Source organism: Canis lupus, chromosome 15 (assembly GCF_011100685.1).
Source record: "Canis lupus familiaris isolate Mischka breed German Shepherd chromosome 15, alternate assembly UU_Cfam_GSD_1.0, whole genome shotgun sequence".
Taxonomy (NCBI): Eukaryota; Metazoa; Chordata; class Mammalia; order Carnivora; family Canidae; genus Canis; species Canis lupus.
The window spans coordinates 37,180,962-37,293,282 of NC_049236.1; the positions used below are offsets into that span (position 1 = coordinate 37,180,962).

General features: G+C 39.3%; 2 long non-coding RNA genes across 25 annotated transcripts; both read right to left on the reverse strand.

The window, feature by feature from the left end:
* Window positions 1–13,798: 13,798 nt before the first annotated feature.
* Window positions 13,799–100,751, reverse strand: LOC102153777. 24 transcript variants are annotated; one of them, XR_005370610.1, is made up of 19 exons: window positions 100,655–100,730; window positions 98,347–98,491; window positions 95,712–95,865; window positions 91,302–91,339; window positions 83,167–83,230; window positions 79,706–79,819; window positions 63,313–63,463; window positions 61,618–61,726; window positions 58,260–58,608; window positions 58,056–58,170; window positions 54,984–55,165; window positions 54,722–54,873; window positions 35,697–35,852; window positions 30,796–30,871; window positions 30,470–30,557; window positions 29,679–29,784; window positions 28,159–28,271; window positions 16,602–16,725; window positions 13,799–16,154 (listed from the first exon to the last, which is right to left on the reverse strand). It is a non-coding gene; the product is annotated as an uncharacterized LOC102153777 (long non-coding RNA). The 24 variants fall into 24 exon arrangements; XR_005370611.1 differs by lacking the exon at window positions 79,706–79,819; XR_005370613.1 differs by lacking the exons at window positions 63,313–63,463; window positions 79,706–79,819 and adding an exon at window positions 63,486–63,625.
* Window positions 23,010–26,032, reverse strand: LOC119869370. The gene is made up of 3 exons (XR_005370616.1): window positions 25,898–26,032; window positions 24,387–24,476; window positions 23,010–23,131 (listed from the first exon to the last, which is right to left on the reverse strand). It is a non-coding gene; the product is annotated as an uncharacterized LOC119869370 (long non-coding RNA).
* Window positions 100,752–112,321: the final 11,570 nt, after the last annotated feature.

Sequence of the window (112,321 nt, forward strand, 5' to 3'; positions counted from 1 at the left end):
TGGGGCCTCTTTGGTGTGTGTGTGTGTGTGTGTGTGTGTGTGTGTGTATACATTTATATATATTTAGAGAAAATTTAGAATATTTTTAATAAGACAAGACTCTTTTCTTAAAAAAAAAACCTTGCCTGGAACCCCAAGTTATAAAACAAATGCAAAGGTGAACATGTTCCTAGAGCAGTTTATATCCTCATCTGTGGGAGGCATTACCTCACAGTTTGGAGAATTCTTAAAGCAAATCCATGGAGGTCTAGAGTTGTGAAGAGCAGTCTGAGTTAAATAACTGCTCTAGGGTAGCACTGTAAAAGCAACCATTTTGAGCATCCCATAAGGTATGGATTAGAAACATTATAATCAAGATTTTGTTTAATCTTCACAATTGTGCTATAAGACAACTGAGAAAACTGAGGCATGGAGAACTTAGCTGACTTGCTCAGGGTCACAGTAGATGGGATCTGTATCCTGGTATGTTAGCACTTCCACTCTGAAATATAGATATGATAAAATGTTTACATTTGGGGTCAATATATAGGGAATTGGCTAGATAACAAAACATTAGCACTTTTCACGGTTAAAAAAAAGTGTGCTTTCTACCTCTTATTGTTAGGGGGAAAAGAACCAGGACCAGAACACCACAGATCTAGGTTTGAAATGGTGTGCTCCATACACATCACCAGAACTGGTCTTTGGTGGGCCCAAGTATCTGAATTTCTAACAAACCTCCAAGTGATGCTGATGCAGCTGCTACACATGCTTTAAAAACCATATAGTCTGAATTTTGTTGCTTTTACAGATATTAACACAAGGTGCTGTATGTCAGTACCATGTTAGTCATGTTGCTGGGTGAAGGGCTTGATATACTGTAGTGGTCCTTTGTTTGTTTGTTTATTTTTACCATATAGCAGCTGTCTCCCTTCTTGGGCCAGCAGTTCACTTTTTTTTATGTAGAGTGGTGAACCCATCCCATTACTAGCTCATGTGGAACTAACTCTGGCATCATAACTCCAGGGTGGAATATTTGACCTAAGATCTCCCTGTCAACAATTGGTTTGGGGATACATATCAAAGAGCCAAGCCATTAAGAGCCTATGATACTCAATCCTGTTCTTTATTTTTTTTAAATTTTTTTTCTGAGATAATAAAAAAGCTAATCTTCTTTTCCAGTTTTCTTGAACTCAGGAAAGGTCTAGAGCTGCCACACCTATCACACGACTGATCTAAGAACAGAGCCAATACATGAAGAAGTACAGAGCTGAACAAAGAAACAAAAAGCAAGTGTCATGGGGCCAATGATTTGGCCCCTCCATCAAGCTACACCTGAAACTGTAATTATCTCTTGCTTCTAATCTAAAGATAGGAACAAACTAGTAGGGTATTTCTTCCATACTTAAATCATTTGGAAATATATTTTATTCTCTTGCCCTTGCTGATAATATTGCTCACCAGAGTTCTTCAGCCACTTTATGTGTCTATCCATGATTATAAAACTTTTTAGATACTGAGATTTCCCTACATGAAGACATAATTTCCTTTTTTTCCTGTCCACAACTGATTTAATAGAGAGCACATGGGTTGATGACTAATTGGTTGCTGACAGCTCTTGATGAAGAATCCTCACCCCAAAATGTGACCCACTTCTCTGTGTTAATTTTACAGTTTGCATTTGAGTTGGTCAAGAAAAAAGAGTCTTCTACTAACTGCCACCCACTTATTTCATCTATGCATTTTTTTCCTCTTAAAAATGAGCAGCTTTCCTCCAAAGGACAGAGTTCCATGCTTCAGAATTTGTATTCTCTCCTGAAAACGTCCCCCACCCGCAACACACTCCCATCTTCTTAACAACCCATTCACTGGCCTTTTCCACTAATTACCTCTTAGAGTGGGCTTGCATACCCTATCTGTAATTATTCTTTTCTTCTCATCTTTTATATGGCATTGTCACCATATTAAGATGTTCTTATATGTTGTCTTGTAAATTATCTTAATTGTTACAGATTTACTGAAACATCCTTGAGATGGGAAACTTTGTCTTGTATTTATCCTGTATTCTCCTTTCCTTCCATATCTGGTAAAGTTTTGAGCTCAATTCAGTAACAGGGTGATCACTTGAAATGCAAAATGTAAACAAAAGTGTGTAGTGGTTAAGAGGGCAGACTCTGGAAGTAGATACTATGAGTTCAGACCCTGGCCCTGCCACCCATTGGCTCTGTGACGTAAGGCAGATTATTTAGCCTCTCTTTTTTTTTTTTTTCCTTTTTAATTTTTTAACTATTTAGCCTCTCTGAACCTGTTTCCTCACCTATAAAATGGGAGTAATTTTAGTACTTTATCAGAAGGACATCACGAGGATCAAAAAGTTATAAGAGAAAGAAAGAGAGAGTTTAGATCACTACCTGATACGTGGCAGTTCAATAAACATTAGCTATAGTTATTAATCTGTGATTAATTTCATTAATTGGCCTTCCATTTATTTTTTTTAATTTTAATTTTAATTTTTAATTTATTTTTTATTGGTGTTCAATTTACTAACATACAGAATAACCCCCAGTGCCCGTCACCCATTCACTCCCACCCCCCGCCCTTCTCCCCTTCCACCACCCCTAGTTCGTTTCCCAGAGTTAGCAGTCTTTACGTTCTGTCTCCCTTTCTGATATTTCCCACACATTTCTTCTCCCTTCCCTTATATTCCCTTTCACTATTATTTATATTCCCCAAATGAATGAGAACATATAATGTTTGTCCTTCACCGACTGACTTACTTCACTCAGCATAATACCCTCCAGTTCCATCCACGTTGAAGCAAATGGTGGGTATTTGTCATTTCTAATAGCTGAGTAATATTCCATTGTATACATAAACCACATCTTCTTTATCCATTCATCTTTCTTTGGACACCGAGGCTCCTTCCACAGTTTGGCTATCGTGGCCATTGCTGCTATAAACATCGGGGTGCAGGTGTCCTGGCGTTTCATTGCATTTGTATCTTTGGGGTAAATCCCCAACGGTGCAATTGCTGGGTCGTAGGGCAGGTATATTTTTAACTGTTTGAGGAACCTCCACACAGTTTCCAGAGTGGCTGCACCAGTTCACATTCCCACCAACAGTGTAAGAGGGTTCCCTTTTCTCCGCATCCTCTCCAACATTTGTTGTTTCCTGCCTTGTTAATTTTCCCCATTCTCACTGGTGTGAGGTGGTATCTCATTGTGGTTTTGATTTGTATTTCCCTGATGGCAAGTGATGCAGAGCATTTTCTCATATGCATGTTGGCCATGTCTATGTCTTCCTCTGTGAGATTTCTGTTCATGTCTTTTGCCCATTTCATGATTGGATTGTTTGTTTCTTTGGTGTTGAGTTTAATAAGATCTTTATACATCTTGGAAACTAGCCCTTTATCTGATATGTCATTTGCAAATATCTTCTCCCATTCTGTAGGTTGTCTTTGAGTTTTGTTGACTGTATCCTTTGCTGTGCAAAAGCTTCTTATCTTGATGAAGTCCCAATAGTTCATTTTTGCTTTTGTTTCTTTTGCCTTCGTGGATGTATCTTGCAAGAAGTTACTATGGCCGAGTTCAAAAAGGGTGTTGCCTGTGTTCTTCTCTAGGATTTTGATGGAATCTTGTCTCACATTTAGATCTTTCATCCATTTTGAGTTTATCTTTGTGTATGGTGCAAGAGAGTGGTCTAGTTTCATTCTTCTGCATGTGGATGTCCACTTTTCCCAGCACCATTTATTGAAGAGACTGTCTTTCTTCCAGTGGATAGTCTTTCCTCCTTTATCGAATATTAGTTGACCATAAAGTTCAGGGTCCACTTCTGGATTCTCTATTCTGTTCCACTGATCTATGCGTCTGTTTTTGTGCCAGTACCACACTGTCTTGATGACCACAGCTTTGTAGTACAACCTGAAATCTGGCATTGTGATGCCCCCAGATTTGGTTTTCTTTTTTAAAATTCCCCTGGCTATTCGGGGTCTTTTCTAATTCCACACAAATCTTAAAATAATTTGTTCTAACTCTCTGAAGAAAGTCCATGGTATTTTGATAGGGATTGCATTAAACGTGTATATTGCCCTGGGTAACATTGACATTTTCGCAATATTAATTCTGCCAATCCATGAGCATGGAATATTTTTCCATCTCTTTGTGTCTTCCTCAATTTCTTTCAGAAGTGTTCTATAGTTTTGAGGGTATAGATCCTTTACATCTTTGGTTAGGTTTATTCCTAGGTATCTTATGCTTTTGGGTGCAATTGTAAATGGGATTGACTCCTTAATTTCTCTTTCTTCAGTCTCATTGTTAGTGTATAGAAATGCCACTGATTTCTGGGCATTGATTTTGTATCCTGCCACGCTACCGAATTGCTGTATGAGTTCTATCAATCTTGGGGTGGAGACTTTTGGGTTTTCTATGTAGAGTATCATGTCATCGGCAAAGAGGGAGAGTTTGACTTCCTCTTTGCCAATTTGAATGCCTTTAATGTCTTTTTGTTATCTGATTGCTGAGGCTAGGACTTCCAGTACTATGTTGAACAGCAGTGGTGAGAGTGGACATCCCTGTCTTGTTCCTGATCTTAGGGGAAAGGCTCCCAGTGATTAATTGGCCTTCCATCCAGCTGTAGAGTTTTAAAATTCCTTATTCAGTGGTTTCCAACCCTTAAAAAAACAGAATTCTAAAGTAGACTTGAAATGTTTTCTGCCTCAAAGGCATCTCTTATCATCCCATGATCTTCATATATATGTGTGTATGTGCATACACACCTACATACACATTTTTTTTGGTGTATTACAGTTCAAGATCATATAGATTTTGTTCAAGAGAGTATTAGAAAATGAAATATAACATTGTTATACAAATAAGTTTGGAATGCATATAGTTAATTGAAAGAAAGTGAGACAAAATTGCCATGCTCTTGTTGTTATATTGTGCTTAAGAATTACACTTTCCACTTTCATCACTAAGCGCATCATTTCATTCTCTCCATAAATGTGTGAAGTCAGAATAGCAAGTACTGTTTTTACTGTGTTTCACAGGTGAAGAAACTGACACAGAACAGAACTTGCCTGAGGGTCCATGGAAGTGACCAGGTGAGGATGGATCCTCACTCGTTCGTTATCCCTGTCCCCAGCTGCCTTTTGAATCTTACTTTGTCTGGCATTCTTGTTCATGACGCATTTGTAGTATGGCTGGCAGAGTCTTCTAACATCCCCAAAAGATGAAAACCACCTGGGACTGTTCCAGGATTTGGACTGATCAGCATTTTAAGGGAAAGATAGGGCTCGTGACTTAGAGAAGCATTGATGATCTGGGCACTGCGTGCAGTCCTTATTATTTCTGATGTGCATGCCAGCCATGTGGGTGTCCTTCTTCCCATTTTGTGAAGAGATGAAGAAATATATTGTGAAAGAACCTAGTCAAGGCTGGTAGCAGAGCTGAGATTTGAACCCAGATTTGTAATTCTAACACCTGTCCACTTCCTTCTGTGCAATTCCATTTTCCACGCTTATTAAGACTCTCTTAACCCCTATTATCAGCATTGCCGTACACCTCCAATGGATCTTGAGAAGTGATGTGAAAAGATGAAGGAGTAGGAAAAAATCAGACCCTGTTCCATAGAGAAACAAACAATCCTGCCAAGGAAATGGTTTGTACTGCTTTTTAACCAGTATGCTATTTAAAAATATGTGAGGGACAAGGAAAATGAAGCCTTTCTGTCTTTCATTTGAAATCTACATATTCAGCAAATTCCTTTCTGAGGAGAATGTGATTAATTTAGTCTTTCATTTTGAGAAGTTAAAAAGTGAAATTTCTCTTGACTATTCAACACTTCTGAATAACCAACAGTGGTATGTAAAGGGCAGAGAGAAAAATGTGACTGTATCAGCCAGGTTCCTATTAATGACTTGGATGATTCTAGAAGCAAGCATGTGGCAGTTGCTCTGATGATTTATTTAGGCTTTAGGCCCCAAGTTGTTCATCTCAGAGTCAGGAGTGTGGTCTCATGGCATAAGAAGCAGATGCGAAGCTCTGAAGTTCATAGTGTGACTGTGGGCAAGTCATTTCCGGCACTTAAGGGTCTGTTTTTTGCCTCTGAAATTATATACATAATTATCTTCACAAAGGTTTAAGGGGGAAGATTCATTAAGGAAATTACTACTCATTTAGAAAATTGTTGCTCAAGCCTGCTAAATGTTTCCCTGGCGGGCTTAATGGGCACACGGCCCTCCTCAAGGTGAATGAGTCACCCCTATTTTTCTGGGAAAGAGCTTTGCCTTTCTTCCACCTCACTCCTTCTCCAGAAGTGCCCAGGACTAATAGTTTGGTTTCTTTCTAAAGAACATTGACCTATTTACCCAATCTTTAAAAAGAGCTTAGGGGCAACTGGGTGTCTCAGTCAGTTAAGCATCTAACTTTTAATATCAGCCCAGGTCTCCATCTTGGGGTTGTGAGTTCAAGCTCCATATTGGGCCTCCTGCTGTGCATGGAGCCTACTTTAAAAAAAAAAAAAAAAAAGCTTTGCTTCTGTAAAGCCATCTGGTTTATTCTGATTATTTTCTTCTAGTTCATTGAAGACTTGTGAACATGGGAGGTTTAGAAGACGACCCACACAAAGCTACATTAAGATGAACCCCCTTGATGTTTCATAATCGTGAGTGATTATTCACTCTGTAATTTTCAGATATGATTAGTCAGGATAAACACTATTTTGTGCTGAATTGATTGTAAGGGCACGTAAGAGTGGCATGCAAGATAGTTCAAAGATATTACCCACCGTTAAGTATTTTATAACCTCCTTATTCCTCAAGTCATCAGTGAGCACTAGGCACAAAATGCCGAAGACAGCCTGACTTGTTCAGTAATCAGGCAGGTAGTTGAAGATGCCTGGTCAGAATCCTCAGTGAATATTTGACTGTGTGAACAAAATGATGAAGTAGAGACTGTTATTATATTGGAGCTGATGGATGGAAAGACTGGTACATGAGCAATTTGTCTTTTTTATTTTTTTCCCTGTTCACTGATAAGTCCAGGCTTCAACCATACTCCATTCCATATTCTCCTCTTGAAAGAGAAAACACATGAATTATTCTGATTGACTAGAACATTGGCTGATAGAATATTGTTCTCTTCTATTTCTGGCCCTGCCTGCCTGTCACATAATGATCTCTGAAATCAAGGACTGGGCTGGCAAACACTATAAGCTGCGATCCCACTGGTGGAGGCTCCATGTGATAAAAAAATTTTTGCCTTCATCTTTTCATTGATTTGGGAGCCCTCCTGGAGTTGGCCGGAGGCTCTCACTAGGGGCTACAAAAACCAAACCCAGGTGGCTTTACATACGCACAAAGTCAACTCTTATATATGTTTCCTATAATTCCATCATTTCTTGACATTTCTCTCATCATATTCTAAAACCATGAATGAGGAAAAATGAGTCCATTTATTCATATGTTCCAACCAGTATTTTATTGAGAATTCCTATAGGACAGTATCTGTATGACCCTATCTATGGGATAATATCTCCAGTGATAAGTAGTAGTGATATTATAATGAAGGGGAAAAAAAAGGTGTGGCCCTCAAGACTTAGATCCTTTACATCAGTGAAAAGCAGAGTCCTAGAAAGATGGCAAAGTGTATATGTGTATGCATATTAGGGATGAACAGGAGGGACAGAGATCAAAGGCCCATGGAAACAGTTACCAATTCATCTTTTCATTGAATCAATATTTGTTCTGAGTATTTCGGAAATAATGGTGATAGAGTCCCTGCCTTCATTGTGTTTTCACGGAGTTGATGGAATAGTTTTGAAAATTCTACTTTAGGAAATTCATTTAGTTCTTCCAGTGATATTCCAATATTTGACTAGTAGTGGATGAAAGTTTGGCATTTGCAGGTGTTGGGGGATCAGGCAGTGGGGAGAAAGAAAGAAATGACTCTTTTCTTGTGTCCCTCCCTTGAGCCAGTGCCCTGCCAGTGCCACCACTGCTGCTATCTTGCTTGGGGTTCCCACAGTCATGCAGGGTTGGTTGGATTCTCCATATTTCAGTTGGCTAGGTAGCCTCAGAGAGGTAATTTAACTTCTTCAAATGAAGAAGGAAAAGAAGAGGAACTTCTTCCCACATTTAAAACATATGTATTAATTAATGAATGCTTCTTGATCTTAGGGGCACATTATCACTTTTATAATCCTTGGTGTCCAGGCTACATCCAGACCAATTAATTCCCATGCCCTGGGGGTGGAGCCTCAGCATCAGTATTTTTTGAAGCTCCTAGGCTGACTCTAGTGTGCAGCTAATGTTGAGAACCACCATATTAAGTAATAATTTAAAGTGTATGGCATGTATATTCCTTTTTTTTAAGACTCAGAATGAAGGAATGTTAGGGCAGAAAGGAACCCTAAAATTACCTAATCTAACTGTTTAATTATACAAAGGAAGAAACTGTGGGTAAGATAAGGAAAGTTGCTGACTAAATTCATATAGTTAGTCAGGGACAGGGCTGGGTGTCATCCTTTAATAGACTGGTTGATTCCTTAAGAAAGGCGTGAGTACAGTCACTTCCATATGGCTAGTAGGAATGATTATTCTTAGAGTTTTGGAAATTTTCTTGAATTTTCTTTTTTAATCGTGAAAGGCATTTCTAAACATAAACTAATATTTTAGTATTTAGATAGTTTTTTTGTTGGGGTGGTGATCTTTTTTTTTTTTTTTTTTCAAAACAAAGAATATCCAGAAGGCAAGGCTAGAAAAGTAATTTAAAATTTATCAAGTTTTTGCATAACTGGTATATCTTTGCTGTCTCAGAAAAGGACTAGGGAATCAGAGGTCAATATGAAGCACCTCATTTATATGATAATTACCAGTAAGCAGTGGCCAGTGATTCATGATACAAATCATTTGTTCCTCTGGGACTTGTATGTTTACTGGGCAGGAAGTATGTGATTATGTCGTACTAATTAGTTTCTAGGTGACAGAAAGAATGTAGCACAATTGAGACTAAGTTTGTTAATTGTGTGCTGTTTAGTTTCTTTATTTACTTGTTATGGAAGAGTTTTTAATTTAATTTTTAATCCACAGGAAATCTCGGGTGAGTATACACCTGGATGACTGAGTACTAACCTTCGTAGGATCACTCATAGTTTATAACATGCTTTAATAGCTAATCTTATGTAATCCTAGCACCAGTCCTCTGAGGCACGTGTTATTATTGTTATAAAACTCCCTTTACAGATGAACAAACTGAAGGTAGAGAAATTAGAGTAAGACTTGAAGATCCTGGGAGCCCTGGATAGCTTGGCAGTTTAGCACCTGCCTTGGGCCCAGAGCGTGATCCTGAAGTCCCAGGATTACATCAGGCTCTCTGCATGAAGCCTGCTTCTCCCTCTGCCTGTGTCTCTGCCTCTCTCTCTCTCTCTCTCTGTCTCTCATAAATAAATAAATAAAAAAGTCTTAAAAAAAAAAAAAGACTTGAAGATCCTACAAGTAGAAATGTACCATATTACCCAGTATTCACATCTCCTATGGTTAATAATTATGAGGAATGGTAATGAACGGCCAGAAATTATCATTTTATTTTCCTAATTTTCTCAACTACTTAGAACTATGAAAAGAGGAGATAATAAGAAACCATTGCATTGCAGTAGGGATGGGGAATAAAATTATTTGGGTAGAATATGAATTTGGAAAGGTTCACAGCAAAGGGAAAAGAGCTTCAGTGGGCAAAAGCTGAATTAAAAGCCAGTGGAACGCTATTTGTAGTTCAGCAGAAAAGAGGTCTGAGAGAAGGAAGGAGAAAGTAAGAGCAAGCTTAGAAACAGGGACCCACATAGAACAATAACAGGGGATAGACAGGGAAGGACAGAAGAAAGTGAAAAATAATGAGCGAATTCAGTAAAAAAGAAGTCTGTCATTAAACCAAGGCAAGATGGGAAATTAGAATTAGATTAATAATATGTTTGGTTTCTAGTAATTTTTTCTTTAACATTTCAGTGATCGAGAAATATTCATTTAAAGGATAGACAGAAAGTCATTATCTGAAATGGAACAGAAAGAATGGATAGGAGTCCCTTCTACCTACAGCATAGTGTTCACTGCGTTTGTCTCCCAAGCAAATGTTTCCTGAATATGTATGACAAAGTCTTTCTGACAAATAATACAGAGAGTAGTGTTGCCTGAAATACGGGAAAAATGCTAGCTAGCATGGAACCCAAAAGCCCTCAGATATGGGTGATGTGGGAAGAATATTATCTCGGAGACAGCAGATTTTGCTATGCTTATAAAAAGCCTTGGGCAAAATGTAGATATCACAAGAACCTGAGACTGTCATTCTATAGGGGAAGCATCCTGTGATCTGACAGGCAGAGTGGGTCCACCACAGAGGATTGAACATCACAAATTCAAAGGACATCAGGCTTGATCTAACACCTTTTGTAATCTAGTGCTTTCCTTGGGAATATTTCTATAGATTCATAATAAAAAAAGAATTTGGGGCTGAGGTTATGCTATACGTTGTTACCTATTAGGTCTCAATTAAATAAGCTTCAATCATCTTAGGCCCTCAAGTGGCCCATCAGGAGAACATCAGAAATAATAGATTTTTCCAGAGAAACCAAACCAATAGGATGTGTGTATATACGTAGAGATTTAGTTTAAGGAATTGGCTCAGGTGACAATGAAGACTGGCAAGTCCAAACTCTGCAGAATGGGCTGGCAGGCTTTATACTCAGGAGTGGACGTTGCAGGTGAAGCCTGAAGGTTGTCTGTTGGCAGAATGCCCTCGGGCCTTCAGCTGAGTGGATGAGGCTCATCCATATTAAGGAAGGCAATCTACTTTACTCAAAGTCCATCAATTTAAATGTAAATCTCATCTATAAACCCCTTCACAGAAAGGTCTAGAATAATGTTCTCCCAAATAGCTGGACTCTATGGCCTAGCCAAGATGAGATATAACATTAACTATCACAACTAGGTTGGTGAGATTTTATATTTATTGACTTTTCCACTATTTAAATTCTCTTACATAAGATCTAAAAGGATGTGTGTGTGTGTGTGTGTGTGTGCATGATTACTTTATCCCCAAAGGAAAGGGAAACATCACTGACTGAGTAAAGAAATCAATATGAGAATGTAGCTTTTTTTGATGTATATGGAAAGCATAATAATAAACGTGTAGGTTAGGACATAACTTTCTGACAACAGATTCCATTAGCTTTGGAAGGTGGTGTCTGTCGAAACTACAGTATGAATATGTAAGCATTGAGATGTATATTTTCATTTTAAAGGAACAGTCTTCAGGTATGTATAATAATGGAACATTGTAAAATTCACAAGCTGTCCCAAAGAATGGGACTTGAGTCTCCAAAAGAAAAAGAAAACTTATCATTGTTTTATAAAGCTACATTGCTACTATTACTACTCCTGCTGCTACTACTACTACTAGTAGTAGTGGCTAACGTTTGCGAAGTGCTTTACATGCACGGTAGCTATACAATCCTCCAAATAGCCATCCTCAGTCTCTAAGGGAGGAAACTGACCACAGAATGGCTAAATATATGCATTAAAGATACTTAACTTGTCTTGTATCACTAATTCCTTTGAGAATCTGGATCTTTTTTTTTTTTTTTCAGAAAAGTTTATAGTCAGGAGCACCCACATACCCTGTGCTTTGTTATCTATTAATGAGAAACAAACTATCCTCCCAAAACAACAATAGTGTTTTTTTTTTTTAACTCCTCAGGAGTGTATGCATTGACAGGTGATTCTTTTGTTTTACCTGGTGTTATCTGAGACACTGAGGCAGCTGGAAATTCCAAAATAGCCTCACTCACGCTGCTGGCAGTTGGTGCCGGCTACTGGCTTTTGGCCAGGGCCTTCAGGGCTCTTCCTCATAGGCCTCTCCATTTACCTGCTTGGACTTCAATCGTCTGGTGGTCTCAGGGTAGCTGGAATTTTTTTTTTTTTTTTTTTTTTTTTTGGTAGCTGGAATTTTTACGTGAGAGCTGACTTCCCTAAAAACCTAAAATCTTAAAACTTGGTCTCAGAACTGACACTGTTACTTTCTCTAAATTCTGTTTGTTAAAACAGATCACAGAGCTTGCCCAGATTCATGAGAGGAAACTACACAAGGGCATGAATGTTGGGAGGCATAGCTCATTTGAAGCCACCAAATTTATAGCCTACTCTGTGTGCACACAATTTTGAATAATAATTTTGTATATTATTTAATATAGTAAATTTTGTATAATAACTTCAAGCAGTATGCACATCCCATAAACCCATGTAAAGACCCCAAGGACTAGATAGACTCCAGGTTAAGAATTCATGACATAGGATCAAGAAAGAGAACCCTTTTACCCAGTCGGTTTAGTATAGAGAAGATGGGGGACGAGTCTTACTGTAAAAGGAACTGCACACACTCAAAAACATTGGTGAGACAATGCATGGCATATTCCAGGGGGAGTGAGAGATCAGTTAACTGAAAGACTAGGAATCAAGGTTGGAGTCAGATTATGGAATATTTTTAAAGACCGCCTGTGGCGCTTGAACTTCGTTCAGTAGGCCCTGGGGAACCATTGCAAGTTGTTCTTGTTTTTTTGTTTTGTTTTGTTTTTAACTAGTGTAACAAGCACAAATGCAGAAATAATTTAGGAGAATTACAAGAATTAAGAAACAAGGAGAATGGTGTAGAGGGAATTATGTTAAGGAGCTTTTTAAGGTTGTGGAGTTTTGAGTCAGAAATCAGATTTAAAGTCAGGACTAACAAAATCACCTGATAAAGAATGGAGGCATAAAAATTTACTGTAGAAAAGGATTTTATAGTGCATGATGTGGCAAATATGTAACAATATAGAAGGTATTATATACCTAGTATCGTTTGTGTGATTGGATTAACAAAGAGCTCAGTCAGCCTTTATGGCTTCAATTGATATTTACAAAAAAAAAAAAAAAAACAAGAAGGGAATTTTGGAAATTGCTTTCTGCTCAGAGTTAATAGAGTCCTTGAGTGCTGAGCTGTAAAGGATAATGAGTCTAAAACTAAAACATTCTGATTTTGGTCCCTAAGAATAAAGAACAAGCCGGTGGGGTCAGAGCAAACCTTGAATGTTAGGTTACTTTCACTAACTGGCAATGTTAAACCTACAGCAAAATCCCAGAGGGCATAAAACCATTGGTAATGGTCCCATTTCGGTTTGTCAACCCATAAAATTGAGCCCTAAGATGGTTTTGGGCCCTAAAATGATACTTGTCATAGTATTGAGGGGATATGTATAGGGGGTGAAGTGGGAGGGCCTAGAGCTCATGTCTGTTGCAGGGATGAAATTTCTTCTGCAAGCTGAATCTGCTTCTTAACATCTTGGAGCCACCGCCATTGGCCTTCTCTGTCATCAAGCCTTAACTCTCTCGGTATTTAGGAGTGGCTCTGCCAGAGGGGGGAATGGATTGAGGCTGAGCTGTCCACATTAACACTTGAGCTTTCAAGATCTATTGGCCAATATTTGAGAGATTGGACAGGATAGGGTTGGAGTGCCATTTATGTCTTAGGGGTGTGGAACTCATCAAAGTCCACTGGGCTGCAGAGATTTTTCTCAGTTCTGGTACTTCTCATACTTAAAAAGAATGCTTATATCTCACCCCAGAAATTCTCATTTAATTGGTCTGGCATACAGTCTTGGAATGGGAAATTTTGTGTGTTTGTGTCTGTGTGTGTTGTTGTTGCTGATTTTTTAAATCTTTTTTTTAATTTAATGAGGAACAATTGGCAAATATAATCGAATATATTTAAAGCATACACCAAGATGACTTGATATACATATACATTGTAGAATGATTACCAAGATCAAGATCTACAACACTGGAGTAGGGAATTTTAACAACCTGTCCAGGTGGTTCTACTAGGCAGCCATGTTTGGAAACAACTGTTTCCTATTCTTTGCTTGTTAATATGGGACTCTTACTTATTGAGTTACCCAGCCATGGGTCCAGTTGTTGAAAGCATCAAAGTTACATGGGATAAACTGTTCTCAGGCCTGTCTCAGAAGATGGAGGACGGCAATAGTAAGTGCAGTGTCTGTGGTATCATAATTTACACACATGCAGAGAATACACGAATTATGTCTTAGAGGAATTTTGGCTCTCTGCTTTCTTACCGGTTACGTATCTGAGGCGGCTGCCAGGCAAAAACCAACCTGGTAAATTCAGTGGCAACAATACTTGCCCTAAGAATGAAAACAAAAGAAGAAGGGGGGAAAAAAAGCCACACACAGCTATCAGATTTTTCACTTAATGTGCCCTAGTTTTGGTGGGTTGTGTGTTTGTCCTCTTGTACTTGATCCAGGGAGTTCCATTCTCCCTTCTCAGCAGCACATTATCACTTCTGGATTTCCATCCTTTCCTGAGCTGTTTATAATTGTCACTTCCTTGTTGCAACGTGTAGCTTCTGGCCCTCAGTCTGCTAATTGTACGTTAAAGCTCTAATTCCATTTTGGCTGTTCTGCACCGGGTCTGGCCTTTCACCTCTCAAATCTGAGTTTTCAACACAGTACCCACTAGCTAGCATTTTAATCAGCCAATCTTTGTCACTCCCTTTCTCTCCCAATCCCTACACCCTCCCCTTATAATCCTATTTCATCTCTCTTTTTCTAACTTTCAACAACCCAAATACAGCCTCTCAGGCAAAAGTCACATTCAATAACTTTATGTTTCCATTCCCTATATTAGAGCACACTTTTTTTTTTCTCACTTCAACAGCAACAGCTTTTATGCTGACATAGCAAGAGCTTTGTTCTCAGTATACAGAGAGCTAAAATAAGTGTGTCTGTGTGTGTATATATACATTGCAAGAGAGGGAAAGAGAAAGAGGGGGTCTATAAGCTAAAATACGGGCAAGGGTAAAGGTCTGTGCTGGGCTCGAAAACTGGTTGGACAATCTGTCTTAACTTTACTTGAGAACTTTTTGTATTGAATTGCCCTCTTGGGGACTCAATCTATTCAAATTGATCTTTTCTATGAGTAGGCACATCATTTTAGAAATGTTTCTGTGAAGATGTGCTGTTTTCATGCTTAGAGAAGCACACTGCGTGCTGAGTGAGACCGAAGGAAATGCCAAATTAATGCATTATTTCTGTGGCAATGTTCTTTTCCCAGGAAAGGACGGCTTTAATAAGGCAGGTGGCTGTGTGTGCCATGGCGAGCCTGCCACTGTAGGAAGCTTGGTAATCCTCTCCCCGGAAAACCCAGCGCTGGTGTTTGTTGTTTGAGGCTCCTGAATGTAATATTAGTTTACAGTCCCACTCCTGACCATATTATATAAACAGTGGGGGAAGAATGACAATGGAAATTATGGCAGAGACTGCTTTTACTCAAGCCTTTCAAAATGGACAGCGTTGTTTAGGGCTGTGGGTCTGTTTTTCAGCACCCTGCCTGAGACAGTGAATGGCTGCTGTTTCCAGCCAAATGCAGGCGATGTTGGGGCCACTTCAAACCATCAGCTTGACAATGTTATCAAGCGGCTGAGTCCCTGCTTCTGTCAGTAAGCCATCATTATTCCTCGTGTGCCAACTGCAGGAGAGGGCCACCTCGACAAATACACCATTATGTTGCATTTTAATGTGTGCCAATCAGCTTAATTCTGGCCCTGACATTCGTCTCAGGTACTGCTCTTTTCCACAACAGATGTCTGCGTGCTTCCTTTCATTTCAGTTCCCGAAGGTTTCTGAGAGAGCAGGTAGGCACTGTGAGAGGTCACCTCCAAAGAAACAGGAAGGAGCTAAATCCATGGGATGGTTGAGCTTTTTCCAATTAAGTTCTGTGATATAATTCGAAGTCCCGTCAACATTGGTGGCTGAGCAGTCTGCACATTCACTGACATATCTGGGGATCATGTGCTGAGATACCCATCCAGCCATAAGGAACTTCTGCCATCAGAGTTCACCCCAGAGTCTCTTGTCCTTTGGGGACTTGTAGGTTCTCTGAGGGCCTAAATTTGTGCCTTGGGGAGGGGTGTCAAATGTGGATGTGTTGTTTGCCCTCACTCAACATTTTACACTTGGATGTGGAGGCCTCCAGAAGTTATTTCCTTTGAGCTTCCATACCTTGATTCAAAAGGGCTGCTACCTGGGCACAGTGGTGGCTGGGTTGGCGCTTCTGGGTCACAGAACCTGTCTTCCTTGAGGAAGATAACAAAGTCAGTGAAAATTTCTATACAACCAACATTTCTATCCCCTCTGTCATTGGGGGAATGGGGAGAAATTTTATTAAAATATTTGAGTCTGATAATCACTGCATTTTATTTTTTTTTTAAAGATTGTATTTATTTATTCATGAGAGACACACAGAGAGAGGCAGAGATAGGCAGAGGGAGAAGCAGGATCCCTGTGGGGAGCCCGATATGGGACTCAATCCCAGACCCGCCAGGACCTGGGAATCGTGCCCTGAGCCAAAGACAGATACTCAACCTCTGAGCCACCCAGGCGCCCCCTAATCATTGCATTTTAAAAGGTCTGAATGTACTTCAAAATAAGACTTAAAGAAGCATACGTACTTTGGTAAACATCTTGCTTATCTTCAGGTATTGTCACTTATATATCAGAAACTTATTAAAAAAAAAAATCACCTTGAATTTCCTAAATGAGTTGAACCTCCTTGGAGGTATTCAAGGCAGTCTTAGTTAAAAGTCTCTTAGCTCTCGCTTTGTAAAGACATCTCTTTAGCCGAGGGTTCCCAAATACTGTGATAATCTACAAGGAAAAGAGAAATGTGATCAATAGAGTAAATTTTTCTTAAAGGTAGATTTATTAAAACTAAAGTTCTGTTCTTTATTTTGAGATTACAAAGTGACCACTTATAGTTGAATTGTCCTTTATGAAATGATGATGGCAACCCATGGTGATTTATTTTTTTAAATGTTCTAACTTGGCAAAATGAAGTTTACACTCTGGGACAGTATACTTAGTCCATCTACTCAGCCAACTAAATTAAAAAAAAAAAAAATTTTTTTTCTGGTTCTTGAAATCCAGAAGTCTAGGAACCACTGTTTTACCAAATGAATTGAAAATTTCTAAAAAAAAGATTCAAAGATTCTGTGGGTTCTTCCAACTGCCAAATGGTAACAAACTAAACCAACCCAAAGAGCCAATTTTGTAGTGATACAAAATGTGAATCTGTAAAAAAGTCACATTGTTTTTTTTTTTCTAATTAGCAATTTTCTACTCAGTAGCTTCTCTATCCCTGCTGTTGTCTTGCCCATCAAATATCCAGCTAGTAGATGTTTACTAATTAATGTACATGAAATACAGTTCTTTAACTTAGTCATTAAATGCTTGCCTTTGTGTTATATGTAGCTTTAGCCCCTTTAAAAACGTGTGAACTTAAAAACAAAAACAAAAACAAAAACGTGTGGACTTTGACAGAATCATCTAACACACTCTTAAAGTGACCAAGTCCCTAGCCTATTTTAGACCTTACTTTCTGAACACTGTGGCCAAGGTTTTAAACAATGTGATTTCTTAATGATGGTGTCTATACTTTCAAGCTTCTACCCAGTATTACATAAGACATTAATGATTATTATTACTTTTTACCCCTTCACCCATTTCTCCATCCCCCACTTCTGACAACCACCAATCCTTTCTTTGTATCTATGATCTTTGTTGTTGTTGTCATTGTTTTTAATATTCCAAATATAAGAGAGAGATCATACAGTATTTCCCTGACTTATTTCACATAGCATAATGCCCTCAAGGTCCCTCCATGTTGTAGCAAGATTTCATTCTTTTTTAGGACTGAATATCCTCTGTTTATGTGTGTATCATAATTTCTTTATCCATTCATCCATTAATGGACACTTAGATTGTTTCCATACCTTGGCTGTTATAGATAAAGCTGCAATGAACATGGAGGTACATATATATTTTTGAGTAGTATTTTCATTTTCTTCACATAAACACCCAGAAGTAAAGTTGCTGGATTGTATAGTTCCATTATTAATTTTGTGAGGGATCTCCATACTGTCCTACCAGTAGTGCATCAGTGTTCTTTTTTCTCCATATCCTTGCCAACATTTTTTATTTCTTGTCTTTTTGATGCTAGCCGTTCTAACAGATATGAAGTGATATCTCATTGTGGTTTTTATTTGCATTTCCCTGATAATTAATGATGTTGAAGACCTTTTTATGTACCTCTTGTCCATCTGTATGTCTTTTTTGGAAAAAATTCTGTTCTGATTTTCTGGCCATTTTTTAAATTAGATTGCTTGTGGGTTTTTGTTTTGTTTTTGTTTTTGTTTTTTTTCCTCTTGAGTTTTCTATGTGTTTTAGATATTAATCTCTTACCAGATGTGTGATTTGTAAATATTTTTCCCGTTCAGTAGATTGTCTTTTTTTAAAAAATTTTATTTATTTATTCATGAGAGATACCAAGAGAAAGAGAGAGGTAGAGACACAGGCAGAGAGAGAAGCAGGCTCCATGCAGGGAGCCTGATGTAGGACTCAATCCCAGGACTCCAGGATCACACTCTGAGCCAAAGGCAGAGGCTCAACCACTGAGCCACCCAGGCGTCCCTGTAGATTGTCTTTTTATTTAATGTTTTCCTTTGCTCTGCAGAATCTTTTAGTTTGATGCTATCCTACTTATTTATTTTTGCTTTCATTGCTTTTACTTTTGGTGTCAGATTTAAAAAATCATCACCAAGATGTATGTCAAGGAGCTTACCACCCATATGTTCTTCTAGAGGTTTTATGGTTCCAGGTCTTAAGTTCAAGTCTTAAATCCATTTGAATTAATTTTTGTGTATGGTGTAAGATAATGGTCTAGTTTCATTGTCTTACATGTGGCTGTACAATTTTTCCCATCACCATTGATTGAAGATACTGTTCTTTTCCTATTATATATTCTTCATTCCTTTGTCATAAATTAATTGACCAATATGTGTGGGTTTATTTCTGGAACCTTAATTCTGTCCCATTGATCTGTGTGTCTGTTTTGAAGCCAATACCATACTGTTTTAACTACTATTGCTTTGTAGTAGAGGTTGAAATCAGGGAAGGGGATGCCTCCAACTTTGTTCTTTCTTCTCAAGATTGCTTCAGCTATTTGGGATCTTGAATTTCTATATACATTTCAGTATTATTTATTCTATTTCTGTGAAGGATGCTATTGGAATTTTGATAGGATTTGCATTACGTCTGTAGATTGCATTGGGCAGTATGGCCATTTTAATGATATTAATTATTTCAATCTATGAGCATGGAATATCTTTCCATTTATTTGTCTTTTCTTCAGTTTCTTTCCTTAATGTCTTGAAGTTTTTAGTATATAAATCTTTTGATTCCTTGGTTAAATTTATTTTATTTTATTTATTTTTATTTATGTATTTATTTTAGAGGGGGGAAGAAGGGAAGAACAGGGAGAGAGAATCTAAAGCAGGCTCCACACCCAGTGCAGAGCCTGACACAGGGCTCAGTCTCACAGCTCTGAGATCATGACCTGAGCTAAAATCAAGAATCATACACTCAACTGACTAAGCTACCCAGGCACCCTCCTTGGTTAAATTTATGACTAGATATGGAAGACATTTTTAATCTGCCCAGCATAAGCTTCCATGATGTGTAGGATTCCATACTCAATATTTGAATCACAAAGCTGGTTTTTTTTACAGATATATCTTTAAAGTCTTTTGACAGATACATCTTAAAGAGTCACACAGATATAATTTAAAATTTGATCATGTTCATCCATTGCTGCATAACAAGTTATAACAAACTTAGTGACTAAAAACAACACAAATTTGTCATTTCAGAGTTTCCGTGTGTCAGGGACCTGGTCACAGCTCAGGTGAATCAGGGTCTTTCATGGGCAGCCATCAAGGTGTTGGTCAGAGCTGGGTCTCATTTAAAGACTCACATTGTTGGCAGAATTCTGTTTCTGAAGGGTTATTGGAAATAACCCTTCAGTTCCTAGCTTACTGTTATTTTCAATGTGAGTGTCACCCAAATGGCTACTTGCTTCATCAAAGCATGCAAGCTGAGAAGGAAAAAAAAAAAAAAAAGTCAACTAACAGGACAAAAGTTACCATCTTCATAACAGAATCATGAAAGTGGCATCCCATTGCTGTGCTATAGTTTATTTTTTAAAAAGTCACAGGTCCCACCTGTACTCAAGGGAAAAGGATTACACAGGGATATGAATATCAAGAGTCATGGATGATTGGGGGCCATCCTAGTCTGTCTGCCACACATCCCTGGAATTTGGAGGGATGAAACCTATGAGCCATACTTCATTCTTTTTTTTTTTTTTTCTTACCTTCTTAGTGAAAAGAGATATTTGAGTTCATTTGGGAGAAGTTAGTCTGAAAGGTCTGAATTGTAAAATCATATAATGGCATGTAATTTTGCTACTTATGGTACAGAATATATTAAAATTAATGCAAATAAAGTATTATCAAGAAAATTTCCTATCTGGCAGTCTTTAATACCTGCATGGTATTCATTTGTGATTATCATTTTGTTTCCATTCCAGTCAATAATTGAGGAAGTGTTTCCTGTGTTCTTTATTCATGATAAATGTGGTAGGGAATACAAATTAAGATTATGACAAGGTTTACTCTCTTAAGAGACTTGTATTTAGAAGCAAATGGTGGTAAGAGGGAACCAAGCACACACAATTATAATGGAGAACAAAATAAAATTATACAAGCTAGTGCTAAATACGTTTAATAACACCCTCAATTCTGGGTACAGGAAACATATCAGTTTTGGGTGAAGTTACTAAAAGCCTTCTGGGGGAAGTAGAACTTGAAAGTGAATGCAATGTGGATAGTAGGTAAAAGAAAGAAAGAAGAAAATAAAGAGAAAAAAGAAGGTAGCAAGAGCCTAGAACTCACAGAGCAGACTGAAGAAACTGCAGTGAAAGGAACAGGGACCAATGAAAACTAATGGATAGTTTTGCTTTGAAGGATGTTGAAGGCCGGAGTATAGATAGTGACTTGACAGGCAAAGGAATCATTCAAGATTCTTCAAGAGAGGATAAGGGCGGTATTTAGGGGAGTCTATTTGGTGGGTATGTACATGATGGATAATGTAAAGAGCCTGGAAGAGAGGTGTGGGGTAACAAAAATCTGAGCTAGATTGGGAGCAGTGGAAAGGATAAATTACAGCAATATTTATGGTAAGAAAATCCATAGTTTGCAGATGAACTAATAGCAGCAGAGTCTGTGTTCACCTCTGCCCTCAGCCATCCCCTTCTCTTCATTTGAAACAGACAGCATTTAGGCAGCTCTAGGCCTAATTAGGATTCCTGTTGATCAGTTGGTTGCACTAACCAGTTGGTATCTCTTGGCTCTGATTCCTTGGACATTTGTCTATTAAAGGCCAACAGCCTCTAAAGAACGATTGTCGGGATCCCTGGGTGGCGCAGCGGTTTGGCGCCTGCCTTTGGCCCAGGGCGGGATCCTGGAGACCTGGGATCGAATCCCACGTCGGGCTCCCGGTGCATGGAGCCTGCTTCTCCCTCTGCCTGTGTCTCTGCCTCTCTCTCTCTCTCTCTCTGTGTGACTATCATAAATAAATTAAAAAAAAAAAATAAAGAACGATTGTCATTTTAGGCATGATAACAGGGGTCAGTAGGGACCTTTATATGCTCATCAAATCAGACTGTATATGTGATGACATGCAAGCTGTAACAGTGCTTTTTAAGGTGTTCTGCAAACCCATAGTTTCCATAGCTTAATAGGTTTTCTGAAAACAAAAAATAGCCAAAACCATATATATGTTCTGGAAAGGCCCATGGTCAAGTAAGTTTGGGAAACCCTGAGTTAAAGTTCAAAAAGTTCAAAAGGTCCAATGTTAACAAACCACCAATAGGAATGTGGGAAGAGCTATAATCAAAAGTGTTTCCCAAACTTCTTTGCCAACAGAATCGTGCGTGTATGTCCTTGTGTGTAGCGTTCATGCACATCATCTATAGGACTAGTGTTCTGCTGAATACACTTGAATAGATGTCAAGCAACAAGTTTTAGTGAAGTCAGCAGCTTTTTAGAAATTATTTTTTTGGCTTATAGGTCATTAGGTTTCTTTTGTTACTTCCTTTGGTATTTTATATAGCTTCATTTTAAAGCTATTTCTTTCCCAACAGTACCTATGTCAGAAATTGGAAAACAAAGGAAAAGAAAAGAACAGGAAAGAAAGAAAAGAAAGATAAGGAGGGAGAAAGGGGGGAGGGAGGGAGGAGGCAAAAGTAACTCTTTGCTTGGTGTTTCTTACAAGTGTTTTGAGAAAAAGGCCTGAGAAGAGAAATGATTCAAACTGAGGTTGCTACCTAACTGAGATGTCAAGTTGCTCAGTTTTCAAAAGTCCTTTGTGGGATGTGTGGGTGGCTCAGCCAGTTAAGTGTCTGCCTTTGGCTCAGGTCATGATCTCAGGGTCCTGGGATCAAGCCCTGAATTGGGCTCTCTGCTCAGCAGAGAGCCTGTTTCTCTGTCTCCCTCTGCCTGCATCTCTGCCTGCTTGTGCTCTCTTTCTCTCTGTCAAATAAATAAATAAATAAATAAATAAATAAATAAATAAATAAATAAAATCCTTTGCTTTTTTTTCTCTACCCTTATTCAACAGGCACACCTGAGTTTAAATCCTTCCCGCATCATTCTCTTGCTGTGGGGCTTTGGATAAGCCCCTCCACTCCCTCCATTTCTTTCTCTTGTTTTCTCCTCTCCATTAATTTATATTTTGTGAAATTTGTTTCTTAGGAGCTTCCATAGGAAGAGCAAGTAACCCTTTTTAACTCATAATTTGAGTTAAAAGTTTAGGGGTTTTTTGGTTTTATTTATTTTTGTTGTTATTTAAAAAAAAAAAATACCTCCTTTGAGCTATTTTCCTAAATTTGGATTCCAGATTATGGGCTCTAGGGTGCTAAGGAAAGCAATTATAAGAGATGGTGGTTTGTAAATAGATAGGTGTTGGCGAGAGGTATGTTCAACTGACTTACTTTAGTAAACATATTCTCACCTGCTTTTATCATTCAAAATGTGCTGTTTTCTTTGCAAGGTCAGTGTCAAAGTAGAAAATGTTTTATATGTCCATGTCCTGTCATGTTTACTTCCATTTGCAAGGTTTCTAACATGATTTAGGTCACTTAGTTTTTTGTATATGTCTAGTTTCAGAGGGTGGCATGAGGAGAAAGGGAAAGAAACAGTTACTGATAGGATACTAAAATGTTTATGATTTGATTTCTATGTACTAAATGAAAACTTGATGCTCTATAACAAGACCTACAAAATCCTCCATTCAAAGCCCACATAATACGGGTTGCCATTGTCAATGAAATCAATTTTATTTTCATCATCTTGGTCTTGCATAAATTGTTGAAAAACAGAGCTAATAAGTGATATTCCTGTTAGCTTGGGATATCATCATTTGAAGATTATTTCAACTATGTTATAGTTAAAACCATGACAGTGGAGGAAGCGGCCCACAGAGACTGTGTACTTGCATGTTGAATATAAGTTCTAGGAATGTAAATTCTCTATAAGACTTCTAGTTCAAGACTTTTTTTTTTTTTTTTTTTTTTTTTTACCTAGCCAGATTTTATAATATCAAGAGAAATCAGTCCTGACACATAGAAAGCTGAATCCAGTAAATAATAGCTCTTATTATTATTATTTATTGAGCACCTTCTATGTGTGGGAATGCAGCAGAGAACAGCAGTGCTAGGTGCGACAACACTGGTTTAGGTCTAAGAATAGCACAGAATTGCTGTTCTCTCAAGGCACACATACTAGGTTCTCACTCATTTTTCCTACACTGACTTTCAAGCCCTCTAGCTGTCCCTGAGACCTACAGTTGATTGTACAGTGCTATGTCTTTTCATAATAGAAGTTTTAAAATTATTAGCCACCTGAAAGACTAAGGTGCTTTATCCATTTCTTGTTTATTCATTCTATTTCCCATTCCTCATGACTGTTATTGAGCTTAAATAGCAGTTAGTTTTCTGTTAATATTCTCCAGTTTAAGGTTTCCTTGTGTTTCCCATCCCTGGCCTTTTAGTATTAGTTGAAATGCACCTGTACTTTTAAGTTTCTAATTTATTGAGTTCAAATTCTATCATCTTATGAGGCTACCTCTATGAAACTTTCCCTGACCTCCAACCCACCCTAGATTGAGCAACTACTCTTTCCACCATTCTCTGCCTCTATTATACTGCTTTGCATGACTGGCATTTAATTATTTAGATGTCGAATTCACAGAGCACAGGAGCTATATATTCATCTCTGTGTTGCTATCACATAGCATAGAGTCTGAATCATAAATATTACTTGAATTGGACTGAATAGACACCCAAACAAAACAAAACAACAACGAAACGCTGCCAGGAATCACAGATAGGAATGTATTTGTCTATTCTTTACCTTGTCTCCAAGCCACACCATATACAAAGCTGGGAAGGGAACCAGGTAAGAGAAAACTCATTTGGAAAATTCCAGTGAATGTAGCCACAACTGTTAGAAGAAAGAAGACTCTTTTTTGCTTCTTTTGATAAATATTAACCAGGAAAACTTAACAGGCAACAGTTTCCAAGAGTTTGCACCAAAGTAGGAAATTTTCAGTGTATTTAATGGTTTGTAAATATTTATTTTTTAAGCATATGAAGACACAAGTTGTGAAATCTGAATGTGTATGCTGGAGAAATGCAGAATTTGCCCTTCTGACAACCTGCTATGAATTTTAACAATATTTGAAATATTTTATTGCTAATTAGCCAATTTGATCTTTGGCTGCTGCCTTAGGGGAATTTACAATGACCTATTAACAATTTAACACTAGGCCAATTAGGTAAAATTTTCAGCTTCCTGAAAATGCGTAAGTATGTAATAGAAGGAAATGATGACATCATATTTAGGTAACTTTGGTTTAACGGTATTCTCCTCATTCCCCCTAGGAGATCTGGATAAACTTCCCAAGAATCACACTTCTGTGGCCAGGGAGCATTCGTAGCCCTCCACATGTGGCTGGGAGTGGTTGTGTGGGGTCGGGGAGTGGGGTAGTGGTGGGGTTGAAGGGAGTGGGCTTACTTCTTCCTGCATATTCTTCCTCCTTCCCTCTGTCTTCTTCCTACTCCCTTCCTCTCCTTCTCCCTCTCCCTTTCTTCTCTACCACCTCTTTTTCTCTCTCCCTTCTCTCTGTCTCTCCCCTACCCCACCTTCCTTTTCCTTCTGCTGAACTACCATGCTGCCTTATCAATTTATATGAAGCCCAGCTCCTTCCTTGGTTTCTTAAAAAATTCACTTGAACCTGAGTTTAGTGACTTTGTTAATGAGTAGGAAATGCAGTAGGGGATGAAATAAAGTTTGGTCATAGAGGATGTGAAAGTTAGCCTTCCTGTTGCATTCCCCATAGCTCCTCTTCTTCTATTATATCCTCCAGTATAATGGTTTTTCCATTTCCCACATACAGGAAAGTTCTATCTACATTCAGAGCTCAATATCTACTCTAAGTTGGCATATCAAAATATCTCCCCAATGAAGATAAGGCTTTTCTTGAAATGAGCTCTAGATCCAGCCACTACATTTTTTTCCTGTATTGTTACTACTAAATATTTAAAAAACTAGTTAGTGTGAGTTTTGTTTAAAGATATATTAAATTGTATATATTCTTTATTTTGTTGCAATAGTACTTGGTTTGAGATGGGCAGAGGTAGAGAGTGACCTGCACTATGAAAGTTCTGCAATTAGCAATGTTTTTAGCTCTGTCCTATTCAGTTTAGTATCTATTTAGTTATTTAATATGCTTGAACACAACTGGTTGTGAGGACCAATGAATAGTGTATTGGCCAAGGTTCAGCCAGATAAGTAGAGTGCATGTATGTGTGCATGTGTATGTATATTATAAATAAAGGGTTTATTACAAGGAATTGGCTTACATAAATGTGGAGGCTGGCTAAGCACATCCATACTCTATAGAATAGGAAGGACATGGGCAGGCTGAAACTCTTGGCAAGGGCTGAAGGGACTGTTCACAGACAGAATTTCTTCTCTTTTTGGGAGAAGCTTCAGCCCTGATTTAAAAAAAAAAAATTGAATAGTTTTACCCATATTATTCAGGATTAAATCTTCAATATTTTTAGATTTTATGTGACATCAGTTGGTCAGGAGTTTTAATTATATCTACAAAGTACCTTCACAGAAACACCTAAATTACTGTTTGATGGAGTAACTGAGGACTGCAACCTATACTAGTTGCCATATTAAAAAAAAGTCATTACAGATGAATAAACCAGATAAAATGTTTCCCAAGGGATGGTGGTTAGAATGCATTTTAACAAAATTTTTAATAGTTAAATTATGACAAAAAAAGGAAACATACATACCTTAGAAATCTCTGATTTATATTAAACTCTTCACCAAAGGGTTTTTTCTTTTTCCTTTTTAAATATTTTATTTATTCATTTATTTATTTGAGAGAGATAGAGAGCTTGCTGGCAAACAGTGGGGAGGAGCAGGGGGAGAGACAGAGAGGGAGAATCTCAAGCAGACACCCCACTGAGCATGGAGCCTGACACGAGGCTAGATCTCACAACCCTGAAATCATGACTTGAAATGAAACCGAGAGTGAGACAGTCAACCGACTGAGCCACCCAGGTGCCCCCTGAAGTGTTTTTCTAAGGAAGCATTTAAAAATACTGATGGCAAATACATAAATTAAAGAGCAATTGTGCTTTGTACTGGCAAAACAATGCTTATTGTTTTCATTGCATTCCAGAGTTCCACCTAAATTTGTTATGATGGCCTGAGAAAGAAAAAAAATGGTATTAATTTCTTTTTTAAATGGACCACTAAGATTATTCATAATATACAACTCATTAAGCCAATAAATTCATTCATTCAACACATATATAATGCGAACACAGTGTATGGCAGACACTAATTCTGTGGATAAAACGGTGAATAAAACAAATGCTGACCCTGCCTTCAAGAATTCTGTAGTGGTCAGGGAATAAAGATATATATTAATCAAATATTGACACAAATAATTCTCACAAACTGTGATAGTTTCTATGAGTCTACAGCTCCTGACCTTCTCTGGGATGCCAGAAAGTTTATCTGATGACAGATGTGTAAGCTGGGATCTAAAGAATGGGCAGAAATTATTTGGGTAAAGAAAAGGAAGAAGAGGGGATGGTTCAGTGGTTGAGTGTCTGTCTTTGGCTCAGGGTGTGATCCTGGAGTCCTGAGATCAAGTCCCACATCGGACTCCCTGCAAGGAGCCTGCTTCTTCCTCTGCCTGTGTCTCTGCCTCCCTCTCTGTTCTCTCATGAATAAATAAATAAAATCTAAAAAGAAAAAAGAAAAGGAGGAAGAGATTTCTAGGCAATGGTAAAAACCTGCTTGAGGAGCTTGACCAAAACCAGGGAGGCTGGAACATAGAAAGTGAGGGGGTACATGGCAAAGACAATGCTGTAGCAGCTGGCAAGAGCTAGTACCTTGAAAACTACATTAAGAACTCTATTTTATCTTTATCTTAAGAGCAATGGAAGCATTAAAGGAATTCAAAATTTTACACAAGGGAGTAACCTAATCAATAGATCATTTGTAGCAGGACTTTGCAAGATAGAGGTTCTACTTAAGCCCCTCAGGCAAAGATAGCAGAAGTTCAGCATCTGTATCAGTAAATCTTTGTGCCTTACCCAGGGCAGGCATCATGGCAATTATTGTCCCTGACGAAACCCAGACTTTATAGTCTCAGAACATTCAGACAGCCAATACTAATCAGTGTTATTTGGCACTTAAGACAGACCCTATTTTACCAAATTCTTTTGCTTTACTTAGTAAAAATACAAAATTGTTTGGGATAAGGTTGCTGGACAAAATGCAGGACACTAAGTTACATTTGATTTTCAAATACACAATCTTTTAGTGTTAGCATGTCCCATGCAATATTTGAGACATATTTATACTAAAAAATTATTTCTCATCTAGGTGAAATTAATATTTTACTGGTTACTTACACAAATCTGGCAATCCTCATTTGAGGGGATTAATTGAAATAGCCTAAATTGAAAAAGCCCACAGCATAGTACCTGCTCATAATAAAGGTTTAATAAATGTTTATTTATCCAAGTTGTTAGTTAGTTCTAAAGGTATAACTTTAGAATAGTGCAGAAAGTATTGGTTTCTGACTTACCTTAATTTTTTTCATGTATTAGTTATAACAAATAATCAAAAAGTTCTGAAGCTATTATTCAGCTGCTTTCCCATTATTCTTTCGTTTGACTAGTGGTTCTCCATCATTCTTTACTGTACACAAGGGAGTGCAAAAAACCCATAGTTCATTTACTCCACCCATGTCCACTTTATAATTAAAAAAAGAAGATAACATTACTGCATAGGAAGAGTGCTATAGGGTTAACCCACGACACACCAACTTGAGAAAGATAAAAACAAATAGAAATTTTATTTTTTATTTTTTAAAGATTTTATTTATTTATTCATGAGAGACACAGACAGAGGGAGAAGCAGGCTCTCTGTGGGGAGCCCGATGCGGGACTCAATCCCAGGACCCTGAGATCAAGACCTGAGCCAAAGGCAGATGCTCAACCACTGAGCCACCCAGGTGTCCCCAACAAATAGAAATTTTAAATTCAAAAAAGATCATGACAGTTATTTAAATCATCAACTCAAGAAAATTCTTGATGCCATGAAAACAAGTTACCCTTCCTGAATTTTGTGGAATTTCCAGTAATCTGCAAGTGATCATACACCATAAGAGGTTTTTGTCCCTGTCAAACACTGTGTGGCAGCCAGCTATCTTTGAAGAATATTTAATTATATTCTTCAGTCAATTCTAGAAGCTGCCTACTTTTAGTTTATGATGCCAAATTATAGTGACTGCTAACTGACTTAGGAATTTACTAGAAAATTAACCTTGGTGGTTTATGTAAATGAAAGCCTACAGAATTATGGGTGATTTACCCAGAAGGACTGAAGCGGAGACCTGGAATCATAGCTCAGGCTGAGTGTTATTCAGTGCTCCCTTGTGGCCCATACTTTGAGAAGTACTGACCTGGGCAGAAGTACCAGCATTCAAACTCTAAAGTATATGGTAGACATTACAATGTCTAAATCTATACCTTCAGTTAAACTTTATGAAATAGAAACAATACTTTCAGGCTTCTAATTTTATGAGCAAGAATTGGGGAAAATGTGAGTTAATAAAATATACCAAGCACTTGGACCTCTTGGGTCCAAAATGTATTATGAAGGCACATTATCTATTATATCTCTAATTAATTCCAGGTCTCTGAGCTGGCTGGAATCAGCACCAGCTCTCTTCTGAAACAGTTTATAGTATCAGCTGAACTACCATCTTTCTTCATTGGATTTGTCCTGGCTTGACTATACTCGTATTATATTCAAGACTGATGCACTTTGAGTTCCTTTGCGGGCTCGCCCAGATTCTTTTCAATATAAGGGTCCTGTAATTAAGGCTAGGAGGCGTGTTTTTGACTGAGTGCCCTGCAGATTGCTCATTAACATGCCATCTGAACAATTTAATAACCTTTTTAATTAATCCAAAATTGGCATGTCCCCCTTCAGGCTACAGTGCAGCTTTTGCAAGAGTTGGTCTCTTGGTAGTTCTCAATTTAGCTTATTATTTGAAAGCTAAATCTGCCCAGGCTAATGAGCGTGACCAATTCCTCTTACCAAGACCACATAGGAGTCTCCATCTGCACTTCACTAAAGGATGAGAGGACCAGATGTCTTGGGGTGATATTCTGGTTCTTGGCTTTTTAAAGACGTTCCCATCAGTCTAGAGATGAAAGAAAATAATTTATAGAGTAGTTGAAAATCACTTTTTACTTTCACTTTATTATTATTATTATTATTATTATCATCATCATCATCATCTCACTTTCGGGTTTGACATTTTAGACTCTTTAGTTTCAATTAGTCCTTCATAATCGGTGCTAGAATAATTTAAAATAATTTAACGGTTTTTCTAATTTGATATCCTGAAGCTTTAGTATTCCTGAAGAAACAAAATTGCTGTCCTAATGTATTTGAAATATATTTGTGGCAAGGTTGAACTTGTACTTTTTTTTTTTTTTTTTACCTTGAAAAGGTAGGACTCAGGGACAATCACTCTTTGAAGCCTGAAAAAGATAGATGTGTGTGTGTGTGTGTGTGTAAATGTGCTTGCATGTACGTTTGGGCTTGTATTTTACCTGGCCACAGTCACCAATATTTGAGCTTCTTTCCCTCAGCTGAGCAGAAGATTACTCCCTTAAAATGTGCCCCCATTGTTTCTGCAGGCCCATAAAGGAATGCCTCACATAGACTTACACTCTTGCCCGTCAGTAGCATTCATCATGGTCTATCCATTTTCCTCTCTGTTTTCAAACTTACTTGCCTCTGCCTGGAATAAATGCTTCCAGTTGCTGTTGCTGAGAATCCCAACCATTTATTCTTAAAACAAACATGAGTTGAGTACGTACATGTGCCAAGTGCTATGTTAGAAGTTCATAAAAATCCAATATCTTTGTCCATACTGATACCTCCATACACTTAAATAAATGTTTATCTCTGTAAAGTTACAACAATAGAACTAGTTATTATCTCCCTACAGGGAGAGGTAAGATGCCCTGTCCCCACTAGCTAGCACCTGCTGGCCACTTTAAAGCAGCTTGTTTCATGCCCCCACATTCTTAAAACTCTCTTCAAAATAGCCCCGATAGCTTACAAAACAAAGGAAGTTTTAAAATAAAGGTTTTCCTGGTTATACTCCCTCCATCAAAGACTAAGATTTTAGGACAAGATTTACCTCACTTGAAGCTGTGAGCATCCTTCTGGGTGATCATCTGTGTGAGAAGAAACTTGTCCTTGTCCAGGAGTATTGCCTAGGAATAGAATTCTGCTCAACCTTATGATATGACAGTGGAAGGTCTACCCTGTCCTACAGCGATCAGCTTGTGTATATATAGAGAGATACCGATACACACACACACAATTAGCTTGCATATATGTATATGCACATATATATACAACACACACATATATATGTATATATGCACATATATAAAATATATAAATGTAAAATATTTTGCATCTGGAAATGTCAAGTCCTATCAGAATTTAGCACTGGCTCAGGCCCTACCATCTCCCACTTGCCAGAATTAAAAATCTAGAAAGCTTCCCCAGTTATCCACATTAACATTCCCCACTAGAATAGTGCCTTTGTTGCAATTGATGTACAGATGGGGGAGAGTGTGCAAGGCGGGGAAGGGTTGTGTGGGAAATCTCTCTAACCTTCCTCTCAATCTTGCTCCCAGTATCTCCCACAGATCTTGAAAAGCAGGCCAGGTGACACCCCAATACCAGGGTCCATCCTTAGATTGTTAGTGTCAGCCACCATAATGCCCTGGGTTCTTGCTCCCAAGTACAAATACAGATTTGCTTAGCAGAAGGAGGTGGGTAAGGACAAAGCCTGACGGGTGGTAGGAACTGGACAGTGGGGCTCACTGCTATTTGTAAACAGGAGGAAGCCTGATTCCACCTGAACCTCTGGGGAGCCATCCTTTTTATATGTAACATGACACTGGTGGGCTCGAGAACCCTGAAGAACAAACTATCATTTTAAAAAAACATCCAATGTACCCACAGGACTGACATCTGTCCGCATTTCCCACACAGCTCCAAGTGAAGAGCCACGGTTCTTTCAGCCGCACTCCCAATACTCTTGCCTCTTCCTGCCTGCCTGCCTAATTAGCATGGACAAAGGCTGCAGTTCCACCAGAGGGGGCCTCCTGGTGCAGCAGTGGAGTGCTTCTCCCTTCTAGTGAATTCCTCCCTTCTGTCTGTGAATGGATAGTGAGCAAAATAACTGACAGTAGAAAGTGCTAGAGGCTATGTTAGATAAAAAAGACAAATAGCAGAGGCCCTTTTGGCATATATTTTTAATTGGAAGAAAATGTAGGCCTTTGGTGACAGTATTTGCTACATTTCCCTAAATCCAGCACTTAAAAAAAAAACAACACACAAAAAAAAACAAGAAATAGGGTCACCAGGTATATGGAAAGTGAATGGGTGTTGAATCACAGGTGTTCCTGGGTGGGGTATTTAACCTCTGGTGTACAGCAGCTGTGTTTATAACATGAGAAGGCTGGGCTCTTGTAGAAGGAACTGTGAGAAAGCACACAGTTCATGAGATACATGGTTCTCTTCCTTATTTCCCCTTTATTATTTATTAAAAGATTTTATTTTTTCATGATATACATTCAGAGAGAGGCAGAGACACAAGCAGAGGGAGAAGCAGACTCCTTGAGAGTAGTCTGATGCTGAACTCGATCCCAGGACACCAGGGTCACGACCTGAGCCAAAGGCAGATGCTCAACCACTGAGCCACCTAGGTGCTCCCCTTCTTTCCCTTTTAAAGGCTAGGGAAAGGGGCATAAAACCCACAACTGAGGGCTTGCCATTGGTCTCTGTAGGGGAGGAATAGGTTTTCTTTGACCTCTTAAGGTTCCTGGCTGGGTCTGAAAATTAAACTGACAAAGATTAGCAGAAGGAAAGCATACAGATTTGTTTTGTATGACACGGGAGACTTCATAAGGAAATGAAGAACAAGGAAACAGTTAAACCTGGGTATTTTTGTGCTAGATTTGATGATAGGTGGGCAATCGTGGAGGACTGTGATAGGTTAAGGACTACTGAGTAAGTCTAGTAAACTAGTAACCTGTAGGGAACTTAGCAAGGACCTGTTTGCTCAGATTCTTCCATTCTCCCAGGTATAGGGAGGGCACCTCTCAGTGAGGGTTTTGTGACCTGTTTCAGGGAAAAGGGGTGAGGCAGGGGAGGAGGTCAGAACCATCCTCAGTTTATAATACTCAGCATGCCAAGGTGCCATATTTGGGGGTAGCATGTCCTGAACCCCACCATCTCCAGTGACTCACACACAAGAATTTGTGCACAGATACACTTACCAAATTGTGCATCCTGAGAGGAAATGCCTTTTCTCCTTTAGTCCCCTACTCTCGGTTCTCAGAATCTTCTTTATTACAGTCTACTTTTGGGTATGTGTGAGGGGATGAGAGGGATCCATTTGGCTAAATGTCAAGTTGACTTCCGAGCCTCTGTTTCTGTGGGCAGAAGCCCTGCTAGGGCAGGCTCCATGCTGCTGAATGTTTTTCTGTCATTTTCAAAAAGGAGAACAGCAAAGATGCAAATTGCTGAGCCTGCTCTGGGAGATGGGCATACAAAGAGGCAATTCAGGAGGACAAGTGTGTGGGGAAAGAGGGGGGCAGAGGAGGGAGGCAAAGGCAGGGCGCATTCTTCAGGTTCTTTCTTCTGCCTTTTGTTAGAGGATTTATTGGGCTTGTTAAGAACGAAGGAAACACTGGGAGGCTTGGTGGCCTCTGGGCTTAGGGGGCCCTTCAGAATTGGAAACTCATGGCATCTCAGGGCTGTCTGCCTTTTAGGACTCCCTGAGAGCCCTGGGAATGGGCTTCCTAGAGATGCAGAGATGCATCATATTTTTGTTCAGGGTGGCAGGAATATGACACAGGATCTGGCTCAGGCAGGCAGGTAAAAGTCACAGCCTCCTGGAGGCCGTCATAGCCCCCCATGTCACCCCCAGCCCTGACTCGGTCCTCTGTCCCTCCCCACCCTGATCCGGGCTTCTTTTCAGCAGTGGGCCTCCTCCTCAACCGGGACTGTGCCCCCTGAAAGAAACCCACCCAGGCTGCAGAGAGTGAAGACCCTACTGCTGCCAGGAGCATTTTCCCTTCCACTTGCCCTCAGATGCAGCCCTCCCACCAGTGGGGTTTTGATTCCAGCAGAGGAAGTGCTCCGTGGTGTTGGAACACCTGGTTCTGGTCCCAGCCCTAATTGGCACTGTGACTTTGGGCAAGTCGCTTTCCTCCTCTGGGCCTCAGTTGTCTCTTCTGTAAAACGAGAGGGTTGGGCTGGGGGTCTTCGGAGCCTTGTCCTGCCCTGACTGTGGAAACCTCAGTGGCTTTAATTGCCTCATTAGAGCACCAGGGAATGCCTTTCCAGTAATTGTCTCCCGGACTCCTGTCTTACCCACTCCCTACTGGACTCTGCCTCCAAGGAAACAAAAGCAGCTGCTCTCTCCTCTGGGGCTTTCTCGGAACTGCCAGCCCTTCCTGACAAGGACGTATGTGCACAGGCTTTCTCTGTCTGTCTCTCTCCCTCTGTCTATGGCCTCTTTTGGAGGGTGGGTGGTGCCCCTATTGAGCCCTGCTTTTTCTGTTTTCTGCTTCTTTGGCTAGCATAGCTGGCCTCTGTCCCAGGTGAGATCAAAGTTTCCTTTATTCCTCTCCACCGGCACATGAATTTGGCAGTGGCGCTTTGCAAATAACTATGTGCTCCAGACAGCTGCATCAAGGCACTCCAGGTGAGAGCTGAAATAGCTCAGATGCAAATGGCAGGAAATCAAGAAACAGTTAATCTCATGTCACTGTCCCCGAAGAAGAGCACATTCAGGGATTTGGCAGCTACCCTTAAGAGATGGTCTCTTCACTAAAAACCAGGATATTTCATTTTCTGTTTTAAGATAAGGCCCAAACAGTGTAGATGGTGCAGTGTTAAAATTTGCTAAATGAGCTGGCCCTATGAATCTCTTACAAAACTCTTAATATGTGTAGGAATGTGTGTGTTTCCTGAGAGGTCAGGAAACCATTCAGGTGTGTTCTGCTGGGCATGTGCAGGGCTGGCTAGGCAAGAGATCAGAGATGTGGGAGGGGTTTGTAGGAAACTCAGGTCTAGTTGGACACCAAAGAAACCAGCATGTCTGGGAGAATCCAGAACATCTGAGGGCTGAAAACAGAGAGTGAGTCTAGGGAAGGCAGCCGAGGCAGGAAGGGTCAAGCTCATCTGAGGAGATTATGGCAGGTAGAGTCTAGCATCCAGCAAGGCCGAGATTGAGACACTGTGTGATTTCCAATCCCAGAAAAGAGCAACTGCTGTTTATCTTTCTCAAGTGCCCCTGGAGGATGGGTGTTCATGGGTGGCAGGTTTGTGCCCAAAACCAGAGCTTTATGTCTAACAACTACTCCTGATGTATCCAACAGCCTTTTTTCAGTCATGTGGTATGAGATTAAAGAGTGGAAATCTTGGCTTAGACAGAATGGGTTCAAATTCTAGATCAGCCAGTTTGCTATTTATATCTACTAGCTCTACACCTCAATATTCTTATCTACAAACTGGGAGTAATAATAGTGATTTGCCCGATTTGTTGGGAGGATTAAAAGTGCCTAGTGTAGTGCCTACTATGTTGGAGGATTCAATAAATGGCAAATACCATTATTTTGATATTTACTTACTAGGCTTTCTAATAAGAGCCAGAGGACAGCAAGATTCTTAGGACACTTCAGCAGGCATCAGAATCCTTTGGAGGACTTGTCGACATGCAAGTTGCTGGGCCCCACCCCAGTCAGTGTGGGATATGGTCTGTGGAACCTACTTTGAGAATCACTATTCTCTATCCTATATTCAAGACAATGTCCAAATGAGACAGTTATTTAACAAACACCTAACTAGCCTTTACCATGTGCCAGACTTTGTGTATATACACAATGCATAGCATTACAACCCTTGACTCATTTACTCCTACGGAGGCCCTACGAAGCAGGTTCTGTTACACCCACTTTACAGAGGAGTAGCTTCTCAGTGAGTTTTTCAGTCTCTAGACTTGATAGTGCTTACCTAGGTCCTTGCTGTAACCCTGTGCAAAGGCAGTATAGCTGCTGTGAAAGGAGTTGAGACTCTGGAGCCCAAGTAGGGTTAGAATCCTAGTGCTGCCATGTTTGAGCTATGTCACCTGAAGCAAGAGAATTTATCTTTCTGGGCCATTTTCTTTGTCTAAAAGAAGATGAAAAAAAAGGATGAAACTCATAACAGCTTACTGGTAGGAGTTTGTCAGGAACAAAATGAGGAAGCTCATATGAAGTGCTTGGAAGAAAACAGATGCTCATGAAGGATAGTCTCTCATATGTTCCACAAGTCACTGGCCCTCATCTTGCTGTGCCACCAGTAATGGCTTTTGCTTGATGGTGGTAAGTATTCGTTTCTCTCTGCACCCCCCATCACCTTATTCTCAACCCAATTTTACTTTCTCTTTATCAATTTATAGCATCTTAGAATGATAGAACCAGAAAATACCTTGGATCATTTATTCCTGACTGTGCATCCAAGTCACCTGGGGATTAAAAATAATAATAATACAGTTTCCTGGAATCCTGTGGCAACTGGATTATTCTTCACAAGGCTCCATCTTTCCTCCTAATTTCCATGGGAAAAACATAATTTTCCCCTTCGATGTTAGCCTAGACTTTGTTGTGGTCAGTTGGATATTCCACAGACATGAGGTAGGAAAGGCTTGAGATGAGGTTGTGAAGTTAAGCTGGCTCCTTGGCACCTCTGGTGTTGCCATGAGAAGACATGCATGATGTAGGACATTGGTCTCTGGAGTAGGATAACATGCACGCATGCCCAGCAGAGCTGGACTGCCCCAGCAGATGCCAGCCCTCATCAGGCAACTCTTGGCTGACCCCGAGATGTGACTGAGCCAGCCCAGATCAGCAGGGCCATGCAGCTGAGCCCTGCCAAGACCGGTTACTCACCTGTAGACTTGTGACCTAAGTATTATTGACATAAGCCACTGAGATATTGTAGTTCTTTGCTAAGGGCCTGATTTTGGCTTTATCTCCAGATATTCTGAGTAACAGGCTGGGGACCCCAAATGCATGTTTCTAAAATTCTGCCCCCCACTGCTCCCCCACCTCCCCTCCCCAGACGCCCCATGCGATTCCATTATTTAGCTCGATTTAGGCACCGTTGCTCTTGGATCTCATCTCTTACAGGGAGATGTTGAGGCCCAGAGAGGTAAAGTGACTTGCCCAAAGTCTCAATACCTGGCAAGGTTAGTATTAGAATCCTTGGTATGCTATATGAATACTCATTCTACTATATCATACTCTTCTTTCTTAACTTGGAAGAAATCATTCATGACTTCATAACTGAAATGCTTTGGGCTGAAGGACTACAATGCTATGCTGACGTTAACCATTGGAAACCCACTGATGGGAGGAAATACACAATGGAAAGAAGAGTATATTGACTTTGGTTGTAATTGTATTTACTGTGCCACATGTCTCAGCTCAGGGTAAAAAATGTGGTCACTAGATCGTGGGATTTAGAAGGAATTTAAAGTACAGTATTCTTTTTCAACTTGGGAAAGTTTATGCGATTTCTAGGCAATTATTTCCTGTAGGAATAAAAATATGTGTTACTCTTTCATCCTATTCCTCTCACTGCAGTTTCTCCTCATTAGTGGTTTCCTTCCTCTTGAGCTGCAGTAATGCCCTCAAAGTACTGAATCTATTACTGCTGAAGTTGGTCTTTGCGGGCCTGAAAGAAATGCAGATTGGCAAACTGAAATGTTGGTCTTGATTCAGACTTGTATTTATTGAGCACCTGCTAGGTGCCCTGCTCTATGCAAACTGCTCTCACCATAAACTATTTTTATTAAGTGTATAGGCATTTACAAGGAGTAGGTGTAGATTGTGTAGAAGGAAAAGAGAAAAGAGACACTTATGGCTCAAGGCTGTTGTTGCAGACTCTTTTTGTGACATTTCTCTATTTGCCAACACTCTCTTGTTCAGTCTTCCCCATCTATTTAGGAGCGAAAAATCATCTCTTTCCCCACATCACCCTCTAGCCCAAACATAACCTTTTCCTGCTCCATTTACAATACCTAGGACTACTTACATAAATAAAGCCAGATAAGGTGCTAAATATTTCCTGGCTAATCCAGGCAGGAAAGGGGATACTTCCTGGTCTAAGACTCTTAATTGTGTTTCATGTGGTTCAGGACAGTGTCCCCTCAAGTCTTATCCCACTTGTTTCTCCCCTGTATGATCTCTCCTCCCAACTCAGATTTCATTTTTTAAAAAGTATTTATTTATTTATGAGACACACACACACAGAGAGAGAGAGAGAGAGAGAGAGAGAGAGAGAGAGAGGCAGAGAGACACAGGCAGAGGGAGAAGCAGGCTCCATGCAGGGAGCCCAATGCAGGACTCAATCCTGGACCCCGGGATCACCCTGAGCTGAAGGCAGACACTCAACCACTGAGCCACCCAGACGTCTCCCCAACTCAGCATTTGAAATGTTACATCCCCAGGCCCACAGCTCTGAGAGGAGTCTTCCATAGCATCTCCCTGCTGAAATCCTTCACTGCCATTCCTTTATTCCTCTGCTCAGCTCCCATCTCATCTCCCCATTCTGCTCCAGACAGTGCTGTCACTTACTTCTTACTCCTCTACTTCTTCTCCTCTTTAGCTGGACTACACACACATGTACATATGTGCCCACATGCCTGTGACATGATAATCTCTCCTTTCCTATCTTTCGTCATGCTTTCTCCCCAGCCTAAGAATCTCTGCCTCTGCGTGTGGTCTCAGTTTCCCACAGGAGCCCTGTGATGTAAATGAGTGAAGCAGATGGGTGTGAGACAGCGGATGGTTGGGGGGCGGGGAGCGTGGCAAACTGGTGAGGACACAGCAGATCTGAGGGGCCCTATTGCTACTAGACCCTAGTGAATGGGTGCTGTGTAACTCAGTGTTGACATATCCTCTACATTTTTAGAAGCTCGAAATTCAGATTTTGTGTGAAAGCTCCAGACTTTTAAAGGTGTGGAAGTACACTAAAAATTTATTAAAAATTGTGCGTGCATCAAATAAGCAAACCTCCTCTGTACCTTTTGTTTATTCAAATCCTACCAAACCTTAAAGTCCAGCATAGGCCGCCTCTCTCTCCTGAAGCTGCCTTTGATGATTTGGGTTGCTGTGTTCTTTCCTCTCTGGCTCCTTCTACAAAGAGACCCAGATAGTTACGTATGTATTCAGGCTAGAAGCCGAAGACCTGGAGACAAAACTACTTACAAGCTGTGCAGCATTGGGCAAGGTAATAAAACCCCTAAAAGCTCTAATTTCCTTGTCTCTAAAAGAGAGGGGTTAGCCATAGTGTGTCATAGGCATGTGAGAGAGATTAAAGAGAACAGAGATAGGGACGCCTGGGTGGCTCAGTGGTTGAGCATCTGCCTTTGGCTCAGGTCATGATCCCGGGGTCCTGGGATCAAGTCTCATATCAGGCTCCTTGTGGGGAACCTGCTTCTCCCTCTGCCTGTGTCACTGCCTCTCTCTGTGTGCCTCTTATGAATGAATAAATAAAAACTTTAAAAAGAGAGAGAGAGAATAGGGATATAAAGTACTCAACATAATGTAGGACATATAGTAAATTCTCCATAAACATTAGCTATCATTACTTAATTATCCCACAACCTTGAGCATCATAACATAGTGGTTACAAATCAAAGATTCTAGAGCCTAATTTCCAGGGTTAAAACCTCTACTTTCCCACTTTCTAGCCATGTGACTTCAGGAAAGTTACTAAACCCTCTGTGCCTTATTTTCCTTATCTGTAACATGGGGATAATAAGACTCACTGAGTTATTGTGAGAAATTGCCTCCTGGGTCACTTTTTCTCAGCTCTGGTGTGGCATTGTTCTTTCTAACCTTGCGCTAGTTATCAGTGTATAGCTCTCAGCTCCAAATTCAGTCTTCAGTCCAATCCTGCAACAGTGGACACTGAGCATTTGTCTTTTATAGAGAGCATGGTGCTAACCATTACCAATAGAGAATGCTAGAGGAGCATGGCGGGAGGAGGAGGGGGCTTCTCTTCCTGGCTTTTCCTTCCTGTTCCTATGACCTGCCTGGTCCACGAGGGCTAAGGGAATGTGCATGGTGGTGGTGATGGTGGTGGTGTCTGTGTGTGTGTGTGTGTGTGTGTGTGTGTGCATACTCTGGTGCTGCTCTGTGTCAGCTATGTGCTCAGAGTGTGCAATCTCTGGGCCAACACGCTGACCTGGCCTCGGCTTGGTGACCACCTTGCAGATGTGGTGCAGGTGACCCAGGTGACCACCCCGTCAAGATGCAGACACTGCCTACTTGAGGCCTGTGCCTATCCCTCTGTGTGTCCTCCCCCAGCATTAACTCAGCTGTACCCGGTGGGCTGGTTTCTGCGTGCTCTGCCACTGTGGTCCAGCTCGGGCTCAGCCAACCCAGCACACTTCTCACTTATCCATTTGCTCCAGTGAGGTCTGATCCTCAGGTGTAGGTACTCTCACTTAGCCTTTGGGTACTTGTAGAGTGCTCTTCACATCTCTTTATTTACTACCCTCTAATAGTTCAATAATTCCCTACATTAAACTGCTCCTGTTTAAATTGCTGTGTGATTTCTGTTTCCTGATGAAACCCAGACTGATACATACCTTGCGTCTAAATCTACTGCTTAATAACTCAGACATTCTGCTTACAGGCTCTTCTCTGGATGTATGTACTCTGACACTGCATCTGCTTCCTTTCCTACCGACATATATCTGTATCTGCTACCAACATATACTTGGGTGCTTAAGGGGTGCTTAATGAGATCTCATATACCTGGATGAATGTGTGTTTGCAGAACCCTTTAACCAAAACAGACTAGTGTGGGCTGTGAAGTAGACTGTTTCTTCTCAATGTGCTATATGTGGTAGAGAACCGTTTTTAACAATTTCAAAATCTGTCCTAAACCAATTCTTCCGTGAAGTATAATAAAAATGAAGTACTAGAAACATAAAATTAAAAAACAAAACAAAACAAAATCTGAGCCTAGATTTTTTAGTATTGGATTCAGTAGACATAATGACTCTATGAAACTGCTGTGAGAGTTTCTAAATACCCTTAATTTTTGTACACGTCTTGCTATATTGGTAGTGACACAGTGTAAAGAGCACACTTTGAGCAGCACTGATCTGGACTATTCACCATTGCGAGGAGTGATACCATGTTCTATACTTTACTTTCACATCGGATCCTCTCATTGCACCTTGCTTGCATTTTGGCGTTTTATTCTCTTATTTCACAGAGACAGTGACAAGATTCTCATCCATGCTCTGGTCCTGTCCAGGTGCTTCTCCAAGCACATGCTCCTACTGAGTGTCATTTCTAGGAGCTACCCTTGCTTATTGCAGTAACTTTGCTGTCTTTGTCATGGTCACAACCTCTCTTCTATTTGTCAGGAGGTGGTAACTGTGGCAATAAACCATCCTCATATTTCCCTGGGCTCGAAGCCATTGAATTCATAAACAGACACTCCACCACTCTTCCTCCCACCCCCCACTATGTTTGTAGCTGATAAGAGCCAGAATCTGAGGGTTATTTGCATATGTGACTTGTCTTGATAGCATGGGATGCACCTACCATTACAGCCAAAAGCCATGTGGCAGAGCCTGGGTTCAGCCAATCAGACAGGAAAATACAAATGACCTGGCTGTGATGTCCAGCAAAAGCAACATAATTGTAGCTTTAAATGTTAAAATGGAGGCTAGCAATAGTACCCAATCTCCTTGTCCTTCTATTCTGATTTGAGTACGACATCCTCCTGTCTCTTAATTATTATCATTATACAAGTCTATCTAAAACTATATTTATAAAATTCTTTGTAATTCATTGCGATTCCACTGAGTTTATTTCCCCATCGGTCCTCTGGGTGTGTGACCTGCCTTCCCAGCTCAGTTTGTCAGCCAGAGATTTATTCTGCATTCAGTAGAGCTTCTATCCCATTGTTGGTGCGCACTAGATTGTAATAGAAATGCCATGCCACCGAACTGTGAGTTGAAGCTGTATTACAATGATACTGCCCCAATTTTACAGATGCTGCCCAGTGCCAAAGAGCTTTAATAAAATACTCAAGGTCACAGAGCAAATCCAATGTAGAATCAGGGGTGGGACCAGCTGTTGTGAATTTTGAGCCCAAATCTCTTTTCATTGTATCAGACTGCCTCTCAAAAACCACATGAGATACTCTTATCAATGTTGTTTGGTGGGTGTTGAGTTCACTGCAGTCGATACTGTCAAATGAAATCTTCAAATGCCAGAAGTATGCTGTCAGATGCTCTTCACCTTTATGAACTCCAGCGTTACAAGCAGCAGCAGCACAGACACAACCAGGAAATCTATACCCACGGTTAATGCTGGTTGTTAAAAGTATGTCTGCTTGGAAGTTATTCTGTGGTGACAATGATCAGCGCTAGCATTCATTAAAACAACAGTGACAAAAACAACAAAACCCACAACCCACTTGAACCAAAATCTAAACTACTAGGACGTTATTCCCTGGCTCCTGCAGAGAAACCTGGAAACATGTCCCTAATAATCCGCATAATCCAATTCAAAATAATGGTAATATTGAATATGATTTTTTAAGCACTACTGTTTTCCTCCTTTCCCAGGAGGGGGAATATTCTGATCACCTCTCCATCCCCTCAGTCACTGGTACCACTTAAAATAGAAGTATAGAAAACTGGATTAAAGATAGTGTAATGTAAACTGCTAGCATTGCATTCTAGGTGTTTAACATCGATTGTGTAACTATTTAGAGAAAATACTGTGATGGATTTTTTTTACTGACATTCACTCTTAAGTCTTACATCTGTCTTGTAAGGTAAATTTTATAGATGGAAACATTGAGTCCTGGAGAAGGTAACTTGCCCATGATCTAGATGATAAGTAAATGGATTTCAAATTGGGTCTTTCTGGTTCTAAATCTTATCCTTTTCCTGCTCCACTCTGCACCTTCCCTTTAAGAAATGGTAAGTCCCATTAATTAATGACAGTGTTTTATTTATTTACCTTTAACAATAATTCGTGCATTGTTGGACTTACACCAGGAGTCAAGGTGAACTGCTCAAAATATAGACAAACTCTGGATACTAAAAGAAGAACAGCTGAAAAATATGAAAAGTCAGTATTCTGACTCTGATTTATAGGTTCTAGTTTACGTTATCAACTGCCTATCACAAAATCAAAGGAAAATGATGAGAAAGGAATTGTAATTTTCCTGGCATTTGGAGATTTGTTCTTTCTCACTTTGAAGCTTGACTATTGAGGGGACAGAAGGAGGAATTTGGATTGGAGAAAATGAGGCCTTCTATGGGAGATTTAAAAGGTTTCTCTGTCCTGGGGAACCTGCATGGCTCAGTGGTTGAACATCTGTCTTCAGCCCAGGGTGTGGTCCCGGGGTCCTGGGATCGAGTCCCACATCGGGCTCCCTGCATAGAGCCTGCTTCTCCCTCTGCTTGTGTCTCTGCCTCTCTCTCTGTGTCTCTCATGAATAAGTAAAATAAAATCTTTAAAAAAAAACGAAGTTTTCTTAGTCCTAACGGCATTCCCTACCCCCTTCCCAATTCCATATGTGTCTCCCCAACTTTTTCTCTTGTTTTGACTGAATTAGACTAAATAAAAACAGATTTAAGAATTCACCTTATCCATGGAGTTGATGGATTTCTATGATGATATCTGCAGCTAATTTGGGGTAATGCAGAAACAGTAACAATTGTAAGGATATCTTGAACATATCTGACTCCTTTTTTTTAGCTTTATCAAGGTATAATTGACAAATAATGTTAGTATATATTTAAGGTACAGAGCTTGATGTTTTGATATTGTCTACGTTGTGAAGTGACAACTATCATCAGGCTAATATATCTATCACCACACATAGTTACCCTTTCTGTGGTGGTGATGGTTACACTTAAGATCAATCCTTTTAGCATATTTAAGGTATAGGCTACAGTATTGCTAACTATAGTCACACTACTGTCTGTTAGACTTCCAGAACTTATTTATCTTGTATAATTGAAACATTGTACCCTTTGACCAAGATCTCTCCATCTTCCCTTTCCACCAACACCTGGTAATCAGCATTCTACTCTGTTACTATAAGTTCAACTGTTTTAGATTCCACACATAAATGACGTCAGGCAGTATTGGCCTATCTGGCTTCCTTCCCTTAGAATAATGTCCTCTAGGTTCATCCATGTTGTCTTAAAGGCAAGACTTCATTTTTCTTCTTCTTTTTTTATTACCAACAATAAGATTCTCTTACACATTCTCTTCTGTCAGTGGACATCTGAATTGTTTCCATATCTTGGCTATTGTGAATAATGCTGCAATGACCAGGGGAATGCAGATACCTCTTTGAGATACTAATTTCATTTCTCTTGATCTATAACAAGAAGTGGGGTTACTGGATCATATGGCAGTTCTATTTTTAATTTTTTGAGGAAGCTCCATATGGTTTTTCATAATAACTGTACCAATTTACATCTCCATAAATAGTATATAGGTGTTGCCTTTACTCCACATTTTTGTCAAAACTGGGTATCTTTTGTCTTTTTGGTGATGGCCCTTCTGACAAGTGTGAGGTAGTATTTCACTGAGGTCTTGATATGCGTCTACTTATCCCTGCTGTTAAGTAGAGTTGACTATCTTTTCATGTATCTGTTGGCTTTTGTTTGTCTTCTTTTGAGAAATGTTTATTGAGGCTCTTTGGTTTGGAAATATTTTCTGTCATCCTGTAGTTTGCATTTTCACTCTGGTCGTGGTTTCCTTTATGGTGCTGACTCTTTTTAGCTTGATGAAATCGCTCTTGTCTGGTTTTGCTATCTATTTTTGCTTTTGTTGCCCTTGCTTTGGTGTCATATCCAACAAAAAGTCTTCCCAGACCAATGTTTTCTTACTTTATTTATTTCTAGGAGATCATGGCATTCCAAAGACTTCTATAGAATATGTTGACAGTTTTTTTTCAGAATTGATGGGCAGCAGTTAATGACTTCATTTTGCATGTGTCAAGACTGAAGCATCTGGCCATGTTTGTCTAAGGGAATGCAGTCAGTGATAGGGAATGTAAGTCAAAATCTGGAACTCCCAATTCCTCATTTGACATCAGTTTAACAACACATTAGGTGTTTAGATCTTATTGGTATTTGCAATCATTTCAATTTCATTACAAATTTCTGGCGGAAATATATAGAAATATCATCAAAACAGAGTTTCTATAATTGAATTCTAACACTGTGCTAGTCATATGATGCTTAATAAGCAATGAATATGTGAAGATGTTCTAAATGACGTCAAGCAGAGTGTTGGGTCCTCAGAGAACACTAGGAAAATGTGAGACATATCTTACCTTCAAAATGCTCAGAGTCTGATTTGAGAAATTAAACTCACTGCTGCAAAGTCATCACAGCCCAAAATATGTGGTGGTGACCAGAATAACTAGAGGAGTCAAGGGTCAGAGAGATTGACTAGAAACTTCAGGGTCTGTAGAAGACATAACTGTTGAATCTTAAATGGTGGATAAATTTCAACAAGGACAAGAGGAGGGGAAAGAGAATATCTCATACATTTGCATAGTGTTTTTGCTGGCAAAATACTCTGATGTTCATCATGATATTAATACCTACAATAACTCAGCAGGAAATGTTACGAAGATTCTCATTTTACTGATGAGGATCCTGAAGCTCAGAGAAGTTAAGTAGACTCTCTCAGGTGACACAGCTTGTAAGGGGTAGAGCTTAGAGTCAGGTCTATGCCTGATGTGTGTTCCTTTGTGTCAGATTTTGGAAGGTTATAAAACTAGGCAGAGGGAAATTCTTGTTAATCCTAGACTACATATATAATATAATAAAAATGGAGTGCAGGAGAGTTCGAAAGAGGAGACAGGGAGATGAACCAGGATTCTCCCAGCCATCAAAGCACCTCTGTTAATTCTGTCATGTGTTCATAACATTTGGTATGTAGACCATCTCTGGTCTATCTATTCCGTCAACTATAAGCTCCTGGCAGAGGGCTCCACTGTTGATTTCAATAAGGTCCAGCATACTGCTCATCTAGAAGGAGGGGCTGATAATATTTTGAGTGAATGAATGAAGTAGTTACAACTTTGATCTTGGCATGAGGTGATGATAGTCTGGTGACAACAGTGGAATTACAGGAGTGAAGGTAAATCTGTGGAAACTAGTGAAGCAACAAAGGATAGAATTACCTAGATGGAGCCCATAAAGAACCTTAAAAGCCCTGCCCGATATTCTGTTTTTTAGCCTGGATGGAGGAATAAATGGGTGCTTGTTTGCTGTTATCCTTTAAACTGGACATATACAGTTTTATATTTTATATTTCAAAAATAAAATGGGAAGAAATCAGAAATAGAAAATATAGGTAACATTTGGTGACAGACTTGATATGAGAGATAAAAGAGAAGGATAAAATATAACAAAACAACTTCAAGTTTATTCACATGATACACTGCCTGCCAGATATGGGACATTTGGAGGCAGAGATGAGGTTAATTTTGGACATTTTCAGGGAGCCATGTGACTGCAGATTAAAGTTGTGGAGCCACTTCTCTATCCTGTGGTGTCCCTTGTTTCCTTTGTGCCTGTCTCCATGACCTGGGGAGTTCCCTTTCTTATTCCAAATGCCAGCATCTGCTTTACATTAGGGTGCTGTTCTTCCAAAACAGATTTGGTAGCCAAATCATTCTTGTTAGCCCCTCTCTTTTATTAATGTCCACCCCCCCAAAAAAAAAACTGATAGAGATTATTTGGAGACTTTACTGCTGACCTCTGTGGGACTATATAAAAAAGTTAGCAAAAATTAAAAATTTGCAGAAATTTTACCAAGTTCTGTAACAGTCCAAGTCAGCATTTCTGTGTTTTTTAGATAGTATTCAGAAGTCCTAAGAGCCTTTCTAAGATGATTCCAAATAATAGTCTAAATTTTTATATATATAACTAATCCTGGCTGTTCGCTTGTAATGTGCCAGATGGTATTCTAAACACAGGACATATTTAAACCTAAAAAAACCCCAACCCACCCTATACATATATTATACATATGCAACAATTATATTTATATTATAATGATATAATTATAGTATATATAATATATGTGTAGGATTTTTTGAAGTTTAAATATATATAATATATATACACTACATATATATGCTACATATATGTACTATATAATATATATTATATATAATAAATGTACATACTACACTATATGTATTATATAATAGAATATTTATATTTATGTTTATAGTATAATTTTAATTATAGGATATACAAAATCGTGTAGGGTGTTTTTAGGTTATGATTAATAATTATATATTATATATTATAATTATATAAAGTTAATAATTAATTATATACTATAGTATTATATTATACATACTATTATTATTTCCATATACAGGGAGGAAATTGAGGTATAGAAAATGTGAATGCTGAGCACCAGGTCACAACTAGTATGTAGCAAAGCTGAGATTTTAACGCAGGCAGCCTGGTTTTAGAGTCTGTGTTTCCCTGTCTTTAGAGTGACCACTGCTCAGGTCTGAGGCCAGAAGGCTGAGGCCAGGGAACTTTGTAAGGTTTGATGCAATCCATGGTTCCTTTCTAAATCTCATGGTCCAAAGATAGACCAGTCAGGCTCAAGTTGTCATTTCTACACTTAGACATTAGTCTCTTGGGTTTTTAGGCTACTGTAAAGATGCCTCTCTGACCTTCCTCCGGCTAGCCCCAGAAATCCAAATCTTGTCCCAGGTTCTCAGGGAAATCCCTTCTTTACCTGGTTTATATAGATTTCCTCCCCTGGGTTTTGAAATCATTCTGCATAGACTTGAAATTGTCTCTCCTTCATTCTTCGTTCACTTATTCATTCAACAAATGTTCAACAATTTATTATGTGCTAGGCATGATACTAAGACTCTAGGGGATGTTTGGATAAATAATTCATCACCCTCTTTCTCTAAGCTACTCACAATCTTAAGAGATATACATGTATATAAATAAATACAGTTTGCTATAGTAAATGCTGCAGAGGAGGTATGTACAAACAGTAAAGGAGGTACATTCGGAACATAACCATGTTGAGGAGTAGGAGGATTTTGCAGTAGAGATAACTGTACTTTGGATGGGTTGAACTTTTGTAGATTTATCAAGATGGTGGAAAGTCATTCCAAAGACAGAGTAGAGCTCATGCGTAATTCACCATTGCAGAGAATCATGAATGTGAAGAGTTAATTCAGTGATTCATTCACTCATCCATTAATATTTATAAAGTGTCTACTTTGTGCAAAGCCTCATGCTACATGCTAGTGATGCTATGCAAATGAAGAGTTCATTTGCCTTGATGGAAATTTCTGTTAAGCACTAGGAAATATCGATTTCCTTGCCTTTTCCGGCATCTGGAGGCTGCCTGCATGCCTTGGCTGATGGCCCCTTCCTCCATCTTCAAAGCCAACAGTATAGTATCTCCAAATCTTTCTGACTTTTTTTTTTTTTTTTAGAATTTATGTATTTAGGGATCCCTGGGTGGCGCAGCAGTTTGGCGCCTGCCTTTGGCCCAGGGCGCGATCCTGGAGACCCAGGATCGAATCCCACATTGGGCTCCCGGTGCATGGAGCCTGCTTCTCCCTCTGCCTATGTCTCTGCCTCTCTCTCTCTCTCTCTGTGTGTGTGTGACTATCATAAATAAATTTAAAAAATCAAAAATAAAAAAAAATTAAAAAATTAAAAAAAAAAAGAATTTATGTATTTATTTTTGAGTGCGAGAGTGTGCATGAGTCGGGGGAGGAGCAGACGGAGAGGGAAAGAATCTTAAGCAGATTCCCTGCTGAGCGTGGAGCCCGACGGAGGGCTCTGATCTCACAACCCTGAGATCATGACCTGAGCCAACATCAAGAGGCAGACACTTAACCGACTCAGCCACCCAGGCGCCCCCAAATTCCTCTCTGATTTTTATCCCCACTCTGTCATCCTAGCTCTTTATTTCTCTCTCTTGCCAGGTGGTGGCTCAATAAATGCCTTTTATATTGTGTATGTCCCCAAAGGTCCATGTATAAGACTTTTTTCAAGACTTTTTTTCCTTGACCTTCCAATCTTTTTACTTCCAGGTCCCTAACCAACCAATGTAACCATTCACAGCTGTCCAAGTGTCTATACATGCTTTTATCACACAAAGCAGATGGCCTGATAGGCCACCCAAAGTTTTGTCCAATGAGAGGATTTTTCTCTCACTATTGTCTTTCAGGACAGCGGAAGTGTATTTTTGGCTTGTATTTACAGAAGTGAAAACTCATTTGTAAACCGAGCTCTATCATTTTTCTTTTACTACCAGCTAGTTATAAGAGACCCCACTATGGGACTATTGGTGTGACGGGAGGTAATGGTGCAATAGTAGTGACATGGGAGTCTGGACCACTTGCTAGTACAGCTCACTTGTGCTCTGTGACCCTTCTTATGACTGACCCCTAATGTACTATTTCTGTCTTGTGATGGATCATTATTAGGCTGTTTAAACTTATGATTGTATGGACAAGACATGATTGGCAGTTGTAGATACATAGACACATGATTCCTGTGTTTAGATACTCATCTCTAAGACCCAGTAACATGCCAAGAACTATTTTTGAATAGTGTCTAATTCTCTGATACAGATTTCACAGCCTTGCTCCTGAATCCTACAGGGTCTACATTGTGGTTCTCCCATTGGGCCTTGTCCCATGGCTCCTTGTGAGGAGTTTAGGCCTACTACAAAGTTAGAGGGAATAGCCCACCCACAAAACTATCCTCACTTTTGACTTCAACTTAATGTCTCTTTTGGGGTTGGGGTGCAATTCTGAAACCATGCTCAGTTTTGATAATTTGTGAGAAGGACTTACAGAACTTACTGAAAGCTATTATACTCATAGTTATGGCTTTTTATAGAGAAAAATACAGATTAAAATCAGCCAAGGGAAAAAGTACATAGGACAGAGTTTGGGGAACTACCAAATGTGAAACTTAGTTTGTTCTCATTCTGAGGAGACTGGATGCATTACTTTCCCAGCACTGATATGTAACAGTACACACACAGTATTGCCAATTGGGAAAGTCATTTAAATCTTGGTATTTTGAGTTTTTATTGGGATCCATTAGAAAGACAAGATTGATTGATTGTCCACATACTTGATTTGTCTCCAGATCAACTGATACCACATGACTCAAAGCCCTCACTTAAAATCAGTTGGTACTATCTATGGGTCCAAGGCCCCCAGGCAAACAGAGATTACCTTCCAGGAGGCAAAGGCAAAGGCCAAACCTCTCTTTGTACAGGGTTAATTTCTTTACTACACACTCTACACAGCATTTTTCTCCACCACAGGTATCTCTGTTACCACGAGGTCTGACAGGTTGTATGACCCAAGCAGCAGGTTATATGACTCCTTGCACTGCAGCTCAGATCAGCTTGGACAGTCTTCCATGTCATTTGGTGAGTGGGTTGGAGCAGAATATCTAAGCATAGGTTATGTTGCCTCTAGAACCCTACACCCTAAGGTTTTCCTAAGGTTTTCCTTGACAGTAGGCATTCAGGTGATCCATCTCCAAAATGCTTCCTTCTTATGGGTGAAGGTATGATATGCCATAACTTGTCCTTTATTTTGAAGGGGATGTCTTGGCATGTTCCGGGCCCCTAGGCTCTTAAATTTTTCATTAAGGAGGGAACCCTTGAATCCTCATAGTTTCTAATACCTCCTCAACTTGCCATATTTTGCTCATCATAACCAATTAACATAATGTCATTGATGTAATTGACCAATATCATATTCTAAAGAATGTCTAGATGGTCCAAGCCCCTTCAGACTGTTTAATAACAGAGGGTGGGGGAGATAAGATCATAAACATATATTGTTTTCTTGCCCCATGTAAATTGAAGACTGTTTCAGGTCTTGCTTCCTGATAGGATTGGAAAGAATGCATCCGAAGCTTTGTTGACCTGCTCTAGCGAAGACATCATTTCTGGGCATTTCTGCAGGCTCAAGAGGTTTAGGGAAATCTGACAACTCAAGGTTTTCAAGTGCACCTATCCAAATGTCTCCATCCCAGGTTTTGGGTCCCACTTCTTCCCAATTAAGTCCCTGACCATGTTATCAGAGACTTGCTAGGGTTGAGAATTCAACCTTTATGAGTGCTCTTATCTCATCATCCTGGCCTGGCTTGATCCTCAGCTCCTTTCTGCCTATGGCTGTAGGAGACAAGAGCCTTTTCTGGTGCTTTCAAGGAAGCTCTCTGGCTTTGACAATTCACCTTCAATTTGAGATAAACTATTCTCAACTTCCATTGTCTTTTTCCATTGTATTGATATTACCCAGTAAGAGCCATTCAGTTCCAAAGTCTTTCCCCAAACCTCTTAGACTCCTTAGATAGTGCATCTACCAGTGGATTTTTCTTCCACTACCATCCCATTCTGTTTCACCATCAATGAAAGTTTCATATACACTACAGCATGCCCAGGGTTATCAGTCTAGAAATGATGGGGCTTTCCTGCCGCAGGCGATCGTTCTCCCAAGTCCCATGTCAAAGTCAGCTTTCTAGGATCCCTCCCAGTACCGAACTCTTAGGTCTCATTTCCCAGGAGACTGACTCTGAGACAGGGATTTGCATACAGCCATTTTATTGGTGGGTGGTCTCAGGGACCATCCCAGGGAAGGAGTAAGGGAAACAGGATTAGAAGAGAAGATGAAGTTGCAGTAGAAGACTTGGCCAATCCTTTATGGAGCTCCATATGGCCCTGAGAGTTGCCCTCATTTGAGGAAAAGAGCCTGGGCCCTTATAACCTAAATTGGTGGTCATTATCCATGCAGGCTGCCCCAGGGAAGGGCCAGGCTTTGGGAGTTGCATCTCTCTTTCACTGAGGGCTATGGAAGCTTTCAGGTCTAAGTTGACAGCAGTCAATATACCAGGCTACTCTGGGGGAGTGAGCACCTCTATCCTGAGTGAAAAATCTGGGAGGTGAACCCCAGCATCTTCTACATCCTGCTCTGTGATCAATAACATTGTAGACAAGGAGCTTCTATTGGCCAGAGTCTATCAACATGAGCAACCACGTGTAGCTAACCCATGTTGGACATGTTTCTCCATGAGAGAGAAAGAAACCTTTGCTTTGTTAAGCCTTTGATATTTCAGCATTCATTTACAGCCTTAGTATAATCTAACCTTTTCCAGCCAGTAGATCCTACGTAGTAGTCATTATTTCCATTATTATTTCTAACCAAGATATTTTATATAGCAGCTATTACTATTTCCAACAGAAGAGTTAAGTGAGTTGATTAACATTACAAAGTAATAGGCAAAGCCAGGATTCAAACTTAGGTCTGCCTAAATAGCTCTATACCCTCACACCCACCCCCTCTTTTTGTTTTTGTTTTGTTTTGTTTTTTCAATACCACACTCTTCTGTGTGTTGGAGTACTTCATTAAAATGTGCTCTGTTCAAACTAAAGACATCCTTGAGAACTGTTATGAACTTAAATCTAATCAGCCAATAATATATAAATATATTTATCCACTGTCTTGTGAAAACAGTCAAGAACAAGAATTGAAACAGTAGGGGAAAAAGATAGGGCAGTGCCCAATAATAGGAAATAGAAAAGGAAAATAGAAGCATTCACATTATAGGACATAAAAAGTTAAGAGGAGAGGCTGGCAGCTCATACAGCAGTTAAGTGTCACTTACTGTTGGTTCAGGGTTCTGGAAGAAAGTAAAGGGTTATTTTTTGTGATCTCAGGATAAGCAGGGGATTCTTAAACAAGAACCCTAAGCAAAAATCCTAATACTGATGGATTTGACTCTATCAAAACCAAACATTTCTGCTTACCCCAGGACATATGGACAAAGTTGACAATTGAAGAGGTATCTGTGCTGTCTAAAAACAACAGGGGGTTAATTATCTAGAATTAGGCAAGAAATTATGGTAAATCAGTGATAAAAAAAAATTAGAAAAATGAAAAATGGGGATAAATAGGTAACTTCCAAAGTAGAAATCTGATTGACTAATAAATAAATGACAAAGTATTCAACCTTGCTAGTAAACAGAAATGCAAACTACACTGAGATACTACCTCAGACCCAATAAATGTGCAAAAATTAGTCAAATCATATCAAGTGCTGGCAAAGTTGTAAGGATGCAGGCACCTTTCAGGCACTTCAGAGTGAAGCATAATTAGAACAGCCATTCTAGATGAGAATGTGAAATAGGGTGTGCGTGTCTCATAACCTGGAATCCAGCTCTTGAGAATGGACTTCTGACAGGCTGGCTCAGGGCCACATGGAGGTTCAATGCAATGATGTTTGTGGACTATCAAGCCCTGTAGGGGTTGGAGTGTCTGTCAGTAGGGGAATCAATAAGTAAAATGAAGGCAAACAATTGAAAAGCTCAATCTCAGTCTCTCTCTAGTTTGGGCACACGTGTGAAAGGTAAAATGAAAGGATATATATTGAGTCTGTTAGCATAGAGGTGAGGAGGGATGAGTATAGTTAAATAAACTTTATGTATCTGAGGTCTTAAAAGAGAAGGAAAAGGAAACCAAATAAGAATTTAGCTGTAAAATCTGTTCATATCTATAAATTATTAATCCATAAACCACTAATAATACTTGTTATTTAGAGTTACATAAAGACTTTTTTCTGATCCCTATCCTTAATTTCATCCAGTAAATAACTCTTTTGAGGGGACCCCTTTTTGCCAAGACTGATTAGCACTCTACTGAGGGTTTGGCTGACATGATGACCCTCACTGCAGACCTATGAGGAGTGGACATATCACAGTCTTTATTGTATAGTTGAGGGAAAAGCACAGAGAGGTTGAGCAGTGTGCTCATGGTTGTGCAAGTTCTCAGTGGCCTGGAATTAAAGTTGACCTAACTCCCAACAATTACATTCTTTCTTCATTATCTGGCTTAGTTCTAGTGTCTGTAGAATGTTGTACAAAAGCAATCACAACTCTTGGAGTTTCAGAGTCCTTATGTTGCCAACAGAAAAAAGGGAAAAAAAAAGTGAGTTTTTGGGGGGATGGGGTGGGGGACAGTTTTGAGACAAATTACAGCCATACACTGGGACCAGAGACTCATCAAGGCTCAAATATCCAACGAACCATGCCTGGCAAAGTTCAGACCTGATCTGAGGAAAATGGCTTTCTCTTTGGAAAGCGCTATGGTTGGCCTCTCAGGTTTAGCCTATTTCTCTCCTTGGGAGCTCTCCATTAAGAATTAATTTACTGGCATAGAGAAATATAATCTTCATAATCTCCCTAGCATCTAGTACTGCTGTCTCTGTTTCCTTTTTATGTTCTTTCTGTACTTTTCTCAAAACTCAGATACTGCGCAGATACGCAGAACTTGGCTAGTAATTTATCAAATACTGTCATGGGAACAGCAGCAACTCACATCTGGTCTAGGGCTTCACAGTTTACAAGACCCTCTCTGTACATTATGGCACTGCATTTTCCTAACTGTCTCTGGAGGGGATGGTCCCCACAATATGCAGAGGAAGAAACAAAGCTTCTAAGAAGTCATTTAAGTATTTCCCTTAGGAGTAGAGCGTGGATTTGAATCTTGCTCCGTATTCTGTGTTATCTTCTGTAAGCCATGCCTTCTCTCATAAGAGCCAGAAGAGTTTTATCATTTCCAAAGTCCTTTTCCATATGGAAAAAGGACTGGATGCTATTCCTATCTCAGAGCTAACATACAAATCCGTGTTGTAGTTGAATGACTTGTCCCATGTCGGACCTTCAGCTGGGGCGAGAGGGTGGGATCAGAACCCAGGGATTCGACCTCCATACCCTTTATTTTGTTCACAATTACAGAAAGGAATACTCCTCCAGTTTAATGTGTGATTTCTCTAATGTTAATCAGAGATTGTGCCTATAAAATTATGCTTAAGGCTGATGAATGATGCTACCCCCCTCCTGTGAGACTCTGAGGGTGAGAGGCAGTTTCAAGAGAGAAAATAACCTGTTGTAACTTACTCAGTGGGGCTGGAATTGGAGCTCAGAGCCCCTGGGCCCAGCCCCTTTGTCAGTGATGGTGAGGCTCTGAAGAACAGCCTGCCAGGGAGCAGGAAGTAGGCTCTAAGATGGAGCAGCCTTGATGAAGGTTCCCACAGAGCTCTGTGAAACAACTGAGATGTGAAAGATGGTCCAAGAGATCTGGATGAGTCAGGGGATGATTAGTCAGTGGTACTTTCCACCAGCCCCCCTTGGTTCTCTGACTCCCCTGGGGCCTGCCTACCTGCCTTCTCATCCAGGTTTTCAATTGCTCATTAGCACTTCCAGCAGAGGGTGTCAGAGGAGATGAATGCTGGAGCTGTTGGATCCCTTCCTTGAAGCAGGTGCATTCTGGAGTACCAATGAGTTCTTTCTTAGGCCTCTCAAGTCAATAATCCAACATCCCCAGAGTAGAGCTCCCTGACCCTGGGAGAAACAAGTTGCAAATCAGGTTCTTATTAGTAAGCTTAGAACTGGGTCTTCTACGTGAAGACTTGGCTTTTAAAGTCAGTGACCAAGATATGGTTCCTGTTAGACTGGGAATCAAAGGTGAGATGGAATCTTATATAGAAGAGGCCTTATCCATCAATGGTGCTGCGATGGTAGGCTAGTTAGCCTAAGAGCATAAACTCAAGCAAACTAGGTTTCTCAACTGTTCCCAGTGTTCCTAACCTTGGTCCTTTATTGATAAATGTGTGTAGGTCATAGGAAAACTTGGTAGATGGAGTTTTAATGTCTCAGGGCCCCTGTTATCCCCATTGGTGGGTAAACAACCCTGAACTCATTTTCTGACTGCACATGTGTGGTGCTATCTCTGTAAGTTAAAGGACAGTCCTGCCATATCATTGCAGTATAAACCAATTAGAAGATCGATCTCACAGATGAAACCTCTGCAGTGTCCTGGGATCTGTTTTCTCCTCCCCATTTCAGTAGCCACCATAGAACCTTCTATCTAGCTATACTCATGGGCTCTTGTATAACCCCTACTCCCTGCCCCTATCCCTGGCATCCACCCAACCTAAGACATTCAGATTCTCTTTCTCAGGCATGGCTTTCAGTGTGCTTTTTAGCAGTGATGAATTGTCAGGAGACCAAAACCTGCATCCCTGTCTCCTCTGAGCTTTTAAAAAACTTTGTTTTTACTGTGTAGAGAATTTCCTCTTGCATCCTTTTCAAGCAGTTTTATTAAAAGGAAGGGACATGAGAGTCTCTTTCATTATACGATGAGCTTCCCCTAGAGCATGGCTAGCCTTCATCTTGTGTGACAAAAAAAATCTAGCCCAGGGCAGGGTCCATTGTAGCGACCCATCATTTGACTACAGAGTCAGAATATTTATTGTGAATTAAAATATTGTTTTATTAAATATTAATATTAAAATATTGATTATATTTAAATATAATTAAGTAAATATACATATACACACACATATGTCTTGTTACTTCCTCTAGAGCAGGGAATAGCAAATTATAGTCACCCAACCAACTACAGCCAAAACAACCAGCAACTTGTTTTTATAAAGAAAGTTTTATTGGAACACATCCACATTCATTCATTTACATATGCTGATAGGTTCTTTTGTACTATAGAGTTGAGTAGTTGCAACCAAGATGGCCTGGATTATTAAACAGAAAGTATTTACAATGTGGCATTTTGCAGATTTAAAGAATAACTATTCTGAGGGCAGGAATTATGCTTTATTTTTGTATCTGGTCTACTTAGCAGGAAGCACAATAAATGCCTATGGGATAAATTAATCAATGAATCAATGTTTGGTGAGGAGCTATAATCCAAACACTTGTTTTGTTTTGTTTTTGTTTGCTTGTTTCTTTCTTTCTTTCAGATGAACCATGATGGATAACTTTCTGATAATGGATCTATTTTCATTCATTCATTCATTCATTCATTCATTCATTCATTATTGAAAATCTACTGTCAGACACTATTCTTGGTGTTGAGACAAATGGTGAATAAAACTGACATGATCACTACTCTCCTGAATCTTTGAGTCTTCTGAGGGAGACAAACATCATTGAAATGTCAAATATATTGTGTTGATTGTAGCAGGGAGAGAAGGGTACCAGTAGGATTGTCTCCATTAGGGAATTCAAGGAAAGCTTTTCTGAGAAAGTGGCTATGGAACTAAACACTTAGGGAAGAGTAAGGATTAACTGACCAACAGTTAAGAGAGGAGTGAAGAACCAACTACCCTTTCAGCCCTGTTGGCTAAGAAAGGGCTCAAGAAGGGACTGTAGGAGAAGACAGGGGTCTGGTGGAGAGCCTTAGGAACTTTCTCTTTCCTAGGTATGATGGAAGACCAATGAAGGATAAGCAGGGAATTGCTAGTAGAAGTGGAGAGGGATGGATTTCAATACAATTTGCATTTTGCCAAGATCACTCTTTTCTTCAGAGCAAGATTTTTTTAGTGACAGCTGCTTTCAAATATTGATTGCATATTTCTTAATAAATCAACTCAGGAAAATGACAGTCATCTTATTAAATATTGTGATAGCAATACCTTGCACTCGTTCAACCTAAAGAAAAATAGCCCTCTGTTTTCACATCTAATGCTATCTCTTTTAGTAAGTACTACACCTGTAGTGTGATGAAGTAGAACATTTGAGCACAGTTGGTAGTGTCACTCTCCCATGAATCGCAACAAGGAGCATTAGTGGAAGTCTTTGGCCATTAGCTTTAGTCCCAAGGATGATGTTTCTGGATGTGTTCAGTCTGGAAGCTCCTGGTCTAAGCTAGCTGCTTAAGGAAAGTTTGGGCTCCAGTGTCTATGACAATCTCAGTGATGGCAACTTACTGTTGCATTTTGTTCTTAGGTTCAAAAACCTTTGGCCTGGACCTGGTGAGCCACTTTTTGCTAATTATTCTGTGGCTAGGCATCCTTTTAATTCTCTTTCCTTTCCTTTTGCTCCCCCCCCCCCCTTACCTTTCTTTCTACTTAGTCATTACAATTTCTCTGTGCTGCCTTGCCATCTCTTCTCTTACAAGTTTCTCTTTACTTCTCAGCTGGAGCAGATGCCTCCCTCTTGCTTTTCTGAGAGCTGGGATATGGCTGCTGAGGCATAGGGTGGAGGACATAGTGGCTAGGAACACAGGGAAACTTGCCCTGCATAAGGCCAAGACAGTAAAACAAGACACAGACTCCATTGTTTTTGTCTTTTCCCCTTAATTGGACCAGGGTGGCTGGATAGTTGGTAATGTCACATAAAACCCCGAGAAGTCATGTTGGTACACTGGGTCTACTGACCATCCAATAATCTGGGACAGCCCCTGGAATCTGGAAAACACGTGGTCAGCACGTACCTTTTTTGGAAGCAGCTAGTTAATGAAGAAGAGTGTCATGGTTTTCTCTTTGGTGGTCACTCTATCATATCATTTATTCGTTATTTGATGAAGACGCCTTAATGAAACAGCAGCCCTTGTTTAGAAAGAGAGGGATGTTACTCATTTCTGAATTCCATTGTCTTTGCCATACCTGACTCAACTCATACTTCCTTTAAGTCTCACCTAAAATTTGTTTAGCATTTTAATTGCAATTCAATGAAAACTTGAAAATTGTGTCAATAAAATACTGTGAAAGATTTTCTGTTTGAAAGATTCTCTTTGGGATTAAACTATCTCTTTGGAAGGTTTTCTTTTCTTTTCTTTTTTATATTATCCATAAGTGTATATGATGCTCAAATTTGATTGCCAGATCTATGTTTCTATTCATCTTCCTTTTCAGGCACAATTTTTTCTCTCTTTAAATTTTTTTCTTTGAAATTTATTTACTCATTTATCATCCTTTGGTTCACTAGGTTCTTTTTCACTCTAACCATGATTCCATTAATCTCTTGGTCCAGAATGCAATAGTTGGCTGCAGAGAGAAGGGAGAGAAAAACAGATTCAATTTGGGAGCAACCCTGATGATCAAAGAAGAGATGAGGTCTCTGAACCATGAAAGATAAGAACTCAAAGAAGTCTGATATTCATGACCTTGCTCTATATTAAGTGTCCAGAGTATCATAGTTAGTAAAATTACAATAGACATCCTCCTGTTCTGGTCAAAACAAAACAAAAAAAATAGATTGAAGGAAAATATTATAGATTAATTGGGTTACAAGATTTTGACTAAGACTAAAACTGTTTAAAGACTCATTCAATTTTTCTCTTTCTCTGAACAGAGCTGGTCTTGAATTGATGACATTCCCCATATCTCTCAATGTTAGTGAAATAAAAGCAAATTTGCCATTTATTTTCATTTAAGATACCATCCAATAAAAGTTAATTTAGGGTTACATAAAAGTATAACTTGGCCTGTTTGGTTCTGATGTGGACAGAACAAATTGTTCCCTTCTTGATTTCAGATGTAGTGAGGCCAATTAGCTAGGTACTATTAAATTAGCCACAGACAAAATGCTGCAACCCTACACAGGCCGGTGTGATAGAAATCGAAAGTAAGACAAAGAGCTTTTCCCACCTTCAAGTTGGTTGGGATCAGCTGTTTGAATTATCCCACAGAAGAACTAGGGTGACTGACTCACACGTTAAAAAAAATGGTTAGGTGGGATCCCTGGGTGGCACAGCGGTTTGGCGCCTGCCTTTGGCCCAGGGCGCGATCCTGGAGACCCGGGATCGAATCCCACGTCAGGCTCCCGGTGCATGGAGCCTGCTTCTCCCTCTGCCTATGTCTCTGCCTCTCTCTCTCTATATGTGACTATCATAAATAAATAAAATAAATTAAAAAAAAATGGTTAGGGCATCCTTGAGGATGCCATATGTTGTGTGCTTCACAGTGTGCTGCTGACAGTACATGACAATCCCAGACCTGAGGTGCTGTGCCACCCCAAAATCCAGTGGACAGGAATTTCTCTAGGCTTTTTCATCACTAATGGAGGCACACTCTTCAATTTCTGATCTTTATCACAAAGTGAATTAGTTAAAATGCAAATTCCCTCTGCCTCAAGAAATCTGTATGTGGCCTGAATTAATAAAATATTATTTTAAAGTACTGCATTGAAAAGATGGTTAGAATTCGTCTTGCCTCTCTGTCACCATTGCCCTGGACACCCTAACATTCTGCAGTCGTTGGCCCTGCAAACCTAACCTATTTGATTGCAGCCTGGGTCTAAAATGAAGTTGTTCCAAAAGCTTCTCTATAAATATTCATTTCAAAAAGCCAAGGGTGACAGTGGTAGAACAGGACCGTTCTGCATACAAAGCAAGTGTATATGGGCCTGTATCATGAAAGGCGCTTTTGCTTCCCTTTTTCAGCAGGCACAGGAAATTCTTGTGCCTGTCATTCCTGGCGAGTAGCCTTACTCCTGCAACGGGGAGCAGTTGGCCTATTGAACGAGCCGTGATGGATGTGTACTGTGTGCCAGTAGCAGGAGCGTCTCCTTTAACGGGCATGGTTTGCTACATATTTATTATGTATTATTAGAGTCTTCATTGTAACCTAGCCTCGAGTGAAGATTGCAGTGTGATTTCCATTGTAATTTCTTATTTTCATTCACTCATAGCCCTGAGAAATGAGGTGAATTCTTTCATGAGGGCGCTGAAAGACCCTCTTCTTGTATGGTGGCTATTCACCTAGCTCAGTCTGACCCGATGAATGTAACTATAAAGGCACTAATATATATTTTCAGGAGATTGAGAGACGAATGCATGAGTCAGTGATATTTTGCTATGGCTTTTGCATTATATTCACTCTATATTTTTACTGCTGATGGGTCTCTCTATTAGCATGGAGGTTTATGTCACATTATGGCATCCTCTTTAATGCCCAGTCAAGACCCGACCTGCCTGCTAATGGTTGAGCAAAAGGATAGGCCGGAGCAGAGGGATCTTTGTTCCATGTTAGAAAATATGAGTTCATGAGGCCTTTTCTTGCTGTTCTCCATGAAACCCTTCTTCGTTGGATCACTGCTTGACTTACTCCCTTTGTCTCTATGATTTTTGTCCATTGCTCTAAATTCAGTGTTCCAGGAAATTTAACTCTGTTTTAAAGCTGGTTAACTTGAAATGAAGAATTCAGCACAAACATTGAGGTGCTGGACAGATTGATAGGAAGTGGTGACATAACCAGTAAAACATTTAATAATAGGAAGATAAGGGCAGAAGAAAAATAATGGGATGACATGGGATGTGATTAAAATATCAGCAGAATAACATTATTAGATTAAGTTCCAGTTACCCAGAATGTGGTTTATTGAGCTCTAAAATAAAGCTCTCCCCACCTCCCCTACCCACAGGGGGCCATGTTGTTGTGTTGGTTGTATGATTCAAGTTTGAGTAGAGACCAGTGGTTCTCAGAGTAGGGTCCTTAAACTAGCAGCCATAGAAGCACCTGAGAATCAAAACTGCAAATTATTGGGATTATTGGGTCCCACTTCAGACTTACTGCATCAGAGACTTTGAGGAGGGGACATGCAATCTACGGTTTAAAGAGAACCTCCAGGTGATTTTAATGCAGACCAAAGCTTGAGAACAGCTAGCCTAGGTCCTGGACACTTAACATTTTAATCTTTAGATGTTAAGAGAGGCTTAGAATTTAGTACCCTTGAGTTGATCTCTTATTTATGATTTGAACATTTTATTACCAGCGTTGGTCAAACAAAAGGTGGGGAACCTCAGACACCAGACTTTTCTTGGCTACCTTATCTGGTTAATGGGGGACTTCTAAATCAATGACAAGGTAGGTGGCTCTTGGAAAATATGATTCTGATTTTGGTGGCTGTATTATCAGGAAAAGATGAGGATTTTTTTATTTCAGTTTTTGTTGTTGTTGGTCCTTTGTACAACGACCACAGAGTAGACAGTTTAGGTAAAACCACTTCTTCCTCTAGCTCTTTTGCATTTATTAAAATGTGGTAATCCAGTGTACCTGTTAATAGTGACCTCTGCTGTCCAGAAGCAGTACTACAGCCACACAAATCCGCAGAGGAATTAGTTCTTGTTCAGTAAGAAGAAAATAATGGACTTCTTGAAGTTATCTAGGAAAGGAAAGTGGCATGATTTACTGCAACTATTATTTGGCTCTTCCCAAATGAAAATGCATTGTGTCTGTCCTGAAAAGAAAAATGATATTGTTTCTCTTTCATTCCAAGTTACCAGATATCACCTTTGAAGGCACTCCTCAATAGAATAGGAGATTGCTACAATTAAAAGAGAAAGTCCACGTGATTTCCTAACTACCAAGAAGGTTCTCAGTCTTTAACACGTGGCATCATTGCTTACCATCAGGTCCTTATTTCTGATCTGAAATAAAATCTTATAACTCACAAAGTAAAATCAAATAATTTTTTTTTTAAATGCTCCTTTCAAGTATCTTAACGTGAATTGTGCTATTGGTGGGACTAGGGTTCCTGGTATCCATTAGGTGATAAAAAAAAATATCTGTTGGGGATCCCTGGGTGGCTCAGCGGTTTAGCACCTGCCTTTGGCCCAGGGCGCAATCCTGGAGTCCCGGGATCGAGTTCCACATCGGGCTCCTGGCATGGAGCCTGCTTCTCCCTCCTCCTGTGTCTCTGCCTCTCACTCTCTATGTCTATCATAAATAAATAAATCTTTAAAAAAAATATCTGTTGAATGGCCATCTAAAGGCAAATGCCACAAAGTTAGAGAGGTTACATGTGCAATATCTAAGACAATCCTGCTTATGATAGGGAGATCATCAAGATGGTTGATTGCCTCGTTGACATAAATGTAGGATTTGACTTGGAATTGAAGGACCATCACTGAGATTACCCTTTCTCTGTGTGTAAGCTTTTCCAGTGGGTAATTTAAGCACTTTGGGACAGGTATCAACTACGCTAGATTACTTGGCTAAGATATATTAACCCTTTGGATGCTACTCTTATGTCAGTCAATTTAGAAAGTTTGTTGAATACCTTTTATGTATCTAATGGTATAGAAATACAGTAGAAGTTTGGACTCTGGAGTTAGACAAATTTTAGCACTGATACGTGGTTCTTCTCCTTATTTGGGGTCTCAGGCAAGGAACTTCACTAACATTGAACCTTGGTTTCTGTATCTATAGAATGGGGATAAGTTATATTTATTGTTAAGAAAAACTTCCAAAACAGGGAATCAAAGGAAGAAGACATAAAGTCTTCTTTATGGACAAGAAAGGACATAAAGTCATTTTTTAATGCCATGTTAAGAACATTTTCTAGAAAGTACACCTGGAAGGACATCTGTCTAGTTAGGATAACAAATTTGCACGGTGGATGAGGGTTTAGATATTTTCCAATTCTGTACAAGTGGTGAAATATGATGACCTACATCTCTGTCCAATAGAGAAGATAGCCCCCAAAGTGACGGTTGTATTGTCTTATAGGACATTAACTAGTTTTGCAACTAAGTAACACTTTCTCACTATTTGTTTTTCTTTCTTCCCCTACTCCTTTCTCCCCTCTCCTGCCTCCTACAGTTCTTGCTTCTCATCATCCTTGTGAACTGGTTTGCCATCCTGCTAGTTTTCCTTAATAACGAGCTAAGTAAAATTCGACACATTCTCACTGTATATTTGTATAAAAATTGTTTTTAACATTCAGAAAATTATGCTTTGACATATTACCTTGAAAAGCTTTTGTCAGAATTGGAATGAGAGCATATGTGGGAACCCTCCCAGCACAGTGGTTGATATATAATATGCTTATTTCTTTTTCTCTTTCCTGGGTTAAAAATGTTTACACGTTGTTCCTGCTCTTGAGGAAGTAAAACTCCAGCTAGAAAAACAAAAACGATCACCTGTGAGATAATAGGAGAAGGCTTAGGAACTGAGCTGTGAAGCACCCACTCTGAGGGCAGAGTTTAGAGAGAAGAGATCAGGGCCTCATGAGGTTGCTCCTGGATTTGGGCTTGATGAAGCTGATCCCTAAGGCAGGAACCTGCATATTAAACAAATATCTCCAATGACATAGATTACGAGCTGAAGGGCAATATCATTTAGCAGAGCAAATGGAGATGTTAAGGAGACTCCAAACAAACATTTCAAAAGTGACAGTTTTCAGCGACAGAATATTAAGTTGGAAAGAGGACTAGTCCTATAGTCTAACCGACTCTGGCTGTTGGGTTAGGGAGGTAGGAATCTCACTGCAAGATTTCCAGTGTACTGACAGCGTTTATTCCTCTATGACTGAATTTAATTTCTGTGTGGAGCCGTCTGTCTTCCAGGAGGCAGAAGTTTAATCCCTGATAATAAGAGAGGCCTCAGGGTGGCCCGGGGCTACCCGTGAAGCCTCAACCTTCACAGCCAGCCTGGTTGTCTATCTGTCCTGGGTGTACTCACTGAGGGCCTAGGAGCCATGGCACGCATTGACTGGAGAGCGGGCTGCATTTCCCCTGGCATCGTTACCTGCCCAGGCTGGCGCCTAAAACAATCTCACTAGACAGGTGGTTTCCATTTTGGTTTCTGTAACCACTAGGGGTCCACAAACATAAGCACAGAGGCTGCTGGGCTACTTTCCATATTTCCTCAATTTTTCTTGACCGTCTCCCATTCTTTCTGTGGACTGAACTTGTTCTCTGGGTGATCCAGACTGTCCAAACATTCTTAACCCCGAGATCTTCCTACAGATACTCAGATAATCGAGGAATCCGAGTCTGGTTTCCTTTGAAATGTAGATGTGTCTCTCTTCAGTCCTCTGAGGGCTCAAAGATTTAGGATCAGCATTTCAGAGTGCCTTTGTTTTCCTCCTCTGCATTTAAAAGTGAAGGGTCCACCTGGGGCTGATACAAATGGCTTAGGTGGGGGTAGAGTGTGCTTTGGAGAATGTAGAATGTACCCCCACCCGCACTGTTTGTGCCCTTCAGTGTATAAGATTTAAAAAAAAAAATCATTAGAAGCGAATAGGTTAGAATGAGGAAGGTAAAGAAAGTTGGCTACCTTGGACTGAGAGAGGTGCTTGGGAGAAAAACACGTTCTAGGAGCATTGTGCATAAAGGGGGTCCTGGCTGCTAGGGAATCCAGTTTTTTTTTCTTATCACTCCTTCCCCATCCCCTGTTTATCTACAAGTAGCTATTTCTGGCACATGTTCTAAATTTAGAGGTTCTGTTCCCAGTTCCTTTCTAGCCCCTGTCCAATTGGGAAAAGGGGCTTATTCATTCATTCAGCACATATTAATACGCATTGAGCATATAGCAATGGTGGGACCTCATAGCTACAGCGAGTGAGACAGGTGGAAGCTTTCTCCTCTCCCCCCCCCCCCCACCCCGCTGCCTCCTTTTGATGGAAGGGACACTTCGTTCTAGAAGGGGAAATTCTAACCCCTTTTTAAGTAAAGGAAAATGTTACAGGCTTCCCAAATTGGAATCCATGGGTACTTTGAATCTCTGCAGACCATAATTACCCCTGAGATGCCCTTTCCCTCCTTGATCATCTGGGACATCCTAAGGCCTTCCTTTGATGCCTTCTTTACTGTGCATCAGGGTATCCCCCTCCCAGTGTCAAGACTGAGAGACTGTACCCCCTGACTTTACAGCATCTTCACACCTCGGGGACACATCTGCTCAAGCACTTAGTTCTCTTAATGCAAATATTAGTTTATTTCAGAATATATCTATTGAGCCCCTACTTGGAGATACTGTAGAGTACAGAAGTCCCCTGCCCCCACTCCCCACCTTTATCTGCAGTTTTGTTTTCCTCAGTTTTAGTTACCCATGGTCACCCACAGCCTGGGAGCCGGTGATTGATGGCTCTTCTGAGGAGTCGTCAGAAGGTCTGTACCAGGCATCACACCAAACTATTTATGAAAACCATCACATTTAATCTCCACAACCACCCCCAGGAAGCACTTATACTTAGCTTCACATTGCAAGGAAGGACAGTGTTTCTGACTGCCTCACTGAATTGTCTGAAGGTAGATGCCTTGCTTGGCCAAGGGAATAATGTTGGCATCAAGCCACCAATGACGGCAGTGGAAGCAGTGAGGGGAGAACAAGCAGAGAAGAATGATCTCATTTCCTGAAGACGATTCTAGAATTGCCTTGAGATCTTCATGGAGATGAACATTAGAAAGTATCCCAAGGGGATCCCTGGGTGGCGCAGCGGTTTGGCGCCTGCCTTTGGCCCAGGGCTCGATCCTGGAGACCCGGGATCGAATCCCACGTCAGGCTCCCAGTGCATGGAGCCTGCTTCTCCCTCTGCCTGTGTCTCTGCCTCTCTCTCTCTCTCTGTGACTATCATAAATAAATTAAAAAAAAAAAAAAAAAAAGAAAGTATCCCAAGGCCAGTGGGTGGGTAAGCACAGGATTCTCCATGACACTTGGGTTCAAGTACTGACTCTACTGTTCTCTGTGTGATTTTGGGCTAAGTTACTTGACCTCTAAGCCTTGATTTCTTCAAGGAAATGACAATAACCCACCCTTCAGGTCAAGGGCTATTTGCAAGCTTCCATTGTTTTGTTATCTTAATAGAGGCCAGAAAGAAACTAGTTTGGGAACTGACAACTTTCCATTTCCAGTCCATTAAAATTAACTATCAGTGAGAATCGCTGTGTGGGGAGGGTCTTTGACTATATTCACTGCTAACTGATGTGAATACCTGAAGAACCAGCCCAAGAAATATCCCATAATTGAGGCATTCTGGGCTCCTGATGACATTTGACTTTTTAAGTGCTCTCCTTATATTTAATTTTTAAATTAGCATGCTATCATTGAGTCCATGACCACAAAAACAATACTGAAACTAAAAACAAAGAGATCTGGATTTTTATCTTAGCCTAATCAGTCATTACTTGGATGACCTTCAACAAATCATTTAACTACCCTAGCCCTTCATTTCATAATTCACACATGGGATCATAATCCTCTTATCAAAGCTTCATGGTTTCAGAGGGGCAGGGACAAAATGAGATAATATACATGTCAATATTTTGAAACTGATAAAAGTACCATGTAAATTAGTGTAAAGTTGGAGATGTTCCTTGTTGTTAAGATAGAAATCATGTATTCACTTATTCCTCTGACAAATCTTTCAGACTCTACAATATGAAAGACATTGTTGTAGACATTAGCAGGATACAAGGACCATTGCTATTTACAGGGTGGTAAACAGAGGAGAGGTCAGTACATAGAAACTACAAATGTAGGCATATTGGCAGCATGTCTACTGAAGATACAAGGCACAGGATATAGGAGAAAGAGCTAAGTCTGGGGAGGTTCAGACAGCCTTGGAATTGAATTCAAAAGATGAATGAGATTACTGCACTTGGAAGTGAGAGACACAAAGGAGAAAGGAGTTAAATTATCGATGGAATTCCAGCCAGACCACAGATACAGCAGGAATGATTTCCTTTGCCTGGAATCACTGATGAAACAACTAGCCTTAGAAGGAGAGGATGGTTAGGAACCTTATGATCTGAATAATTTCTTTTTCTAGTCCAAGGATTTTGAAAAGTGTTTTGAAATATACTTAGCCTTTCTGCTCCTTATCACTAGATAGCTGTATGCTATTGTAGGGATAATCAGCAATACCTTTTTTTTTTTTTTTTTTTTTTTTTTAGCAATACCTTTTTGAATTTGGGGTTCTTACATGCTATACCTAGGCCATGATGCCTTAAATAAATCTTCGTGGGCAATACCTAGAAATGGTATCAGTTTTTACTAAATGTTAGAATTTATGAGCAATTTTTAAATAAGTTGGGTCAAGAGACATGATCATGAAAGGAAAAATGTTGTTATGAGGGGAAAAAGAACAAGAGATCTACTGAAAAGATAGATCCCTTAATACCCTGAGAAGGATTTATTAGCCCACTTTCTTCCCTTCTGTTGCTGTAATAAAATGAGAAGATAATAAAAGACAAGCAAGTAATGTGTCAGGTTGGCTGGTTGTAACAAGAGAGGGATAAAAAGAGTGCCAGGAACCTTGGTGGGTGATGTCATCCAGGAAGTGCAACCATAACTTGGATCTGGGCTTAGTTACCAGATGTGGGAGAGTGCATGCAGAAATGGCTGCAGTTGTTCAAGCCTCCCAAGATCACCTCCCCTTTGCATGCCCTCCTATCAAGAGGTGATACCTATTTCTATATCCATATATCCTTAAATCCCAGACTGGCCTTGTGCATTCCTTTGGAAATAGAATGCTGTGGAAGTGGCAAGGTGCCAGTTCTTGTGTACCCCTCTCACTCTCTTGAAACTCTGCCCAACTGCCATATGAACAATCCCAGGCTAGCCTACCAGAGGATGTACCATGTACCTACCAGAAAGGCCATCTGGACCAGACTTGAGTTAGTCCTTGTCTAGAGATGTGACAGGCCAGCAAGGTCAGCAAAACCCCCTACCAACCTGCAGATGACTAGAAGAAAGCCCAACCAGAACCATAAGAACCACCCAGCTGAGCCCAGCCCAAATTGCCAATCTGCAAAATTTTGAGCTAAATAAATCATACAGGCTAGACAAAACATATCTGCAGACTGAATCCAGCCCTCAGGCTATCAATCTGTTATCTATGATCTGCCCTTGTATATTCTTCATAAGCTGTCTGTAGACCTGGCTAGAATCTAATTAGACTGACTGTCATTCTTCTGTTTTCTTAGGAAATGATTACTTCAGAGCTATTCTATGGTCACCTTTCTTGTTCTCCTGCTCCTGTTGCAACTGAACTTTCCCTCTTTGTTTCCTAAGCTAACATTGTCTCTGGTTCCTGAAGCTCTGGTCCCCTGAACAGAGCAATGCTCACTGTAATGCAGGACTTGCCTTCTAAATTCAGCTCTCGGCTTTCCATCTTCCCATCACCCTCTGAGGCTGAGCATTCGGGGACCATAGAGGTCACTATTTTATAAGTAATAGCTGGAATAGAAAGCTGTGTGGGTAAATAGGTTTATCATCATTGGAATGCTTCTCTCAAAAATCTCTGGAATCGTTCTGCAGGGTGAGAGGGCACCACTAAAATGTGTATCAGTTATGAAATTGTTCCTAATAGCCACTTTAGATAAAATGGCTGTTGTCATTCAGACGATTCAGACATTTCATACCTTATCCTCCTGCTTCCTCTCTTTCTTATGCTTTCTCCTTCATTCTCTTAGCTATCAAGCTTTTATTAGATGTGCATGAATTGTATATATTTGTGTTCCTTTTCCTAGTTTAGTAATATATTTTTAAATGTGTTCTGCTCAGTAAATCCTTTCTCCATACATTCTTTGTTTGGTTTATAAAAAATATCCCGGCATCTGTGATAGAATAGCTTGTAAATAAACCTGGTGTGTGTGTTTGCATGTGCACAATAAAATAAAGTCTTATTTCTAGATGTCCCCTTATTAGCTTTCTGGATGGTGTTTCGGTGGAGAATTACATTTATATTGAATCTGAGAGTGAGTGCACTTGTTTTCTGAAGCTCATGTCACTCTTCAAGTGATGCCTTTTGTCGATTTGTGGGATAGATCATTCAAAATTTGAATTTTATTTTAAAGCCATATCACCTTAACATGAAATTGTTCTCTCATCTTTGGTGGCTGGTTAAAATAAAATTCAGGTTGTAGTTGAAGAAATATTTTGATTCTGTTAGCTGATTAGCTACATATTTAGACATGACTGAAATTAGAAATTATATGACAACAATCCTGATTCTCATTAATGCAGCAAACTTGTTCCCAGGATGCATTTGAAGGGATGTCATGACGGTGAATGACTACTCACTCTGTATTACTCATGTTTTGATCCTTATTAACAAAGAGTTGGTCCCACGTTCATGCTAAATTGATTGGCTTATTCACCACCCTTCCACCCCAACATCTCAAGTCTTTGTATTGGAGTTCTGTTCTTAAAAAAAAAAAAAAAAGAAAAAGAAAAAGAAAAAAAAAAAAGTCTTTTATTTCAGTTCCAAAAGACTGAAAAACTAAGATTGTTTCCAGTGTATGAGGCTCTCCCTGTAGTACTCTCTAAAGACGGTATCTCTGTTGTCTGTATTTAACTCACTCCTGAGATAAGCTCCTCTCCTCCTGCCACCACATTCTTAGGCTAGGTCAGAAAGGGAAGATATAAACATTAGACTCTTGAAAAGCTCAGATGAGCATCTGCAATATGATTTTAAAGAGAGCAACCCTCTTCCTTTATGTTAGGTCTTAAAGGAAAAAAAAAATACTGCATTGCATCAGATATGCTGCAAAATAGGACCTCAGAAGCAGGTGCATGTGGGAAGCCTGAGGGCCGAGACACGGTGGTCTGTAATTGTGTCAGAGCTTCTGCTCTTTGGGGCGAGGGGAGATGACAGCAGGTGGACTTGAGTCTGAGCTGGGACATGGATTCTTATATGTAATTTTCCAAATCTTTCCTTTTAGTAGGACCAGCTCGGTTTCCTACAGTTCTGGGGAAATGGGAGAGTTATTGGGCTGTGTGCTTTATTGACTAGAGACCAAACGGGGCCACAGATGTCATAATTTCCCTATTATCACTTTGCTGAGCACTTCCTGGCCTCCCTTCATTATCTTGCTCCACATTAGCAGTTATAAGTAGCTTCTTTATAGGATCCAAATGCTATTGACTCCCTTTGGCAGTGCTTCTGATTGTGGGACCCAGTGGGTGGACGCGCAGATGCATGGCCCCTGGGTTTCTGAAGTGGTTTAACATGGAATCCTCCACTCACCTGTCTCCCCTAGCTGGAGGGACATTTCCTTGCCCAAATTAGAAAGACAACTATCTTGTTCCTTTTCTTTGCAGACCAGAAGAGAAGGGCATAAACACTGGGAAGTGGAAGGCACAGAGGAGGGCTGAGGGTTATTACAGATGGTGTGTAGCCCTTTGGGGGCCAGATGCCACCCAGGATGGCTCCTCAGGTGCGTGTGCATGAGAGGGCCAAGTGGCCCAGCTGAGCAGGTCAGACAATTGACTTTTACATTCATGCTCTGAGCCCCAGTCACTATTTGAAGCTTTCTCTTCTCTGAGACTTATTGAACTTAGAAAGTTATTCTTTCATGAAGGAGGCTATAGCTAGTGCATAAGGCTGAAAATTCAAAACATGGACTTCTGACAGAATCCTTGGTAACCACAATACATATTTCTTTATACTTTTCATGTTATCATTGGTTGGGGTTCTTTGGACACTAATGAGGGTGATCTTGGTTTTCTCTCCTCTTGTTATTGGTTATAACGCAGATTGGATGTGTCTGTATGCAACTTTTTGCTCCTTTAGCAAAGAGGTCCAATGGGATTCAGAGCCTAGAACAGTGCCTGGCTCACCATTAAGCCTCAAAATCAATACCATCGATTGGATGAGTGAATAAACCTAACTCCACTGAGCACTAGCTGGAAAAGCCCCAATTTCCTTGTCTTTATGAACATGGATCATTGTAGCAACTCTGTATGGCTGCTGTGGAGAGTTAGATAAGATTATGTATATAAAAACCCCTAAGGGTACCCACTTGTAATAGTCATTAAAGTTGGTTTGGGTTTTTTCCTTTTTCTTCTCACCCCTCCTGGGCTTTTTATAAGCTGCTTGGGGAATAATGGGTGCAAATGTTCTGCAAAATCGACACACAAACACCGTGGTTTAATCATTGTCTGGTGGGTCCTAGTGGACAAATGTAGAAGTTCAATGGCTGTATGTATGGCCCATTTGAAAGACTGCCCATTCTCCTACAGGCAAATGAGCAAGAGAAATAGAGTGAAGTCTGCCTAATGGTACTTTTGTCAGAATAGGTGGGGGAAAGAGAAGGAAAACTCGGCAAGTATAAACGTTCAAGAGTTTAACTGGAATCTCAGATGGCTATGCCACCTGAATTGCTCGTGATATTTCCTTTGAAAAAAAGATTTGCTTGGCCACCTTGAGCATCCAGGACTACAGAAGTATGACTTGCTGTCCTCTCTAGAAACCTGTGTTCTGCTAGAGATGAAACAAGCAAGCACAGGGAGAATGAGCAAGTTTGAACAGAGTTGCATTTTTCAAAAGCTCTTGGAAGAAAAATAACTATTCATTGTGGTCTCTGCTCCACTAGCAGGTTTATAGAATATTTAGGGTGAGGAAGCCTGTGTCAGGGTGTGTTTGTGTGTGTTTATGGGGAAGAAAGGGAAAGCAGGAGAAAGCTTCATTCCAGGGAGAAGGAAGAACTGGAAAGCCAGCACTGAGACTGGAAAACATAAAGGATCCAGCTTACATAACGGGAGCCAAACTGGGGAATCACAGAGAGGGAGAGAGAAGGAGAGAAATAGAGACGGGGGGGGGGGGGGGACATAGGAGCAGCAGGAAAGGAGAGAGGAGAGAGAAAGGCATGGTGGATGCACACAGCAGGGGCATGTGGCAGCCTCACAGGCAGGGGAGCGGGTGTCAGTCCCGGAGACGTCCTCTGCAGGGGAGGTCCAGTGCAGGCAGACAGCAGATGCACACAGCGGGGAGCACAGAGGCTCCACGGAGCCGAGAAGTACAGAAATTAAGAATCCAAGAGACCTGTTAGGTCACTCCCCACTTCCCCCCACCCCCTGCCAGTGTTTCTCCGGTCCTTTTGTTTAGCATATATTTTGAAACGTCTCCTGGATCACTACACCCACTCCTTCCCCTCCAAACCCTTGCCAGAGGATGAGGTTTCTTTCCACATCCTGTAGGTTCTGAATATACATCCAGAATACATAAAGAAAGACCAGGAGAAAAATAAAAGGGTGGGGGGAGGTCCTGGATGCAGAAGCACACACCTGTTTGGCACTCATTCCGTGAGCGCAGCGTGTTCAGAGGTGTAGGCTGCCTAAGCAAGATGCTGCTGCTCCCAATGGCATTGTCTCCAAAGATGATGATCCACACATCTTCAAAATGTTATTTAAGGAGTGAGTTTGGTCCCTTTTGGGGGGAGAAGAAGTAAGCGGGAAGAAATAAGAGCTGGAGAACCTGAAGTGGGAGCAGAAGGACATGGTGGGTGAGGTGGAGAAGAGGTGTGGGAGGCAGAAGAAACCTTAGCTCTAAAAGGGAGAAAATAGAGGGGTACAAAGGGAGATGTCAGAGGGGAGAAGGAGCAGGAATATAGCATATACAGACTCATTCTGTAGTTTGCTTTGAGAGTTCAGAGCACATTATCCATTGTCAGGAACATTTTACAGCTAATACAGTAGTTCTCCACTGGGGAAGAGTTTGCTCACCAGGAGATATTTGGCAATGTCTGCAGACTTTTGGAGTTGAGCCAGCTGGGTGTAGGGGTACTAGGAGCAGCGGGTAGAGGCCAGGGGTGCTCTGCGAAATGTCTTATAAAGCACAGGACTATCCCTCACAACAAAGAATCATCAGGCCCAGAATGTCAGGCCCAGTAGTCCTGGGGGTGAGAAACTAGTGCACATAGACACATGTGTGCATGCACACACAAAGTGAAACGAAGTTTGCACAAATAATACTGATCCATCCTTACTTTGTATAATGCACTCTGATGTTTGTATTCTAGGTTATTCTATCATGGCATTAAATAATGTTGATCACAGTCCACTATCAATCCGTCAATCTGTTGACCTACTATCTGAAAAATATGGTGGAAGGTGATAGAAGCAGTACAGAATTCTCTGCTCCTTGAAAAGTATGTGACAAAGTAGTACATGTTCAATAAAGTTCTAAGAACTTTATGACCTGGCCCCTGCCTGCCTTTTTTTTTTTTTTTTTTTCTCCTCCTATTTCCTCCTTCTCTCTCTCTTTTTTTTCAGTCTGCTGCAGGCACACCACCTTTTTTATGTTCCTTATCTTCTCTGGCTTTGGCTATCTGTCTGGAATGTGCCTCTCCTAGTTTTGGGCATGTGTAGCTCCTTCTTAGCCTTCAGGTCTTACCTTGTATACTTTGTATCTCTCCCCATCAGAATGAAGCTTCTGGAGAATTGGGGATCATATGTGTCTTGCTTACCCCTTTGTCCCAAACGTTTATCATAGTCCTTGGAACATAGCAGTCACTCAAGAAAATAATTTCTGCGAGCTTCTAGATGAATGACCAAATGCCTTCTGGACAGTGCAGAATGAAACTCAGCCATGTGGTATTCTTGGGGCAATATTGGTTCAGAATATTTCTGCCTAAAATATGACTAAAGTGCACCCAAGGGTTATAGTTAATAGCTCTTATTCTGCCTCTTCTCCAACATCATCTCTTTCTAAGGCACATACTTTATTTTAGCGCTGTTTGAAAGGAAAGCTTGCCCTTTCTATTCTAGAAGCACCTTGAGAAGGACTGGCATCTGCAGTGGGTTTCATCTTACCTTGTGTTGTGATACAGGCATAATTCATAGATCTGTCTTATCTCTTCAAATCAGTAAGATGGGAAATCCTTTCCACTTCTGGAGTGGATTTATATAAGATTTATTTAGACATTTGACATGGCTGGTGCCTCATTTGAGTAGCCAGTGATCCCTTGAATAATGAGGGCAGTATCAAGTATTTATTTTTTTATTCTTTTACCATTGAGTTACTGCATTTAAAGTGGAGGACAGTCCAAGCAGATAATATGGTCAGACCTCCTCTCTATGGATGAGATGACTGAGAAAGGGCTGGGGGTACTGAGTCAGATAGATCTTATAACCCCCTTACAAGTGAGGTTTTCTTATGTCTAATCTTAAGACTAGAGGATGGAACATTAAGAGTCTGTGACATACTCAAGCCAGACAGCTGAGAAACGGCACATCCAGATCCAACCCCAGGTCTTCCCCTGACTCGGCATTCAAGATGGAGAGCTGCAGATTGGGGAGATAGCAACATTTATCTAGTGCCTGAAGCCATGGCGGTGGAAAGGTCCATCAGGTAAATTGTGTAGTGTGAGGAGAGATGGGAACCTTGGAGAGAATCTAGTAGGCAGTGTTTAAATCCAGGCAGAGGCCTATAGCCTGAAAATGGTGACTGAGAATGAGCAGTGGAGATAGACTGGGGAGGATGAGGGGGGAAAGCATGGTATTGCAGAAGCAGAGAGAGGAGAGTTTCAAAAGATAGAAACAAACCAGAAAGTCTAATACTGCAAGAGACAGGATCAACAGTGTTCTGGTTGGCAGTGTCATAAGGATCTGGCAACATGGGAGTAAGGAAATGTTCAGTGACCTTGAAGGGAGCTATTGGAGTAACCAGATTTCAATGGATTGAGAAGTGAATGGGAGTTGAGAAAGGAGACAGAGGTGAACAGAGTTCAATGTTTGGTTGAAGAAGAAAGGGGGAGATAATTCAAGATCGATATGGGCTGTGCTTGTTTGTTTGCTTGTTTTTCAGATGAGAGAGAATAATATAAGATTAAGTGCTGTCAAGAAGGCCCGATGCAAGGTTGAGGTTATGAGAAAGGAGAGAAGAGCAGCTTGAGGAGAGAAGAGAGGTTGAGGTTATGAGAAAGGAGATCATCAAGAGCTCAAGACCCTGAGTTGAGGATGGGTGGGTTAGCATTCTCCAAATTAACAGCAATTGAGGGTGACATTTAGGACACAAAACAAACTGAGAGTTTCAGCCTGATGTTAAATATCATGTGTTCATTTTCCATGAAGTCAAATAACCCACATTCAGATAAACCTTGCCTTTTCTGGAGAGACCATTTCTATATACTTGTTCTTTCAAAGTGTTTATAACCTTCACTTACTTATCTTTTTTTCCTTATTTTTGTGTCTGTTCTTTAGTTGATGTCAGATCCATGAAGCAGGGCCCATGCCAGGGAAACAGTCTAAATATTTAGGAAACTTTCCTCTTTGAAACAATCCTATTTGGAAGCTAAGTAATGCTAAGACATAGCTCACATAAGTATGTCTTAAATTCATGTTGAAAAATGAGAAAAAGTAGGGACGTCATTAAAAAAAGTGTGCATGTGTGGATTTGGATTGCATTGAACAAGTATAAGCCTAAGGTCACATAAAGCAAAACAAAATTCTCAGTACAGCTTTTCTCTCCACCTTTGCTTTTTAGCTTGATAATTTTCAAATTAGAAATCGTTAATACTAATTTTAAAAAGGTGGAAGGTCCTGGGTGGAATTCTTAAAATGGAAGCTTTATATGTTCTCTTTCTCCTCTCTCAGGTTTCTCATCTGTCTCTCGCTCTCTGTCTAGCTTACCCCACGTGCAGAATGAACTTGAAATTGCCTGGAAGAAAACTGGAGTACACACTGTCTCTGGTCTTATTTGTTGATGTGATTCAGACCATTGAAATTTTCCCCTCAGCTACTCAGGGCAGGTCAGGAAGCTTTCCAATCTTTCCCTTTTGAGAGGAACTTTCTGTTTTACAGACCACACACTGATCCTTCAAACCAAATAAGATGAAAATGCTGCATCTCTTCCCAACTCACAAAGAGATGGGTGCCTTGGGACTATGTGGGCAGCATTGTGAAGGAGAGGGCAGTGGGCACCATGCAGACAGCAGGGCACAAGGTTTCAGTTTATAATTAGGTGCCAGTACATAAGTGGAATGCTCAAGGGCGTTTAAGGAGACAGGGCTGGATTTAAATTCCACTCTGTCACTTACTGGCTGGTGACCTTGGCCTGCACCTTAACTTCTCTAAGCATTGGCTTCGTCATATGGAAAATAGAGGATAATTATACCTTTGTAGAGCTGTGAGGATTCAATGAGATCATCCATGAATACTACCCATCCAGAGCCTCAACAAATTCTAGGGCTTTCCATATTTGCATTCCATTTTGCACCCTGTATTACTCTCCTCCTCCAGTTCAATTTTCAGTGAACAATACTATTAAATAGGTAGTTTATATCAGTTGTGTGGTGTGGTAACAAGGACCCAACGTGAGGGAATTCAAAGGAGAATTAGGACAGAGAGGGGGGCAGAAGGTGAGTTCAGCTTGGGGCATGTTAATTTTTAAATGCCTCGGAGACTTTTAAGAGGGGAGCCATCAAAACTTCTGGAGAGGTACCAGCTTGGAAGCTATTAGCATATCTGTGGTGGTTGTTGAAGAGAGTAAAAGTCACTACTTGCACCCCAGGGAGTGCCATAAGCCCGATCTGACAATGACACATTCTAGGAGACTGAGGCATGTGGCACAAGGGAGCCAGGAGAGACCATGGCAAAAGGATGGAAGAAAGAAAGAATTTCTAACAGCACAGAGCTGTCTCTGTTGCCAGGTACAGCAGAGCAGCTTAGTAGGATGGTAAAAAGTGCCCTTTAATGTTTCTAGGACATGGAGCTCATTGGTGAACTTGACGGAAGCGTTTCTAATGAAACAGCAGGGGCAGCCACCAAAACCCTGGGAAGAATGGAAGGTGAGGAAGCGGAGACAGTGAGTGTCAACTCCTCCTTCAGCAGAGAGGGTCACAGCTAGAGAAGGAGGCAGGGTCAATGGTGCATTTGATAGTTCAGAAGGCAGACGGTTGAGTGTGCTCAGAGGGGAAGGAAACTAAAGGGAGAAGAAGAGGTCGAAGACGTAAGAAAAGGAGTACAGTTTGGGGAGAAGTTGAGGGACATAGAAGAGAATAGGATTTGGAGCACAGGATGAGAGGCTGGCCCTGAACAAGGAGTGAGGGTACCTTATCCTCTGGGATCAGAGGAAATATGTTCAGGCAGAGATGTTTGAGATGGGAAAGGATGCTGGATTGATGGAGCTCACTGCTAATCACTTATTTCATCTTTACCCATCAAGATGTGGTGAAGTTTTGGAATACTTATTGAAGGATTGTAATATTTTCGGGATTTTGAGGGTTTTATGGTATTTTCTTAGTTCTAGACTCCTTGCTCATGTTGCATGTGTCCTGCAGTGTAAAGGCCTCCATGATGGCTGTGTCCTACCATGCTGTGGCCCAGGCTTCCAAGCATGGCCTCTGCATCCTTCACCGGTTTCGTTTTTCTGTGGCCAAACTTGAGCATTTATTTTTTTATTTTTTAAATATTTTATTTATTTATTCATAAGAGACACAGAGAGAGAGAGAGAGGCAGAGACACAGGCAGAGGAAGAAGCAAGCTCCATGCAGGGAGCCCGACATGGGACTCGATCCCGGGTCTCCAGGATCACACCCCAGGCTGCAGGCATCACTAAACCAGTGCGGCACCCAAACTTGAGCATTTAGGGTGAAAGCTCCATTGGTTTTCCAAGGACAGCATCCATTCAACAGCAACTTATTAGCCCCTTCTTGGAATAAAGTGGGTGAGTTGAATCACATAGTTTCAATTTTTGTGGAGCTTTCAGTCTGGTGAAGGTAATAAAAAAGCTAAATTCACATCACTGACAATGGTAAGGCCTGTGAAAGTAGAGCACACGTATGATGATTGGGCCACAGAGGTCTCAGAGGGGTCTGCAAAGTCTGGAAAGATTTCCTCCCTGAGGTAGAGACCTTTGACCGGAGAACTGAAAAGACCTAGGAAATTGCTGGGTAGATGGAGCTGTGGTGGAGGACCTGATGGAATGAAAAATCCCAGGCAGAGAGAACAAGTTGAACGGTTGTCCAAAGTCAACAAAGAGCGTTAGGCACTTTCCCCCCAAAGGTCAGTCATTTGAGCAAAAGATGGTGCAATAAAAGGGCATAAAATTGATTGAGATAGAACAGACCATGCTGAGCCTTGTTAGCTATATTAACACTTGTGAACTTTTTGGTGAGATCGGTGAGAGGCAGTCAAGGAATTTAAAGCTGTATTCAGGCTTAAGGATAAGGGTAACATGTTTATTTTTACTACTTAGAAAAAAGATTGCTTTTGTACGTCTTGTGGAGAACTGTGGAAGGGAACCGAGAGTAGAAGGAAAAGATGTAAGAGATGCCTTGATTATCCCCGGGTGAGGATGCATGTTTGGATGAGGGTGGTGACAGGGGCTATGGAGAAAAGAGGATTGACTTCAGATCTGTTTTTGGAGATAGAATCATCCAGGTTTAGACCTGGTATTCCATGAAAGAGAGCTATATGCAAAACGACCCCAAAGGTCAAAGAAACTATAAAACAGAAGAAAAAGACCATGTCCACTTAACAAGAAATGGTTTATTAAGGGGACTTAGAGAGAGCAGTGTGTCTTGAGTCATCACAAGGTGAGGAGATCTCCACAACCCTATCTCCCATAAGACCTGCCTTTATAGTCCTAGGGGCTACAGAGTATGTGCTAGGAAGCTACCCAGGAGGAAATGTTTGAGAATCAGTTATATCTCCAAAGCAGATCAAATTTGTTATGCCCTGGGGGGTATATGTAAGGTTAAACAACACCACCAAAAAAATGTGGGAGGTAGGGGGGTGGGCCCAAGAAGGCTTCAGATCACAGAATGTTCACCATAGCAGTTTTATTCAAGATGGCATTAGTCTGGTTCACACACATCGGCATTAGAGAGAGGGTGCTGTCATGGATGACTCTCAGGGCTCTGTGTCTACTGAGCTCAACTGACCTACAAGTACTTTGACACACCATCACCCTATAGTAGTGTGATATCCTTATTGTATAAATTTATTGCTTATGAATCTATTTTTTGAATTCAGTTGTATTTCCATCTGAATTATGTCTTAATAAAGTAATATTGATCTGTTTCTTCCAATATGTTCTCTTTCAAGCTTCGGGAAAATACCCATCTTAACTAAGACTCATTAAAACAAGCCTTGAGTCATGTTATTTCAATTCTTTGTGATCTAAATTATTTCATTGCTGTGCGACCTTAGGCAAGTCATTTAGTCATGCCAGCCTTAGTATTTTTATCTGTAAAGATAAAAATTTCTGGGTAGAAATTTCAGGGTTCTGTTGGGGATGCACTAATATAGTAACATGGTGAAGTTGCATTTTATGAGATTATATTCCAAACTCAGTATTTAGAATCACCTGTGAAGTATTCTTGCAGCCAATCAAGTATATAGATCTAATCTCCTGGTTACAGGAAAGTCAAGGGACAACAGAACAAATTAGTTCGTGTTAAGAGACGATCAGATAAATTCAGCATGTGGGATATTCTGTCGGAAATTGAGCCTGGTCTCTTCAACAGTCAATATCATGGGAAGAAAAAAAAAGAAGAAGAAAGAGACATATCAATTAAATGCAGTGTATGAAACTTGATTAGATTTGATTTGAAAAACCAAAAGATATGCTAGAGACAATTGGGGAAATGTGAATATGGATCACATGGGTCATATAGGGAGTTACACTTACTTTCAAAAGGTGTGATGATGGTATCATGGTTATTAAGAGTATGTCCTTATTTCAGGAGCTGCATTTTGAAGTATTAGGAATGAGTGATGTGATGTCTTTAACTTTGTAATGATTCTATCAAAATAAGGAAGTAGAAATGGAGAGATTGAATGAGGAAGCAAATGTGGCATAATGTGAACACTCACTGTAGATGCTGGATACGTGAGTTTTCATTGCCATATTCTTTCAGCATTTATATATAAACCGAGAGTTTCAGGTTAAAGACTCAGCACAAAAGGCAAGAATCGAGTTATCATCAGTACAAGACCAGGAAGTTGGTTTCTGTTTAGGCTCCACGTTGTATGTAAACATGGACCTTTAAATAGACTCATACTCAATGTTAGAGGAAGACTCTAACACTATTTGGGGCCCTTGGACACCTGGAAACGAGGGACCAGCAGATCTGGGTGGGCATCCCACATCATGATCCTGTGGAGGCTGATGCTCATGGAGGGAAAGGCAGGGCAGGGGTGCTTGTACTGTGCAAATTGCTAATTTCTTTCCTTATAATTCATTTTGCCTAGCTGGCACAGGTGGCTCACCTATGGGTTCAATATATGCATCACATAGTTGCATGATGCAACTACAATATGATTTATTTTTGGAAACTGCTCATCACTGTGTATATAGATGGTAAACATTGTTTTATTTATTTATTTTTAAGATTTTTATTTATTTATTCATGAGAGACACAGCAAGAGAGAGAGGCAGAAACACAGGCAGAGGGAGAAGCAGACTCCCTGCGGGGAGCCTGATGTGAGAGTCAATCCTGGATCCTGGGATCATGCCCTGGGCCAAGGCAGATGCCCAGGCATCCCGGTAAACATTGTTTTAATAGTGTAGTCCCTCAGTCTGTCTGCCCAAAGAGTCCCAATGTTTGTATACTGTGTTCCCACTGACCTATCTACCCCCTGCGATCAGTATCTACTTCCTATTCTGTCTTTTTTCCTTAGAAGCCAAATGCTTTAATTATGGAGGAGGGTAGAGTCTTAATCATATGGCTGTTTTCTAGGACAAGTCATCATGGGCTAGCGCTTGAACAATTTCTTGAGGCTAGGGTATGTCCAGGTGGGTGCTGAAGTTCTGAGGGACTTTATTTAAGAAAAATAATTCATAATTACAGATACAAAAATAGATAGGAAAATGAATATTTATTTAGAATGAGAAAATAAATCACATTAAAGTTAAAAACAAAGTCTATAAACATTGTAAGACCCAGAAAAAAAATAACTTCACTAAAAAACTCCTCTAACTTCCTGACCTGTAATATATCTATAATACTTTTCCCCACACATTTTTTGGCTGGATTCTTTAACTTTTAATTTAACAACAATTTTGTAAAATATTTCCTATGGGAAAAAGAAAAGATAATCTTACCTTTCCTCTAGTGTTCATTATTGAAAGGTTTCTAAAGCTTCTCTCATCTTAAAAGTTTGTTAATGGTAATGTCAGATACATTACTGGAATTATTGTTGAATTTGTGAAAGCTTCTATTTAGTTTCTTTCAGAGATGAGTTATAAGGCTTTAGGACATTTCAAGTTTTTCATGTGCAGTGACTAATCACAAATTCTCTTGGAATCGACAGCATTCATTAGCCAGGTTTTCATCAATGTCATGATGAGTTTTTTGTTGGCCCTGAAATTTTATGTCACTAGGCTGGGTGAATCAGTGCATAGGCAATAGGAAAGTTCCTGCAAGTCATTCCTGTATTAGGACAGCTAGCAACAACCTAAGTGTACACAGAAATGACAATAAACCATATAAATACATTTTTTTTCTAAACCAAATGAAATGTGTTCTCAACTCAACTTCCCTTTCCTGCAAGTTATCTCACACCACTGACACCACCAGGCGCAGGGTGAAATATGATGGGAAATTAGAAGGGAACAAGATCATAGCAGTAAAACTATGATTTTTTTATTTCTGCACATTCTATTAAAATATGTGAACATGTTAACACATTGCTAGAGCCCTTCCATGGCTTTGGAAGGGGTCTGTGCACACGAAGTCTGTGAAATTTAACTCATCAGCTTTCTGGTAAATCCTACTGTGCTTGAGATAAGCTTTTCTCCATTTCACATAGACTTAAAACATCTGGTAAAGTGTCACATGTACAGTGGGCTCCTGATAGTTGTTCAGTTTAGGTTGATTTGGGGAGAACTATTTTACACAGTATTGTAAATGTTATTTAAGAGCCTCAAATAAAAGAAGCCATGGAGAAAATATTTCTCAAATATTATTATTCAAACATTTCTATAACTTCTATATCTATAAAGAATCTTCTGGTGCTGTAACCTGTCAAATCCTGTTACACACTAGAATCTCCTGGGATAGTTTTAGAAAAATACCAATGGGTGCAATATGGGCAATGATTTTTTTTAAAGCTCTCCAGGTGATTCTAACGTTTAGCCAGAAATTGATATCCACTGTTCTAATGAGTTGAAATTCCTTTTATTTTCTATTTCTTTTTTTTAATTTTGCTTAAATGTCAAAATATTATTCTAGTTCTCCTTGAAATTCCTTTTATTTTCTATTTCTATTTTTTTTTTTTTTGCTTAAATGTCAAAATATTATTCTAGTTCTCCTTGGACTCTTTTGAATGAAATATAAGGACATGATATTCAGGAAATGTGTTGCACATGCATAGCACAATAGGCATTATGTAAAATATATCTCTGCTAGAAACTCTTCTGGTAAAAATTCCTGCTCATGAAGAATGCAGACCATGGTGTGCTGACAGGGTGAGATATGAAGCAGACGATGTGAACAGCTCCTAATTAAAAATAAAATTAATTTTCTACCAAGCATCCTTCATTGTACTTGAAGGCAAATGCAATTTTTTCCCTGTATAATAAAAGGTGCCTTGAAGGGGGTCAGCTGCAAGGATATTTCAGACAGAAAAGTGTCCAGCATGATAAATCCATTCTAGTTCATCAGACACCCACGCTTTCTCCCCGTGGCTCAGGTAACCTGTGGCACTGGGGCGGGCTGCCACCTGACTGCTGTTTTCCCATATTCTATCAAGGTGGATTGTGCATTACAGATGATTAAGATCTGCCTGTTCGATCTGTCTACACTGAATATGTTGTTCTTATTTTTCCTGAAATGGCCAATTTGAAGAATAAATACAGTATCTTTATGATGATTACATAATATTAGAAATAAGAACTTATTCATGAGACATTTAATGCTTTCAAAAGTATTATATGATGCTGCTTGAATATAGGTTTAATCTTTATATTTTCTTAGTTATTTTTCTCTTAGTTATTTTTTAAATACGTGCCTACTGAACTTCCAGTTATTTCACTTAAAACCACATTTATGAATAAAACCATTTTTATATGTACATGTAAGACTATATATTGTATGTACACAAGTACACTCTAATCCTAGAAAGTAACTTTTAATATTAAGAACTTACCTCAGATGTGACACTGGCCCATGTTGGCCTGACTTCATAGGCTTACAGCTGAGCAGCTTAGCTACTGAAGGGTTTGAAAGCGGTTTCCAGTCCAAGAAGGATTTATAACATGGTAGAAGGAAACAACAACATAAAGAATGTCAAACTGAAATAAATTCTACAATAATAATAAAAAAAAAGCAAGTATTTGAACTTGCTCTGTGCCAGAGCCAAAGCATTTCTTTCTGTTTTGATCTTTCAAAACTCGCTGGGTAGGGGGGTCTTAAAGCTGTAATAGGAGCATCTCCCATCAGACATATATTTCTTGGAAGAGGAAATAAGACTGCAAAGTACATTCTCAGCCAATTGGACAGAAAGGCTTCTCAATCTGAGGGAGGATAAAGAAGCCAGAAGTACAATTTGATGCATCAACAGCAAGTATTCCAGGAATCCAGGAAGAAAAGGTGGACACAGGAAGCGGAATTTTAGTTAGTTGTAAGAAGGGATTTCTGAATAATTGCTAAACTGCCTTTAATTTCCTTTTTACTTTGAATGAGAGGTGACCTGGTCAGGACAGAATCTCAGCTTCTCTACCATGGCCCAGAGAAGTCTTCCTAAAACATGAAAACTGATCATGTTAGACCTCTGCTTAAAACCCTAAAATAGCTTTCCCTAATTTTTCTAATCAAGTACATGAAACACAAGATTATTCTTAAAATATAAACCCTCTGCCTTCCTCTCTTTTCCCACTCCTTTCTCAACATGCTAAACTACTTTCAGGACACACAGACACATGTGCACGCACACACAGACATGTGTACACCCACGTCATGGTTTTTCGGACTCCTCTGCCTTTGCATATTCTGTTTGCTTTTTCTGGCTCATGTGACAAACTTCTCTTCCTCCAAGGAAGACCTTGTGTAGGTGCTATCTCTGTGTGAAGTTTTATCTAAACCCTAACTCAGGATTAATCATATCCCAAATTAGTAAGTCTTCTGAATTGCTAAAATTTCATAAGTTCCTTTATATGATTTTCAACCGTGTTCTAATACCACAAAGGGTGAGGACTCTTAGGGACAAGGACCATTTTGTTTTTTAGAGATCTTCAGTACGGACTACGGACCAGCATGAAGAGGCACCCAGTAATTGCTCCATAGCAGCAAAAGGACCAGAGTGTATATTCCCATTCACCCTCGCTCAGTCTATTCTCATACACTGAGTGAGCCTGCAGGATCACAGGTGAACAGACATTTCTTACACAAGTGCATTAGCTTATTTGCAATTCCACTTGGATAGCAACATAGCTATAGCAGGTGTTATTGAACTCTATGTCTTAACTGGGTACATATTTTATTGCTTTTGCCAAATTATTTCACGAAAAAGTTTGTCTAGAAAAATTTTTATAGACTATGGTGAGTTAAAGAAGGACACATGTTCTTTACCATGCCTCCCATTGAGAGGGAGAGTCTAATTCTTTTCTCCTTGAATGTGGGCTGGCCATTGAGGCATTTTTGACTAAAAGGATATAGAAGAAATTGTATTCTGGGGTTTCTAAAGCTCAGTCATGCCTGAAGCTTCCTTCTGAACCCTTTCAAAGACTAAGAACCTTGAGCTGTTACGTAAGATGCTCACCAACACTGAGACCACCATTTTTGAAAGTCAACATGTAGGTCCCTGACTGAGGGAACCAGTAGAGCCCCATCCTTTGAACCATTCCTGCCTAGGGGCTAACTTGTGAATTAATCCTTCTTGGATCCTCCAGACCACTTTATCTGCCAGCTGAATGAATACTGCCTGGTTACTTCTGTCAATACCACCTAGAAGAATCACTCAAATGAGCCCTGCCTAAATTCCTGGCTTATGAATATATGCAGTGCTAATAAAATGGTGGTGGTTGTAAGCCATTAAGCTTTGGGGTGGCTATATAATAGGAGATGACTGGAACACAGCCTCCTTCTCCCCACTTATGCTGGATTGCTCAGCATCATTATCAGCTAAGTCAAATATAGAAGGACCCCTGCTCTCGGGAGTCCTTAAATTATAGAATAAATTTACTTTCACAGGTTCTTTTTCCCTGTCCTTGGTGAAGCATATATTTTATTCCTTTCTCAGATAATAAACTTTCAGACTTATTCCCTAAATTTTCCAGCCTTTTGCAGCTTTACCATTCTCGTCATTTTCTTCTATCCCATGACACTCCCACCCCAGTTGTGTTGTTGTTACGGACATCAGTAACACCTGAGTCTCCTTGCTTTTCTCTTCAATGTGGCTCCGTAGAATTTTCCAGGAGCTAATGTGGTAATGAGTATTTGAATAGGCTATTTTAAAAAATGTTGGCAATTCTGTATCCCTGGAGGACTTCAAAATTGGATAAGCAATAGGTAATCTATTGGATGGGTGGTTCAATACAAATTCCTCATGCCAGAGTCAAAGTGCCTGGGTTAGAAAACCTCTAGCTATTCCTTTCTGCCAGAAGATTCTGTAATAGATTTAGATGCATAGAACCAGTCACAGCCTCAAAACATGTAAACTATCAGTTTCTTGATAGCATAATTCGATCACAAAATAAATAACTACTTGAATCATGTTTTTGATATATATTGGAAGAATCTAATCTTTTGAGAACATGTTTTATTTTTTGTAAAGAACTGTAAATATGAGGTTCTTCCAACTATAATCAATGTTTATCACTATATTGATTTCCTTTCTTGTATTTTGTAGTCCACTGTAATTTTTATTCTCTGTGAATATTTCCAAACTCTATCTGCAATTTTTCACTTCTGGTGTATTTAATTGTTGCTCAAATGTGGTTTTTTTTATTGTTTTTTTTTTTTAAGATTTTATTTATTTATTTGAGGGAGAGAGTACACAAGTGGTGGGGGGAGCAGCAGAGGGAAAGGGAGAAGCAGGCTTCCCACTGAGCAGGGAGCCTGACATGGGGCTCAATCCTAGGACCCCAGGATCATGACCTGAGCTGAAGGCAGACACTTAACCAATTGAGCCACCAATGTGCCCCTAAAAAATTTGGTTTTATTTTTTTAAAGTTGTTATTAAAATTCCAGTTAGTTAACATGTAGCATAATATTTATTTCAGGTGTAGAATAGAGTGATTCAACATTTCCCATGCTCAACATGACAATTGCATCCCTTAATCTCCATCACTTGTTTCACCCCTGCCTCCCCCACCCCCAACCCACCTCCTCCCTGGTAATCATCAGATTGTTCTTTATAGATAAAAGTCTGCTTCTTGGTTTGCTTCACTATCTTTCTTTTTCCTTTTTCTTTTGCTCATTTATTTTGTTTCTTAAATTCCACATATGAATATGGTATTTGTCTTTATCTAACTCATTTTGTTAGCATTATGCCCTCTAGCTCCATCCATGCTGTTGCAAATGGCAAGATTTCGTTCTTTTTTTATGGCTGAGTAATATTCCATTACATATTTTATATATATATATATATAATTCATATATAAATATATAAGTTCTTTTATCAGTCAGTGGACACTTGGGCAATTTCCATAATTTGGCTATTGTAGATGATGCTGTTATAAACATTGGGGTACATGTATCTCTTTGAATTAGTATATTCTTTGAATAAATACCTAGTAATGTGATTGCTGGATTATAGAGTAGTTTTATTTTTAACTTTTTGAGGAACCTCCATACTGTTTTCCAGAATGGCTGTACCAGTTTGTATTCCTACCAACAGTGTGGGAGGGTTCCCCTTTCTCCACATCCTCACCAACACCTGTTGTTTCTTGTGTTGTTGATTTAGCCATTCTGACAAGTGTGAACTGATATCTCATTATGGTTTTAATTTGCATTTCCCTAATGATAAGTGATGTTGAGCATCTTTTCATGTAACTACTGGTCATCTGTGTGTGTCCTTTGGAAAAATGTCTATTCATGTCTTCTGCCCATTTTTTAATTGGTTTGTTCATTTTTTGAGTGTTGAGTTTTACAAGTTCTTTACATATTTTGGATAAAAACTCTTTATCAGATATGTCATTTGCAAATATCTTCTTCCATTCCGTAGGTTGCCTTTTAGTTTTGTGGATTGTTTCCTTTGCTGTGCAGAAGCTTTTTATTTTGTTGTAATCTCAATAGTCTATTTTTGCTTTTGCTTCCCTTGTCTCAGGAGGCATATCAAAAAAGAAGTTCCTGTGGCCAGTGTCAGAGATTACTGCCTGTGTTCTCTTCTAGGATTTTCATGGTTTCAAGTCTCATATTTAGGTCTTTAATCCATTTTAAATATATTTTTGTGTATAAGAAAGTGGTTCAGTATCATTCTTTTACATGTTGCTGTCCAGTTTTCTCAACACCATTTGTCAAAGAGACAGTCTTTTCCCTATTGTTATATTCTTCCCAACTTTGTCAAGGATTAATTGACCATAGAGCTATGGATTAATTTCTGGGTTTTCTATTTTGTTCTGTTGATCTTGTGTCTATTTTTGTGCCACTACCATGCTGTTTTGATCACTACAACTTGTTAATATAACTTGAAGTCTGGAATTGTGATGCCTCCAGTTTTGCTTTTCTTTTTCAAGATTGCTTTGGCTATTTAGGGTCTTTTTTTTTTAATTTTTATTTATTATTTATGATAGTCACACACACAGATAGAGAGGCAGAGACACAGGCAGAGGGAGAAGCAGGCTCCATGCACCGGGAGCCCGACATGGGATTCGATCGTGGGTCTCCAGGATCGCGCCCTGGGCCAAAGGCAGGCGCCAAATCGCTGCGCCACCCAGGGATCCCGCTATTTAGGGTCTTTTGTGGCTCAATACAAATTTTAGAATTGTTTGTTATAGTTCTGTGGAAAATGGTGTTGGTATTTTGATAGGGATTGCATTAAATGTATAGATTGGTTTGAATGATATAGATATTTTAACAATATTTGTTCTTCCAATCTATGGGCATGGAATGTGTTTCCAATTCTTTGTGTCATCTTCAAACTTCTTTTATCAGTGTTTTATAGTTTTCAGTGTGCAGGTCTTTTACCTCTTTGGTTAGATCTAGTCCTAGTTATCTAATTGCAATGATCATATGGTTCTTATCCTCCTCTCTTTTATTAATGTGATATATCACTTTGATATGTGAATGTTGAACCACCCTTGCAACCCAGGAATAAATCCCACCTGTTCTCAGTAAATGATTTTTTTTAGTGTATTGTTGGATTCAGTTTGCTAGTATTATTGAGTTAAAGATTTTGCATTTATATTCATCAGAGATATTAATCTCTAGTTCTCTTTCTGTGTGTGTGTGGTGTCTTTGTCTGGTTTTGATATCAGGATAATGTTGGCCTCATAGAATGAGTTTGGATGTTTTCCTTACTTTTCTATTTTTTTTTGGAATAGTTTGAAAAGAATAAGTATTAATTATTTTCTTAAATGTTTCATAGATTTTACCTGTGAAGCCATCTGGTTCTTGATTTTTGTTTGTTGGGAGTTTTTTGATTAACTGAGTCAGTTTCTTTGCTGGTTATTGGTCTGTTCAAATTTTCTACTTCTTCCTGTTTGGTACCTGTTTTTGGTAATTTATATGTTTCTAGAAATTTATCCATTTCTTCTAGGTTGTCCAATTTGTTAGTATATAGTTTTTCATGATATTCTTTTATACTTGTTTGTGTTTCTGTGGTGTTGGTTGTTCTTTTTCCTCTCTCATTTGTGGTTTTATTTATTTGGGTCCTTTCTCTTTTCTTTTTCATAAGTCTGGCTAGAGAGATATCAATTAATTTTTTCATAAAACCAGCTCCTGGTTTCATTGACCTGTTCTGTTATTTTTTTAGTTTCTATATCATTTATTTCTACTCTAATCTTTATTGTTTCCTTCCTTCTGCTGGCTTTAGACTTCATTTGTTGTTGTTTTTCCAGCTCCTTTAGGTGTAAGGTTAAGTTGTGTATTTGAGACTTTTCTTGCTTCTTGAGGTAGGCCTATATTGCTATAAACTTCTGTCTTAGAACTGATTTTGCTGCATCCCAAAGGTTTTGGACTGTTGTGTTTTTATCTTCATTTGTTTCCATGCATTTTTAAATTTTCAAAGGTGGTTTTTATTCACCTTGTGTATAAGAGAATAAAGAGGAAGACCTTTACATGTTTGCTTTGGTGACTGATCTGTGCACTTCAGAAATCAGCAAATTTTGTTTTCCCAATTTATGGCAAAATGGTCCTCTTAGAATGTGGGGAAGATGGAGAATTCTGCTTTCTCTTTTCTGGTCTTCCCCTCAAAGAAGTAGGGAGAAGCAACACTACCAAGAATAACAGTTTAATTGCTTGTTAGGTTGAACTTTAAAATATACCTAGTTACTGCAGTAAGCAATTTTTGTCAAAGCAACCAAGGTGGCCAGTCATTCCATCTCCTCCACCAAAAACAAAGGATATAAAGATTTCTCTCAGTGTAATGTGTTAAACAGCCAGTGGAGAGCTATGGGTTGATCCATATCCCAAAGCAGCAGAATAGAACTAGGGCACAAGGTAGAGATGAGGAGACTACATACTTTAGAAGACCCAACGTTTGCAACCGCTGCCAGTTCTTGCCAATATGACAAAATTTGGTTGTTGTAACAGAGAGACTAATAGTTATACAGGTCTTACTTTCAAATGTAATTCAAAGTGGGGTTGGAATCAGATTGGAACAGACTCATAGAGGGATTATTCTCTATATCCGTGTTTCAGAGGGAAAGGCAATATCATGTAGAGCCTAAGAGCCAGAAGCAGTCACCTAAGGAGAGCAGCCAAGTGATGCACTTCAGAGCTGAGAACAGCAGAAAAGTCCCAAGACTCATGAAAAAGAGCAGGAAACAAAGGTTGTACATTAAGATGGGAGCATGCCCCCACGGGTGAAGGAGCCAAGACTGACAGAAGAGCTACAAATACATCAACTTGAACAAATGGAAGCCAGACAGTGCAATTCCTACCCTTCTATTTAATATAAGAAATACTGTGTGACATCGGGAACGTTTTTAGTTCCTCTATGCCTCAGTTTCCTGGTCTATAACTCCTAAGATTATTGTGATATAGTAAATGCATTTATTTTTGTAGCCCTTAGACCTCAGTATCATTTTTATTATACTTACTATTATAGAAGATTCCTTGAGTCTTCTTTGCTATTTATATTGTTTTATGCTTTCTGTGTATTGTATAGATAATCAGTTGTTTGGTTGATAATATTAGTCAGCTAAGATAACTCTAAAATTAATCAAATTCTTTTATTTTGAATGGAAATTTAAATTCTTTTATTTCAAATGGAAGAGAAGCCATCTGACAACTTAGTTCTCTCTGCCTACCTAATAGCCTGATAGCTGAAACCATAAAGGGGAAAGAATCAACAGAAAGCTGAACCAAACTTCCTAAAAGATATTTTGTTCTTTTAACCTTCCACACAGTAGACCAAGTAAAACCTTAGACATATAGTTCCTCTGATGTTGGTAGGGAGCCTTTGACAACAGAGGCAAAATGATTTTTCCCCCAGAATGTTTATAAGTTGTAGCAGCTTCTTTTCCAATTAAACTGTCAATATTGTGAGACCAAAGGCAGTATGGATAACACTCATCTTACACATGACCTAAGATAGATACAGTTGTTGGAAGAATTGTTTTTTTTTCTCTCGATCAGTATTTATTGAGAGTCTGTTACGACTGGGTACAGTGTTCAGCAGTGAAGAAGACAAACAAGGAGCCCTCATGAAGCTTCTGTTCCAGGAGGAAGACAGATACTTGTTTATTTATTAATAAACAAGTAAATTGATAGTTAAACAAGCAAACAAATACTAGAAGGATGGATGGATAAATGTTTAATGTAATGTCAGATGGTGATGATTGCTGTGAAGAAAAATATGCAGAGCAAGTAGGGAGAGGGGGATAGAGGCTGCTGTCTTAGGTTTGTGATCAGGGTTGACGTGTCTGAGATGATTGTTCAGAAGAGACCTAATTGAACTGTGACAGTGAGACATAATGTACCTGGGAAAAAATTGTACCTGATAGAGCAATGGCAAATGCAATGACCCTGAAAGGTAGTGAGGCTGGGTTGGAATAAGCTGAGGGGACCATAGGTAGAAGAACAGGATGGGAGTAACCAAAGACCAGATAACATAAGGCTACACACATCATGGGAGCTTCTAGAGAGCTTTGAGAAGTGGAGTGAAATGGTCTGACTTACCTGTAGAGGTTCATGCTGGTTGTGCGAAGCATCCACTTCTAAGGGAATGGATGGATATAGAGCAAGAGTCAGAGAGTGGCTCAGCAGACCCTAAGGAGTGCTATTAAATGACTGATTGCATTAATATTTCTGTGGTCAGGTTCTTCTGAGTCACAGATGCAAAAAGAGAAGGAGGTAGACCTTTCCTAGGATATCTGCTAACTTTCTTTCTAGGTGGTGTGGACCTTGAGATTTATAATTTTCTTCGCAATTTTTAATACAACATTTTAGGTGTCTTTCTTGAGTTTATTGTTAGGATAGCATAACATATTATAAAATATTATCATATTTTCCAGTTCATCTGGTAATGAACTATTTGCATATCATTTGAATAAATCTGGAGGTTGGATCACTTGGCTCCTAGCTGTGCAGAAAAAGTTAAAATTTGTTTATATTAAGTATTATAGTTGCATAAAAGTTATCTAGTATTCACCAATCACTTCCATAAAAATTTGCCAAAAATTGCTTAACTAAGATGTAGAAGAATAAACATAAAGGAAGAAACCTGACTGTGGTTTAACATTAAAAAGACTGAGACTACACTTTCCCTAATTCAGTGGGTATTGTAGCTACTCTCTAGGATTGTGGAATATGTGCTAGTCCCTAAATTAAGTGAAGAAAACTAATGTTGCAGGCTTCCATGGGCTATTCCTACAAGTCTGGGTCTATTTGTGAACATACTTCATTCAGCCTGGAACAGAAGGATATTTCCAAGTGCCTGAAATCATAGTTATTTTCTAATTGGAATACATCCTAGTACAGTAGGAAAACACAGTTTGGATATTAACTTATGTGGCCTCATATAAATCACTAACCTCAGTTTGTCTTTCTGTAAAATGAGATTATTAATAAGTACCCGACCTACTTTATTTAATATGTGCTGCAGGTTGTGTCTTTGCATCAGGCACTCTGCTAGATTCTGGAGATCCAGAGTAAAATAGTTTTGATACCTACTCTTCAGAAACAGGGCTTTTTTGAGAAGAAGATAAATCAGTCAAGAATTACACTCTAGGCTATTGAAGTTGGCAGAAGTTGCTCTGCAAATTTAAGAAAGTGGCTGGGGATGTGAATAAGAAAGCTTTTGGGATCAAGTAACATTTGAAGTAACTATTTAAAGCAAGGGTAAGGGAGATTAGAAATAAGTGGAAGGAAGGCACATCAACAAGAAACAAAGGAAAGCACAAAGTTCTACAATGGGAGTAGCACTAAGAGTGTGTATGTATGTCTGTGTGTGTGTAAGAGAGAGAGAAGGAAGAAGGGAAAGCGAGAGAGACTGGGGGAGAGGTGAGGAGTGGAGAAAAGATAAATTGATTGAGAATGGACTAGAATTAGTTTTATTTATGAATGTCTAAAAACCCAAAATAGCAGAGGCTTCAACTAACTTTAAACAAGATGGAGGTTCATTTCTTTCTCATATAAAAACTGAAAATAGGGCTTAGGACTAGCATAGCATTTCATGGTGTCAAGGACACAAGTTTCTTCCATCTTGTTCATGGGGCTTTGTTCTCAAAATCATCTTACCATCCAAGATAGCTGCTCCAGCTCCAACCAGGAAAACCACATTCCCAATGGCAAGTAGGAGCAAAGGAAAGAAATCATTGTTCCCAATCCCTATTATAGTTACATACACTAATTATACTTATATTCTGGGACCACGTCTAGGTGGAAGGATGATGTGAAAATATAGTCTTTATTCTAGGTAGCCATGTGCACGGGTAAGTGGAGATTGCTATGACTATGTCTCTGGGAGACACTGGCACCATGTGTGTGTGCACCCCCATGTGTGTTTACACCCATGCAGGTGTGTGAAGCTGTGCACATACCTAAGTGGCAAGAGGCAGAGGTGAAGACTGAATTAGATAGCTAAGAAGTTACTTTGCCAATGGAGAAAGGACTCAATGAAATTAAGGAATGATTCTAGGACAAATGTATTTTAGAGGTTATACATTTAATATATTTTTAAAAACTATACTGAGTTTAAAATACATTGACAGATACATCTCAACTATATTGGCTACAGCCAATTCCTTGTTTATGTTCCCATAATACTTAATACCAATATCACTATATAACTTATTTTTCCTATTAATTGTTTACGTCTCTGTTTCTCTAGACCATAAATTTTCTAGACTTTAAATCATGATTTTGGTGTAGGTCAGTTTAATCCCCCTGACTGATGTTTCCTTCCACATGGGAAGAAAGCCATTGGTATAATTCTTCTGGACTTTCTCCATCTCTTGGAATACAGTTGGGGATGGGAGATGAATGGCTTAACTGGGAAGATTTAGGGTGAGGAAGTGGACATCAGAAGGTGTATCTCTTCCTCTCTTCTCTCTCTCTAGGAAGTCCTATCCCCAAAGACCATATATTCTGCTCTTTCCTTCTAAATAAAGGTTTCAAAGTTTGGGGAAAGAATTCAGTTCAGGAATACCAATACCTGGTGTACCGGCAAGGACTATCAAGGGAAAAAAAAACCCAGGAGATTAAGTTGGAGGAGGACTATCTATAAGGAATGACTGGGATAGATTGCTTTAAGCATTGGGGAGGAGACCGGACTTGTTGGCAATTTTAACTTCGAGAGTTTCAGCAGTGTATGGTGCTCCATATCCAGCTGAGGGACTATTTCTACTCATTTGTTCATCTGACAAATTCTTAGTGTTTGCCAGCTGCCAGTAGTTCTGGGCACTGGGAATGTTTCAGTAACCAAAGCAATCAAAACACCTGGCCCTCATAGAGCTTACATTACAGCTGAGTCAATAAACAATTATATTTACTTTTTGATTTTTAATAATTGCAAAGTGACATGTCAAGTAAGAAGCAATGATTTCGAGAAAAACAAAACAGGGAAAGAGGGTAGAGAGTGCTGGGGGAAATGATGACTTTCAATTTTAAATAGGGTGGTCAGGAGATGCATTTCTGATAAGGCAACATTTGAGTGAAAGCTTGAAGCTGTTGAAGAAGTGAGCCAACATCAAAATCTGGGGCCACAGCAAGTATGAGCTTAGTTAGTTCATGGCTCTGTCCAGTTTGGAACCTTTTGGGATCAATGGCCCCATGAGTATCTGCAAAGGAGCAAATGCATGCTTGGGATGGGGAGAGTCCTCATGCAGGGACACCATATCCTGGCAGTGGCATCTCTTTCTTTCTGGAGAAGACCCACACCTCTGGTTAGTACTGAAGCCCAGTGGGTCAAGAGAGCAAACTTTTAAGGTATATAATGGTGGGCCTGGAGGCACTTTTGCTGCAATCCTATACTTCAGTCCACTTCAAGGGGCATTGCCAAATGTGACACTCCTGGCCTTGTTTCAGCCCTTCACTTCCCTGGGGAAAAGGAGTGATGAATGGGGTTGGTGGATTGGAGTAGGAGGAAATGGGCATGTGTTACTCTGCCCTTTCCTTCCCGTTCTGAGGATCTGGTTGGTGAGTGTATGCTCTAGATTGCCCTTGGTCATGTAGTAAACCTTATAACTCACAAGGGAGGGCTCTGGTCATTTGGAGCTCTCTGTGGCTAGGTGATAAGTCTCCCTAAGTCTGATATTGGGTATTTAGAATTCTTGTCTGTGTATATGACACAGTTTTCTCTAGTGGTTTTCTCAGGGGAAAAAAAGGGGGATCTTCATTTATTACTCCTTTTGTCTTACTTCTCAGTTAACAGAGAATTGGGTGAGGAAGAGAAGTGCTATGTATTGGAAATCCTCAACCCCCAGGATTGCGTGTGTGTGTGTTGCATTATCCATGGAATAGTACATGAATGAATAGATGGATGAGAGACAGTTGAGTTTGTGCTTGAATAATTGGCTGTGAGATTTTTTGGAACTTCAACATCTAGCAGAAGGGGTAATCCAATTTTAATAAGAGTGGGCAAAGCTCACTACATAAGATAAAGAAAAAGAGACCAAGGAAGGGATAGTTGCATAGAGTCAGATTTTTTCATTCAGAGGGGTGAAATTTTATTTTCACTGACACACCCTGTAGCATTTAAGTTGGAAACGATGACTCCTTTAATCAAAGTTGCTATAGATATTTTTTACATACTTGTCCAGATCCACCCCAGTGGGAAAATCATACCCTTGGTCGTGGATGTTTTTGAAAGTTATGCTCACTCTATCAGACCTCTGTTCTTAAAAGTCCCTGAAAAGTAGGGTACATATGGTCATTGTTCCTTTCTGACACCTTCACCTAGAAGTTGGTTTGTCCTGCAACTAGAGCTGAGACTTTGCTTTTTCGTTGGGAGGAGGAAAGAAATGAAGGAGCTGGGTGTTATGAAAAATGGTGGATTTTGTGATAAAGAGGGGACATTTTCTAAGCTACACAGTGAGGGAAACATTTGAGAAGCCACAGTTTTGAGAAATTGCTGAATGGTCTGAATACCTGAAGAGGTGTGCTGCCAAAAAGGTAGTTGAGATACCACATCCATGGGTCACCTTCACACCAGTTCTGTTCATTCTTGGTGTTGAGTGATTTCTTGACTACATTAAAAAAATTTTTTTCTTCCTTTCTCCATAGTTGCTGATGAGCCTTAGGGCTTAGACAATAATGAGGAAGTCAAAACAGGAATTGTGAGAAAAACACTTTGCTTTTCTTTCGTATTTGCTGAGCATTAGAATTATGTTTCTGTTTTTAAGTAGAAATTGCAGCATCAAGAGATACCATAATACACATTTTGGTTCATTTGGGTGGTTGAATTAGGCATAATGGGATTTGCTTATATTCTCCTGGCTGATAAATGTGACACCATAAACCAGCCTGGAGCTTTCTTGTGTAAACAAAAGACCAGAGAAATTAGCATTAGGACGAACTGCATTAATAACATGCTATTAGCTTTTGAGGTAGATTTAGATTCTTTTCTCTAGATTGTAAAAATCCTCCTCTGCTTCTTCTCTTTTCTGCTCTGTTATCTGCTGAATTCAATACTATAAACACAAAAGTGCTCAATAAATAAAACCCGATGATGACAGGCTTGGATACAAAAGCAAAACAGTACTCAAAATTGCTAAAGTAAGTTGGGTCTAGTTAGATTGTTTTTTTAAAAAGCCATGGTGGTATAATTTGGTAGAATTTCTATCCTCTCTTAAATGGTAACAAAAGCCAGTACTGTCTCTGTGAGGCCCCTGGAGCGTCTAGAATGAAAATGAATTAGAAGAAAGGGTCCAGGAGAGCTTTGTCATGAGAGGATGTAGGGTGACATAATTCTTAAAATTCTCTGTGAGGAGTCATATACATTGATAAGCTTTTCAACACTTCTCAGAGAGGGCACGAATAGAACAGAATTAACTTGTGTGAAATGATGCATTGCCTTGTTACATCTAGCACGTGATCCCTGATTTGGGGGGCTTTACCAATGCTCCTCTGAAAATTCATTTTGAGTACTTCATGAATGACAGCTGGACTCGGAGACTCATCACAACTTTAGTTATATAGAGTTGGTAATCCATAAAATGCCCATCCCTTTAAAAAATGACCACTTTTGAACAGATTTGTGAGAAAGGGGACCTTTACTTTTAAATCGTGAAATCATATGAATGGGAGTAGGGAGGAATTTGGAAGAGGAATCATCCTGAAATATTATCTCAATTCCTTTGGAAGACTAGAACTAAGAATAATTATACCTAATGTAGGGATCCCTGGGTGGCGCAGCGGTTTGGCCCCTGCCTTTGGCCCAGGGCGCGATCCTGGAGACCCGGGATCGAGTCCCACGTCGGGCTCCCAGTGCATGGAGCCTGCTTCTCCCTCTGCCTGTGTCTCTGCCTCTCTCTCTCTCTTTCTCTCTCTCTGTGACTATCATAAATAAATAAAAATTAAAAAAAATTAAAAAAAGAAATTATACCTAATGTATTATTTAGGAATTCTTTATTTTCGTAGAAATTTGGCTTAAACTAAGGAAGAATCCAGCTAGAATTTTTCAAGGTTGTGCTTCAGGGATTGCTTGACTGATCCTTTAAAAGACATGAGGTTGGTTTAGTGGCGGTTTATGGTTGGATTTTCATAGCAAGCATAAAATAGTTGAAGCAGCAAATGATTTGTAAGCCTGTATGATGGGTGACAGTGGGGAGGGATATATTGTCCTCTCTAGCAGCCCGCAAGTCTATGGCCAGTGCAAAACCACTTCTCTGTCTGTGAGATGACCTTCTATATTTTTTATTTTTGATAATTTTAGATTCTAGCCTTCCTGTATGATTTGTGTTTACTTCCAGGCAGTGTTTCTTGCAATTCTTTTGTCCTTAGACATGCTTTGTAGACCAGCTGAGAGTGAGAGCAAAATAAGTAAATGTTTCAATTGCCAACTTCATCAGCCTCTTAAAAAATATATATATGTATATATGTATATATAAACATATATTATACATATAACATATATATAATATTAAAACACATAATTTTATATATATATATATATATATATATATATATATATATATATATATAATTTCCACTTCTTAAATTCTTCCCAGGTTATCTAGAGACCTCTTAACACATGGGAGATTGGGCTGGGTCTACAGAGTGCTTTAGATGCTCCCATTACTTTTTTCAGTAATGCATCTTTGTTCTTCAAACCCCACCTTATTCATGCAGCTGTATACTAATTATTATTTTCTATGCAGCTATTTCAGTTTAGTATATATAACAGGGGAGACACTGACCAACAGACTTAAAATTGAAACTTAGTTCAAATTTGTGAGACTTTATATATTATACTTAATCTCTCTGGGACATAGTTTTTACCTCTGTATAATGGAATTCTTAATAATTGTTTCACAGAGTTGTGGTGAAAATTCAGTTGATAAGAAGCTTTGTAGGCCGTGAAGGACCATACAGGTGTTGGGTATGTAGCAGAGACTATTTGTCCACCCAAATCCATTCTTCTCTTCTTATAATGGAGTTCTGTCTGGAGCCTGCCTGGCGCTGTACTTTCCAGCCTCCCTTGTAGCTAATTATCGCCCCATGTTTAAACTCTTGCTAGAGGAATGAAAGAGGGAGAGTTATGTATCAGATTTCCTCCACTTACCTTTCAGGGTTTCTCTGGCCATGGACTTCAACTTGCCTCCTTTCTGATAGGCTGGAAGGGTTATCTGCAGAGTTGGAGACCACGTATGGTTACAACAGTTTCCTGAGTCAAAAAGGGGGCTGATCTAGAACATTGTCCTGGACCACTGTGTGAAGAGAGATGGATTCTATTTTGTTTGAGCTTTTGTACTTTTGAGTCTATTTGTAACAGCAGTTTAGCTTACTGTAACTAATACCCGCATTATTTTTGAGTCCATGTTGATAGAAATTCATAGAATAATAGAGCTGGAAGGAGCCATAGAGGTCATCTTGCAAATAAAAATAATGCTAAGAGAGGAGAAAATTTTTACTTGGTCGCGAAACAAATTAGTTACAGAACTGGAATAAAATCCAGTTTTCATTATACAGCCTCACCCCTTTGAAGGGTGAGTAATAAACATATGGAATCGAGTACCTGAGAGATGGTACATGCACAACATATGAATAGATTCAGAAAGTTCTTGTGTAAACTTTTTATAATCCCTCTAGCAATGGCAAGTTAGGGAAGTGGCATTTTGCCTCACCTTTTACATTGAGACCAAGGGGATAACCAGGACATTGAACAAAAACTCTGGGGCTTCTTTTATCAACAGCCTCAAGCTCGAGGGACCCTGTGTCAGATTAAAGAATCATAACCTCTTTTGGTTCCTTGTGAAAACAACTTCAGGGAAAAATAGGCAACTAGCAGTGGTATTAGGTATGTTTTAGCCACAGCTTCTGAGAGCTTCTGTGCTCAAAAAGATTGATCTAAAATGGCTTCTTGAAATGTAACCCAACAAGAAAGAGATGAGATTATGTTTTTAGCATTTGAACCATAACACGCTCACTTTGTTTTAAAAGGTCTTATGGGACCAAAAAAGCCCAGGGAAACAGAAGTTGCTGTTCTCATTAAATGAGAGAGGTATTTTTATTCATTGTTTTTATTCACATCAGTTAATTTAACATGCCTTGAAGGGGCCTCTTCCAGGGTAGCAGTATTAAAGTAGCAGCTTACTCACTGATTATAAACAAACATTAGTCAAGTTGACTTATAAAAGTTGGTGCATGGATTAAAAAGCAAAAGAATTACCTTCTACCTGACAGATGGGATGAGTCCCAAAGGTCTCTTCAGGCCTTGTAACAATATGCCATGTAAGAAACTTAAAATGAAATCCAAACTCTTTAACCATGACTCGTAAATCTGTGATCAGGCTCATACCTACTTCTCGCCCTCTTTTCAAGACCCTGCAACCTTGAGTCACTACTGAGAAGTTCCACTTGGGGGTTAGTGGTTTTATAGCCACACCTCTATCATATACCACAAAGATTTGCACATTGCTGTTACTGCAACTAGCTACTTTCTCTTTTTTTGGGTCTCCATTTAAAAACCACCCTCTTAGAGATGTCTTTTTTGACCACCTTCCCAAAGCAGAATCATTCCACTTCATATTTTCTTTAGTTCAGTTTATTTCATTCAAAGCGTTTATAGAAATTGCCATTTATTGTATATGTGTCTGCTTATTCATTTTTTTTGCTGGACGTTAATCTCCCTCCCTGGACAGAAAGTTAATTGGCTAATGAACCATTTTGACCGTAAAAGGGGCAAAGTTCAATCCAGGGAGAGTCTGAAAACTCCATGTTGAGGCCAAGATAGAGCTTAGATAGAGAGACATTAAAACCAAGAGACTAGTAATAGAGAGTGAGATTAATTAACTGATAGGGTTTCCTTGGGGTGAAAGACAGGCTTGGGTGTACTTGAAAATAGAAATTAATCTCACATGGGAACCTGGCCAAGACGACAGAAAAGGTCAATGACCTGAGAAGAAGCCAATATACCAGAAAGCTAAGTCAGGGAAAGAAGCGAAGTCTCGGATGGACTGCTTGAGACTCATTGCCATGTTCAGCTCTTCAACAGAGCATGTTGACACTTCCCTGGATAGCCAGTCCAAGACCATTCTCAATATATATCTCTAGGGTCCTGGATGATTGAGGTGGGCTAGTGACTTCACCTTCCTCTCATGGTGTTGCTATTTGTCTTTGGGTCAGACTACTGAAGAGTGGTTCTTTCTTCTATTGGGTATCACCCTGGACCAGTTCTTAACTCTGTGCACACATTCCAGCCATTGGATATTTTCCTACAGCTCTAATAGCTGATTTCTCTGAGAGCAGCTTTGCACCTTTGGTCTATAAATCTTGAGCTACCCTTCTATCTTTCCTAAATTCTGACCACCCTGTGCCCCTCTTAGACATAAAACTCTCTTCAAGTTCTCTTTCCTTTAATTAAAAGTCACCTTTGGCTTCTTGGAGAAGAACCCAAGGATCCTCCTGGTTTGTGGACTGCCCTCTAGAGCAGATGATTCTCTTTAGACTCTGCCTTTTTGTTGTTATAGTAACAGCAGATGTGCCTCTGGAATGTTGTGTTTCTCTGGGAACACTGTTGTAAGGATCATAAGAGGGATTTACTTGATCCCAACTCTATTCCAGACTAAAAAACAAAAATAAAAACAAAACAAAACAAAAAACAAAAAAGAACCATGTAACCACAACTGTATTTATTTTCTTGCAATATAGAACCTGGAGAAATTGACAGGGTAATAGAACCAAATCTTGGCAAGATGTAGGACATGTAACGTGATGAAATTTGATATCTAGCCTGTTCTACTTTACTGAAAAATACATAATGCTGATAATTTACCTGTACTCTGATTATCAGCATAAATTGTGCAATAAAATGTATGGTATAATGGAAACTTCAAAAGCATCAGATGATAAATGATAAAACCCACCGTGGATTATTTTACTTGGCTTCGATTTTAATATTTGTCAAATGAAGAAAACAATGTATTTATATCCAGAAACCCATATTATCCTAAACATATTTGCTAAAACAGGAAGCATAAATTGTAGTTAAATTTAGTAATGTCTGATGGTATGCTTGAATGTTTCTTTGTGATTAAATGTGAACAATTGCTCCTTTAAGTTAAAGGTCTGTGTATATGTGATTAATCAGATTGAAATGAAAGTGCAGACAGCTCATGCCATGCCTAGTTATCAGAATGATTGATTTTAGTCTGTGCTTCTAGGTGAAAAAATATCTGTTAATAACCCCAGCAGCCAAACCCCTGATGTCACTGATAGCTCAATGATTTGTGCACATGCTGCATTATCGAGCTCATTTGCAGGTAGAGGGTCTACACAATGATCCATTGGATCGCAAAATTATAACATGAAAAAAGTGACATCCAGATTTATACAAGAGTTATGACTTCAAAGTGTGTTTCATCAGTGAGAAGTTTAAAATTGCTGCTGTTGTAGCTGTCATAGGCATGTTATTTTCTTTGGTTTGTATGTAGGCAAGGCTGTCAAGCTTTTATCACACAAACTGGTGTTTTTGTGTACCATAGCTCTCTGCCTGCTGGTGACAGCCAGTCTCTAAATCGAGTTGTTATTAAGTCTTCAATTTTAAGAAGTACTTTACCAATGTGGTTGAATTACACTTGATCATAAACACCTTAATGTTTTATTGGGTATAAAGGAGCAAAATACGAAAGCAGCTCAGTAGTGAGTATTAGCGGATTGCTAGTGGGGAGTGCTGCTCTTCATCATGAGAGAGAAAATGGTATCATACTCAAAAGTCTCTGTTCCGGGTCCTTTCAAAATGGAGGACCATGATTAGGCAGATGCTTCTTGTGTAAAACTTGGGTGTCTTCTCCATCCTGTAACCCCCGATTTTCTAGACCTAGCCACTATATCATCTAATTGTCAAATACTCCAGCCCTATGCCCTTCTGCCAAGAAATATATCCTCTCTCATAGCTACTAAGCTGTTTGTTTCTGGATGCATGTGGATCCAAAATATCTGGGGAAATTTATCTGGCACCACCTCTCTTTTAGATTGAAAATTTTTTTCTTATACCCACAATTGCTTTTGATGCTTTGCTACAAAGAAACCAAGAGAAATTGACAGTCATAGAGCCAAATCTTGGTAGGAAAGCAGTGAGATATCTTTTTCATGATAAAATATTATATGTAGCATGTTGTACCTTTATGGAAAGAAGTGTAATGCTGATACTTTATCTGATTTTTATTATTAGCATATATTGCAAGGTAAAATATATGGATATAAGGGAAACATCAAATGCTTCAGATAATGGATTCATTTATTTAGTTTCAACTATTACACTTGTAAAATGAATTAAGTAATGTATGCAGAAACCCTTTCTTAGAAGATTTCATACAATTGTATTTGATACAATACCTGGCACACAATAGGCATTTTGTAAGTAAGAGCCATTATTATTAGTATTACTATTGTTATTGTTATTATAAGCAAAAAGGAGTATAGTTACATGTACATTTATGTGTTGAATGGTGAGGTAATTGAGACCGAAGCAATACAACTAGAGTAAATGAGAATTCTTAAAGAAACACATACCTTAGGAGTCAGCACAGTCCTCCCAGAGCTTGCCTGGCTTGGATCTTAAGTAGCTTACATAGGTCTTGACTTAAATCTCTGTGGTTGTTGCAGTAGCTGACAGTATGTCTATGTGATTATTTAATTTTACAGCCAAGTAGTATGTGATTATTTAAATTTAAATTAATTAAAATTCAAAATAAAATAAAAAATTTAGTTCCCTGGTCATAAGAGTGACTGAGCATTCCAAGTGCTCAGTAGCCACATGCAGCTAATGGTTACCATATTGGACATCACAGAGAACATTTCCATCATCACCATGATGCATTAATGAGGCATCACTGCTCTAGAGTAAAATCTGTAAAGAACCTGGGATTTATTACCTCAGGTCTGCAGATTACAGGGGGAAAAAAACTGTGCAATCAAGTGAGTACCAGACCTGTTTGTGGAAATCAATAAACAAGGAATTGAAGGTGAACAGATTGTACCATATAGATGCAGTTTAAAGGCCTTGGCTTCTCTTGAGTGACTCTCACATTGCTGGTGGAAGTGTACAGGTAAACAGCAAGCATTGCCAATAACCATTCAGCATCACCTCTCAGCATTTCATAGGGGGAGCCATGAGTACTAAGGGGCTGCAATGGGAGGAAAATGAAGCCTAAACCCAAACCCCAAATGGGATTATCCAAGAGAAAAATAATTTGTGGCAAAATGAATCTGGAACCACATGGGTTATGTTAAAAGTGGCCTTTTCAAATACAATGTGATTTGGTAATTTCTTTAATGTATCTGAATTTATCATGCTTAGAAGATGAGCAAAGTCAGTGCTGGTTACTCATTCTTATTTTTTTAACTTATCCATCATATCATCATGAACTGTGCTACATTTATTAATGATACTCAGTTAATCCCAAGAGAGGCAGGAGCTAATGTCTGTCTTACTCTTGAAAATTACTAGAAACGCAACCAATGGTATTGCATTCAGAAAAAGTGACTAGAATTAAATACGTGTGACACTAATGTCACAGAAACAGCATAAAAATATGAGTGACTTTTAAAAGGGTATTAGGGTTTTCTCCATAAAAGTTTCCTAACTTTTTTCTTAGTTTTTCAAACAATTTAAGTCATTTCAGTTAGGGAAAATTGCAGAAGTCTGTCTTGAAAGATTTCACCACGTGTAACCTCCTAGGGAATTTGTATACGATAAATTTTGCTGAACTTCACTAAATTGAAAACTGAAATTGTCACTTATTGGAGAATGCAGTGGGTTGTATGGTATTGTCAGCATATTAAATCTTGGGTGAAAGTTATAAATATTATTGATTGTTTTTAAATTAGAGAAGTGTCTGTGCGTTCAATATCAATTTTAGTTCATTTCTTAGAAATCAAGAAATACATTAAAATCACAATGCTGGCAGGGATCTCTGCCAGCAATCTTATCTTTTCACTCTAAGCCAGGCTGGATAAAAGTGATTTTCAGAAGCTTGGTGGGAGCACAGAAATGGGATGGTGGAAAGAACCCTGGACTATATGTAACCTGTACTCTAGTTCCAGCTTTATAACAGTTTTCTCCCAAATCCTACAATTTCCCTGGGTCTCAGTTTCTTTATTGATAAAATGAAGGAAATGGACAAAGTTAGTTTTTATAGCACTTTCTAACTAGTTGCCTATTGCTGCATTACAAATGACCACAAACTTAGTGGTTTCAAACAAAGCCCATTTAGGGCAAAGGACCTGAACAAACTTTTTTCCAAAGAAGACATCCAGATGATCAATCAGTATATGAAAAGGTACTCAAATTACTAATAATCAGGGAAGTGCAAATCAAAGCTACAATAAAAGATTCCATCATACCTCTTAGGATGGTGTTTATAAAAAAAAAAAAGAAGAGAGCTAACACTAGCATAGATACAGAGAAAAGGGGAACCTGGTGGCAATGTAAATTGGTGTAGCCATATGGAGAAGAGTATGCCAGCTGCTCAAAAAATTTAAAAATTGACTCAGTAATCCCACTCCTGGGTATATATATTTGAAGGAATTGAAATCAGTATCTCTAAGAGATGTCTCCACACTGAAGCCTATTGCGTCTATATAGCCAACTTATGGAAACAACCTAAATGTCCATCAAGAGATGAATGGATAAAGAAGATGTAGTATCTATGTATCTATGTATCTATGTATCTATGTATCTATCTATCTATCTATCTATCTATCTATCTATCTATATACGATGGAATATTATTCAGCCATGAGAAAGAAGAAAATCCTGCCATTTGCAAAAATGTAGAGTGGACCTTGAGGGCATTATGCTAAGTGAAACAAGTTGGATAAAGAAAGACAAATACTGTATGAACTCGCTTCTGTGTGGAACCTAAAAAAGCCTAACTCATAAAAACAGTGGGTAGAATGGTGGTTAATGGTGAGGGATTGTGGGAAGGGAGTGGGAGAATTGGAGAGGTATTGTTTAAGGGTACGAACTTGCAACTAGTAGATAAATAAGTTCTGGATGTCTAATGCATACCATAGTGACTATAGACAATAATATTGTATTATAAACTTCAAAATTGCTAAGAGAATAGATCTTAATTGTTCTCACCACAAAAAAAAAAATGATAATAATGTGAAACAATAGAGGTGTTAACTAGTGCTATCATGGTAATCATATTGCAATATATAAATGTATCAAACCAATATATTATACACCTTAAACTTATATAGTGTTATAAGTCAATTATATCTTAACTAAAAAAAATTTTTTTAAAACCCAAACATCAATACCCATTAATTATTTCACAATTCTGTATGTCACAAATCCTGGTCACCTGGGTTCTCTGCTAGGGTCCCACAAGGCCAAAGTCAAAAGTAATGGCTAAGCTGGTCTCTTATTTGAAGACTCTGGAGAAGAATTGACTTCTAAGCTCATTCAAGTTGTTGGATGGATTAGATTCCTTATGGTTACTTGTTTTGGGTCCTTTTTTTTTTTTTTTTTTTTCCTGGCTATCAGGGATCACTCTTAGCTTCCAGAAGCCACCCACATTCCTCATCACATGACCAACATGGTCTTCAGCAGCATCTCAGATCCTTCTCATGCTTCTAATTTCTCTGACTTCTCCTCCTATTAACAGCCTGAGAAAACTCTCTGCTTTTAGAAGACTCAAATGATTACATTGTGCCACCAAGTTAATTGCCCATTTGATAAACCCCAGATCACCTGGTTAGTAATCTTAAGAATATCTCCAAAATACCTTTTGCCATGTGACATCATCAGGGACATAATAACTCCTCATATTTACAGTTGAAGGAATTAGGAATATTTTAGGGAACTACTTTGTAATCCTGCCTACCATACTAATTTAAAAAATCTTTGATTCTCTGTCTTTGAGGCCAACAGGAATACCTTTCTCTCAAGTTCATTGCTTCTCTCTCTTCCTCTGGCAATCCTTTCCTGGTGTCTAATGTTAGTTTCTCTTACTGCAATGCTTTCTGTTCTGTCTGTATTCTCCTAAAATCAGGTTTCATCTCAGTGCTATGAGACATGAGATAGTTCTAGAACCTGTTGCTCCTCTCAGTGCAGTATTAGCATTTTCTCAGCAATGTAAACAGCAATGTAAACAGAATCTCAGGCTGAAGTGGGGAAATGGAGAGCAGTGATTTTACCAACCCTAACAGGTGCTTGGATGGATTGCTATGTAAGAAAGGGAAATGACACCTTCTTACATGCTTATGAGTGATGAGGAGGGGGAAAGCAGAGGGACAGAGCAATCCTACCTTCATGCCCTATGAGTAGCCTCTGTTCAGGGCACTTATAAGGAACCATTTTAAATGAAGTTGACCTTTTTTCAGCCCAGCCTCTTTGTGGTGATTTCGAGTGACTTAGGTGGCTATGGCAATGCTTTGTATAGTGATTTTTATAATACAAATAAATGGAATAAAATCTGATAGTACAGATGATCCAATGCAATAGATGAGAATGAAAATCACCACAGTCCTGTCATTCAGGGGTAACCACCATGCATATTGGGTTGTATCTCCATCTAGATATCATTCTATGATATATGCACACATTTTTAAAAAGATTTTGTACAACATTTAACAATTATATAATGAACATTTTTATTTTTTAGGTCAGTAAAGATATTTCCAGGATATTTTAAATGGCTACCTCTGGATATTTCATCTTGTGGATATACTAGCATTTATTCATCATTTCTGCTAAACATTTAGGCTATTTCCATCTCTCAGTCATTTTTATGACTAATGACTCAGTAAGTGTCTCCGTAGTTAGATCTTTGAGCATTTTCTTAATTATGTAGGATAAGTTGCTAGAAGTGAAATTATTTGGATAGAGAATACACACATATGGAAATAATTTGAAATGTATTGACAATGCCTTCTAATTGTAAAATGCCCATTAACTAGTTAAGTGTAATGGAAAAAAAAAAAAAAACACTGATTTTGTGGTAGAAAGGTTGATGGGAGCTCCTCTTTCATTGCTTGCTAACTCATTAATTTTTATCAAATCTATTTCTAACCTTCAATGTTCTCATCTGTAAAATGGAAATAATATTCATGCTAGCTCTTACAGAAGGGTTATTATGCAGATGAAGGGAAGTGGGCTATGGGGCAAGAACTTTGAAAATTATGAAGCTATGAATAAATATAAGGCATTGATTTATCCCTTCTGCCCCGACAGGGGCAATGGTCTTCAGGAAAATAGTCCGTTGTATCCCTCATTTCATTATACCTCTTCTGAGAATATTCTATGGTACTAGTATCCTTCCAGAGCACTCTATGGATTTGATGGCACTTCACTGAGTACACCACTGGCTCTAGTCCTGATCCTAAAGCATGTTTCCGTATTTGCATGCCTTTTTCTTTTCTTGAACAATAAAGTCTATGACTTGGGAAGTCTGTTCTGTATGGTTACTGTATTTATTTATTTTTTGTCACCTTGCTTTTTTAAACTGGTTGTTCACTCATTCCCCTGTCGCTCTATTATGTTCTCTATGAGGTTGTCTTTATTGGTACTCATAGGTGGCATTTAGCATTCATATGGCATTTTTCATCTTGAAAGCACTTTACAGACATTAGCTAATTAATTTTCACATCACAGTGTGATAGGTAGGTAGGGAGCTAATCTAAGCATTTGTGCTATGGTGATGAAAGGCATGTTACGAGTACAATCAATTATTTTTTATTATTCTTTGGAGGAGGAAGAGGTGGTTATGCAATTTGCCCCAAACCACAGAAGGTATTTGCATTATAGTTGAAACCTATAGTTGAAGTCTAATCTCATAAATTTAGGTGTATCACAAGTGCTGTTACCAGTTCCAATCCGGCTTTCTCCCAAAGACAGAATTATGGGAGTGAAACCAACCAGCCGGTTCCCCTTTCTACTCCACCTGGGGAGCAGCATTATTGACACTTGAAGTCACTTTCTTCCCTTCTTTCTGTTTTGAATGATGACACTGATTGAAATGAACCTGATGAAAAGTTTGAAAATATTTCAGAAGGGACTCCAAGTTTATGAGAGAAAAGGTTGGGCAGCAGCAGGTGGCAACACCCCATACAGGGCATGTATGGTTGGATGGTAATTTGCTTTCAAAATCTGTCTTTCTAATTGGTGAAATGATGATGTCACTCTTGCTTGGGCAGATAGGTAAGTAGTGAGGTAAAAACCTTTTCTTTGGTTTGACTTGGCTTGGCTTTCATGAGCTGTACATGAGTTTTGGAATAAACTCTAGGGATCCTAGAGTGCAGAGAGAAGGCAGGGGGAGGATGACCCAGGAGCAGGGGCCATAGAGTGTGCTCCTCTCTTCTGTGCCTCCCCAGAGCTGATGGGGGTTTCCCAACTGTACTCTCATCTTGAGGTACAAATCAGAGATTCCAACATTGATATCAGAAAAGACAGAATACTTTCAAAACTGGTTTTTATGAAGAAAGTGGTCTTGGTTGGGATTCTCCAGGATTCTCCTTTCTGCAAAGTTTACGGATGGACTTCAGACAGTGATGGGCCTTGAGCCCACAGGCTTTCTTTCTTCAATGACTTTAATTGAAGCTCTGAGAGCATCACATTTTTGTAGAATATATGATTCAGTTTCCTGTGTCCTGAAATGTGCTTAAGACTTGCACCAGTAGTAGTTTAGATTACAAAATCTTTAGACTTTGAAAGTTTGTGGTAGGGGTGGGAGTGGAGGGGGAAGCCAGAAAGAACAAGTCCTGGTGTTTGATGCATTTTCTAATAACTCTTTTCTGATAGTTGGATTCTCTGGTCTCTACAATTTCTCATGGCAGTGAGTGTCAATCTGAACACCTAAGCAGATGGCCTAAATAAGAGGGGAGATTTGACATTTAGCTGTTAATTTATTTTATGATGTGGGCTGCCATGTATTATACATGAGGTAAATAAAAGTGATGGACTAATTATGGAAACATGTGCTGCCTTCCAATTACTCTTGGATTCCATGTTTAATATTTTGAAGTATTCCAATTACAGAGAGATTTGTCACTGCAGCAAACTTTTTATCTGTGGAATTTCAACTAAATCTGCAGTGAGCCTCAGCTGATTTTGTTCTGCTAAGTAAATGAACATCCTAGACTTTTCAGCACAATTGGGATTTTTTTTTCCTGGTTGAATCATATTTTAGACTTATATTTTTGACAACCTATTTCACAGTTGACTGGCCTCCCCCTCCCAATCTGGGATTCTGGTCCACTTTCAAATAGGAGATCCACATTTGTTATCATAAAAGGGCAATCTTGTCATTTTAAAAAGATCACTTCTGGTTAATTCAAGATCTGTAACTTGTTTTGGTCTATTAACTTTTTCATATTTCTTTCAAGAACAGTTTGATTGGGAGAGGAATGGATCAACATGGCAAAATGGTTCAACATTATCCAAATGTCTAGTTAAAAATGTTCTATATATTTATATATTTTAAAGCAGAAACAGCTAAGTTCTTTAAAGCTTAGGTTAATAGTAATAGTAGCACCAGAATATTTGAAAACTAGACTAGAATATTTTTTTACTTTGTGTCTAAAGACTTCATAAAACTTAATTTTGTTTTATTTTGGAATTGCAGTCTAATTTATGCCAACTACAGAACCCAGGGACATCCTTCTTAATTTCATAAAAATTTGAAATTTCATAAAAATGGAAATTTTTTTGTTTGTTTGCTTTTCAGTGTAAGATAATTATTGCCTCTAATCCAAACTTATCAATTTTAATTTGATCTTTTGCAAAAAGTGGGCTTCACCCAATGAAGCACACTAGCTTTATTACAGAGGAAAACACTATGCATTTTATGGTTCAAGCATTATATCCATAAATGGTTGCATTAGTTTTATATTATTATATCTAATCTCATTCAAAAAATCATTTGAGACAGCTTATACAAATGCATAAACTCAAATTGGCAAATTATAAATGAATTACAAGTCAGGAACAGAGACCGATAGAATAGAAAGTCAAAACTTAGGGAAGAGTATGAACATAAAGAGGACATTGTTGCTAAAGATGAGCCACAGATTGGCTCTGTGTTTCTTGATATCCAAATGAAAAGGGAAACAGGATCAATTCCATAAGACAAATGATATATATGAAACAAACATCCATTCCTCGGGGTAAACAAAGCTTTTTTTCCCCTGGTAATTAGGTTGCTTATATTAGCATGCTACTTTATGAATATTAATATATTAGTATACATTTTTTGAAATAATTTTTATTATTTTTGTGTCATTTTTGCTCCATAACAAAACCCAAGCATGGTAGCTTAAAACAACAAATGTTCATGATTTCTCTGTGTTCTGTGGGTTGGCTAGATGGTTCTTTGTGTCTGTGCTGATTTGAGTGCGGCTGGATGGTCTAGGATGGTGTAGTGTGGTCTGAGGTAGGAATTCTGGGATGCCTGAGTTCTTCGTGTTTCCTCATCTTCCAGAAGGCTAATCAAGTTGTTCATATGGTGAGAGAAAGGTTCCCAGTAGAAACAGAGAGAAGCTCCAATAAGCGAGGACCTTATCGAATTTGTTTATATCAAGTTTGCTAATGTTCTGTTAGCCAAAATAAGTCATATGGTCAACACAGATTCAAGGAATAGAAAAAGACTGTCCCTCTGGAGGGTGAAAGCTGCAAAGTGTCATTGCAAAGAGGCCTGAATGCAGATAAGAGAGGAATTCTTGTGGCTCTTTTTGCAAACAATCTACCACAATTGGGAAGCCAGGGCTTTTCTTTTCTACTACTCCCCATTGATCATTTAGGCTTAATCTAAGCCAGGAGTAGAAAAGAATGACATTGTGTCAGCTATCAATTTGTTGCCTCTGAGCTCAGAATGCACGCTTTAATATATATATATTATATTTAATATATAAATATATATATTTAATATATATATTGAAGAAATATATATATATGCTATATGATAACCAATGAAATTCCTCAAAACTTTTCTCCTTATTATGGTAAGCTTTCTCCATAGAGGGCACTGGAGGGATCTTGTAAAAGGAAGAGGCTTCCTGCAGTTTCGGATGGGCTTAGAGGTCAGCAGCATGCGTGTAAGGCACTCCATAGAGCCTGGCTCAGCCACAGGCCCAAGGTCCTTCAGTGACTTTACATCTTTGCCCGGTGTTAGATCATTCTTCTGTAGTCCTCCAGAACCACGTACAGCCTGCAAGGAACTGTCAACACCCTAGAGAGTCACACATTCAGCTGTTACTATGTCTACAAGCACCAGCTTTTCCACCCTGTGCAGCCTGGATGCTCTGATGACTCCACCTCTGTCCCACACCCAGAATTCCATTGCATACCCATGTCATTGGTTGCCCATTATCTGTTCCATCTGGCTACACTAAGCCAGGCAACTTTTCTGGTGGCCAAACCACCTTTCCTCCAGTGATGTCTGAATCCCTCCCAAGTTTGTTCTTCCTTGTTTATTCTCCAGCTACCCTAGGGTACTACATGGAGTTTCCTTTATCTTATAGTTGCTTTTTAATCAGGGATAATAATTCTTATAATAAATTCCCCCTGATTAACCTACCATGTGGTTTCTTTCTCCTCATTGGGCCCAGATAACTCTAGGCATGATGTAGAGCAAATGGGAACACTGAAGACTGCCTTCCCTGAACTTGGTGAACAGATACACAAGTCAGGGAGATGGGAAGGGGAACAAAAGGAAGAAGGATTGTGGGGAGAAGGGAAATAGAGGTAAAAGGAGCTCATTGTTTCTCTTCTTTCACACCCAGTTCAAAAGCTAGGGATGTATATTTGGGGAATTAGGTGTCCAGTCAATGCAGAATAAGTGGAATTTTCATGCATCACTGGTAACCATATATAATGGCATAAACTCTGACAAATGTCTGGCACTGTTATTTTTTTTTCAATGAAACTAAAAATATGAATATCCTCTGACCCAGAGCTTTCAATTCTAGGGATCTACTCAAGAGAGATGAAAATGTAAGTAAAAAAAAAAAAAAGAAAAGAAAGAAAAAGAAAATGTAAGTATACAAAACATTTACACAAGAATGTTCTGCTTTTTTCATAATAGGCCTAA